The 101,912-nt window shown below is 47.6% G+C and overlaps 1 protein-coding gene across 3 annotated transcripts; it reads right to left on the reverse strand.

Annotated features, from left to right (window-relative positions):
- Nucleotides 1-29,783: 29,783 nt before the first annotated feature.
- ILDR2 (immunoglobulin like domain containing receptor 2) lies at nucleotides 29,784-93,026 on the reverse strand. Of its 3 annotated transcripts, XM_062192674.1 has the most exons (10): nucleotides 92,910-93,026; nucleotides 73,566-73,898; nucleotides 72,652-72,771; nucleotides 52,376-52,432; nucleotides 49,231-49,377; nucleotides 47,980-48,156; nucleotides 39,482-39,595; nucleotides 35,675-35,891; nucleotides 34,255-34,951; nucleotides 29,784-32,917 (listed from the first exon to the last, which is right to left on the reverse strand). In XM_062192674.1, exons 1-10 carry the CDS (start codon nucleotides 92,953-92,955, stop codon nucleotides 32,882-32,884), a joined length of 1,944 nt encoding a protein of 647 aa, XP_062048658.1. In that variant the 5' UTR covers nucleotides 92,956-93,026; the 3' UTR covers nucleotides 29,784-32,881. The 3 variants fall into 3 exon arrangements, with proteins under 3 accessions (XP_062048658.1, XP_062048659.1, XP_062048660.1); XM_062192675.1 differs by lacking the exon at nucleotides 52,376-52,432; XM_062192676.1 differs by lacking the exons at nucleotides 47,980-48,156; nucleotides 49,231-49,377; nucleotides 52,376-52,432.
- Between the last annotated feature and the right edge of the window lie 8,886 nt (nucleotides 93,027-101,912).

Below are 101,912 nucleotides of genomic sequence, written 5' to 3' on the forward strand. Positions count from 1 at the left end.
ACCAACGGCAAAGGAAGACCTTTCTCTCTGTCTCTCTCTCTCTCACTGTCCACTCTGCCTGTCAAAATTTTTTTTAAAAATGAATAGAGATGAGTTTTTTCCTCTGTGTGATTGACAAATATGGATGTTTAATGACACCTAGCTCTGCAAGCCTCAGGGAGAACAGAGCACTCTCCTGAAGTCTGGTGGAAATACATGCTGGTGCATTCTTTCTGGAGCACAATTCAACAATATCTGTCAGAATTAGAGCTTGCACGTCACCCTTCACAGCCAGTTCCTCTGTCAGAAATATACCCAACAGATATAGTTGCAAATGCTCAGCAGCATCTATGTTTGTTATTGTTACATTGTTTTGCGACAGCAAAAGACTAGAAAATACTCCCAGCATTCATGTGGCCGGGATAAGTTAATTAATGACTATAAATCTGTAAGCTGGAATAAAGATACTTCCTGGGAAAAAAGGCAGCTCTGTATCTGCAAGATTAAAAGAACAAATTACAGTGCAATGTGAAATATGTTTATAAGCAGAGATAAATACATACGTATATCATGCGAATATATACATTAAAAGAGGTTTTGGAATGAATTACGGGAAACAGCTATCAGTGGGAAGGGAGCTGGTATGAAGAAAAAGAGATTCTTTCATTTTCATTTTGTATATTTTACTCATTAAAATTTTCATCTTAAATGTGTTTTGTGTATCAGGTGAGCATTGTGTACAGCCCGTTAAGCCACGCTTGAGATGCCCGTACCCCATATCTAATGCACACCATTGGAGGCAGCAGATGATGGCTTCAGTACTTGGGTCCTCTGCCACTCACTCCGGGATGGACTTCCTGGCTCCTGGTTTTGGACTGGTCTAATTCCAGCTTTTGCAGGTATTTGGTGAGTGAGCCAGCAGATGGAAGTGCATGTTTCCCTCTCTCTCTCTCTCTCTCTCTCTCTCTCTCTCTCTCTCATGTTTCCCTCTCTCTCTCTCTCCTTTCCTCCTCCTCCTCTTTCTCTTCCTCCTCCTCCTCTGTCTTTCTGTTTCATTGCTCACCCTTTCAAATAAATGAAACTAAATAATTAATACACATTGAAATAAAAAGACTCTTGCCGGTACCATGACGCAGTAAGTTAATCCTCTGCCTGCAGTGCTAGCATCCCATACGGGTGCCGGTTCTAGTCCCGGCTGCACCGCTTCTGATCCAGCTCTCTGCTATGGCCTGGGATAGCAGTAGAAGATGGCCCAAGTGCTTGAGCCCCTGCATCTGCATGGGAGACGTGCAGGAAGCTCCTGGCTCCTGGCTTCGGATAGGCACAGCTCCAGCCATTGTGGCCATTTGGGGAGTGAGCCAATGGATGGAAGACCTTTCTCTCTGTTTCTCCTTCTCACTGTCTGTAACTCTACCTCTCAAATAAATAAATAAAATATTTTTTAAAAATAAGAAATAGAAAAAGTCTCAGCATGGATTCCCTTTCTCTACTCACCCGAAGATGCCCAGAGATACTTTTCCCATTGTTTATTTCCTGTGTATATAAGAAAAATGCAAAATGCAAATGTTTCTTGGAATACACATAATTGTAACTTTTCTTGTTACAAAAATGAGGTTTTATATAGTTCTGCACTTTTGTGCTCCTTTGTGCATCACGCACATCTTTCCATGTAAGGACATTTTACACGGTATGAATATGTCATAAGGAATTGATTCACTCTCCTGTTATTTTTCCCACTCTTTTGCCTTTAGAATCAACTCTGCAATGGTCATTTTACACAGTGAATGTGTACAGGTGTGAGTGTGTGTGTGTGTGTGTGTTACAATAGGCTTGATTCTCTGAAGCAGAATTTCAAAAATGCAGATTACGGAAGCACAGGTCAAACCAAACCATGCAAGTCATTTAAAAGCTCTGCTCTTATCATTTAATCTTCTGTTGGAGAGCCCAGGTCACCGCCAATCCCAACCCAAAGTCAAAAGGGTGGGGCATTGCACTCTGCCATTCAGCCATAGCAGAGGCAGAGAAGCAAGGAAGACTTCTGGGTATAAAATGCGGTCTAGTCTGTCATAACCTGAAATGTCTGTATTTTTCTGTTTCTTGAATGGCATTCATTTGTTCACCTCTACAAGCCAGTGCTGGTACAGTGTGAGCCCAGTAAAGAGGACAGACAGGCAGGGCTACAGGGTTAATGCCCCAGAAGTAGCGCTCAGCCAATGATGGGCAGGGAGCTGAGGGGTAAATACTCCAGACTCCCCATGTCTCCACTGGGCTGTTGGAGGCATCGCAGCGGGGACCCAGGGTCAGCCTCCAGGTTGAGTGCCAGTTAGAACAAATGGTGACGGCCTCAATGGCGTGCTTTTTACGGACTTCACACCTGTCCTCGTCTTGTTTCCCATTCTCCTAGGCTCTCCTCTCACTTTGAAAGTGCTCATTTCCAAGTACAGTTTTTGAAGAATCAAACCAAGACTGGTCTGCTCCAGCTATTCCTAAATGCATCCCTTGTGTGTTGAGAGTTGGCTATAAAGATACCTGGAACCCGTCTATGGTAAAGGTGCAAAACCTTTAACATTTTATCTCAAATAATTTGGATTTAGGCCTGGATTTGGATTTAGGCTTGGCCTAAATGCCCTTTGGAAGATGAAGTTAAGTTCAGGAGACTCCTTAATTTAAACTTATGTTTACTAGACATGATAGTTATCTTAATGAGAAAGCCCCAGAGGCCTAAAGGGTTAAATACTTGTAAAATCCTACAGGTGCTTTCAAAAATACTGTGAAGTAAGCAAGTGCCTCTTGTTGGTTGATGAGTTTATAATTTTAAACATGGCGACTTAAAGTCTTTTGTCATCCACAGTTATATATGATTTGCTGCTCATAAAACTAAAGCGATGTTGGTTCTGTGTTTAGCTGTCCTCCTATAGGTTCCTATGGACTTTTTCCAGCCACTTCTATTGTATTCAGTACTTTGGGATGGCTCTGTAAACAGATGAAGCCAATAATGTATTAACAGTACCAACTGAGAGAAAGTATGGTTAACTGAGGTTACTAAAAACAAAAAGCAATTCAAATCAATTGGCAATCTACAAAAAGAGTTAACGATTTTAAAAGATTTTATGTTTCTTTTTTTTAAAAGATTTATTTTATTTATTTGAAAGGCAGAGTTACAGAGAGGCAGAGGTAGAGAGAGAGAGAGAAAGAGAGAGAGAGAGAGAGAGAGATCTTTCATCCACTGGTAACTCCCCAGATGACTACAACGGCCTGAGCTGTCCTGATCTAAAACCCAGGAGCCAGGAGCTTCTTCCAGGTCTCCCACACAGGTGCAGGGGCCCAGGTACTTGGGCCATCTTCTACTGCTTTCCCAGGCCACAGCAGAGAGCTGGATCAGAAGTGGTGCAGCCTGGGCTTGAACCAGCACCCATATGGGATGCCAGCACTGTAGGTGGTGGCTTTACTGGCTACGCCACAGCGCAAGCCCCAAATTGATGTTTCTTATGTCCACACTAAGATATAACAAATGAACTCTAGAAAAACTAGGGGAAAGTGAACCAAATAGAGGATGGTTCTTTTTTAGAGAAAAACATAAAGTTCTCTCTTTAACTTCATGACTGGCTTGTGTCCTTGTGAATTCTATATCCAGGCTCACTTCTACCTCGTGCAAGCTATTTTGAGGAGCACAATTTTTTTTAAAGATTATTTATTTATTTGAAAGTTACAAGGAGGGGTGGGGAGAGAGAGAGAGAGAGAGAGAGAGAGAGAGAGAGAGAAATCTGCCATCTGCTGGTTCACTCCCCAAATGGCCACAATAGCCAAGGCTAAGCCAGGCCAAAGCCAAGAGCTTCATCTGGGTCTTGCACATGGGTGATAGGGGCCCAAGCACTTGAACCATCTTCCACTGTTTTCCCAGGCCACTAGCAGGGAGCTGGATCAGAAGTGAAGCAGCCAGGACATGAACTGGCTCCCATATGGGATGCTGGCATTGTAGGCGGCAGCTTTACCACCTATGCCACACAACACCGGCCCCGAGGAGCACAATTTTCTAATTTTTTAAAAAGATTTTATTTATTTACTTATTTGACAGGTAGAGTTACAGACAATGAGAGAGAGAGACAGAGAGAAAGGTCTTCCTTCCTTTGGCCGCAACAGCTGGAGCTGCGCCGATCCGAAGCCAGAAGCTAGGAGCTTCTTCCCAGTCTCCCACATGGGTGCTGGGGCCCAAGCACTTAGGCTATCCTCCACTGCCCTCCCAGGCCACAGCAGAGAGCTGGACTGGAAGAGGAGCAGCTGGGGCTAGAACCAGTGCCCATATGGGATGCCAGCGCCACAGGCAGAGGATTAACCTAGTTCGCCATGGCGCCGGCCTCCAATTTTCTAATTTTTTGAAAAGATATACTTTATTTTCTTTAAAGGCAGAGTGAGTGAGAGAGAGAGAGTGTGAGAGAGAGAGAGATCTTCCATCCACTGGTTCACTCCCCAAGTGGCCACAATGACTGAGGCTGAGCCAGGCCAAAGCCAAGAGCCAGGAGCTTCCTCCAGGTCTTCCACGTGGGTGCAGGAGCCATCTGAGGAGCACAGTTTTTATTTCCATGCTCTGCATGTGTGCGTGTGTGACTTAAAAGACTCCATCACTCAGTCCTTTGTCACAGGGTCTCTGAAGCAGTCAGAGTTGAGCCAATAAAAGGGAGTCATTAACACCCCCAGAGCAGGGGGACAAGGCAGGAAGTAGTATTAGTGGTGAGTAGGGGAGCTGTTGGGATGTCTCCCCTCCAAATGTCCCTGCTCTTACCAGAGACATCACGTCAGGGAAGGTGTAGGGGGTTAAGCTGTAGACTTTAAAAGATAATGTCCTAATCCTTGTTCCACACACACACATGCATGCACACACACACAAAAGATTTGGTTTTTTTTGAAAGAGCGAGAGACAGAGGGAGAGACACATGGAGAGGGATCTTCCATTCACTGGTTCATTTCCCAAATGGCCACAACAGCCAGGGCTGGTCCACACTGAAGCCAGGAGCCAGGAGCTCCGTCTGGGTCTCCCACAATTCTTGGTCTCAAGAATTCCAGCCATTGTCCACATTAGCAGAAAGCTGGATCAGAAGCAGAGTGACTAGGACCCAAACTGGTCCTCCCAGGTGGGACGCCAGCGTGGCAAAGTGTGGTTTAACCTGCCATGCCACAGCACTGCCTTCCCCTTCTTGGTACCTGTAAATGAGGCTTCATTTGGAAATAGAATTTCTGCAGTGTGTTTGAGGATCTGGAGATGATAGTATCCTAGGTTTATGATGGGCTTACTAGATCATTCTCGGTTTAGCACAGACACTAATGACTGGTGTCCTACAAAAGAGAAGAGAAGGGATGTTTGAGACACAGAAACCCAGGGGCTGGGCGGGCTCCCGTGTGGTGCAGCAGGAAGGCGCAGCTTGCTAAGCCAGCATTCCGAACCAGAGTATTGAAGTCCTGGTGACTCTGCTTCTGATCCAGCTTCCTGCTAGTGAACCTCCGGAAAGCAAGGGAGAGTGGCCCACGTGCTTGGATCCCTGACACCCAATGTCGGGGACCCAGATGGCGTTCCTGGTTCCTGCCTTTGGCCTGACCGAAACCTAGCTGTTGTGGGCATTTGAGGAGTGAACCAGAAGATGGAAGATCTCTCTTTCTCTCCCACTCTCTGTTGCTCTGCCTTTACAGTAAATAAATACAGCTTTTAAAAAAGAAAATAAGAAACACACAGAGTGGGAAAGCCATGAGAAAATGAAAGCGGGGATTGCATTCACGTGCCTGCAAGCCAAAGAATGCTGTGGATCACCAGCAGGTAGGAAAAATGCATGGAATGGATTCTTCCCAAGAGCCTCCAGAGTGGCCAGCGCTGTGGTGCAGTGGGTTAACGCCCTGGCCTGAGGCACCAGCATCTCATATGGGTGCCAGTTCGAGACTCAGCTGCTCCACTTCCAATCCAGCTCTCTGCTGTGGCCTGGGAAAGCAGTAGAAGATGGCCCAAGTCCTTGGGCCCCTGCACCTGCATGGGAGAGCCAGAAGAAGCTCCTGGCTCCTGGCTTCAGATCGGTGCAGCTCCGGCCATTGTAGTCATCTGGGAAGTGAACCAGTGGATGGAAGACCTCTCTCTCTCTGCCTCTCCTCTCTCTGTGTAACTCTTTCAAATAAAAAATAAATTTTAAAAAAAAAGAGCCTCCAGAAACAGCCAACCCTGCTGACACCTCGATTGCAAACTTCTAGTCTCCAGAACAACAAGAAAAAAATGATAAATTAATGTTTCAAGGCACCCTGTTTATGCTAATTGGTTATGACAGCTCCGGAAACTAATGTAGCAGGGAAGAAATGGGGAAGGAACACACTGCCCCCTCCCCTGCCTTCTGATCTCCTGCCCGTGTTTTCCCTTGGCTGAACTCCAATGACAAGGGACACATGTGATGCGGGCTGCAGGGACAGTGATAAAGTGGACCTGGGGTGGGCCAAACAGAACACCAGCATCCTAGTGAAATAAACGTTACTATAAACAATGATTCTTTTAAAGAATGCAACATATGGAAAGGCAGCAGGGAGAGCTGGTGAATTGCTTCAGAACAAAGACCAGGAAGGCTAAAAGCCGCTTTTTTCCTGGGGATTTTGTTAAATCATAAAGGTGGAAGAAAGCATCATGCCTGCCCACCCCAAGTGCTTCTCATTGTGTCATGAAGAAACAGGTTCTGAGAGCTTGTTGACTTGTCCACCTTCACCCCATCAGAAGTGAGACTCGGGCCCGAATCTGTTGTAGTACTCCCCAAATCTGAGTCCCCTCACCCAGTGCACAGCAAGCACCTCGCTAAGACGGGTGGTGGAAGGAACAGGTGTTTGTTCCCAAGAGCAGGGAGCAAGGGACCAGGCAGCTGTGAAACTCCTCCAAGGGTTAGGGGCAAAGGTTCTCACAGACTGAAGCCGGGTTTGAGAGAGGTGTGTTCGGCTCCTGTGCAGGTCCCTGGCTGGTCTCAGTGCTCTTGGCCCCCCTTTGATTGTCAGTCAGTGATGTTGTGTCTGGGGGAATTTTTAGGTGGCAACGTGGGCATTAGTCAGATGGTAGTGACTTCTTCCTCAGGGGCTGGGTCTCTGGGAAAAGCACTCAGGACAAGATGGAACACTGGGGCCGGCGCTGTGGCATGGCGGGTAAAGCAGGTTAAGCCGGTACCTACGGTGCCAGCATCCCATATGGGTGCTGGTTCGAGTCCTGGCAGTTCCTATTCTGATCCAGCTCTCTGCTATGGCCTGGGAAAGCAGTGGAAGATGGCCCAGGCCCCTGCACCCACATGAGAGACCCGGAGGAAGCTCCTGGCTCCTGGCTTCAGATCGGCCCAGCTCTGGCCATTACAGTCATCTGGGAAGTGAACCAGCTGATGGAAAAACTTTCTCTCTGTCTCTCTCTCTCTGCCTCTCTGTAGCTCTGCCTTTCAAATAAATACATCTTAAAAAAAAAAAAAAAAGAAGATGGACCATCAAGGAACCATCTATAGGGAAGATACATGACTGTGTGAGTCCTGGGATCAAGCACCCTGTGCGACAGACTGTGCATGTGTATGTGTTTAAGATTTCTTTGAAAGGCAGAACAACAGAGAGGAGAGAGAGAGAGAATGAGAGATCTTCCATCTACTGGGTCACTCCCCAGAGGCTAAAGCCAGGAGCCAGGTGCTCCCTCCTGGAGTTCATTGAGTGAGTTAAGCTTAGTAGAAGCAGTGCAAGCAAACTTCAAGGCTAAGAAAAGAGGAGGGTGACTGGGAGACTGTGGGAGAGCCTAGGACCTGAAAGTATCGGGCATCTGCACCTGTATGGACCTGTATAGCGGCTCACTTCAGAATGAGGTCAGTCTGCATCCTAGTAGGTTTTCCACCGGCTGCTGTACCATTCTCCATACCTGGGATGACTTCTTCCAGTTAAGAATTCCGTCCTATGGCCCAGGTCCTTGGCCCTGCACCTGCATGGGAGACCAGGAGGAAGCACCTGGCTCCTGGCTTCGGATCAGCGCAGCGCACTGGCCGCAATGCACCTGCCGTGGCGGCCACTTGGGGGGTGAACCATGGAAAAAGGAAGACCTTTCTCTCTTTCTCTCTCTTCTCTCTCTCTCACTCACTCACTGTCTAACTCTGCCTGTCAAAAATAAATAAAAATAAAAAATAAAAATAAATAAAAGAATTCCATCCTAGAGCTCAACTTTCTTTTTGTGCTATTTTCTGAAAAGACTCTCTCCCTTTCAGAGGACCTCTAAGCTGAACTGGGCACACCACAGGAAGCAGCTGGCCCACACACCCTGGAGAACACACCGCTCACAGCCCCAGCCCTACAGGTTCTGGGAGTCCTCCCCAGCAGTGGTGCTGTGAGCCCTCCCGAGCTATGGCCTTGGTCCAGGGTGCGGCAGGCGGCTGCCCTCGCCATCATTCGTGGATCAAGCACACATGCAGCAAGCATCTCTCAGAGGCCAGCCCTTGTGCCAGGCAGCGGGAGGCAGCCCCCGCCCTGGGGGTGCTCCTGGGGGCCCCTAGCAGAGGAGCTGGTGGAGGCTCCTGAGCCATGGGAAGAGCAGGAAGTGACTTTCCCCCCAAGCACTGCAGAAGCTCAAGGAGAGTTACTTTCCTCATTTTCCAGTGTTTGTTTAATACAGTATTCCAGCATCACGCAACATTGAGCAGAAAGTATAACACATACCTCTTTATCGCATTTATGAGATTTTACTGCAAAAACTTTTGGAGAAAACTAGAAGTAAAAGATAAGTTTATTTTGGTGCAAAAAATTTTTTTGATGAGCCGGCATTGAGGCACAATGGGTGAGATCGCTGCTTGCATTGCGGCTTCCCATATTGGAGCACTGGTTCAAGTCCCGGCTGCTCTGCTTCTGATCCAGCTCCCTGCTAATGCACCTGGGAAAGCAGCAGCAGATGACCCAAGTGCTTGGGCCCCTGCAACCGGCGTGGGAGATCCAGATGGAGTTCCTGGCTCCTAGCTTCAGCCTGGCTGCGCCAGACCCTTGTGGCCATTTTGGGGGTGCACCAGCAGATCGAAGATCTCTCTCCGTCTCATCCTCTCTCTCTGGAACTCTCTTTCAAATAAATAAAAAAAAATATAAATCTTTAAAAAATTTTTGAAATCCATGCCTAGTTTTATTTTATAATAGGCATTTTTTTCATGAACTTTTTGGAGACTTCATACACATAACCTTTGCCCCTGTCAACACCCTCCACCACCGTGGCGCATTTGTTACAATGAACGTGCACTGATGCATCACGGTCACCTGAAACATCACACTCCACAGCTGGGCAGGTGCTCTGGCTCTGCAGCTTAAGCTACCGCTTGGAACGCCTGCATCCCATATCAGAGTGCTTGGAATTGAGTCGCCTTGCTTCCGGTTCAGTTTCCTTCTGATGCACACCCTGGGAGGCAGCAGAGGGCAGCTCAATGACTTTGGTGGGAAAATCAGATTGAATTGGGTCCGGGCTTCAGCCTAGCCCAGCTCCAGTGGTTGTAGGCATCTAGGGAGAGAACCAGAAGATGGAAGATTTCTGTCTCTCTGTCTCTGTCACTCTGGTTTTCAAGTAAATAAATAAACGTTTCTAAAGCTTCCCTCCTGGTGTTGTATATTCTGTGGGTTTTGATGAATGTCAATCACACAGACTTCTTCCACTGCCCTAACCACCCTGAATTCTGCTTATCCATTGTTCCCTCCCACAAACCTCTGGCAATCACCAATCTTTTTACATCCCCATAGTTTTGCCTTTTCCAGAACACCATATGATTGAAATACTACAGTATGGGGCTGTTTTAGGCTGGCTTCTTTCATTTAATAATAAGCATTTAAATTTCCTTCGTGGCTAGATAACTCATTTAATTGTCACACTGAATAATATTTCTTGGTCTGGATGTTCCCGAGTTTACCCATTTACCTACTGAAGGGCATCCTGGTCGCTTCCAAATTTTGGCAATTATGAAAAAGTTGCTATAAACATCCGTGTGCAGATTTTTGTGTGGATCTGTTTTCAGCTCATTTGGGTAAATACCAAGGAGTGTGATTGCTGGATCATATGGCACAAGTATGTTTAGTCTTGTAAGAAAGTGCCAAACTGTCTCCCAATGTGGCTGTACCAGGGTGTATTTTTGAAATGACTTACTCCGGTACCCAGTGGTACGTATAAGACGTATGCTTTCAATCACTCCAGAATTGCTCCCCTCCCTGCCCCATGCGAGACACACACACACACACACGCACACGCACACGCACACACACACATGTCTTCCCTCTATTTCGAAGCTGCCTCTTTCTCTGCTCTTAATATTTCATCTTCATAAGCAGATCTGTCAGAAGCAAACCAATGTATGATTAGCCACAGTTTTTGTTGTCATTAATTATGTACCTCTTGAATAGGAACAAACATCTCCAGAGTGTTTTGATAAAGCAAAAGGGAGTGAAGGTTAAGGGAAAAAGTAATGTGCTTAACTCTTGTGCTCACTTCCTCACCCAGGAGGCTCATTTGTCCAGTTTAATCTAATAAGTAGAAGGAGCCAACCCTCTCCTGGCTCTGAACTAGAACTGGGATAAGACAGGCAGAGTTATAGAGAGACAGAGAGAGGCACAGAGAGATCTTCCATCCACTGGTTCACTCCCCAAATGGCTACAACGGCTGGGGTTGGGCTGTGCCAAACCCAGGAGACAGTTTTTTCTTTTTCAGATCTCCCACATGGGTGCAGGGGCCAAGCACTTGGGCCATCTTCTACTGCATTGCCAGGTACATTAGCAGAGAGCTGGATTGGAAGTAGAGCAGCCAGGACTCGAACCGGGGTCCATATGTGATGCCGGCACTGCAGGCGGCAGCTTTACATGCTACACCTCAGCATCGGTCCCTCATGCTTAGGTGTGATGAGGATGGACGATTGTGGAGAAATATGATTGGAGGACAAAAGGGGAGCGGTGTAATGGGCATAAGCCGGGGGAACTTTGTTCAGAGTCTTCTCCCCAGTCTCCATCTTCAGAGATAAGAAGTCCCCTTCCTCCAGGTAGAAGGAGCACAGCTCTGGAGTGAATGGCTCATGCCCTGCTTCAGGGGAGACCGGCGAGGAGGAGGTGAGAGCAGCCCTCTCGCTTCTGCTCTTTTTGCAAATGCCCAAGTGCTGTACTTGGAGTGGCATGTCCTGAATGCCACCACCACTCAAGAATACCAGGGACTTGTCCTGAGAGGAGGAGCTTTCGAAAGCCGGCGTGGATAGGAGTGTGGAAATGGGAATGACTGTGGCCTGTCTGGGGAAGAGCAGGTGGTGTGGTGTGGACAGAGACAACGGGAGCAGGGTGCTGGAGTCGTGTTAGGAGATGGGGTGAGAGGCAGGCAGGAGGCATCCTCTGAAGGACTTGGTGCCCAAGGCCTGAGCTGTCCAGGGGCATAGACACTGAGTGTATGTAGCTCAAGACTATGTGAAGTGTGGCTAGTGAAACCAAGGAGCAGAATTTTACATTTTATTCATAATACATTTTAAAATGGAAGTGCTCACTCTCTCTCTCTCTATAAATATATCTCCACATATATATACATACATATACACACATATATTCACACAGATACTATGTATTGAACTATTTTAGAAAATGGGATTAAATAAATATTATTAAAATTAACTTTATCTGATTGCTTTAAACATTTTATTTTTTAAAAAGATCTATTTATTTATTTATTTGAAAGTCAGAGTTACAGAGAGAGAAGGAGAGGCAGAGAGAGAGCAGTCTTCTATCTAGTGCTTCACTTCTCAAATGGCCACAACAGCTGGAGCTGCACAGATTTGATGCCAGGAGCCAGGAGCTTCTTCTGGGTCTCCCACATGGGTGTAGGGGCCCAAGGACTTGGGCCATCTTCTACTGCTTTCCCAGGCCACAGCAGAGAGCTGGATTGGAAGTGGAGCAGCCGGGACTCGAACCAGTGTCCATATGGTATGCCGGCACTGCAGGTGGCGGCCTCACCTGCTACGCCACAGTGTTGGCTCTGTTTTAAACATTTTAAAAATAAGTCTGTCTGGGGGCAAGCGCTGTGGCATAGTGGGCAAAGCCACCACCTGCAGTGCCAGCATCCCATATGGGCGTCGGTTCAAGTCCCGGCTATCCCATTTCCAATCCAGCTCTCTGCTATGGCCTGGGGAAGCAGTAGAAGATAGCCCAAGTCCTTGGGTGCCTGCATCCACGTGGGAGACTCGGAAGAAGCTCCTGGCTCCTGGCTCCTGGCTCCTGGCTTCTGGCTTCAGATCAGCACAGCTCCAGCCATTGCAATCAGTTAGGGGGGTGAACCAGCAGATGGAAGACCTCTCTCTCTCTCTCTCTCTCTCTCTCTCTGCCTCTTCTTTCTCTGTGTAACTCTGACTTTCAAATAAATAAATCTTTTTTAAAAAATGAGGCTGTCAGAGACTTGGAAATTACATATGCAGGTCCTGTTATGCTGCTGTTGGACAATGCTGCTATAGGCAGCTGGGAGCCCTTGAGGTTTTTTGTGCGGGGAAAGAATGTGATGAGAGCAAAGGAAGGCTTGGTCAGAGAGTGGGCCATCGGTTAAGAGGCTATTGCTATGCAGTTCACATGAGAGCTAATAAGGACCTGCACGGTGGCAGTAGGAATGGAGCAGAGGAGCTGCACTTAAAAGGTATTTAGGAAGGAAACCTGGCGTGGATTAACAAAGGATTGGCCGTGGTGGAGGGGTGTTGAGTGATAATTTTGCTGGCCTTTGTCCCTGCTTCCCAGGAGGTAACTTCTAAACTCTTGGAGTTTTCTGAGTGACAGGAGTGATTTTGTCATTCATGGTGGGCCTCTCGGTTCACACCCATGTTTGTTATGGCTGTGGGCTGACCATAGATCAGCCATTGGATGGGAGAGTGGAGGCTTTGGTGAAGTGGCAACAAGTACAGTTCTGAGACTTAGGGATGAGAGGGGGGCTGGAGACTGAGGTCAGGCACTTGGACGATTATTCATCCATCACACCTGTGTAGTGACACCCCAGTAAAAACTGGACAATGAGCTCCGGGAGCATCCCGACAGGTGATCCGTGTTGATGTGCCAGGAAGTCTCCTCTTCTGGTTGGTCTGATTTGTACCTTTATGGTAAACCTGTAACTGGAGGTATAATGGTTTCCTGGGTTCCATAAATTGTTCTTTAGGTACCCTAAAGGGGACATGGGAGTCCCCAGGCCTGTGGCTGGTGTCTGGACTGAAGGCAGTCTTGCCGGGGAATGCACACTTGACCTGTGACATTTGACTTAAGTCTGGGTAGCTGGTGTCAGGATTGTGTTCGGGATGAAGGAAGACAAGCCAAGGACGGCTCTACAGTTCTCAGGGTAACCAGCGTGAGGAGCCCCGGTAGGAGGTGCAAGGGCATCCAAGGGGCGGACTTGGCATTACACTCGTCCACTTTGAGGAGCTCATCTCTTCAGGGTTGCAATGTCCAGGAAGCAGTGCAGTGGAGCCCAGGAGAGTCTGGGCTGGAGACACAGATTCTGTAGTACTCTTTACCCCGTGTGTTCAAACAGGAATCTTTCCGCCTTAGGGTCCCCAGGGCCCATTTCTCCTCCCATCCACTTTCCCTCAGTTCTTCAGGTCATCCTGTGTCTTTGCCTCTTCTACCAACTCCACCCCACAGCTGCTCCTTCCTTTCCATGGGCTTCCCACTCTGGCCCCCGTAGCTCCCCGAACTGTCTTACCGCCCAGGTGATGAACAAACAGTTCCACGCTGGTGGGTAAGCAGGTGGCTGGAAGCACACCCAGTCCACCTTGTGTGAAATCATCTTTCTCACTGCCATCCCCTGCAGTCTGTCCACAAGACTCTCGCCCTTTCCACCGCTTCTTCTGGGGACAGCTGTGGGTCTCAGCGTGGGAAGCCTATCTCATCACTTACACAGCATATAGCATCATGTGATAGCCTTGTTGTTTTTAATGCAAAGGCACTCCTTTTTTCCTAACAAATATTTGAGTGCCTAGTAGGTGCTTGGTATTTATGGATATCAGGATGAAAGACATGGTTGCTGCCCTCAAGGGGTTTGCAGTCGGAATTTCAGCATTTACACGCCAGCCAAATCCTTTCAACCACGTGATGATGTGTAGCTGTTCTTGGGGGCAGTAACCAAAATAAACTCATCTTAGAAACTAATGGAGCTAGTAGCTTCCAGAGGAGCCATAGGTCTTGTTGCTTTCTTTTCTTTTCTTTCTTTCTTTCTTTTTTTTTTTTTTTAAGATTTATTTATTTGAAAGTCAGTTACACAGAGAGGCAGAGAGAGAGAGGTCTTCCATCCGATGGTTCACTCCCTAATTGGCCACAATGGCCGGAGCTGCACTGATCCGAAGCCAGGAGCCAGGAGCTTCTTCAGGGTCTCCCACATGGGTGCAGGGACCCAAGGACTTGGGCCGTCTTCTTCTGCTTTCCCAGGCCATAGCAGAGAGCTATGGATCAGAAGAGGAGCAGCAGGGACTAGAACCGGTACCCATATGGGATGCCGGCACTTCAGGACAGGGCATTAACTCGCTGCACCACAGTGCCGGCCCCTTGTTGCTTTCTTTTCAAAGATTTGTCCCTAGAAGATGCTGGATTTCAGAAGTTCAAATATTTCTTCACGTTTTAGGGCTTATAAATTGACATTAAACTTTAGGCTCTTTTTTTAAAAAGCGTTTGCAGTTTGCATATCCTTTCTTTTTATACATCCATTTGCTAGATTTTTCCTACAATAGTCCCCTTTCCTCTTGTTCTGGCACTTACATGAATATAGACAAATGGTCAGGAAAGAGGAAGGATTGGTCTAGAACAAGTTCCCTGAAAGCAGAATGCAAACAGATTTGTGAAAATCCCCACAGACAGTTCCTTCAGTAAAAGGACAGTGTGACAAATGGTTACATCCTCTTAAAACTCTTCAAGGGACAGGTGCTGTGGTGCAGCTAGTTAAGCCGCCATCTGCAGTGTTGGCATCCCATATGGGCACCGGTTGGAGTCCTGGCTGCTCCACTTTCAATCCAGCTCCCTGCAAATGCATTTGGGAAAGCAGCAGGAGATGGCCCAAATTCCTGGGCCCCTGCACCCTTGTGGGAGACCCATGGGTCTCCTGGCTCTTGGCTTTGACCTGGCCCAGCCCTAGCCATTGCAGCCATTTGGGGAGTGAACCAGCAGATGAAGATTTCTCTCTTTGTCTCTCTTCTTTTGCTCTGTAACTCTTTCAAATAAATAAATAAGTCTTAAAAATTATACAAAACAACACAGAAAAACTGCAGAATCAACATCACCCCAGAGGCTGTCAGACATGTAGAATCTCAGGCCCCACTCAGACCTACTGAATTAGAACTGGGGTTTTTAACAAGATACTGGGTTACTCTAACGTATAACACATCTCTCTCTACCTTTCACACTCAAGTCAGCCTCTTGGCTTTTCTTCTGTGGTTACCTTTTCATTTCCTGAACCCCAGTGCTCCCTCATCCATTGCCCCCTTCAAAAACCCGGAGCTGTCCGCGTCGGTGTCCGTCCCTTCCCGCTATCCATGCTGAGCTGTTTCCCTCTCTGATCTCCTCTCACCACAAGCAGCCTACCCCTCACAGATGCAGCCTCCTTTTATCTGATGGCACACACTTTATGATGGCCTTGCAGGACAAAGACCAGAGATCTCTAAAAGGTAAAACAGCCAGGCCACAGTCATTGGTTGGTTAATAATCTCGCATTCACTGCTGTCTTACTATGTGTCAGGGCCTGTGCTCCCCTGTGACACACAGGGTGTTCTCAGTTCATCCAAAGGTGGGGAAACTGAGGCTTGGAAAGGCTTTATATCTTGCCTGGATTCACAGAGCTGGAAAATGGCAAAGACAGGATTTGAACCCAAGAAGTGTGACTCTGGGGACTGGACATCCCACTTCCATGCTGGGGTGAGGGAGTAAGAGAAGCCTGGATGACTCCTAGGACTCAGATTAACTGTGTGGGGTTGGTAAGACCAAACAGAGACAGGAACAATAGACAAGGGGGCAGATTTTGATTTTGGGGGGTGGTATGGATAATTCTCAGCTATTGTTACTTTCATGTAACACAGTTTATTTCTAAAGTTAAATGCAAAAATTGCTTGTGTACTATTTTCGTATTTTCTTTGTTCTACCTTTGTAACTATTGACTCTGCTTTTTTTCTCTTTTTATTTATTTGAAATTTCTTTTTCCAATTACATCAGTTTCTTTAGCCAGATTCAGGGTCCCTCCCTTTAAAAGAAAAGATTTATCTGTTTATTTGAAAGGCAGAGTTACAGAGAGAGAGAAAAAGAGAGACAGAAAGGTCTTCCAACTGCTGGTTCACTCCCCACATGGCTGCAATGGCTGGAGCTGGGCCGATTGGAAGCCAGGAGCCAGGAGCTTCTTCTGGGTCCCCCACATGGATGCAGGGGCCCAAGGCCTTGGACCATCTTCTTGCTTTCCCAGGCCACAGCAGAGAGCTGGACCGGAAGCGGAATAGCCCTGTCCATCCCATCTGGGATGCCATCACTGCAGAGAGAGGAAGAATAAAATCTTCTATTCACTGGTTTACTCCCCTAATACCTACAACAGCCAGAGCTGGGCCAGGCTGAAGCTGGGAGCTAGGAACTCCATCCAGGTCTCCCACGAGAAAGGCAGGAACTCAAGCACTTTGGCCATCTCCTGCCACCTCTCAGACACTTCAGCAGGAAGCTGGATGAGAAGTGTGGAGTCGGGGCCAGCACTATGGCAAGTAAAGCCACTGCCTGCAGTGTCGGTATCCCTATGGGCATTGGTTTGTTCCCAGCTACTCCACTTCCAGTTCAGCTCCTTGCTAATGGCCTGGGAATAGTAGTAGAAGATTGCCCTGCTACCCACGTGGGAAACCTGGAAGAAGTTCATGGATCCTGGTTTTGGCCTGATCCAGCCCTAGCCATTGAGGCCATCTGGGAGTGAACCAGCAGATCAGCAGATGGAAGATCTCTCTCTGTCTCTGTCTCTGTCTCTCTAATTAAAAAAAAAAGGGGGGGGGTGGAGTAGCCAGGACTGGAACCAGCACTCTGATACAGGATGCAGGATCCCAAGCATCACAAGGCCCACCCCTTTAACTATGAAATCTGAGTTTCAGAATTCAGTATGCAAAACTCTTCCTGGAAGAATGCAAGATAACTGGTGGTGCCTGCCTAAAGAACGCTCCAAGGCAGAAGTCAGGTGCTGATGGCTTCATAGCCCTGCCAGCTCTCCCACCCTCCACAATGAGAGTTGATGGCCTGGGAGAGCAGACTGGGGGCTACCAGGGCTACAGACACAACGGACCTGCCTTAAACTCTTTGGGAAGGGCCCCGCATGCTCCTTGGCGCCTGAGTTTCTCAGGCTCTCAGCAGAAACACCTATGATTGGGAATAAGCTTTGCTCGCTTTGTCTTGGGGGAGAACAGATGGCCCCGACCCACATCAACCATACACTCGCTGGGTGTTCTGGGCTGAGCTCCTCTGCATGGCCAATTGTGAGCAGCCTTTGAATAAGCTTTTACTCACAGGATGATGAGCAAGAAAGCTGCTCACCCAGAGAATCCGAGTCCCTGGGGAGCGAGGGAGGCTTTGATACCACAACATTCTCCCTGCTGGTTCTCTCCTGGTACCTCCCTCACCCTGGACCCAGGCTTTTATTTTTGCCCTCAGGGACACTGTCCCAGTTTGGTTTTCATAGTCAAGGCCTGATTTCTGAAAATGGCTTAGACCTGACTTACAAAAGGGAGACAGTTTTAGAATCCTTTGTGATCATTCGCTGGCAGACCAAAAGCCCAGATTTCTATAACACAGAAACGAGGGCCAGCGTGAGCTTTATTTTCTGCTTCTGTCCTGCTCCCCCACAGGGCTGCTAAGACTCACCAGTCACAGACAACACACCTGTGTCACCAAAATAGTCGCCGACACTCCTGTGGCTGTGTCATCCATGCCCCAGTTGTGCCATATGGGTCCCTTTGGTATTAGCAGCGACCTCCTCTTGGGTGTCAGAAACTTCAGCTGTAGCGTTTCACTTTGTCAGCTTCTCTCTTCTGAAGACATACCAATCTTTTTCTTTTTCTGGAAGATCCTGGTCCTCCTCTCTCTGCCAAGGCTGCCCACCTCTCTCCCATCTCACAGACAGGGAGAAAGGACAGGAGCTGAAGTGCATGAACCTGCCTCCCTGCATCCGTCAGAACCCAGAACACGGGAATTCCAAGCCTATTCCATATTCTTATAGGCCAAGAGGAACATAGCAGGCCTCAGCCAGAAAACTCAGGCCGGAAGGAAGGCCTTAGAGGAATGGCTTCCTTCTCTTTCCTGTTGGACGTGAGCAAAGAAACATCTGACCTTAGTGACTGACCACAAAAGAAACCATCTTTAGGATGAAGCTTAAACGTGGCTGGCTGGGGCCAGCACTGTGGCACAGCAGGTTAGTGCCCTGGCCTGCAGTGCCAGCAGCCCATATGGGTACCAGTTCTAGTCCCAGCTGCTCCTCTTCTGATCCAGTTCTCTGCTATGGCCTGGGATAGCAGTGGAAGATGGCCCAAGTCCTTGGGCCCCTGTACCCACGTAGGAGACCCAAAAGAAGCTCCTGGCTCCTGGCTTTGATTGGCGCAGCTCTGGCCATTGCGGCCATCTGGGGAGTGAACCAATAGATGGAAGACCTTTCTCTCTGTTTCTCCCTCTCTCTGTAACTCTGTCTTTCAAATACATAAAATAAGTCTTAAAAAAAAAAAAAAAGGTGGCTGGCAAAGAAGAGAGTTAGAAAGAAAACAGTGATAACATATTCCAGGGGGTGGGACAACCAATCGCTGTAGCCTGTCCTACATCTGGCAGGCTAATACATTTCCTTCTTGTTTTTGCCGCTTTGTGTCAAGTTTTCTTTTTGGCTTCAGTGAAAGCATCCCATTCTACCCTGCACCTGACTTTCTCCACCTTGAGAAATGTCACTGTTTTCATCAGATATTCAGGTCAGAGACCTGGGAATCACTTGGTTTTCCTTTGCTTTGCTTTTTTTTTTTTTTTTTTAAGATTTATTTTATGTATTTGAAAGACAGAGTTACAGAGAGAGGGAGAAACAGAGAGAAAGGTCTTCCATCTGCTGGTTCACTCCCCAGATGGCCGCAATGACCGGAGCTGCGCCAATCAAAGCCAGGAGCCAGGAGCTTCTTTTGGGTCTCCCACGTGCGTGCAGGGGTCCAAGCACTTGGGCCATCTTCCACTGCTATCCCAGGCCATAGCAGAGAGCTGGATCGGAAGAGGAGCAGCCGGGACTAGAATCGGCGACCATATGGGATGCTGGCACCTCAGGCCTGGGCTTTAACCCGCTGCGCCACCAAAACTTGGTCAATCAGCAAACCTACTCACTCAGCCTCCAAAATACATTCATAACCCACACTCTACCTCCATGCCAGCACACCATCTTATTCCACTCTCTCACACAACATCTGTGATAGCCTTCTGTTTTCCCTCTCCCACGCGTGTCTCCTTATAATCTGTTCTCCATATAGAAGTCAAAATGGTTTTGTTAACATCTGTGCTGATGACAAGACAGAGGCCTTTTGAAGACAGAGGCTGTTACCATCACTGTACCCACTGATCCCATCCTGGGACATACTAATGTCTCTCGGAAACACCAAAGGACATTGTAGTCACAACAAACAAATAAAATCCTCTCTGCATATTTCTCTTAAAATCTCATGTATTTCCCAAGCTCCTTCATTGCCCCTCTCTGGGCTCTCCTGCTGCAGCCTGGCCATGGTCTCTCACCTTCTCCTCTGTCACATTCTGCTCCTTCCATGTAAACCAACCGAGCCAGGCCACGCTCCCCTGAGTTCTCCCCGTATTCACCATTTTATACCACAACATTGCAGAAGCCGAGCTAGCTGTTCAGAATTTGGTGCACATTGAAAGAGAGTTTGAGGGGCACTCACAACGTTGATATTTTCTTTTCTTTTTTTATTTTTGACAGGCAGAGTTAGACAGTGAGAGAGAGAGAGAGACAGAGAGAAAGGTCTTCCTTCTGTTGGTTCACCCTCCAAATGGCCGCTGCGGCTGGCGGCTGCACTGATCTGAAGCCAGGAGTCAGGTGCTTCCCCCTGGTCTCCCTTGCGGGTGCAGGGCCCAAGCACTTGGGCCATCCTCCACTGCCTTCCCGGGCCACAGCAGAGAGCTGGACTGGAAGAGAAGCAACCGGGGACAGAATCCGGCGCCCCAACAGGGACTAGAATCTGGGGTACAGGTGGAGGATTAGCCTAGTGAGCCGCGGCGCTGGCCACAATGTTGATATTTTCTACCTACCACCCTAATTTTTGTTACCTTGGGTTATTTATTTATTTTCATTTTTTTTTTTTATTTGAAAAGCAAAGTTGAAGAGACAGACACAAAAAAGTTCTTCATCTCAAATGCCTGCAACAGCCATGGCCGAGCCAGGCTGAAGCCAGGAGCCCAGAACACAATACAGGTCTCCCACAGGGATGGCAGGGATGGAAGCTATAGGTCATCTGTTGCAGTGCACAGCTGAGGTTGGCAGTCCGTGTAGGGCCTCAGGTGTTTCTGCCTCCATACTCTGTGGCCATGAATCTCAGAACCTCTTATCCAAGGCTTAGAAGGAAAAACAGTCCCTGCCTTCCAAACCCCTCCCAGCTCGTGTCACTGTGAGAGGGGCAGTTTTCCCTCTGCAACATGGCGCAACCTCTGCTCTAACATATGGCTAGATTGAGATCATCGGTACCGGCTGAGATGTATTCTGGATATTAAGGTGTCTGAGCATACTCGACCTGCGTAGCTGTGATTGCTCTCCAGCCTCCTGAGATCAGAGTTTTCAGGATATCAAGAAATGACCTCAGGCCTGCGCTGCGGCATAGTGGGTAAAGCCTCTGCCTGTGGTGCCAGCATCTCATATGGGCGCTGGTTCAAGTCCTGGCTGCTCCACTTCCAATCCAGCTCTCTGCTATAGCCTGGGAAAGCAGCAGAAGATGGCCTAAGTGCTTGGGCCCCTGCATGCACTTGGGAGACCCAAAAGATGCTCCTGGTTCCTGGTTTTGGATTGGCATGGCTCCGGCTGTTGTGGCCATTTGGGGAGTGAGTCAGCAGATGGAAGATCTCTCTCTCTCTCTCTCTCTGCCTCTGCCTCTCTGTAACTCTGCCTTCCAGATAAATAAATAAATCTTTAAAAAAAGAAACGACCTCACTTTTGTTGAGTAAAGCTGACACTGGTGAACCTACTATGTGCCACACTCCATAGTGGTATGAAGGAAAGCAGAAAAGATTATGTTCCAACAGCCTGCCATCCAGCGTAGATCGACACACGAGGACCCCATTGGGAACTGATGTGCTAAACACAGCAACAGCACAGAGACTGCTGCAGAAGCAGGGAACAAGGTCTCTTGGCTCAGCTTGCTGGAAGTGCCACCCAAACTGAATCTTAGAATGCACATAAGAAAGTGCCTGAGGACAGGGAGGAAGGCATTCTGGGATGAAGGCACACAGGTACAAAACAACACAGTGTCTTCAAGAGCTACAGATGATTCTACATATTAGAACAGAGGGGAACTAGGAGGGTGGGCAAAGCAGCCCAGCACTAAAGCTGAGATGGAGGGAAGCAGATAGCAGAGAGCCTTCTGTGCACTGCAGGACACCTGACGTTGTGTCAAAAAGACTGGAGAGCCACAGGGTGTGTTTTGTTTTAAGATTTATTCTATGTTTTTGAAAGGCAGAATTACAGAGAGAGAGAGAGAGAAATAGAGATCTCCCATCTGCTAGTTCACTCCCTAAATGTCCGCAACAGCGAGGGCTGGGCCAGGCTGAAGCCAGGAGCCAGGAGCTTCCTCCAGGTCTCCCATGTGTGTGACAGGGGCCCAAGGACCTATGATGTCTTTCCCAATGGACTTGTGATCTTCATGTGTGTGCAGCACCGGCCCTGGGAGACTACAATAGCATTGTTTCATGTGTATTCACACACAAATCTTCACACACAGATCGTATAACTGATAAAGCGTGATTTAAAAGGACACCGTATTACTTTCCAAGGGATCAATATATTACTTACCTGACCAAAGACTACCCATGATGCTAATGTTTTCTTTCTATTCCAGCTTTTCACACAGAATAGTGGGCAAGTTTTAACAAGTTAAAAGCAGCCGATTCTCGGGGAGGAAATTCATTTGTTTAGAAATATTCTCTCAAGGGAAGGGAGAACTAAGTCCAACACACTCCCCACAAGGAGGACCTGAGCATGCTCATCAGAAATCTCCCCCCCCCCAAAAAATGGCCGGCGCCGCGGCTCACTAGGCTAATCCTACACCTGCAGCACCGGCACCCCGGGTTCTAGTCCCGGTTGGGGCGCTGGATTCTGTCCCGGTTGCTCCTCTTCCAGTCCAGCTCTCTGCTGTGGCCTGGGAGTGCAGTGGAGGATGGCCCAAGTGTTTGGGCCCTGCACCCGCACGGGAGACCAGGGGAAGCACCTGGCTCCTGCCTTCGGATCCGCACAGCATGCCGTCCCTAGCGGCCATTTCGGGGGTGAACCAACAGAAGGAACACCTTTCTCTCTGTCTCTCTCTCTCTCTCTGTCTAACTCTGCCTGTCAAAAAAAAAAAGAAAGAAAGAAAGAAAGAAAGAAAGAAAGAAAGAAAGAAAGAAAGGATATTTCTAGTAAACCACCTCCATCCCCTCCTGTCCTTTTTTTCCCATAAGTTAGTCTGAGTTGGCTTCTGTTAGCAAAAACCTAGGTGCTCCACTTCCAGTCCAGCTCCATGCTAATGTGCCTGGGAAAGCAGTGGAGGATGGCCCAAGTGCTTGTGCACAACCACAAGAGACCCACATGGAGCTCCAGGCTCCTGGCTTCCACCTGGTCCACCCCTGGCCATTGTGGTCATTTGGAGAGTGAACCAGCAGATGGAAAATATCACCCCACCCTCATCACTCTGCCTTTCAAATAGATAAAAAATATCTGGCATAGCAGGTAAAACCGCTACCTGCAGCACCAGCATCCCATGTGGGTGCTGGTTTGAGTCCCAGCTGCTGCACTTCCGAGTTCCCTGCTAATGTGCCTGGGAAAGCAGCAAAAGATAGCCCGTTTTTTTTTTTATTATTATTATTTTTTATTTTTTGACAGGCAGAGTGGACAGTGAGAAAGAGACAGAGAGAAAGGTCTTCCTTTTCCGTTGGTTCACCCTCCAATGGCTGCTGTGGCCGGCGCACCGCGCTGATCTGGAGCCAGGAGCCAGGTGCTTCTCCTGGTCTCCCATGGGGTGCAGGGCCCAAGCACTTGGGCCATCCTCCACTGCACTCCCGGGCCACAGCAGAGAGCTGGCCTGGAAGAGGGGCAACCGGGACAGAATCCGGTGCCCTGACCAGGACTAGAACCCAGTATGCCAGCGCCGTAAGGTGGAGGACTAGCCTATTGAGCCACGGCGCCGGCCAGCCCAAGTGTTTTAACATGAGACCACAGAATCTTCTCCTCTGCTTGGTTTTTAGAGACAAAGGTGAGAGAGAGCAAGAGGGAGACAGATTGATTCATGTTTTCCAGCCCAAGGCCTGGGAATGGACAATTTAGGTCCTTTATTTGCACAGTCCAATGACACAGTGTTTTTTTGTTACGGAGAACCTGGCTTCACTATACTGTAAAGTCAGAGTCCTAATGTGACTTTAGGAAGCACTTGCAATTCAAGGTGCTAAAATCACATTTAAAAATAGCTTTTTTTTAAAAAAAATTTTGACGGGTGGAGTTAGAGACAGAGAGAGAGAAAGGTCTTCCTTCTGTTGGTTCACTCCCCAATGGCAGACACGGCCAGTGCTGCGCCAATCTGAAGCCAAGAGCCAGGTGCATCCTCCTGGTCTCCCACACAGGTGCAGGGGCCCAAGCACCTGGGCCATCCTCCACTGCCCTCCTGGGCCACAGCAGAGAGCTGGACTGAAAGAGGAGCTACTGGGACTAGAACCCGGCACGCTTATGGGATGCTGGTGCTGCGGGTGGAGGATTAACCAAGTGAGCCACGGCGCTGGCCCTAAAAATAGCTTTAAATCAGGAAATGTGTGTGCCTAATTCCTACTTAATTTCAAGCAAGAAACATGAGGCTTTCCCCACTTGGCATCTAAGAACTCTAACCTGAAAACATGATATAGCAAGTTCTAAACTTGCAAAGCATCCAGAAGAGCTGACCACTTCTAAATAAAGAGCTCCTATTACACTTTATATGCCAGAAGTTAATTCATACATAGCTTTTAAACAATACATTTTGTTACTAACGTATTCAATACTTTTGAACCCTAGAAAATTAACATGTCATTCCCTTGGATGCATGCCACTAGGTGGCGCAACAGGCTAACTCACTCACCTCTGAGGGCCTTGCTAGCCTCCCTACATCTCTTGCCAAGTTGGGTGGGTCATTGCAGGTGAACTGCATTCGGGAACTGCATAAGAACAATTCAGCAGAAAATATAATTTTCACCTACACGGATGATGAGCGTTCTTGGGATGCCTCTGCCAAGATCTTTCAGGAGAACCTGTAATCAGACTACCTCTTATTTCTTGAATTGAATGAATATAAGTTTGGATTAGAATTAGGCAATGATGAGGAAAAATAAATTATTTTGTTTTGCCTAATTCAAATCCATCCTCCAAGTCTAGTCCTTCCTTGCTTCTTGAATGAAATCTAGATCCCTAACATCTTTGGTCACCATTAACAATCAATGCCTTCTCTTCCCTTAGCCCTATGTCTATAATTAAATAGCTATTCTCTCACATCAGCCAACTCTGGGACCAGTAGGTAAAGTTCAACCTTGTTGCCCTCCCCATCTTAAGTTTCAGCTTGCATTAGAGAAATGAGTGTGCCTTCTTGATTTTTTCCACTTAGCACTTTCACTCCTCCACTGACTGAGTCACTTATACCTCAGACCCTCCAGAGGTATCATATCTATGGAGTCACTGAGAGGAGAAGGGCAGATACGGGCAGAAAAGGTCTTCCTTGTCTGGCATTCCACCAAACATGAGTTCACAATCAAAAACTACAAAACACATAAGGAAACAAGAAACCATGAGTGAGAGTTAGCAGAAGTAGCAAACTCCAAAATTAAATACTTTCAATATTGGAATTACTAGGTATAAAATTTAAAATTGGTGCCGGTGCTGTGGCATAGAGGGTAAAGCTACTGCCTGCAGTGCCGGCATCCCATATGGGCGCTGGTTCAAGTCCCGGCTGCTCCACTTCAAATCAAGCTCTCTGCTATGGCCTGGGAAAGCAGTAGAAGATGGCCCAAGTCCTTGGGCCCCTGCACCCACATGGGAGACCTGGAAGAGGCTCCTGGCTTCAGATCAACACAGCTCCGGCCATTGCAGCCAACTAAGGCATGAACTAACATATGGAAGACCTCTCCTTCCTCTCTGTGTAACTCTTTCAAATAAATAAATCTTTTTAAAAAATTTAAAATTATTATGCTTAATATATCCAAGGAAGTTAGAGGGAATTATACAAAAGAATGAGAAACTATTAACCATGAGAATGCAAATTTCAAAGAGTTAATTTTACCTTCTAGAAATGCAAAAATATATTAATTAAAGTTAAAACTCAAATGAAAGGTAGAGGCAGCTAGAGAAAATTAGTGGGCTACAACATAAACCTGAAGAAATTATTCAGATTAGAAAACAGAAGATACAGAGGCCGGCGCCGCGGCTCAATAGGTTAATCCCCCGCCTGCAGTGCCGGCACCCCGGGTTCTAGTCCTGGTTGGGGCGCCTGATTCTGTCCCGGTTGCCCCTCTTCCAGGCCAGCTCTCTGCTGTGGCCCGGGAGTGCAGTGGAGGATGGCCCAAGTGCTTGGGCCCTGCACCTGCATGGGAGACCAGGAGGAAGCACCTGGCTCCTGCCTTGGGATCAGCGCGGTGCGCTGGCTGCAGTGGCCACTGGGGGGTGAACCAACGGAAAAGGAAGACCTTTCTCTCTGTCTCTCTCTCTCTCACTGTCCACTCTGCCTGTCCAAAAAAAAAAAAAAAAAAAGATACAGAGATGGAAAGTGCAAAAGAGAGATTAAGTAATATGAGGGGAACAGAACGAGAAAAACCTAACATACATTAGAATCCTCAAACGAAAATTTAAAGAGAAGAGGAAAGATTTGATGTGTTAATACCTGAGAATTTTCTACATTTGATGGAAAATCCAATCCACAGATTCAGGAACACAAGATACTCCCAATCTGGATAAACAGAAGGAAAGCCACACCTGGTAACATGCTAACTAAACCAAAGAATGCAGGGAAGATCTCAAAGAGAAATCTTAAAACCAGCAGTCAAGACAGATCACTTACAAAGGAAGGGTCTCTAGATTCATAACTGACTTCTCAAAGACAACAACGAAAGGCAGAGGGAGTGGAATAATAACTTGGGTGTGTTGAGAAAGAATAACTATCAGTCAAGAAGCGTACAGCTGGCGAAATTCTCTCTCAAGAACAAGAATAAAATAGGCTTTGTTTCATACCAACATAAACTATTGACAATCACAGAAAGAAAAATATTTCACAAGGAAGGTCTGAAATGTAGGAAGAAGTGTAGAAAAAAAATGAGTGATTCTAAACACGCATTTTCTAAATAAAGCTTTTATAGAATTGAAAAGGAGACATAACTGAAATATTAGACAAAACTGCAGGTAGTCTAGAGGAAGTATTTAAAGTAAAATTGTTCCAGAGCCTTCCAGTAGACTAAATGCACATGTTGACATGTTTAAGTTAACTAACAGAACTGAGCCCAGATATTTCAAGCAAGAGTAGGTTTTCTATTCAACACACTTAAGTCTGGAACTCCCTTGAGAGGGTCTGGCTGTTGAGAAAGGATTAATAGTTCCCTGAGGAACTTCTCACTTCTTTTGCCAACAAAAGTTTTGGGGCAGTGGAATTTCTCAAGTCACAGCTTCCTCCCTCCCTTCCCAAGCCTAATTTCTAGTAGGCAGGTGCCTGTGCCCTTAGTGAGATGGAGCCAGATCCCATCACACAGTCTACCCCCTGCCCCAGCTGCACCACTTCTTGACTGTTAGTTGTCTGCCGCGAGGAATTTATCCAGGCTGCAGCACGCAGAACTCTGTAAAAACACACAGTGTGCTCTGCTGGGACCTGTGTCTCCCACGGTCTCACAATCCTACTCCTCTATTCGAACACCGGAAACAACCCCGGGGAGGCCTTCGGTCAATGATTCTTTTTCCTGCAGAGGCCACCTAATGTGATTCCATGATTCACCACAGTTGTGCTAATTAGGAGTTCTTGATAACAATTGTAGGTGAAAATGCTTTATTTCATTTAAAACGTTACAATCAAATTCACTTTGTGACTCAGGGGGGGAGAATTCATGGGTAACAGTGATGCAAACACTTCAGTTCTGATGTCACAGACAAGGCACAGAAACTACTGGGCAGGTAACTGCCACGAGGCAGACTTCTGGTTCCCCTCTGTCCCATTTTCTGTTCCTTTGTTGTTTAGTCCCCCGCGAGGCACTTTCTCACGGGGTAATGCTTAATACCTTTGCCAATAAAGTGGCTTTTTTTTTTTAAGCCAGTGTTGAGAGCTGTGTGCATTTCTTTCAGCCGTCTTAGAGGAAGTGGATCAGACCGCACTCACTTTGTTCCCAACCCTACAAGAAACTCCAACATCGTTGGCTAAACTGCTGCATCTTTCTCCTCCTCACCCGCCTTTCTCACTCTTAGTTCTACCTAAAAGTCTCAACACGTATGAAGATGCCGGGTGTTTCGCTCCTGCCCTCAACCACAGAAGCCTGAGCGAGAGGAATCCATAGTACAGCTCAGAAATCGGCTCAGAAGTCCTTCCGCATAAAGGCTGGAAGCTGAAGCTCAAATCTATCAAAGCCTTTCCTCTTCCTCGCTAATGAAAATGCTACTCCTTGCGTGACGCCAGTTCCCTCTTAGAACAGCATTTGAGGGATGGTGCCTGGTTGTTGAGGCAGCAGCCAGTTGCCTCACCCCATCACAGGAGTGAGCATGGAGAGCAGGACTTGTCTCAGACATCCGGCTGTGAAGAGAAGAAGCCAGATGCCCGACCCATGGGCGATGTAGGAACTGGAAGGAACCCTAGACGGTCAGAAGGCCTGGTTCTAGGATTCTAAAAGCCATTTGGCTACAGGCAGATCCCTTAACTTTTTCTACCTCGGTTTTACATTCTTGGTGCTGGGAACACAACATCTACTCTGTCTCTTTTACAAGGGTTGATGTGAGGCTCAAATGAGATCATGCATATGAAAGTGGTTTGTAAACAGCAGCACCCCATGAAAATAAGACACCTGTTATCAGTGTTAACCTTTGCATCACCCTCAGGCAGTGCTAAAGCCCAGGCTGCTGCTTCAAGTTGCTCAGCCCAATGTGATGCTTGCTCTCCCCTGATGGTTAAAGCCCCTTACCTGAAGCTTCCGTCATCAGCTTTCCAGATGACTGGGAGGTAGGATCCCAGAACACTAGGCACTTTTTTCTTTTAGGACATTAAGTACTTGGACCTCTATTTAGTGAATTTGGTCTCTACATTCTATCAGTCAATGTCAAACTCCAGTGAGACCCCGGCAACACTGAAATCTGATTGTGGAAGGATGTGGATGTTACTACCCTTACGTATCTCACCTTGGGTCTGCAGGTGGCAGTGGTACCGACAAGCCAGACTGATGATCATTAAAAATGATTTCCATTTGCCATTTCCCCAACAGCCTATTTCTTTCTACTCATGATGTAAGTCTGGCTCAGGATGCCATCAAGGGAATGGGAAAATTATCTGTAATTCTTGTTGATTGATGTGAGACTATCGCAACAGGTCACTGTTCTGGGAATGGAAGCATCTAGAACAGGCTCCTGGGGAATAGTCCTCTCTCTCTCACAGTTCTTCTACTACTGGACTCTGCTGGGCCAATCATCGGCATCATAGCCGACTGCTGGGTACATTTCCGCCGTCAGCTCCTGGTGGGTCAAAGGGACCTCACTAAGACATTCGAAGAATTTCAAAGCCCCAGGAGGCCCCAGGACAAGAAGTCTGGAGCACACGATAGGAACAAATCTAGTGCATATTTCTCAAATGCATTTTCACAGGACTTTTTGAAATGCATGTTAAAAGTATAAATCTTGGCTCCAGACTCATCCAATTAATCTTAAAGGCATGGCCCAACACTATCTTTTTAACAACAGCAATTAAGTAATTCTTAAAGTTTAAAAAATGTTGAGAAACATAGACCCAGCAGGGAAGATCTATAAGCCTGGGAGTCTATAGACTTAGTAGGCTGATGACTTCGCCAATGTCAGTGAGGGTTCTCTACCCATTTAAAAAAAGGGAGGGGGTGAATTACAATATCTGGTACATAAGCTTTTCTCTGAGGCTGCCTAAGAATTTAATCAGATTACTTACAAGAACTCACATATGCAGGTGTGGCTCTGTGTCCTGGCTTTGGGTGGCAGCCCCTTCCCATTCCCAGTGTACTCAGTCCCATGAGGAGGGAGGTAAGAAGCCCAACATCTCTGCAAGACCTGCTCTGTATCAGGAAGGCAGGAAGTGTCACTCAAGAGCTGCAGAACTGAGCCCCTGGGGAACAGGTGCCAAGCTCCGTGTGAATGTGCTGGGGTGGAATAACTGACACGGGCCTTCAGGCGCATGGCAATCATCCCCAGCCCCCTAATGAGTCTGTGAGTGGTCTAGGGAAGCAGTTCATCTACCAGGGGACACCTCCTGCCACCTGCATCCACACTGCCTCCTCCAACACACATCTCTGACTCAGCCATGACTCACAGGCGAACACAACAGCTCCTGCACCATCCTCTGGGCACCCCGCCCCCACATCCCCCTCCCCCCTTCCCATCCTAATTCACTTCCTAAGTTCATACTTTCAATATTAGCTAGTCAGACCACTGATCATGTTTAAATGGTATAAACGTACAAACACACACAACAGTTACATACCAAAATATTCCCATTTAAATAAAAAAATCCTTTAAATCTCTGGGTTTATTGTAATTTATCCATAGCACTATTTCGTATCATATCCTCTTTCTTAGAAATATCTTATTTCCCCTATTAAATTGCAGAGTCCCACTGGACAAAAACTACTGTCTTACACAAGACTTATTTTATATCCCAATAAAACTTAAGAAGGAAGAGAACATGTATATGCACTTCCTATGCAGACACTATTCAGGAAGAAGAAACAAAGGAATATATAGACAGAAGCCAGCTGTGCCTTGACTTGTCTATTTGGCCTTCTCTCCTGTACACGTATCCAGAAACAATTACTTTTTCTCTTCCCTGAAGACCCAGAAGTCTGAGTGATTCACGCAGCCCTACAGAGAACTAGTCCTCTCCCCCAAGGTTATTTCAGTAGCCTGCTTATCTTCTTTGTATTTTTAAATTGTCTGTCTATAGTTTCATTGTCTTTGGAATTGCAGGTTTCCAATTTTAATAATTCTTTCCCATTGCTCTCCTCAACCTTCACCAAAAATCAGACATGCCCCTGGCTAAAGAAAGCAATATTTTTGGCCTCTGCAGCTGGTGCTACGGGGCTCTTTGGTGGTGAGAAGCCTGACACAGTGCTCAGTATAAAGTGATAATAGCTACTGCAGCTACGCAACATTCTCCAAAATTGCCTGAGCAAGTTGAAATTCAAAGCTGGTGACTAAGAAGTGATGTTTTAATCATCTTTCCCATCTAAATTGGGGCCCAACCAGACTAGACCTTTGCTTTCAGAAGCCAGGGACACCAGCAAGTTTGAAACTCAGCACCAGGTTTGTGTCTTCCAGCCCTTGGACGTGCCAACACCGGGATGAATTGTCCCCCTGGTGCCTCTGGGAGAGGCCAGAGTAACTGAAGTCCTTCGGAAGGCCAGTTCTCCAGCAAACAGTAATACCAGTTCATCCTCTCGATCCTCACTCAGCTGCTTCTTTTCAATGCACACATAGGTCTTTTTTGGCAACGCCATTAAGTACAAAGGATATTAATGGAATGATACTCTGAAAATAGGGCCTAGCTCCAGTTAAGTGGCTCTGGAGAAGCCCAAAGAGACGCTGGAGAAGAAATCTTCTTCAGAGGTTGTCCATAGCTCCATGGATAGGGAATGGACCTCTGCTGGCTTAGGGGACAGCGAGGTCAAGCATCCTCCTCCTCCACTGATTTGACTCAACCATGAGTCCCAACGTAATAGCACAGGGCGAAACACTTTGATCAAAGTCTATCAAAGAAAGTGGAGGCTGTGAGACACCTAAGGTTCCAAGGAGGAAGGGACTCAGGGCTGAATATTCTGATAAGAGGAAAGTGTCAGTTTTGTCCTTGAAGAGAAATGAGCATATAGAGTGCTCCAACTTCTCACACCTTGGGTAGGAATCAGCAATTTGGCTGGGCTCAGCTAGGCAGTTCTTTTATTGGTCTTGGTTGGGCTCATTCACGTGTTTGCAATCATCTGAGAGCTGCTAGGCCATCAGATGGGGTGCTAGGGCTAAGCAGGCCCCTTTCTCTCATCATGCAGCACGACAGTCCTGGTTCACTCACCTGGTGCTGGCTCTAAGTTTCTCAAGAGCATCAAGACAGGACAAGTCCCTTTCAAGTCTCTGCAGGTGTCAAATTTCTATAGGGCCATTGGCCACATCTAATCACATGGTCAACTCCAGGTTCAAGGGGTAGAAAACAGGACTGCACCTCTTGATGAGAAACAAAGAGCTTGTGGCCATTTTTTTTTGCAATCTATACACATTACAAAATCTAATGGAATCTAGTTTTGGAATTCAGGCAAAAATCTGTCATTTAGGCAAGGGTAGGACTAGGAATTACTCCTTCCCGAGAAAGCAATATCCTTGGTCTCCCAAATGCATCTATAATGGCAGCGTAGGCAGGCCAAAAAGATGCATGCCCCACATCCCTGGTGTCCTGGGATTGAGATGGCAGAAACAATTCATAATCAATGAAGTATAAAATCAGAAAAGACTGAGTGGAGTTTGCATGGAAAAGGTCCTAAATTCAAACTATAATGACACCACATTTCTTTTCCTCTTAAACTCTTTCTCAGCCTTTCTATCATGCACTACTTCTTTCTCCTCTTGCTCTCACTCTTGTCTTTCCTGTATTTTAAACACTTATCAAAAGGCACCTGATGACAAGTTAATCAGAGTGCAGAGGAGGTGGGGTGCTGTGTGTGGCACCAACCAGTGGGAATGTTAGGAGAGGAAGAGAAGAGCCCTTACTGTCCAAGACTCAGACGTTGATGTGTACAGCAGAAAGAAAAAGCAGTTTATATTCTCAGAATGGACAAAGAAATACCACTTAGACGCTTTATCAAAATGGCGTACTCTTTTTGTCCCAGCCACTCAAGAATTGTCATTCCGAACAGCAAATTGAAGTAATTTCTGTGGAGGTCGCCGTCACTGAGCTCACACCAAAGGTCTTCTGATTTGAGTGTAACAACAGTCATTGACTTGTGACTGAGAAGTGATGGGGATAAAAGCTGTATTTTGCCGTGAAGCTATCGTCCCTTGTCAGCAGAAGGCCTTCTTCCAATAGCAGTGCTAAATTCTTCTGTCTCTGAGCACAGCCCGGGAGGTATAGAAAAGCAGACCGTAGGCATAGGCGATTTCCGGAGATTAGCAGTCCAGAGCTAACTCTCTTTCAGAATTAGAAATGGAGTCCTGGATCCATTAAGGAAGGAGGCTGAGCAGGATAAATTGAGAAACTCTGCATGTGAGAAAGTTCTCACTTGTCATTGCTTTCTTGGTGAGTTTCTCAAACTAGTTAGCCGGGCTCTTGAGGTTCAAATCTGCCTCCCTTAAAGGCTGCCTCCCATCCTTTGCCAAAGCAGAGACCAGCAAATCTTCCAAGGCGGTGGCCAGAGAAGATCCTGGGCCTGCTGTCTCTTGGATTTATGTCTTGTCCCTGTAGTCTGCATCTGATTTCTAGTCATTCAGAGAGATGTCTTGAAAACATCAGACCACAAGTGACATCCTGGTTGGGAAGTCATTCTGGGGAAGAGCAGAAAGAGCCCAACATTAAATCACGTGCTGGTTAGCAACTGATACAAGAGATGGCTCACTGGGCAGAGCCCACAACCCATGGAGAGCCGTGCACAGCCTGACTCTTAGGGCACTGCATCAGACTTGTGATGGCTGTGCCTACGCCTCAGTGCACAAGCCAGTACCCATCTGCTAGAACTTATCACGGCCATGGAAAACCTCCCACCACCCTAAGGATAACCACAACATTTACAGCTCCACAACGGCAAGTGTGGATGGTATACTATGGACCTGAAATCAGCAGAATTTATTGTGAATCATAGTAGACACTAAAAGGAAGGTCCAGTTTGCAGTCATGAAGAACAAGAAGGTGGGGGGCGGGCAGTGTCATGGGGGACAGAACAGAAGCACTTTTGCTTGGAGAGTGGCCTCCAAAGCACCGGGGTCAGAGGCACTTTGGTCCCCCACATTCGACCTCTGTGACTATCCCTGATGTTTCTGTGAGGTCCAGAGCTCACGGGTGGAGGCTGAGAGATGGAGTGGCTGCTCGTAGCACTTAAAGAGAAGGCAGCAATAAAGCCACATACAAAGGACAGTGAACTGGGTGGGGACCAAAGGATTTCTTCGACATACACAGGGCACAGTACACAGTCTCCACTCGAAAATGTCAAAGGGGGAAAAAAAAAAAGAGGTGAGCTGCCCTTGAAAATAGCAGTGGCTCCCAACCTTCTCCGGGATGTGGCCTCTTCTGGAAATTTTATCAAAGCTACAGATCCTGGCAAAGTGGGAATCGCTTCAGATATAAAAGGCCCAGGAAACGGGGTGTGTGTGTGTGTGTGTGTGTGTGTGAGAGAGAGAGAGAGAAATTAGTGGGGGAAATTATAAGGTGAGGGACTACAGGGGACAAATCGATGACACAAATTCAAGCACATATATGGACTTGTTTTGGCTACAAGTCAATAAAAATATTTAGGGAAAAATGAGAATTTTAAGGCTGAATAAATATTTGATAATATTAAAGACTTACTCCTTCCAAGGGCAGGAAAAAAAAAGTCACAAACCCTTTGCCCTAGGGGTCAGGACATGGGAAGAAAAGCTCACACGGGCCTGCACCCAGAAGCCCGCGGTGGGGGTGGCTTCTCAGGGCTGACGGCCGAGGACCCAAGGCCCTCAGTAAACCCTCGTCCCCCTCTGCACTCTCAACGAGCCGGAGCGCCATGCTTCCTTCCCTCGGCCGGCCTGGGGGCAACCCCCTGGCAGGCCGGGCGGCCTCCCACCCGGCCACCCCGCGCCCGGCGGCTCCCCGCGCGGCCCACTTGCAGGAGGAGCACCAGGCGCGGCCTCACAGTTTTCTTGGCGGGCTCCTTCTTCCTCCTCTTCTCCGAGTTGCTGTGGAAGGGCAGGTCGCGGCTGCGGTAGGACGGGCCCCGGCTCAGCTCGCGCTCGCTGTAGGGCGGCAGCGCGTCGTCGGGCGCGTCCTCCTCGTCGTCGTCGTCGTCGTCGTCGTCGTCCCGCGGCGCGCCCGCCTTGTAGGTGGCCGGCGGCGACCAGGCGTAGTAGGAGGCGCTGCGCGGGCCGAGCTGCGCGCTCAGCTTGGCCGGCGTCTCCAGGCTGCCGCCGCGGCTGGCGCCGGCCTCGGGCCGCGGCGGCCGCTCCAGCACGCTGCCCAGGTACGAGTGGTCGTACTTGGGCGCGGCGCCCGGCGTGCGGCTCACCAGGCGCGGCAGGTGCGCGTCCTCCGCCGGCCGCCGGCGCGGGGGGCTGTAGGACCAGCCGCGCTCGGCGTCGGTCAGCGGCTCGCGGCTGCGGCTGCGCGGCCCGTAGTACTCCTCCAGGGAGCCGTCCTGGTAGAAGGCCCCGTGCGCCCGCGTCTCGGCGCGCTCGAAGCGGCTGCCGCCCCGCGCCTCGTGGCTGTTTCCATCGGCTCGCCGGGACCGCTGGCCGTAGGAGTCGGCGAAGGCCGCCAGCTCGTCCATGGACACGGCTGGCACCCCCGTGGCGAAGTTCTTCCGGGACAGCATCTCCGATTTGGAGCGCTGCTGGCTGCGGGCAGAGGGGTCACTGGTGAGGCCTTGGGCGGCTTGCGGGGTTGGGGGAGGCAACCCGGGCCTCGTGCAGGGGCCCCGGGAAGCTGGGTCGTTTTGACACCTCCCACACCCAAGAATCTTGCTCCAGGGAGGGCAGCCGTGTGTGCCCCAAAATTGGGCTTGTGTAGCTGAAAATACTTTGTGGGCCCAAAGTGTTAAGCACACACCCGTGGGGCCGCCTCCTGAACGTTATGTGGCCTGTGGTTGACAGCCACGTGCAGTCACCAGTGCAGGCCGCCAGACACACAGCCATGTTTGATGACACAGGGAGACCCCTGCCGTTAGTAAGAGAAAGGCAGTGTTTCCCATCCAGGCCAAAAGACCTGGTGGTGGGGAAGGTGTTAATTCAGGCGGATGTGGTCACAAGAGGTGGGGTGCAAAATTTGCCCTCCCACAGTCGTTGGCCACATCACCCTAAGTCCCTTACCATCTGGAAGGTTCCATTCTCCCAACTGAAAATGGGGACGTTAATGGGAGACTTACATGAACAGGATAAAGTGTTTGGCATTTCACCTTTCACATAGCAAGTGATCAAACATGATGGACATGATGAGATTTTCGTTAGTCAATATAGGGTAAAATACGTGAGAAGGGCAGAGCTAGGTTAGCAAGGGTCATTAGGGGTCCAGAGCCCTGAGACCGCCCTGCCTTTCGGCTCCTGTGCCCTCACAGCCATCACCTGTGCCTGAAGCTCTCCCGGTCCTCTTTGTTGTACTCCATGGCTGAGGGTCCCCGGCTGGCCCCACCGCTGCCTCCCATGACACCTGACCAGTAGTCAGGGTTGCTCTCCAAGTCCCCAGACACAGGGAACTGCTTGCTTCGCATCTGATGGTAAGACTGGCGGAAATTGCTGTCTTCCTCGTGCAGGGAGCTGAGTTCCGAGATGGTGTTGTTATCTGCAAGGACAAAACCAGGCATGACACAGCTTTCTACGGGCTCAGCAGGAAGGGACCGCTGTTAAGGGCTGATAGCAGAGGCTCCGAGATACTCTCGCTCAAGGGCCTCTGTTCAGGGAGGCTTGTAGCCCTTCTGTAGAGGTATCTGTGTTCTCAGCTCAGCAGGAGCTGGCTCCAGCGGGAAGCTTACTTGCATACAGAAAGGGAGGTATCCTCTGTTCTTGGACTAGGAGAATAATCGCTACTGTTCTCCTGGCTCTCTGCAGCTGGCCTCGGCCTAGTAGACCATCATCCCTGTTCAAATGTTTTTCTTCTTCCCGTCTGATTCTGTGGCAAGCCATGGTGATGCCATGTATGCTGGCTTGTTCCCCACCACGGGTCCAGGCCCAGGTTGGAGCCAGTCCTGCTCCGTGCTTTAGGGGCACCCGTTCCAGCTGCCTTTGGCGGTGCCCCTCCCACACGAGTGCAGAGAGCCACAGGAAGTGCTCAGCTAGTGTCAGAGTGTGCTCACCCAGGGACCTGGAATGTGCTGCCCAAGCCCACTCACAGTGCCTGCAATGACCTCTTGCTCGCCCCAGTCCTAGCCAGGGTTACATGCTGGAGTGGGTAGACCAGTTGTTCAGAGGTGTGAGAAGCAAAGGAAAGTAGGCTGCATTTATGGCCAGTGGGCTTCTACTTGTACTCTGGCCCCAGCCCCAGCTTGTAAAGGGTGGGAGTGGGTCGCAGCTTTCTCATCCCCTGCAGTGGTCTGAGGAGCTTTTTGCAAAAGCAGTTGTGAGCAAAGACCAGCTTCATAGTGTGGAAAGGAAGGAAGAAAAAGAAATAAAACCCAACTGTTTATTTATAGAACTTGAAATGTATTGAATTTCATTTTACTTAAAAGATAAATTTAGTGAATCTATTTGCAGTGTAACTGAATCCATTTGTTTTCCCCAGTCTTTTCACTAGAACTTCAAAATATTATCAAAAACAACATTTATCAGGTTTGAGGCGGTGTTGAGTGAGAGGTAAGCCAAGACAGTATGGAGAGAGCACAGATGCATGCCTCGTGCCCCTCCCTGACCTGATCTTCCAAATAATCCCTGGAGGAATGGAGAATTTTTGCATGAAGATAAGAGCAGACCTCCCTCCATGGCATGCAAACAGCATCCTAATGTTGTTTCACCAGGGACGTGGGGTTTGCCATGACTGCCATTCAGCTTAATCATGCAATCAGTTGGTTTTCAATTATAATCTAATTCTTAAATCTTCTCTTCCTCCCAAGAAGAATGGGCTAATTTGTGCCTATGTTACAGGAAATTAATTCAGATACTATTAATAAAATCCAGAACTTTCCCTGTCTCAGGATCCCTGAGAACTCCAATTTCTTGGGAACCATGCAGAAGAGAACTTTGAAATGAAACCACTGCAAAACAACACTGTTGGCTCAGGATTCTCCTTCAACTTCAGGGAAACTGTGACCTTTTTCATTTTCCGTTTTATCATTCATACTGATGGGCTGTCCGGGTTGAATGTAATGATAACATTTCTGTCCGGCTGGACATGAAATCCACATCCCCTGATTCACAAGAAACACCCCATAATTCAACTCCAGGTCAGGGCAGGTTAACTCTTTCTATACAGGGCCAGAGCACAGACATTTTAGGTTTTGCAAATCATACTTTTATAAGTCTTCAATTCTGCATTGCAGGAGGAAAAGTAGTCATTGAGGATACCCAAGTGAATTCGTGTGGCTGTGTTCCAAGCAAACTTTACTGACAAAAACAGGAAGTAGAATTTGTTTGTCCTGGGGATGTAGTTTGCTGGCCCTGTCCTAGGACTTCCCAGACAGAAAACATCCCATGCGCAAATCCCCACTTATAAAGGCAAGGCAAGTAAGGGTCACTGGCTAACAAATTTATGAGCCTTACCTCAAGTCCCCAATTGTTACAGGATCTGTTACTCTCCTGCCCCAACCTGAAACCATGAGATTCATTTTGTAATGAAAATTTTTAAGATTGTCCCTCTTCTGTGTTCACTCCACGGTTTAGATTAGAACCTCTCAGAGTAAAAGGAACTTCTTCATATCTGTGCAATGATTGTGCTGTCCACCTACAGGTTCCAGGATATCTGGGTTCCAGTTCTGGACCAGCTTTCAGTACTGGTACTGGGAACCTTTCCTCCCTGCTCAACTTTCCTGCTCTGTAGGATGTAGGAGGTGGATCTGGCAACCTCAGAGAGCCCCTCTAGTTCTAGCATTCTACAGTCTTAGAGGCTGCAGCCATGGAGCCATCCCCAATTGGTCATGTGTTTCCTGTAAAGGGTGGAGGGCCAGGAATCAGAAGATCTGTGTTCTAGTCCTGATTCTCTCATGGCACCCCTCTGGCTGGCTGTTTCCATCTCTGTTCCACAAAGGTTGACTATCTCAGTCTCCTCTATGGTCCCTTTGACTCTAAGAGTCTATCACCTTGTTACCAGCCCACCTCCAGAGGACATTGTAACTGAGGCAGACGGTCAGAAGATACCATGTAAACCAGAATCCATCTGTTAGTTTCAACCTTAGTTCACTTTTCCTCCAAGCTATGAGATTCGTAGACTTCCTGTGCAGGCTTGTCCTTGGTACCGGACTCGCTCTGTCTCTGGCCCCTTACAGGGATCCATGACAACACTGTTACAACTAGCTTGTCAAGTGCAGTGACATCTGCATTCCTGACATTCCAATCTGGAGATGGTCTTTTTATAGCCAGTAAGGTGGGAGGATGCGCAATGGATGCAGGGCAGACAGCATGAATTCAGAATTGCAAACTGGGTGGAATATGTTGTCCTTAATCTGAATAAAGCTCCTCCAGTCTAGGACTGTTTCCCCAACAATTGCATCAAGTCTCTTGTTGCTTCTAAGAAGAGGAGCGTTCAGAGAGACCATCATCACCTCACCGCCACACCTGCCAGCACCTTCAGGTAAGTCTCCCACCTGCACCTACACCAGATCTGCCCTGTGCTGCCTCCCAGGATGGACAGTAATTTGGAATCTACCCCGGAGGATCAGCTGTGTCAGCTGCTAAGTCTCCAAGGGCTGGGGGGAGTTAAGGGTTGGGGCCCTGCTACCTACAAGCTTAGTAATTAAAAAGTTCTTTTGACAAAAGGAGCAGCCTCTTTGCTCACCCCCTCAATCTCTGCTGTTGGGCAACTCAGGAATGGCAGCTGCCTTTCCCCAGAGTCACCGCCAGACTGGTTCTTTGACTTTCCTTGAGGCCCCCATGAGCAACGCAGCAGCTGGACTGTTCAATTCTCAGGGCCCTTTACGTTGGGAAAAAACTAATCAAGCTTCCAAAGGGAGCAGTAGGAGATATTTCAAACTCCAGGATCCCATAGCTCCAGCAACACCGACTGCCCCTGGAGAGATACTGCATACACCAAGGGCATGCACGATGCTCTACTCTTCACACCAGAAGCCCCTTTGTCTCTCCTCTGCAGACTGGCAGCTACTGTCCTCCTGGTGTCACCAGCTCTCCTGTGAGCTCGCAGCTGCCCAAGCTTGGTAACGCCCCAACCCCCTTTCCCCGTGAACCCCTGCAGCATGCACAGGTCTCGTAGAACTACCAGATGCTTACATCTGCCTCGCATCCTTCTGGCTGGATCAAACTGAGCCAGCTCCTTCTCCACGTAGTACAGGACCTTCATCGAATCTCTCTCCTTATCAGCCTGGATCCGGTACCCTTTGCGAACTGTTGAGGAAAGTACAAGAAGGTGAGCTGAGGGCGGTCCCAATTCTCACAACCCTTTTGGAAATAAAAATCTACATCTATACACATGGGACTGCATCTGATAGCCCCTTGCAGATGGTGTCATTGAAATGGAGGACCTAGCACAAGTCCATGCAGTACATTTTGAGTCGTTAACCTCCACTTCCTATCTTTGACCTGCAGTTCCACTTAAAGCTCATCTTCTCAAAGCCCTTGGGTTCCATTGGAGGAATATGCCCACACTAAGAAAGGAGCTCATGTCACTCTGCAGTGTAATGCTGTCTTCACTTGGGGTGAGCACAGGTAGCTTTAAAACAGGTACCCAGGCATTAGGGATCCTGACAAAGGTGACCCGAATGCTTCTAGTTGCCTGGGAGGTGGTGCAAAAATCCCTTAAACTAAACTAATATTAGATTCTAGACCCTATACACAGTAGTACCTAGCAAGATGCAAAATACATGGGTTTCTGATCATGGTTTCATATTTTTTTTTTTAGCATTTCCCTTTTAGGAAAAGGAATACCATATTTTAGACATGATTAATTCAACCTAATGCTGTGTGGTTGCAAGCAGGTGTTGTTTTCAGGGCTTAATAAAAAAAAAAAAAAACTAGAGCAGGAAAGGTAATATCATCTCCAACATCCCATCCCTCATATTGTCAGCACAAATGTCACTCATGTTGTCAAGGCTGTTTAAGCCCCATGTTGCATTAAGATCAGTCGAGCCCAATTCCAGTCACAAGGGTCATCAGACACCAGCAGGTATACTGCACAGACATAAGAAAAACAAAAACGAGAGAAGGGAATGATGGGATGGAGTGAGGACATTAATTAGACAACACTCACTGGGCACTGAAAATGTGTTAGGTGCTATGCCAAGTGCTTTACACAGACCCGTGTTCCTCGCAGTCACCTAAGTACTGCTATCAGCTACATTTTATGGTTGAGAAAACTCTGGCTCAGAGGGCCGTCATAACTTGCCCAGGAATAATTTGGCAGCACTGGGGCTGGAACCACGCAGTCTGATTGAAACTCAACTGCATTAGTACATCTTGCCTCTCTGGAGTCTAAGAGGAGAGGTAGGAAGAGGAGTTAAATAAGGAAGACCAGAGTAAGACCCAGAGCAGGAAATGCTCACAGGTGTGCCATGGGTTGTAGGATCCATGGCATGGTCCTATCTTCCTGAAGGTAGGACCACACAGCAGGATGGAAGTGAGTAATCCAACTCAACACTTCCTGTCCCCAAAGTAGAGCAAATACTATAATGAAAACACGTGACTAGTTGTGCATTCAAAGAAAACCCTGACTTCTCATGCCTGGACATGTAACCTGGCTGTGAACAAGGCCCCCCACACAAGGTGTTTACATGGGAGATTAAAGTATAAAATTGCACAGCACTCTAGGCACAACCTAGGCATTGAAGAGAGAAGTTGCCCACGCACTAATTGGCAGGTGCATTGGTTTTTCTATACACGAACATACTGGGTAGTCCACATTCATCTGAAATTGTGGAATTACTTGGAAAAATATGAATGAATGTCGGCACACCATTTTTAGTGGCACCTTCTCCCAGAGGTTAGCTCCATAATCCTTATGTAGAAGCAATTATTAGCAGAAAAGATCTTATTTATCAAGTTACACATTCACCTATGCCTGCAGAGGTGTGTACAGAGTAGTACAGACAGTTCAATTAAAAGGCAATTATCCCACGGAACTGCTGTGTCTGTGCTGAGGCAGTTACGCCTGATGGAGACGCCCAGGCTGGGAAGCTGGGAACTGGGCATTGGGTCAACTTCATTGGGTCATTACTTCATTCAGAGGATTGTCTTTGGTTCTCATAGTAAGAAAAGTTCTGTCTCCTAAGGTACGAATCATTTAGTTTGAATTTCTACTATGGTCCTTACTGTATTCTAGTTTTTTCAGGCTATTTGCTTATATGACCAGTTGTCTCAAAGATTCTAGATGGGAGAGAATCCTTATCATTCTAGGTCTGCATGTGCCTAGCACTGTGCTTGACCATAGTGGACACCTGATGTTTGTTAACTTGCAGCCAGCCTGGGACCGGGGGCGGGGTTACTGGTCTCTACAAAGAGGATTTCCAGTAGTTTCCCAAGGACAGGGGACTAGATCTCTCAGTTCACCTCTATCCCCAGCACCTAGCATAGAGCCTGGCACATTGTAGACATACAAAACAGGTGTGTATGAATGAATAAATGGGAAGCTGGGAATAGAAGCTGTTTTACAAGGGATTACAATGTATGGCAGGTGAGGCCATGTGGGTGACTTATTGAAGAATTTTGACCAGGAAGAGAAAGGCTCTAATGGTAGCCTGAGGAAGCAGCAAGATTTAGGTAACTTTTGTGCCCTTTCTTCCTGATGGTTCTTTTTTAAGTAAAGAAAGTTCGCATGTGTGTAGGCATGAGGGAAGGGACCTGCTCCACCTGCAGCCTTGGCTTTATCTAGGTGTTTTTAGTATGTGAAGCACTATTAGGGTAACCTGTCAGAGGTCATGGGAGGCAGGGTCTGTCACTCTGTGAAACAGTGTACGAGCTGCCCCCTGGTGGTGAGAGTTGGCCATTACTCTGAGCACCAGCTGAAGGATCCTTGGTCACCAGCAATTTGGACTGGAGCTTAGGTTTTCTGTGTCATTATAGAAAATTACACTCCTCATTACGATACAGATTTGGTTGTTAATGCATTGGTTATGAGGTCCCTGGAAATCTTAAGCTATTTACAGCCTCAAATGGAGATGACAGCTTTGCTGTCATCAGAGACTCCTCTCCATTGTACCGTACACTTTCAGATTTGACTTCTCCATCAAAGCACCCCATGGCTTCAGAAATCTAAATTCCTCCAATGTGTCAAAAAAGAGGGAGTAAAAGTACTGATCTTTAGACTTTGGGAGCATCATCCTTTGGTTCAAACGGCTAAAAATCTAGGCAATTCTCCCTTTAAAAGTTTTGAACTTTTTTTTTTTTAAATGGTAACAAATTCAATTGTGCAGCACTCCAGAGTACCAGGGATCTCCAGAAAGTTCATGGAAAATCCATATCATGAAAAAACTGTGTGTGGATTTCCAAAATGTTGTCACAAAATTAAACTTATCTTTTAAGTACATTTTCCCATGAATGTCATTTTTTAAAAAGATTTTTTTTTATTTGCAAGGCAGAGTTAGAGAGAGAGGGAGAGGCAGAGACAGAGAGCTCTTCCACTTGTTCACTCCCTAAATATCCACAATGGCTGGAGCTGGGCCAGCCAAAGCCAAGCAACTGAACTTCATCTAGGTCTCCCAGGGGTGTGGCAGGGGCACATTAGCAGGGAGCTGGATGGGAAGTGAAGCTGCTAGGATAAGAACCAGTGCCCACATGGGATGCTGGCACCACAAAAGGAGGCTTAACCAGCTGCGCCACAAAACCAGGTTTTAAAGTATTCTCATATTCTTTTCATCCTGGGAAGATCTGGCTCTGTGTCACACATGCACTCGGGAACATGTCAAACACCAGGCAAGCCTTCTTGATCCTTCCTCTCCACGAAATGAGATTTTCCTTCCTGGGCTTACATCTTGAACAGTCTTTCCCATATACTGCCTTGTATTTCTTACTCATTTTATTTCCATTCATGAGCCCCCGCAACCATCCTGCTAGACTATAAATTCCTGGAGGATAGGAAAATTTGTAGGCATTCAATGAATTTTTTCTTGATTTGAAAACATACAACATGATGTCAGATTGATTTTTATCTGCTGTTTGTCTGAAAATCAGATAATTCTCAGATATGTGGTGATATTTTCATAAGAAATATACTGGAGTATTGGCAAAAGTCCAGCAGATTTGGAAAATGGCTTTTTTCCTGGGGATTTTCAGTTTAGAGTCAATGGATGATTTTTATCAGTTTTCAAGTTCAGTCTGGCCCAAGTCCTTTGGTTTGTGTGGCTCTTCATACTCCATTTCCTCTAATTTGTTAGCCCTACCAACTTTGGTTTTACTGGAGAGTAGATACTGGGATATCCATTTTGATGCCAAACTATATTTTCAGAAATTCTTCCTGTAAAAGGATTTAAACTAACAGCTTTGGCCTAATCAAGGCTCAATTATTTTTTCAGCTAATTTCCCCTTTATAGCCAAAATTCAACTGGTAAAACTTGCAAAAAGACAGCTCAGAGCCAGATACCCATGGGTAAAGCGTTGTTCTTCCTGTCCTGTCTTAATGAGCTAAGCAAGGCTGTTTATGGATGATGGAACAGCTGCCAGATTCCACCCCCAGGGTGACAGCAGCTCAGTTGTGGGAGATGTGATTCTTAAAATTTGCATATCTGTATACATACAGTAGACCTATATAGAGAGAGATAGACACACATCCTTATTAATTTTGAAAATGACATTTCACAACCCTACTTGCCTACTCAATTCCTTCACACAAAGGATTAGTGGAGGCCAAGGAGATTGAAATAAAATGAATGAGAGCAAAGAAGAGCAGATGTGGAGAGGCCAGGTGGGAGATCATTGCATTAAGTGAGGTGGGAGGTGATGGCAAGAAGGACTAGCATTGCTGTAGCAGCAAGGCAGGAAAGTGTGCGACCGCAAGGTTATTCTGAGCTACAGGCTCAAGGACTTGGTGACAACTGGATGGGGGAAGTGAGGAAGAAGGGACCAGGCTGAGGTCCCCGCTTCTGGTCTGGGCTACTAGGTGGACAAGGAGGCCTTCTGGAGACAAGGAATGCAGAAGCTGGTTGGAGGTGGAAAACCAACAAGATTAGTTTGATTTCCTAGGGACAGAGGTGCTGGAGAGGCCTGCAAGATATCCAGGTGTGTGTGTGTCCACAAGGCAGTGGGAACACAGTCACAGAGGCTAAAGAGCAGTGAGAGAGAATGCCCATGAGTGTCCAGCGTATAGGTGATGGCTGGAGCCAAGGGAGTAGATAAGATTTCACAGGCAGAGAACTTTGGACAAAACAAGAACAGCAGCATCTGGAGGTACACAGAACAACACCCAGTAGCATAAATTACAAAGTAAAGTGCTGAGAATGGCAAGAAAGATGAGGGCGTTGGGGTGGCAGCTACTTTTGTGAAATGAGATGTAAGGACTAAAAGCATCCATTACGTTTAGCAAGCACGCAGTCTTGGCGAGGGCTGGTCTGGAGAGTGATGTAAGCAGTCGTAGGATGGAACTTAGGGGGAGGAGTTAGAGCAGAGGAAACAGAGACATCACATGTTCAGCACTCCTTCAAAGGTTTGGCTTGCAAAGGAGAAAAGGACGAAGGAGCGACACCGGAGGACTGCACGGTTTTTGTAAATTGTTGTTGTACTCAGGGCCTGTTTGGATGCTGAGAGGAAGAGGCACTAAAGACAGGTTGACGACGTGAGAGGGGAATGGAGTGAGGTGCGGCCCCACAGCGCAGAGGACAGGACTCTGGATGAAGCCGAAGGGAATGGAGCCAGAGGGGTGTGGGAGGAGACTTCTTTCCCTGCCACAGAGAAGGTGCCAGGTCGCTGCCAGGAAGAATGGGAGAAGGAATCAGGGTGCTTTTTCTCTCTCCTATTCAGCAAACAACTGGCTGCACTATACACAGTTCATCAAAGGAGCCTTTTCAACTACAAAGAGCGTTCAAAAGAGTATTGTGTGCCAATGTAATCTGAAAAATTACTGTTGCTAGATGATTACTCTGAAATTGAAGTAGCATATAAATATAAAATAGGCTAAATTTACATTTTTATACATCAGCGTTTCTTAATGCTTTTAGCATTCTTTAGAGAATCATCTACATGGAATATTGGCCTAAGCCACCCTCCTTAAAGGAGGACTAGACGAGAACCATGAACACTGCCTGCGGGACCATGGTACAGAAATGTGCCCAATAGGAGCCACAAAGAACCCAGTTCTGACTCCACCAGCCAACGACATGGGCCCTACTAGCTATGGTCAACACTGGCCACCATCTTTCCCGTTTTCTTCAACATGGCCCTCATTTGTTCACTTCCAAGGTGAACAGCTATTTAAGCCAAAGAGGGGAGTCATAATTAGTTCAGGCCAGTCTAGTTTAGGAATGAGCATAGGCCACAATCCTTGCTAATAAAGCCTCAAGAAGAAGTCTGCCAGATGGGAAAAAAAAAAGTTTTCCTCTTGAGAAAAGCAGCACAAGGAGAAAACACACAATGAATATATTTCATACCCAGAACTGCAGCAGTTGGGGGGGGGGGGGGAATCAGAAAGGGAGCCAGCCAAGGGGGACAAAGGATGTGGTCAGGATGACAGAACAAAGATGGAACAAGCAAGGTCCTTCAGTGAGACCACGTGATCTGTCTGCTTAACCAAACCCAAGCCACCCTACCTTGGGATTTTGTGTTATGTGAAATAATGCATTAGTCTGTTTTTTTCCTCTTATTTTTAAAGGCACTTCTGATTGCAATTGGTCAGTACTGTGGGAAGGGTCCAAAGTCAGTGGACCACAAAAAGCAGAATTGGAAAAAAAGACTGCATCCAGGAGATAGGATGTGTTTCTATAAATAAGGATCATTTTATTATGGGAATCCACTAAATACAAAGCCAGGAGAAAGGGTTCCAGTGAGAAGGAGGTAGGAAGATGATGAGAAAAAGGAGAAAGCAGCAGAATCGAAGTGTGAGATGGGTTTCATTCATGTCTCGCTTGCCCACTCCCTCCTCCAGGGAGATGGACTGTGCCCGTTTATCTCCCCAGTTCCCTTTGTGTCCTTAATCATTAACTTTTACTTCTCGCTCTGTGACTCAGTCTCAGTCTCAGACGTCAGAATTCTACTAATAGTTCCAGGGAGAGAAAAGCACAAATACCAATTACTCATGGAGGAGAGCCACTCCTTCCACAGCCAGGCGTGGGCAGTTCATTAAGAGGGCTAGAGGCCCTTCCCACCCCTCACTGACGGCAGTCCAGATACTTCCAGGGGAGAGATGTCTGTTTTAACCAACCCTACTGGCTCACCCACATCTAGGGTTTAAAAATCACTTTCTAGGGGCCGACTCTGTGGCATAGTAGGTTAAGTATCCGCCTGCAGCTCTGACATCCCATATGGGTGCCAATTTGAGTACTGGATGCTCCACTGCCGATCCAGCTCTCTGCTATGGCCTGGGAAAGCAGTAGAAGATGAACCAAGTGCTTAGGCCCCTGCACCCACATGGGAGACCTTGAAGAAGCTCCTGGCTCCTGGCTTTGGATCGGTGCAGCTCCAGCCTTTGAGACCATTTGGGGAGTGAACTAGCAGATGGAAGACCTTTCTCTCTCTGCCTCTCCCTCTCTCAGTAACTACCTCTCAACTAAATATTTATTAAAAAATTCACTTTCTAAATCTACTATGTGCACAACTCCAGAAAAACTCTACCCTACCTGCCCTTGAACCTCAATGCCACACCCCTGAGGATGGCTGCCAATTCATCATGCTCCAAATAAAACGCATCTTCCCCGCAAACCGGCTCTCCCTAACAATTCCCTGTCTCATCTGCACAGCTGGACCACTTGGGGTCATCATGGAGCTGAATGTCTCGTTTGTCTCTTACCTCTCAGATTTACCCACGCATTTCAACTCCGCTGTCTCCACCAGCATCCCGACACTCATGTTGTACACCAGGCCACGTCAGTCACATCTTAGCTGTGGCCTCTGGCTCCATCCTCTGCCATCTCTCTTCTCAGGGGTCTGCCTGCAGCACTCCCACCAAGCCCCAGCTCCTTAGGAAGGGTTTCAGGGCTGTCCCCAGTCTGTCCTTCACCTTCTTCACCTGGACACTGCTCATGCTCACTCCATTCTCCCGGCTCTGGCCTTCACCACACTGGCCTTCCTGTGTGCCGTGCTCAGCATCCCCCGTCTTCCTCAGCCCTACCTGTTCCTCCAGGGCCAGCTCCCATCTCATCCCCTCCCTGAAGTCCTTGAAACCACTGCAGCCCTTTCTGCATTGAACTTCAAGTACCAGACCCCTCAGCCTCTAGTTGTCTTTCGAAAGGCCCATTCTCTCTCCCTGGCTAAGTTGTTCCTCTTGCTGGAGAAGCTACACCCTATAATCTGGCTGTCCGTCATGGTATCTAGTACATTCCTGCACCTAAGTAGGAAGACACAATCTTTATTAACTGAATGATCAACATTCATGGTGTACCTGGCTCTTTTCCCTATAGTTTTAGTCATTGAAGATCTTGGCAAAAAAAGCAAGGTTCGGCAGTGTCCTGCAGGCCTTGGAAGCCTGGCACACACTCCAAAAAGTAGCTGATAGAGCTGGAAGGATCCCTTTTCTGGATGGAGATAACCCCTTTCCAAAGATGCATCCCAGAATCGATTGTACCTATCAGCAAAGAACCAGAGCGGTGGCCCAAGAAGAGCACGAGGCCGTGCAGTCTGCAACTACGAATTACCACTGTGGCTTCCTCCAGTGGAGTCACTTGGTGCCAGGGGAGGTGGATGCGGCTTGTCCATCAGCATGCCAGATGAGGGGGCTCCTCCCAAAGGGACAGAGGGGATGGAGTAAGGGCCGGGGACACCGGCGACAGAGGGAGGGTACCCGGCCTTTGCTGCCTTCCCTGCTTCATACACTGTGGAGGGAGATGAAGAGCGAGAGAGATTATGTCGTCCCACCCTCCACAACCCTCATAACAAAAATCCCTGGGGATGTGCCTAAGGGAGCTCCTGATGTGTGTGTGTGTGCGTGTGCATCCCAGGGACCAGAGTGATTCCTCAGAGCCACCCTCCCCCACTCCCTTGGATTCTTCCAGATCTGCTGAAAGGCAGTGACATAGGAATTACAGTGTTTAGTACCTGGCATCTGAGCAATTAAGCCGTTCTGGGAGCTGTCACAGCAGCACCGCTGGTGACAGCAGCAGCCTGCTCCTAACCTCACCGTGGGGAGGCTGCCTCCGCCCCTTGGCAGGGGGCCTCCCACAGGGGCTGCCCAGGGCTGTTCCCAGGAGGATCTCTTCTAGGGGAGGGAAGCAACCAATGGGCTTGCACACGGCCCATGCTCTGAGATGGCAAAAGCAGAGCAAACGACTGCTTCTAGAGGCTAATCCTGAAGATGCCAAACATACGCAGTGTGCCTCTCTCTTCCAAGATGTGCCTGGTTTATGGCGGGGGGCAGGCCACATTTCATGGCTGCATGGGCTGGGCCAGTAATGGAAGACTGTGATACCCAACAAGAGGACCAGTGGCCCCGTCCCGTCATGTGAGCAAAGAAAACTCATCTGTGACATCAAAGGCTGCAGTTTGCATGCTCTGTTCACAGAAAAAACGGGCTGGGGGGGGAGGCGTGGTTCTGCATGGGAGGGGGATGCCCAGAGAAGGCCCCCTTTCCTCCCGAGGAGTGGGCACAGCCTTACTCCACAACCTCACCATCCAGAACCTGCCCACCCTTCCTTTCATCAGTAGAGTCAATGAGTGTTCCAAATGCATGGGTGACAGGTGTGGATAAAACACATAGAGAAGTGCATGCAGGTGAGGAGCCAGACAAGCATGGTCATCTCTGAAGCCGGGGCTCCCAGCAGGGGAGATCGGCTCAGCTCCTTGGGTGGAAGGGAAGGAGGTGGAGGAAGAACTCGGGGCACACAGCTGTCAGATGAAAGGTGGCATTCCTTTTGGTCAGTCCACATCTCCCCACTGGGCACGTCACTCACAGGCCTGAGGGCAGCAGCAGGACTCTGGGCAGCACGGGCAGCGGACGTAGCAGCAGCAGCTGTGAGGGCAGCACTGGCACCAGCAGATGCCCACCAGCACGAAGAAGAGGAAGATTCCCAGGATCACCAGGCCGACAAACACCCACTCTGCAGGGACACACAAAGAAACGCACATTCGAGATGGCCACCCACACGGGCAGGGCACACTCTGATGGGTGTCTCCCCTGTGGAAGGAGGCGAGTGTGAGGAGCCTGGAGACATGAATGGGGAAAAGAGCCCCCAAACCCGAGAGGAGCTCAGAGTGAGAAGTGCAGAGCCCCCCTCCCCCACCCCCAGGGCTAGAGCATGGCATAGAGGGAAGAAGGTTACCTACACCCCACTGGGTGTACAGAATGACTGGCACAGAGCAATGAGGGAGCGTCAGGTTCTCCTACTGGGGAAAGGGTTTACTTAATCGATTTTAGTGTCAGACTAAGGATGGGACAAGAGCGCAAAGACTCCTGGCTGGGGTGGAGGGTGGAGGGGGGCCTTGCCTGCCGGGTTATGCAATGGTGCGTTCTATGAATATGTAGCATGTTTACCCAAGTTAATCTTGTCCATAATGGTATAAATTCTGATGAGAAAAAAAAGTTTCTGAGTCTGTATGGCCCAAATGAAGCCCATTCTTGGTGGTTCAGGGCCCTTATGCATGCATCTCCTTTCCCTGTTCATTGCCTCTAGAACAGCTTTCCTGGACTCAGCACCAGTGCTGAGACCCAAACCTTCTGCTTATATCTGGACGACCACCCAGGATTTTTTTTTTCTCCCTAGCAAAAACACAGTCTCAAAGAAGACACTGTTGCTGTCCCCAGAGAATGGGCTTGGTTTGATCACACTCAAGCTGACCACACCAGAGAACCAGCACAGCCAAAGGCTAAGTGGCTCACAGCTTTGACAAACGGCAAGGCTGACACGTGTATTGATGGGGATGTTTGTTCACTGCTGCTATTTTCACAGCTCTGCCAGAGGCTGAACATGAATTCTATTTCATTTGCCCATCCAAAGGATTAAGAGAAAGGAAACAAATTCTACTTGGCCTAGGTAAAAATGGCCCCCAGGTGACTTATCTGCGTATTTTGCTATTAGGACTTGGCTAACAGACCTGACTTCCCCCAGAGACCTGGGCAGACTGGAGCGAGCCAGGCTTTCCTTTGAGAGAATAGAGTGACTCATTTTGGTTGAAGGCCGTGTAACAAACATCAAGTTTGACACTCAAGTGCAGATTGTTTTTCTTAACTTTTGGCTGTTAGGGACCAGTGCTGTGGTGTAGTGGGTTAAAGCCGAGCCTGCAGCACCAGCACTCCATGTGGGTGCCGGTTCTAGTCCCAGCTGCTCCACTTCCAATCCAGCTCCCTGCTAATGTGCCTGGGAAAGCAGTGGAGGATGGCCCAAGTGCTTGGGCCTCTGCACCCACATGGAGACTTGGAAGAAACTCTGGGATCCTGGCTTCAGATCAACTCAGCTCCAGCTGGTGCAGCCATTTGGGGAGTGAACCAATGATGGAAGACCTCTCTCTCTCTCTACCTCTCTCTGTAATTATTTCAAATAAATAAAAAATAAATCTTAAAAAAATTTTGGCTGTTAAGTATCTCTTCAATTAAATGAACATTCCATTGAAAGCAAGACATCTTATATATAGTTTCATAATCATGGTGAAATTATTCAACCTTTGTTTAGAAGGCAAATAAGAACAGGGAGAGAAAACAGACAACCTATTCCTGAATGTCCCTCCTCACTTATCCTTCTGAGATTCACGCAAAATAACCAGGTCAGTCTCTTCAGGGAGGGAATGAGAAGGCCTGAGCCCTGCTGGAATGGTCTGGTGAGCATGCACGCTGAAGACAATAGATAGCAGAAAGCCTTGACCTTGGCCTTCACAGTAACATAATCAACAGAATGTAGCCTGAGACAGCTGTGAGTCCTGAGATTTAGATGAGCTGTATGGAGTGGCGCCTACAAAACAAAAGAATATTATCTGTGAGAGAATTCTTGGAGTCAAAAGGGAAGGAAATTCAGGCATGGAGGGCCAGATATGAAAAATACAGTAACTTTTTCTTGCATCTGGGAGATAGAACATCTTGTTTGAAACATTTCAGTGTAGCGTTATTTTGTGTGATGAAGAAATGCTTACAAAGAAATAGCTGTTTGTGTCCTTGGGAGTAACATCAGTAAGAACAATGCCTTCGTTTGGGGAAAGACCAGAGGAATTCACGGAAGAATAATTAGCTCAGCTGTGAAGACTGGATGTTTCTTACAACTTCAATCGAGCCAAAACCAATGGCCAGTGATACTGCATAGCTGCTGCTATTAGGCAACTCTCAAGATTCTGGCAGAAGCCCTCCAAAGCCAGATGGGATCACGCCGTTCCCTACTCCTTGAGCATGCACACGTCCTCTCCCATGGTTCATCCTTCCTTCTGCCCGAGCCTTCTTTAGTGGTGGACTGAGGTAATGCACTAAACTGACACAGGCTCATGTACACTGGTGTGTTCAACTGAAGCTATGTAGAAAGAGATGTGGACTTGCTGCAGGTGTCCTTGACATATGATCATGAACCTCTAGGGATTTATGTGCCAATCAAGCTCCTGAAGTTGTATGCAAAGTAATAGGGATCTGTAATTGTGTATTTTTCAAGGGAGGAGAGATGCTTAGTTTGCTTAAGGTTTTTTTTTTTTTAATGTTTAATAATGTTATAAAAGGCATAGGATAACATGATTGTATAATAATGGGTGAGTAAACACGTAAGTAAGGGGAATATGGAATGCAAGTAAACAATGACACTGTTAAGAATACTTATGGCTGTCTGGATCCAGCTGAGATATTGAGATCTGGAGACTGCCAAAGAGCCTGCATGCTTGACGCTGAAGGACTCGGACTCCAGCATCTCAGCCAACTTTAATTATCCTTACTCTTTCAGGGTCTAGTAACAGAAGGGATACCATTTAAAGGCTCTTCCAGTGGGTTTAGTTCATCCTGGAGAAGATCATAGATATATATACACACACAGATGTGCACATAAATTAAACATGCAGTTAGCCACTAATGCAGAAGCGAGACAGATGGAATGAGAGCAAACTAAGCAAATAAAGAGTTAAATGACTGAATACCTGGCATAATCTCCACAGCAAAACTGGGCAAGAGATCAGCAAGCAGCCCTGTCCTGCCTAGAAGAGGTGGAAAGAAAAGAAGAAGGAGAGAGGTTACTGCAAAGGGAAACACAGCCTGAAGCCCAGCTCCAATTGGTACCGTCCCCACGTGGGGCCACAGGTCCGTGCGCTTTGTGGTGTGAGAGGCACATCAAGGTCGGGGTCAGTCAAGAGAAGGAGCTTCTTTGGCATTCCTCCCAACAAACTCTGTCTCTGAGGCAGAATTTTCTCTCCAGCTACTTGTAGGAGAAGGAAATCTCTGCTTCAGTGACGAACTCTGCTCAAACAGACTGACACACGCCCTCTCCATTCATTTTTATGTCCTTTCCCATACACCTCATTGGGAAGTTAAACCCATCTGTATCCAAATGTTCCATCTACATTTTCATAGATCAGTACACAGTCCCATGTCCATAGAAAAACTAAAGTACATGCTTGGTTTTAACTCAAAAAAAGGTTTTTTTTTTAATCTTACTACATGGTTCTATTTATGGCCCAAAGAGATTTCAATGATTAAAATTTTCAAAAGCAAGGAAAAGATAAAGCTGGATTAGAAACACATTCTTCTATACTCCTTTTGGCTTCAGAAATGTTCTGTGCATATGTACATGGTATGGCTTTGCCATATGGCACCCACAGCTGGCACTGTATGGACCCAAGTGCCTTCTGCACAATATGGCATGGAAGCTTAAAGATTGGTGTCAGAACAGGTGCCCTCAGGGGACGCTAGAAGCAAGGAGCCGTGCAGGAAGCAAGATGATGGAACATGAGGGAGGAGAGTAGTCCTTTTTTAAAACTCGTCTTATTTATAGCAGGATGTGCTAAAATGCTTTCACCCTGTTCTAGCAAGGAGATCCTGTTATGAACTTCTAGAAGCCCATGTGCCATGTCTTCCACACCGAAGCCTTGCTAATGAACTAGTTAGTCGCACCAGGAAACAACTGTTCAAACTCCCATCCCTTCAGACTTGCGGTGGCAAAAGGTAACTGCAGCAGCCAAACCCCTGAATTCTGCTGTTTAGATGCATGTCGTGCACCTCCCCAGCAGTGCTGTCTAGTAGAAGTATAAGGCAAGCAAAGGGATCATTTTAGCTTTTCTCGTAATTACATTTTAAAATTAAAAAACAACAGACAAGATTCATTTAAAACTTTTTTAAAACTTATATCAATATCACTAAAATATTATCATTTCAAGGGCATAGTTACTACATGTTGCTATTGGACAGCCTTGCTCTAGGGATCTGTTTCCCTTATACTGATGGGGTTCATAAGGTTTATTGAGGTACACTAGAGACAAGGTTGCTCATGTGTGAGTTTTCCATCTTGAGCTTAGAGGTCACCATTGGTCCCCCTTCTCCATCAAGGCACCTCACACAAAGAAACTCTGATGAAAGTCAAAGAAAAGGAGGCTCCTGCAGGACACTAGGGGAGGATGCTGGGGACAAAGATACTGGTGACTAGGTGCTCATTTTAGTTTTCCTTGGATCTCTTCAACTCTATTAGGCCAGTGTGGCAACGTGTGTCCTGGACACATCTCCTGTGTGGATGATGTCTCACATTTGGAAAGGTAATTGGGACCAGAGTTTACTCCAAGGGAAGGGGAGTTTGAAGTGGGCGACTTAGGCCAGCTCTGTTGTAGGCATTGGCCGTAACATCTTCCCCCCTTCTGCTGACACAGCTCTGCTCCTGGAAGGGATCCTTGGAAGAACAAGAAAGAACCAAGTGGGGTAACGGGAAAAGGTGTCCTGAGGGAGACTTCCCAGGCTAGTCCTTGGCCCAAGCCTTCACCAAGGGTTACGAGGTGTCCCTATGGCTCACAGGGTAGGAGTACTCTAGGATCCAGCCACGGATTTGGGGCCAAAGCCCAAGAAAGTTATTAACAGCATGCACTGATCTCTTCTGGAGAGTTCTCAGCACAAATATTAGCAATAGAGCAAGGCAAGGCAATGGACAGCTGCACAAAGATTTGGGAATTTGGGATCTTGAATATATCTTGCAGACCTGTCAATAGCCAATGATCAAAAAATCAGTGTATAATGTCTTTAGCAAGCTGGTTACCAGATACTTACTTAATGGTCGGTTTTCATTGTGTGTACTTGTTATGGGTTTCTTTCCCCAATCTGGGCAATTAGCATTGCTAAATATATCTCTTCTTGTATCCAGTAAAGTGAGAAGCCTGTGTTTACTCTCTAGTTCTCAAGCCCACCAATGTTTTAAACTTCTCTGAGTGTGCTACAGTCCAGATCTTTAATTGGATTCATAATAGAAATGATAATGACGATATAAGCCACCATTGCATAGGCTCGCTCAGGAGAAATTAACTGTGTGATAATTATGAACCACAAAAAAAAGTCCATATATTCAAGGAGGATATGGTGCTCATATCTATTACACAGAGCATATTTTGTGGGAAAAACAGTAGACTAGGAGCTAGGGTACTGTGGGCAGCTCTGTCATAATTCACTTAGTGACTACTTCAGGCAAATGTCTTCCTATTTCTAACTTTCGGTTTTCTTATAGTAAAATGAAAGTGTTGAATGAAGTGCTTGCTCTATAAATAGGGATAATGTATGTATATATGTTTAGATAGATAGATAGACACACCTATCTATCTATCTATCTTTGTTTGGCACTGTCCTGGTTTATGCCTGTGGTGTTGGTACAATTTTAGGTGGATCCTTTTCACTCTCAGTGTCTTAGTTTGGGCAGTTAATTATGTGATCAGGCTACCTATATCATTTTTAGCTCTCAAATCGGATGACTTCAATTATTGGAGTTGTAAACTCAGATGTCTCTATGGACCAGCAAGGAATGCCGATGGGTACAGTTGGCCAGATGTGATACAAGAGGCAACAGCTGAGGGTGTGGCAAATGGCACGATTTCTAGGAGGCTGATACTTCTCACTCCTGGCCTCTGCCACCTGTCCCTTGGGAATGTGTTGGTTGCAGGACATTCTATTATACAAGATTCACTAGACCTCACATTGTATGCCAAATCCATTAATTTTAAAAACTGGCAATGAATTAACTTATTTTTATTTGTACTTATTTATTTATTTGAAAGGCAGAGAGAGAGAGAGAGAGAGAGAGAGAGAGATCTCCTACCTACTGGGTCACTTCTCAAATGCCTGTAACAGCTGGGACTGGGTCAGCCCAAAGCCAAGTGCAGGAACTTAATCCAGGTCTCCCATGTGGGTGGCAGGGACCCAAGCACTTGAGCCATCACCTGCTGTCTCCCAGGGTGCACATGAGCAGGAAGCTAAAGTCAGGAGTGGAGCCAGGTCTTAAACTGAGGTACTCCAACGTGCGATGCAGGTGTTCCAACTGGCATCTTAATATTGTACCAAATGCCAGCCCCTGTTTGTTTTTAAAAATACTGGAAAAATCATACAAAATATGCCTGTGAGTGGTATGGAGCCCAGAGATGATGACTTTGCAACCTTGAAGGATATAAACACACAGAGATATTTATGGGTGACTAAAACACAAAAGCTGTGCTTTCCCCAGGCTGTCAGATTTCCTTAGTGTTGCTTTGACATTGCTTCTGCACACAAGGTGACGGTGAATATAAGCTGTAGGCACCCATGTTCAAATTAAAATTAAAAACAACAGTAGAACACATCAAATTGTTAGCCACCTTATTTCTGGGGAGCTGGAATGAGGCTTTCGTTTTTACTTTGACTTTCAAACTGTTGTGATCAAAAACATTAAACTAAGGAGAGGGTGTCATCAGAAATGTGGACAGGAGAGTCACAAGGTCTGTCACTGCAGCAGGAAGATATCCGCCCATCAAGCCTCTCCTTCTCCCTGGAGCCACAGCCAACAGCTGATGCTTCAGAAGAAGGTGAAGGCTTCCCATAATGCACCCGGGTGGTGTTGTCCCAGGGTGGCATGAGTGACAGACTCTGGAGGTAAAGTAGGTGAAGTTAAATGTCTCCGGAATTCAGAACACAGTGAGAGTTTGGGGACAACAGAAAGCACTACTACATCATGTCAACAGCAGAGACAGTGCAAAGCTCTCCAGCTTTTACATTATCATGACTTAAATTTCACTGCCACTAAAGGCATTTTAAAAATTGGATTCACACTGGAATCCTATAGTTCTGAAAATCTTTTGCTTCCAGCTTCTCCCTAAAAATTCCTCCAAAATGCTATTGCAGGTTAGAAACGTGCCATCTTTTCTTCTATCACATCTAATGAAGGTCTGATCTTAGTGTCTAGACAATCACAGTATATACACTCCTGATTTCAGGAGTCCTTTACCACCCCACGTGGTCACTGTTATTCTTGTAGGATTCCGTGTAGGAGTGGCTGTTACAGAGTTACTTTAACTTCTGAGGAAAGGCTGCAAATAGAAAGCCATATTCTTTGCAAACCACAGCTCAGTTTTCATGTAAGCACTCGGAATTTTCCCCAAACCTTGCAGATTCCATTACTTTTAAGAAATTTCCACATGAATAGATCGAATGAATCAGGCATACTAATAGTTTGTACATGCACAGTTCCATTCCAAACTGTCACAAACTCCAGAGCCAAACACGTTCACACACTTTGGGTTGAATGTTCAGGGTAGAAATATCCACTGTGAATAAAACATAAATAAATATATTTATTTATTTATATTTATATTGCCTATATAATTTTCTATTTCAACTGTTTTCTACCATTGCCTCCTTCAAGTTATCCTCATCTGACCTCTCTGTACATATTCCAGGGAACTAGCTCGCTTCTTGAATGTCTCCGATCTCTGCCTCCTTCCCTCCCTCCCTGATTCATTCGTTCATTCATTAAACAAAGAAATGGTATTGTGCCAGGTGGAGACAGAAAAGAACAAGAGATGGGCCTCTGAGAGGCTTAGGTGGTTCACAGTTGAGCCTATGCCCATGCACCTTGTCCAAGAAAACGAGTCTAAGGGCTCAGCTTTAGTTATTTGCTTTGGTGTCAAAAGACCCACTAGAGTTGAAGGACATTCTTCCTGCCACGTCTGTTTGCATCAACCCTCTTTGCATTTTTGACAACAAGTGTCACCCAGTCTTAGGGCTTTTCCCTGGAGAGGCAGTCCCTGCCTGCTTTCCCACTTGTAGTATTCAGAGCATCATCTTTGCACATTTTATAACCAACCATGTCCTGCTGACATGTCCCCAAGCTGCTAGGAGTGATACTCTTTTCTTAGTAGGCTAGGCCCTTCAAGGCAGAATTTCTAAACTGTTTCGTTCCCCTCCTTACCATGCACAGACTACAAGGTTCCAACAGAGGTTCTGACTGAGCTCAGTACAAATGTCTCCTCTGGATCTGAACGTCTTCATTACAGCACATAACTACCAGCTGCAATGAGCCCTGTATGTGTGCCTTTGCCAGCAGGGTGGAAACCCATCCAGGACTATGCATGACATCCCCAGCTCTTCACCCACCCACCAAGATTTTTTTCAGTGTTTCCAGTAACAACTCCTGATTGTTTGGTAGGCTGGGCTTCTGCTTAGACTTCTGATTCATTGCTCATTATAGTGCCTTCTATCCCAGATGGAAGTAGGCTCAGTAGTAAAAATACGAAGAAACCAGCCGCTCATCCAGCACTGTGCTGTGTACTGCAGAACATTTAGCAGCCCTGGACTCGGGGTTCCATGCCAGGAGCATGCTTCAGTCATTGGAACACCCCCAAATGTCATGTTGCCATGTAAGGGAATGGAAGAACCGCCCCACGCCCACACCCTGTGTGAGGTGAAAATCACAGGCTAGGGTATTTTTAAGGAAGTCATTACAGAGGTACAATAGATACTAAAAATTCTGATCAAAAACATTGTGTTTGTGGGGCTGGCACTGTGGCATAGCGGGTAAAGCTACCGCCTGTAGTGCCAGCATCCCATATTGGTGCCGCTTCGAGTCCCAGCTGCTCCACTTCCAACCCAGATCTCTGCTATGGCCTGGGAAAGCAGTATAAGATGGCCCAAGTCCGTGGGCTCCTGCACCATGTGGGAGACCTGAAAGAAGCTCCTGGCTCCTGGCTTCAGATCAGCCCAGCTCTGGCCATTGCGACCATCTGGGGAGTGAGCCAGCAGGTGGAAGACCTCTCCCTCTCTCTCTGTCTGCCTCTGCCTCTCTGTAACTCTGCCTTTCAAATAAAATAAATAAATCTTTTTTAAAAATTGTGTTTATTTCTACTCTTAAAACTTAGATCCAAGCTCTGATTATTAGCCCAAATCTTCGACATTCAATGACAGGTGCCTAAGTTCTAGATTTAGGACAAACTGGTTTCCAAATCATAGATCTGGCTACTCAATCAGCCCGTGACAACAAGCACACTGTCTACTGCACTAGAACTTGTGAAAAGCTGGGATCAAACACCACCTTCATCCACCAGCAGTTACCGCTGCTGGCAGCACGCTTATCTCCATTCATGTCCTTGAACCTATTAGCAGGGAGTCCTCCAGGAGTTTGCCAATGCATTATGCATGTGTCCCGTCTGTTAGAGCAATGAGGAGTGCCTTTCTTTCCCACCTCCTTGCAGTCCCTGTCTTCTCCCTCCTGTTTAGTGCACATCTCAGCTTCACCTTGTTTCCATGATTTCCTCAGATGCCCTCATCTTCAAGGATGTACCATATCCACTCCCTGTTTGCTCAGCTCCTACTCTTCCAGAATATTTCTCTCCTATGTCTCTGGCCCCTTTAAGTGTGAAGATGTTTCTATGGCTATGCTTTTAAGAGTTTGTTTCTATGGCTAGTTGCATTCCCAAATAGATTGGAAATTTCCTAAGGGTACGTACATCCATGTTTTTATTCTATATTCCCATGGCAACCAGGCATTCAATATAGTTTATGACTATCCTTCACAAACATGAATATAGCCTCCCTTTCTTTTACGTATATTTATAAACTATGTATTTAAGCATTACGTGTGTTTACTTTTTCTCTTTGTGTCTTTTACATTTTAGTTCATTTTAAATGATAGTCTTAGATGAGAGCAATTCTGACAGTGAATCCTCTCCATAAAATGACTCGTATTAGGCCATCTGCAATTAACTGTTAATAAATGCTTCAGTCTTTTTGGCAGTGATTATAGGCTTGGCCTGAGGCACTGATTTCTTCTGTTCAACACAGAATATTCCAGAATCCGATTTTTACAGCCGGGAAGGATCACAAAGGTCATCTCGTCCACACCCCACCACATGCTTTCAGGAACCAAAGGCTCAGAGCCATTGAGGATCTCACCCAGGGGCCGATGCTGTGGCGTAGCAGGTGAAGCTGCTGCCTGAGACACTGGCATTGATACGGGCACCAGTCTGTGTCCCGGCTGCTCGTCTTCTGATCCACATCCCTGCTAACGGCTGGGAAGGCAGCAGAAGATGGCCCAAGTGCTTGGGCCCCTGGATGCACCTGGGAGACCTGGATGAAACTCCTGGTTCCTGGCTCTTGTGGCCATCGGAGGGTGGAAGATCCCTCTCTGTGTCTCTCCTTCTCTATCTGCAACTCTGTCTTTCAAATAAATACAACTTTAAAATAAAAATCTTGGGTCCAGCATTGTGGTATATCGGGTAAAGCTGCCACCTGCGATGCCAGCATCCCATATGGGTGCCGGTTCATGTCCTGGCTGCTCCTCTTCCAATCCAGCTTTCTGATAATGGCCTGGGAAAGCAGTAGCAGGTGGCCCAAGTGCTTGGGAGAACCAGGAAAAGAAGCTCCTGGCTCCTGGCTTTGGCCTGGCCCCAGCCAATGTGGCCAGCTGGGGAGTGAACCAGTGGATGGAAGATCTCTCAATGTCTCTCCTTCTCTCTCTGTAACTCTAACTTTCAAATAAATAAATAAATCCTTTTTAAAAAAAAATCTTAACCAAAGTCCCAGAGCTGACTAATAGCAAGGAAGAGAACTGGGGTCTACTCATTTCTATTCCAGTATTTTCTTTTTCTTTTCTTTTTTTTTTAAAAGATGTATTTATTTATTTGAAAGTCGGAGTTACACAGAGAGAGAAGGAAAGGCAGAGAGAGGTCTTCTATCCACTGGTTCACTCTCCAATTGGCTGCAACAGCCAAGCTGCACTGATCCAACAAAGGCTACTTTCCTTAAAGTAAAAAGACTTTGGTGGTCTCCGGGGGCTCAGGGGGCTCAGGCAGCACACACGGAGGGCCTCACAGCTTGGCAGATCTTGGACTGTGGGATCCTTGTACTGCCCCCCAACCATGGCTCGGACCCCAATCCTTTGCCTGAGTCATCTCATCAGAACCACCCCACAGTCCCCAGGACAGCTCCAGTGTGAGCGCGAACCTGCACACTTGAATAGCAGCAGCTGGCCTGGAAGGAAAATGTCTCCCGACCGGCTTTCAGGGGCGGCCCCTCTTTCTCTCCTGGGGCTGAGCTGCCGGCCCCAAGCCTCCTCCCCCTGCCCAGGCGGGCGCGGGTGCCGCCGCTGCCGACAATGGGCGCGGGCTGACCCAGCGGCTGTAACCACGGCAACCGCAGCGGGCAGGAATGCACGCTAATTGCAGGCCGAGGTCCTCCCACGGCGAGGAGCAACAAGTGAGGCAGGCACGGCGAGGCGCGCAGAAGGCTGTGGGGCGGAGGGGACGCGCTGCGACTCGGCGGCAGGAATGGCGCCTGCCAGACCTCAGGGGCGCTCCTAACGCAGGGCAGCGAACAGCCGCCACCAACGTCCTGCAGGAGGTTCAGAAATCTTGGGGCAAATGTTCCAGTGGAGTACTATCACACCAAACCACTCTCTCTTTGCTGGGCCCCTTTGTGCTCGGTGTCAAGTTGATGGATGGAGACCCATGTGCGCCTTTCTAGGTCCCCATGAATGAAAGGCCAGCCAGCAGGCAGGGGTTAGCAGGTGCAGGGAAGCTGAGGCTAAGGTGCCCTCAAGCCTTCTGGGTTTCCTGTTCCATCAACAGGAGTCTCTACAAGGTGTCCATCATCTCCATAAAAATGGGTGACCACCACACCAGAGTGCCTGGACAGTGTCAGTCCACTCCCATTGTCTTGCCATGCATTATTAAAAGTTCTTCCCTCCCTCCACTTCACTCTCAAGAGTGTCCTAACTTGGGCAATCGATCATAATGTTATCCTACCTGGAGACTTCCCACATCCACCCAGATCCAAATCTGAGCCTTAGATGTTCCCCAAACCTCTCCAGCCTTCATCAGATGGTCTGTGCGACCTCAGGCTTGTATTTAGCTTATGCAGTGAATGCCCTGTAATTAACTGAGAAATGGGGCTTCCAACAGCAACCAGAACATAGCAACCAAAGACAGCGTACTGGGACAGAATGCCCTCAAATCCACCAGCAGGAAGATTGCCACAGGGCTGATTAGGGCCACCCGCAGCAAGACACCGCATGTGCCATTGAGAAAATGCGAGTTTATTAGTAACGGGATTCCAATTCACAGATGGCCCGTGAAAGCCTCTGCCTATGGAATGGGTGGCAGGAAAATCAGCTGTTTAGTGGGAGTCCCTGGCACACAGAATTTCCTGGAGAGGGTTCCCTCACATTAGGAATGACACGCTGGCAATGAGATGTGCAGAACGGGAAGAGGTGGGAGAAGAGCACTTCCATGTCACTGTCATACCCCCTCCTCCACTTCCACAGCTAAGACAACGCGGACACCCACTGGCCTAAGGTTATGTTGTAACTCTGAGCCAGGGTTCTCTGACCCCAAGGTCTCTGCTGTTCACAGCAGACTTTACCCAGGAGTAAGATGGACTTTTGGTCAACATCAGGATTTCACAAGCTCAGCACTATTGACATTTGGAGCTAAGTAGTTCCTTGTATGGGAGGGCTGCCCCGTGTTTTTGCATGATGGTTAGCCTACTCCCGGTCTCTGCCTATTCCATGCTGTAGCATGCCGTGAGTTGTGACAGCCAAAAACAGGTAGCTAAACATTGCCAAATGCCTGCTGGGAGGCAAAGTCACGCCCGCTTGAGAATCAGTGAACCAGATACTTAATATCCAGATACACTCTTAATCTTTTCTTTTGTTGCTCTCTAAGGGCTTCAGAAATATAACTTCTATTTTCACAAAAAGACATTAATTCTATAGAGGGAAGACAGAATCACTTATCTGTTTTGCTTATTGATGGTGTTGAGGATTCAGTATGCAAAAAATAGTAAATTTAGGTGTAATTCATACTGGAAGCAGAACTGACTCCATTCCATGAAGCCGAACAAGGAGCAAGATTGAGATTATGCAGGAGAGAGCTCTGACGGTTAAAGGCGAATTCCTGCCAAGAGTGAAAGGCATGACCCATGTCTCTCGAGGAAACACAATCTCCAATCTGCTCTTCAAGTAGTAGAATACTGGCTACGGACAGGTAGCAACCAGGATCAGGTGCTAGTTGACGCCTGCTCAACTTTTCCGGCTCTTCCTTCTCTTCTCCCTTCAACATATTTCTCTTGCTTCTTTCTAAAAACAGGACCCACAGGAACATGTAGGTAAGGTCAGGGCAGAGCGGGCCAGGGCTAGAGAGTGCCGGGAGACAAAGCCGTGGAGCTGAAGCCGGAGAAGTCCGCTCCTGCTCCTCCTTTGTCTTCTGCCTCTCCTTTCATGGGAGCCTGTGGGGTTGTCTCCGCCCTTTTGGAAACCTGAAGGCACAGGTGTCTGCTGCAGATGGGATAATTCTGCCCTCTGGGGGACATCAGCCCCACGTTAAGTCTTTTCATATGGGGCCAGCTCATCAGGAGCATAATCCGGTGTACAAAGGAAATTGTGGGCAAGAGCTCAAATCAGAAGATGTTCCAAAGGACTGGCTTCCAAATATATGGCTGGAGTGTGGCTCTGTCATGAGTTCTCTCTCTCTCTGTGCAGGAGTAAACTTTTTCTGTCTTCTCTTCCAATTCTTTCCCCCTTTGCCTCTGTTTGTAAATTTTCCAGAGAAACAGCAGCAGCCACTCTCTGAGATCAAAGTTTTCACAGGCAACAAAGACCTCCAAGGAGGCTGTTGCCATGGGAACTCTGGGAGCTGAGGCCCTTTTAATCGGCAAATCTCCCTGGTTAGCAGCACTGGGCTGGGGCTGGCGCAGGGGATGAGAAGGGGGTGGGGCGGCCTTGGCAACAAGTAGCCTTTCTGAACAGCCTGAACAAAAGTCACCAGGGAGGGAGGTGGACAAGATTCAGATTGAGGCAGCAGGAATCCAGGGGCGGGTGCTTGGGCATTTCCGCCTCAGGAAACCATCAAACATCCCTGGTCAATCGCAAACTCCAAGGTATACCCTCCTGAGAACTCACTGATTCCCCCCCCCCCCTTTTTTTTAACAATTTTTTTTAAAGGTGCAAGAACACACAGAGAGAAAGACAGAGAGAGAGAGAAAGAAATCTTTCATCCACTGGTTCACTCCCCACATGGCCACAACAGCCAGGGCTGTGCCAGGCCAAAGCCTGGTGGAGCCAGGCACTCCATCCAGGTCTCTGACATGGGTGCCAGGCACTCCAGCGCTTGGACCATCTTCTGCTGCCTTCCTTCACACACTAGCAGGAAGCTGGACCAGAAGCAGAGCAGCCGGGGCTCAAGTAGCACTCTGGTAGCAGATGCTGGGGTCTCAAGCTGGTATCTCAAATCTGGCCAAACCTTTTGCACCACAACGCCAGCCCCGATTTCTCCTTAGGTTCTTCATTGCTTTTCATGGCAATGGGCAACAAAGTTTATTTTATACTGGAATAACAATTTCAGATACAGTATGTGAACAGAGTGATGAGAAAATTAAAAGAAGCTATGCTTGCCTGTCCCTTCCTCACCTGTCTAGATAATATGCATGCTTCCTGGGTAAGTCACAGGAGGCGATGGAAGAAAAAAAAATAGAAGCATGACAGGAAAACAAAGGTAATGCTGTGGCATTACATTCCCAGGGAAAAATCAATCCTAAATTAGTGCCTGCTCACAGGGACCTGCTGGGAGCATGCCTGTTTCTGGCCTCTTAGATTAGCATTGCATTTGGCTCAGAAAGATGGAGAAACTGATGATGAATTCCACAAAATGTTCACTGTGTGTTTTTGCCTGCCTGGCATTCTCCCCCTCCGTTTGGAAACAACTGCCCGATTTTCCTGCAGGCAGCCGCTGCTTTCCCTCTCTCCTGTGGGTTCACACGGTTCAGTGGTGCAGCCGGCAGGTTGCTCCCCAGACACAGAGGCCACCTCCCAAACAGGACTTCTGCTGAAACCCTGAAGGGGGCCCTTTATCCTCCTGCAAAGAGACCAGGGAGGCTGGGCCTACTGGGGGACCACCTCTGCCCCTGCTGCAGAGAGCTCACCAGAAAAGGAAGCAAACACAGAGAGGTCAGAGGCAGGAGGCAGGGATCAGAAAAGATCCTTCAACACAAAATCTGAACACTGTGATCCAGCCGAGCGAGGCACACCCGGGTTTGTCCATCAACGTTTGGGGTCGGGAATCTTTTTTTCTGCCAAGGGCCATTTTAGGTCTTTATAACATCATTTGCAAGTCACACAAACTTACCAATTTAAAAATTAGCCTGCTATAGATTTGTTGAATTTCAGGTTCTACCTGCAACTGCCACAGCAGGGTCAGACCCAATGATTTCATGGGTCCTACACAGCCCATGTGCGCATGTCCCCCACCCCAGTCGCCCTGAGCCAGTGCAGCCCCTCTCCCTTGTAACCAAAAAAGTTGTAAAAAATATAATAGTTAGCTTCAGACAGTGAGATTTTAGAAGATATTTTCTTTTGATGTACTTTTCTGTTTTACACAAGAAGCATACATTCTTTTTTATTTTTTCTAAAACAGAAACCATATTAAAACCAAGCAGCAGTACAATATTTGAGGCACCACCTATGTAGTCTATTTGAAGTCAGAATCACAGGAAGACTCTGAAAATCCTTCTTGTTTATCTGAATTTCCCAGGTGAGAGAACTTGGTCCACATTAACAGCTCATCAGAGGGACCGGTGCTGTGGCACAGTAGGTTAATCCTCCGCCTGCAGTGCTGGCATCCCATATGGGCGTGGGTTCTAGTCCAGGCTGCTCCACCTCCGATCCATCTCTCTGCTATGGCCTGGGAAAGCAGGGGAGGATGGCCCAAGTCCTTGGGTCCCTGCACCCACATGGGAGACCTGCAAGAGTCTCCTGGCTCCTGATCGGTGTAGCTCTGGCCATTGCGGCCATGAGGAATGAACCAGCGGATGGAAGACTCCTCTCTCTCTCTCTCTCTCTCTGCCTTTCCTTTTCTCTCTGTGTAACTCTGACTTTCAAATAAATAAATAAATATTTTTTAAAAACACAGCTCATCAGAGCAGGGATTTCTATAATTCCCCTCCATGACCGATAACTGCCAGGAGTTGTTATTTGCCGTTAGGAATGTCTTCCTTAGTTTGAAAATCAACACCCTTTGCTCATGTCCTGTTACTCTATTCTCAGGCAGCAGTGTTCATCCACGTCCACTGGGGCCCTTGCCCCCTTTTCTACTTAAAGGCCCTTATCCAACAAACCACCACCCCATGGGATAGCAGAAAGGAAGGGTCAGGCCCTCACATTGTGCGTGGAAACAAGTAGGAACCAGGCTGGCTGCTTTTAGATTTTAGAATAATAACACCCCTGCTTGAGCCTCCCTGGAACGGTGAAGCCCTCTTCCTGCCAGCTGGAGCTGCCCCAGGGAACGTATCCCTATCCAAACAGTGGCCTGGATCCAGGTTATAAACAGCCTGTCCTTACCACTGATGCTACACCGATGTCGAATCTCAGGGTGGCAGATTTCTGGACACCCCCACTTTCTGTCACTGTCTGCTGGTGTGGCCCCATGATCCCAAGTGGCTGTCTAAATATTTCTAAGGTAGCTGTCACTGTCATCTTAAAGCACCCAAAACACTGTGCACATTTCTCAAGTTCGAAATGACTTTACCTGCTGAGTCATCACAGAGGCACTAAAGGATGCTCCGTATAGCTTTCAGGTTCAACGTTGAATCAGTGGTTGTCCTCCTCCCGTTTCTGTGAATCACATGTCTTTGGATATATCTGCAACTTCTGCAAGAAGCATCCATAGCGAGTTGTGGATGGTTCAGATGTTTGGGGTGGAAGTAGGGGTGACTCATGGCCGGTGAGGAGGTATTCAATCTATACAAGAACAACTATGCCTTTGAAGTGAGAGCTGAGGTCAGTGGCTGCAGGCAGTTTCACCAAGAAATAAAGTGAAATATTGAAGCAAACCTGGGGCAAGTAAAAATCATTACCTCTGGCCCCAGGAAGCAGCCACATTTTTTTTAAAGGCCTATTCTATAGCTTCTTAATACAGGCAGGTTGTAAAAGCAGACCAGGCTGAGAGTCAGAATGGTTAGGTTTGCTCATCACCACTTTCTTTCCTGGGATAACAGTCCTAAGACATAGGCTTTTAGTTTCATTTGGAAAATAGTGCCTGTTCTATCTTACAAGATTAATGAAGAAAAATTTTGTGAATTACTACTCATTATCGGTGCACATTAATAGTAGCAGTAGATACAGTAATGGCATCACTTTGGTGGATATTGACTCTTTTGCTATGCCATGTCTAGTCTTCCTTTTTTGTGAGAGTATCTTAACTTATTTTGAGGAATTAATTCTTTTTTTTTTTTTGACAGGCAGAGTGGACAGTGAGAGAGAGAGACAGAGAAAGGTCTTCCTTTTGCCATTGGTTCACCCTCCAATGGCCACCGCGGTAGGCGCGCTGCAGCTGGTGCACCGCACTGATCCGATGGCAGGAGCCAGGTGCTTCTCCTGGTCTCCCATGGGGTGCAGGGCCCAAGCACTTGGGCCATCCTCCACTGCACTCCCTGGCCACAGCAGAGAGCTGGCCTGGAAGAGGGGCAACCGGGACAGAATCCGGCACCCCGACCAGGACTAGAACCCGGTGTGCCGGCGCCACAAGGTGGAGGATTAGCCTAGTGAGCCACGGCGCTGGCTAATTCTTTTCTGTATCTTGAAGAGCTCTTCACCAAGAGCCCCTGATCTCCCAAGGCTAAGAAGTGGACAAGTTAGCCAATTTGGCAGTGACTAAACTAGGACATTTATTTGTCGGGCAGAGTGAGAGAGAGAGAGAGAGAGAGCAAGCGAGCTTCCATCCACTGGTTCATTCCCCCAAACAGCCACAACAGCCAGGGCTGTGCCCGGTTGAAGCCAGGAACCCAGAGCTTCTTCCAGGTCTCCCATGGGAGTGCAGGGGCCTAAGCACTTGGGCCATTGTTCTGCTGCTTTCCCAGGTGTAATAGCAAGAAGCTGGGTCAGAAGTAGAACAGCCAAGTCTCGAACTTGCAGCTATATGGGATGCCGGCATCTCAGGTGGTGGTTTAACCTGCTGTGCCACAATGCTGGCCCCAAGACTTTGGTTCTTGAGTGGGAAAATGAAAGGACAAAAAGCCCCAGTTGAGTTAGTTCTCCCTGGTTATGGAGCCCTAAAGATACTGCCCAGGAATTCCTGCTACACAGACTATGGAGTATCTCTGTCCAAACCATTTTCTTCACAGGCACTTACAAAGTGATAGCAGGATCCACTGCCTGATCTGTCCCCCACAAAGCCCCACAAAACTCCCCTCCCTCTCCATGCAGCTGGGAGCAAAGGTCTCGGACATGGCAGAGCCAAACAATGGAGATGCCTAGAGTCCTATCCCACCGCCTTCCAGCCCACGTCTGATTACAAGTGACTGAGATCTGGAGGTTGTCTATACAAAAGCTAACAATTGTTACCCTAATATACTAACTTTTTCTGAGACTGATTTTCTAGTCTGCCTTTCAGGTAATTTTTAAAAGATGTATTTATTTACTTAAAGTCAGAGCTACAGGGAGAGAGACAGAGAGAGAGAGAGAAACAATCTTCCATCCACTGATTCACTCCCCAGATGGCTGCAACAGCCAGGGCTGGGCCAGGTTCAAAACTAGGAGCCAGAGGCTTCCCCTGGGTCTCCCACATGGGTAACAGGGGCCCAAGCACTCGGGCCATCTTCTGCTGCTTTTCCCAGGCCACAAACAGGGAGCTGGATTGGCAGTGGAGCAGTCAGGACATGAACCAGAACCCAAATCCATATGGGATGCCGGCTTTGCAGGCAGCAGCTTTACCTGCTACACCACAATCCCTTCCTTTCAGTTTTAATGTCCTTCCATGGAACTCCTTTTCTGCTTAACCGACCCAGAGCCGATTTCTGTTGATTTCAATCATAGTCCCTGGTGAACCAAATAAAAAGTATGACCAATGATCTTAAAGCATGTTATCTCAATTAAGATTGTATAGATGTTCCTGTGTGACACCTTAAACTCAAAAAATACTCACTATTGGCTAATATTTAAGAGGCACAAAAGAGGAGTTACAGAGCTGGTCCATTTATCATTTTTTAAAAACTTGCCGAAGCTTCTTTACTGCAGACACTCTGCTAGGCATTGCAGATAGAACAATGATGGAAATTGGTCCTTGCCTCTGAAGAGTCACGGTCCAGTGCAGTTAAGAACCTTCCAAGTCTGTGTGGGAAATCAAGTACACATGCAGCGGTAAAATGTGACCACTGGAAGTAAGAGTGGAATCTAAGCCAATAGTCTCAGTTCTTGGCCCTGTTTACCTTCTAACATCTGCCTGGGTGACTCGTGTGTGTCCTTTCACAGCTCTGCCCATCACCCATCACTCAAATCTATCATCTCTCACTTCTCTGCTGAGCTGCAGACCTACATTTCTAATAATCGACAAGATGTCTTCACCTCGGTGGTCCGCAGCATATCACGTTCAACGTGTCCAAAAACCAGTCTCATTCTCCTGCATCCCCAACCTGTGTTTCCACCTGCGTCCACTTTCTTAGTTGCTGGGATGGCTGGCTACCCAGCTAGTTAGAAATCATGGGGTCCTATTTAAGACACTCTTTTCTCTCATTTTCTTTTACGCATTAGCCACCAAGATCTGTTGCTTTCATCTCAGAAATGCTCTCCATTTTCTCTTCCCAATTCTCTACCCTGGTTCAGAATCCCACATGTCTCCTCTACGCTCCGCAGCAGCCCCATAGCCAATCCCTCTGCTCGGATTCTCTCCAACGCCGCACCTACTCTGCTGCAAATTGCTGTTTTGACTCTGAGATCTAATCTTACTCCTCCATTGGTGCACAACAGCTTTGAAATCCACGCCTAGATTTTCCATGATATGCATTTTCCGTGATCTCTTTGAGGACCCCTGGTGTAAGGGGCTTTGCGATCTTGCCGCCTCAACTTTTTCATCCTCGCCTTTGTTAGTATAATGAGGAAATTAAAGTCTTCTTAACTTTGCCTCTGATCTATCTCTTTCACTCATCTTTCTTTACTAATTTATCATCTGACATTCCAACTACTTCTCTGCTCCTCGTTTTCTGGTCATCTCCAAGAAAAGGTGACGTAGTTGATTTCTCCAAGACACCACCAATCATCTCTTCTCTCTGATAGGTTTAGTTCTATTATCCCTGGCCCACTGCAAAAGCCCAGCCTGTTCCCTGTGGCTTCCCTGTGAGTGCGCATCACCCTGTATATTCTGGTAACCGATCCATACCCTGCTTATCTCGGTGACCAAGACTAAGCTCCTGGGGGTGGGCGGCTATGCTTATTCACCAAGCTGGTCACATCACTCATCACTTCATCACCTCCTTTTTAACCCCCAAATTTTAGAGCTGAAATAAAAGTCAAAAGTAACATAGTGGAATACCTTTTCCTCTGCACAAATCCCTGACAGGTAGTAAGTCTGGTTAGAAACTTTCTACTCTGTTGAATACCTCCAGAAACCCAGAACTCACTACTCCCAAAAACATTCATTGCAGCTTCAGATGTCCCCAGTTGTTAGCAGTTCTTCTTCACACTGGGACTCTAGCCCTACCCATGTAACTCGTACTCCGGGTTCACTTTTACAGTCACCATGTGTTTCCTGTCCTTCTTCTACACAGTAGCATTTCAAATGTTTGCAGACACGTCCCCTGCTGCCTGCTCCAAGTCTTCTTCCAGTAGACCAAATCTTCCAATCATTGCACACACAGAATTCAATGCCTGAACCAGCGGCTCATGGATGTTGCAATTAGCAAACCATGAACCCAGTTTTCTTCCCACTGAGGTTCTCATCTCCTCGGGGGTTGACCTTAGAAATCAGGCGACTTTCCTGGTCTCACATGAAAAAGAATTCCTAACAAATAGGTCTTCAGGATATAACGATCAAACAATTAGAATTTTCAAAACTGCGACAGCATTTTGAAAAATCATATATGTAAAGGGGTATTAAAGCAAAGAAGACTCTGAATTTTGCATTTGGGAATTAAATATAGTACTTTACACAGCCAGAAATGTTTCATAGGTTTCAAACTAATCCCTTTAAGTAAGTAACACAAGCAGTGCTGCCCTAAAAACTTCCCATGACAAAATTATCATGCTTTGAACATTTCCAACGAATGTGGAACATGGCAGAATTACTTTTTTCCTCCCCAAGAACCCTAACATGTCTCTACTTACCTCTAGATATGCTGCTTCTGCTGCAATGCACTTGTTCTAACAAGATTTACTATCCAGTAGTTAGAAAGGTTAAAGAGGGTTCCACCTCAAATAAAAATAACTGTTATAAAGGCACAGACAATATGGTGCTTTATGGAGTGCCGTGGGGTTTGACCTGCGACCTCTCCAGTTTTCCTTGAGCCTTCTTTTTAGAACAACACTGATTGGTGTCCCTCATCTTTCTTCCCGCCCCTGCTGACCACTGTCATCCAAGGCTTCCTTTCACGCACCTCTCAGCTGCTGGCCCCTTTTTGTCTGGAGAACAGCATCCTCATCCAAGCTGCTCTGTACATTTTGACCTGAAGGAAGGCTCTTCATATAGTTCGGCACACCCTCAGATGACAAAGCTCTCATCCCATTCATCTAGAACAACTGGGACCAAATTACAGAAAGTAGTTTTCACCTGGCCTCCTTTTCCTGCGCAGGCAATTACTTCTCTGCAAATGGCTGCCCTGGCCAAATAACTGTGCTCACAATTAGCTAATTGCAGGCTCAATGAACCACTTGTTCCTTCAAACTTGGCTACTGAAGTTGTGTGATTAAGCAAAAATGTATCTCTTTATCCCCTTGTGATTTACAGAGTCACAGCATAGCCCAAATCAGATCACCCTGTGTCCTTTTACAATGTCAGAATCGGCCTTTTATTCTTCATTTCCTGTTGAATATCTGTCATATTTCCATTCTTTCTTTCGTCACCTCAGTTACATTTTATATACGGACCCAAAATTATGGTTAAATCAAGTCATCCTTTGACTAAGGTAGACCATTGTTTTCATAATACAATTTTAAAATAGAACACCTAAGGTATCAGAATAATTGCTTTGCCAAAATCACACATTCATGAATCAAGACTAAAACTAAACATTCTATATGAATGCCACTTTCTCCCTGGGGACTGAGTTTCCTACACAGGGTGACAGCCAACCTTCAAGTTCATTTGCCTTTGAACAGGAATACTTTGACATATTCCTCCAAATTGCTATCATCTGGTTCCTTGGATCCCACAAAAAAAAAAAGTAATTCCTTGCCAACAATGGCCTCAGGTGTATATCCTGAACTAGCTTGTCTACTACACCCAATCCAGTTTATTTTCTTACTTTCTATATATTTTAATTGTCATATTCTACCAATATGTACACAACACAAAACGTGCCCGATTTTCAGCTTCATCCAATGAAGTCAGCTCCGGCTGCCATGGCTCCAAACCACAAGAGAAGAAAAGTGGCCAAAAGGAATGACTTTTCTTTTACAAAGAAATCAATATTAATAACAATTAGATATATTTGCTTTGGGAGTAGTTCAGACACTTTCAGGTTTCAAGAAATTTGCCACTAGAAGGTCTCCCAAACAGCTCTTTTCATCGGGTACCTTTTAACGCTGCTCTGCAGTTCACAGCTACTGTGCTTAGGGTTGACTCACGTGGACGTAGCTGAGTAGCAGAAAGATTCCTAAGGTTCCCCCAAGATCCTGGCACACTAGCGAATTCTTCTCCCCTGCTCCAGTGCTCTCTGCATTTGCTTCCACAATTAGTATGTAAAAGAGAAGCAAACACTTACAGGAGAATCAGGGCTGAAGGTGAAAGTGGAAAGGAGGGAAGAATGAAAGCTAAGGCGACATCAGGGAAAATGGGGAAGAGGAGGCCTCCACCTTCAGCAAAGCAGACCTCCTAACAAAGAACGCACTCTCAGCAGCTTTGTCCAGGCACAGAAGATAAAGGCAGGGGGTGCACAGGCAGAGTGAGGGCGGGGACACAATGCAAGCGGTCGGTCGAGGGTGCCAACGCGGCCCCTGGTTCTCGCTTACCCAGCACCAGCAGCTCCACGGAGTCCTCGTTCTTGCCCTCCAGGTCGTCGGGCGTGGTGATGATGCAGTAATACAGCCCGCTGTCTCCCCACAGGAGTTTGCCGATTTGGAGATCTGCATCTGTGATCACAGAAAAGAAGGACCCTGTCCTAAAACCCTGTCCTCTCCAAGAAAAACACTGAGCTGTGGGGGTTGGGGGGGGGGGCTCCCAGTGGGGCGTCTGTATTGTTCTATTTCCTTATCTGAATGGCAGTTGGAAAACTGCTTTATTTGAAACCAACAGACCAATGCCACAAACTAGCACCCTAAGGTTAGAAAATGGGAGTACAGCCCAAAACCAGGCGAATTCTAGTCGAGTTTCCGGAGTAGAGGTGATGGCTTTGAACTGAGCCTGCAGGGAACCCAAGAGCCAGATAAACTCTAGAACTATTCTGGTCTCCGAGAAATAAGCTAACTTCACAAAAGTTCTTCAAAATTCAAGTAATCAAATAGGTCATATCCTGGGACCGGTTCTACCTGAGATGGAGGCGGCAGGAGAACAGGTGAGACTGTTGGAAAGTCACCTGGGGTTCGGGCCGTGGCATCCCTGGCTCTGTGTTCGGGAAAGGCAAGGTGTAGGACGACATGTGAAGTTCTTTTGCTGGAATCCATTCCGATTCGGGTCTGAAAACCAGCTCCTGAGACTTGAGATCAAGCTCTGGGGAGACTGTTCCAAAGCTCATTTTTGTATCACTAGGTCTACACCCTGCACCTTGCCACTCCATTAAAGCAACCTGCTAGGTCTCTTGATGCTCCTGTCTCCCATTAAACCAAATTTTAGCGACATGGAAGGGTTAGAGGCTGACACCCCCCGTGTCAGAGGGGAATAAACCAAGTCCCCTCCCACTCCCTGGTTCAGGACGGGGCACCATTACCGTGGACGATGGTGATCTCCCGGCCTCTGTAGAAATCTCCCAGGGTGACAGTGGAGCCCTGTTTTGAGGCTACCACTCGAACAGTCCTCCTGCTGTCTAAACAGTCCAAGTAAGGGTCCCACTCCAGGTTTCTCTTGCTGAGGGACTGGATCCGGGTAGTGGACATGCCCAAGGATTCCCCCATACGATCCTGGCAGTAGGACTTGAACTTCCACTGCACGACTGCAGGCTGATGGGAGGAGGTGGAGAAGTGGCAGCGAAGCACTGTGGGCTGGAAGAGCATGGCCACCTTCTTCTTGTCGGGCACCGTGACCTGCAGGCCTCCAACCATGGCTGCAAAAGAAAATGGACCTGTCCAAAGGGTACCCATAGGTCGAGCCTCACCTCCCGCCACACCATCATACTTCCCATCTCACGCATCCCTAAACCTGTGCCATCTCCCTCTCTCCCTCACCCCGCCATTTTCTCCATTACAATCAATATCCACCTGCCCTCACCCTCTGTATGCAATCACTGAGTCACGGTGTTCTTTGATCTCTTAGCATCTTTAATATTTCTTCTGTCCTGTTTAACTCTTCCACCATTGTTTTTGTTTAGGCCCTATCCATTTCTTGCTTATTGAATTATTTCAATAATTCCTTGTCTGCTCTTCCTGTCTCCGGTATGATAACATCCAGTTCATTTTCCCTCCATAGTTAAATCTTTCTAAATCTGATTGTTATGGTTCTCTTAAACCCTTCACTCATCCTCCATGGCCTCCAGGATAACACCCAAGGTTCTTGGTCAGGCACCCTCATCTGGTTCCCCTTCCTCTTCAGCCACACCTCCTGAATCATCTCTGAGCACCAAGGATATCAAACAACTCATTTTCCCCAGGTGCAACACGCAATTCCACACCTCCAAGTCTTTGCACCTGGAGGTTCCCTAAATCCAGAATGCTTTTTCTCGCACTTTTTTCTTTGGGAAACCCTTGCACATCTTTTAAAACCTAGTTGAAAGGCTTTCAGTAAAGTCTTTTCTGACCAATCAGGTCAATGCTTCCTTGTTTGTGCCATCAGTGTACCCAGAATTCTCTTTTATACATTTACTATAAGAATTTCTCAACTGTTTGTTTTCATATCCGGCACCCGTGTCAAACTGGTCAGGACAGGACTGTGTTTTATTTTGCCAACCTGCCTTAAGAAACTCATAGGTTCTCAACAAACATTTGCTAAATGATGACAATGAAGCCAGAAAGTAGGACTTCATGGGGGAAGTGACTTCCCCTCCGGCTGGTGACCATGCAAGGGTGACAGAGATGAAGGGAGAAAGAAGTCTTTGCAAGAAATGGAGGATTTCAGATCAAAAGAAGTAGACTAAGTTCAAAAGCTTTGAAGGGTAATCAAAAGAATAAAAAAAAAAAAGTAGATGAGAAGTTTGAGTAAAAAGATCCCAACCCTAGGCTTGGTGGCCAAGAATATAGAATTTTCATGAATGAGAGAGCAGGGCAAAGGGCCTATATGAACTTAACAGTACAATCCAGAAATGCCAAACAAAGAGGACATAACTTCCTCACTTGAAAATGAGAACCAAGAGTTTCTAGCACACTCTTAGAAGCAGAAATAGAATTATAATGAGAGGCATAAAAAGGGAATATAAAGATATGATAAAGAGATTGTGAATGGAATCCAGGACCCACTGAGTCAGCTTCCGGGAGCTCGGGGCAGAGTTTCGCACTGGCACAGTGTGAAATGTGAGACACAGTGATTCTCACTGTTCTCTATTTTGTGAATGTGAGACAGGGAAGCACTACTTTCCTTGGGGCGCTTCCTGTCCTGTATTAGTGGCAATGTTCACAGTGATTACGGCAAAACAAACTCATGCTCATAGCTCAAGCGTACACTCACTTATCAAGATGTCTCTTCACTGAATTACCCCTAGGGTCAGATACCATATTTGCACCCATGTCTTCTGATTCCCACACCCATGCCTCTCTTCAGTGAAAGGCACCATGAAAAACTAGGTCCTGATACCCAATAGGAGAAAAGAGCTTTTGCATTTGGAGGACTTTGAAGTGAACGTAACAGAGTATTTGAGATTTATCAAATCTCAAAGTGTTTGGGATCCACTATGTGCTCAACAGCTACCTATGGATAAATAAAGGAATGAAGGAGCAAGAGGTGACTTTTATACGAAATTTTCTAGGACTTTGCAAAGAAAACTTATTAAGTGAGTCACAGATAGCATGGGATAGTAAAACAGTACTGGTATCAGGCAGGCAAGGCTTTCAATATAATCTGACCACACGAATATACTAGTGGTGAGGCCTTCATGGAATGTCTTCAGCAATTTGAGACTCCTTTTCCTCACCTTTAAGACAAACATCATAATGCACGCTCCAGGGTCATTACCAAATGTTAGCCCAATAGGTGCCTTCAGAGCGTACACCCAATAGAAAAGCACTGAGACAGCTGTAGGGTTGATCTCAAAGGCTGACCCTCTGCCACATTTCCTGCCTTCCCCTCACCTCCATCCTAAGGGATCTCAATGACGATCCACCACCAGCAGCTGTGATTGTAGTCAGATTATGTGGATCAGTTCCAGCAAGGGGCAGATAACTCTGCCCAGAAGCTCCCTGAAGAACCCCGGTTCCCATGCTTCTCTTCACCACCCCCAAACGTTGATGTGGCTGGTTCCATTCTCCCACGCAGTCAGATTAGGAAAATACATTTCACCTGACATTGTATTGCATTCATATTTTGCTTGCAATTCTTCTTTACATCCCAATTTTTCAAGTAAGCAAAGCGGGACAGAGAGGTGACATGACTTCAGTTAGCGGTGGTTGAGGTTGGATAACCAATCACAGACACTGTACCAGGACACACAGTGTACCTGACCTAACCACCTTCCTGCTCTGCTCTCTGCTCGGGAAATCACATTTCCTAGCCTTTCTAGGATAACTAAAGCCAGCAAAGGAGGCAGGCGCTATACAAATGTACCGGCTGTTCTAATTTTTTGTTTGTTTGGTTGTTTGTTTTAAAGGGAGAGTGAAGTTCAGGGTTTTGTTCATTATATACTAACTGAGAATAACCTCCTTCCCAACTCTGTTAATGAGATTAAACCACTGGAGCAAACCATTGGACTTTCTTAATCAATGACTAACAGAAATTAGTCATTCTCAGCTTCTTCCATGACACACACACACACAAACTCATGCTCAAAAGATAAATCATACATTCTCAGAAATGTTTTAAAATATTTACTTGAGGGAGGGAGGGGGAGAGAGAGGGAGAGGGAGAGAGAGAGAGAGAGAGAGAAAATGAACCTAACCATAAGTTCAATACCCAAATACCAGCAATGGCAGGGGATGGGCTAAGGCTGTAGCTGGAAACATAATCAAGCCTTCCATGTTGACGGTAGAAACCCAATTACCTGGGACACCACCCATTAGCAGGAAGCTGGAATCAGGAGCTGGAGCAGAGAATTGAGCCCAGGTAGTCCAAATAGGACTCCAATATAACCCCTTGGCCAAATGCCTATTCTGACATCTGCCTTTTTACAGCACGAGACTTAAGGGCACAGATTTTGGAGTCAGTCCTAAATTAGAATCAATGCTACGCCACTTCTAAGGCACATGACCTCAGGCAAATTATTCAACTCTTATGCATTACCATTTCCTCACTAGTAAAACCAGAATAATAGTAACCTCAGTACCTTACTGAGTTGTTTGGGGACTAAATAAACTTTTTTTTTTTTTTTGACAGGCAGAGTGGATAGTGAGAGAGAGAGACAGATAGAAAGGTCTTCCTTTACCATTGGTTCACCCTCCAATGGCTGCTGCGGCCGGTGCACCCCGCTGATCCGAATGCAGGAGCCAGGTGCTTCTCCTGGTCTCCCATGCAGGTGCAGGGCCCAAGGACTTGGGCCATCCTCCACTGCCTTCCCGGGCCACAGCAGAGAGCTGGCCTGGAAAAGGGGCAACTGGGACAGAATCTGGCCAGTGTATGTATTTAGGATAATACCTGACATACAGTAAGCACTCAACAAATGTACTTGCTGGAATTGTCAAGAACTGTGTGTTGACTTCTATGATATTATGAACCTACGACTAAGTGGACACAGACATCAAGCTGCAAGGTGCTGAGTGTGAACAGTGAAGAATAGGCAAAATCTGCACAAGATTGCTAGAATGTATCAGTAGGAATTCAACAGTGTCAGCATGTGGGTATGTTCATCATTGCCTGTCACTCGTGTACCTCCTGGGAGCCAGCAATGGATGGCAACCCTTTGTGTTTACACTGGCAAAGACAAGCATACATATGCAAGCACGATGGGAATCAAATCAATTCTGGATAGATAGCAAGGACTAGGAACTCCAAGTGAATATCAACTTATTGGACCTTTGAAGACCATGAGAGTGCAAGATTAGAGATTAAAGCAAAAAAAAAAAAAAAATCCTGTTTCCAGCTCTATAGACTTCAACCCGTAAGATTAAGGCTGCCCCATTCCTGTCCTGTCAAACTTACCAGGAATCCCATTCCCACTGAAGAGCAGGGTCTAGAATTGCTCTTCTGGCCTCAACTTTGAATCCCAACAGTATGCCTTTCCCTCAATCTGTGTTTGTCTGACATGGAGACTGTGTTTCTACCTTGGTGCCCTCATTTGCACACTAGGACTGAAACCTTGCCTGCTTGTCTCAGGCCCTGATACCTCCCCCTTCTCCTAAGGTTGGGTATAGTTTCTTATACCCTCACGCATGCTTGATCCAAATCTGAAACTGGGAAACTGCTATCCTGCTATCCACACAATGTCACAAAATACTTCTCATGGGACCCCACTCCTACCCACAGCCAGGCCCCTGAGAGATGATAGCTAACTGGGGAGGGAGGGACTAGGACAGCCAGTTTCCTGTGGACACTGAGGTCTGACCTAGCAATGCCCCTCTGGCTCCCTGTTCCAAGAGCTCCGCTCTGGGACTAGGTTAATGTCCTGAGTTGCAGTCTTACTTCTTAGGGTTTTCTTTTGTTTGTTCTTTTGCTATTTCACTATTGGCTGGATGCCAAAAAAAAACAGTAGCTCTTACGTTGGAGATTACTCAGGCTAGTGAAAATACAAAATGATGGCTTTGAATGCCAGACGAGTAAAATAAAGATTTTTCAGGGCAGGCGTTTAGATTAGTGGTTAAGGCACCCATGGCGACGCTGGAGTATCTGTGTTCAATGTTTGGTTCCTTCTCTTGCCTCTGCTGTCCTCAAATGCAGACCGTGGGAGGCAGTGGTGATGGTTCAAGTAACTGGATTCTTGTTATCCATGTGGGAGACCTGCATAGAGTTTCCAGCTGCTAGGTTCAGCCTGGTTCCAGCTGTTACCAACATTTGAGGGTGAACCAGCAAATGGAAGATTGCTCACTTGCGCGCTCTCTCTCTCTCTGCCTTTCACATAAATAAATAAATAAATAAATAAATTTTAAGAGTCAAAACTGAAAATAAAAAAATAAAGATTTTTCGGTCTCTTTGTAGCATCAAGCTGTGCGTTTCACATAAGAAATCTTATTCACTCTTGTGGTTACAACTAAGTTATTTCTGAGACTTTCAACTCCCTTAAAGCCTCAGCTACATGCTTAACAAGTACTTCAAGTGAAACATGTCTGAATCTCAGTCATCATCTCCTTTTCCCACAACTCTTGCTTGTAATCTTGTCCTTCCTCTATCCCCAGCTGATATCAAAATTTTTATTAGAGAGAGAGAGAGAGAGAGAGAGAGAGAGAGAGAGAATCCAATGGTTCCATCCTCATTGCTACTCTGGTACTCTTGCTACTCTGATACGGAACAAGAGTATCTTAACCAGTAGGCTAAATGCCCCCATCCCTAGCTCTTTTGCTAGGATGCCAACTATCCTGTCTTCCCCAGAAGAGATCTTCGCTTTGATGGTTTTCCTCTATGTTTCTGACCACATTATCACTCCCTGCTTCTAAATATCAGTTGTCAGGCACTTACTTTGTGTCAGAGATTGTGTTAAGAATTTACTACAGGCCAGCGCCGTGGCTCAACAGGCTAATCCTCCACCTTGCGGCACCGGCACACCAGGTTCTAGTCCCGGTTGGGGCGCCGGATTCTATCCTGGTTGCCCCTCTTCCAGGCCAGCTCTCTGCTATGGCCCGGGAAGGCAGTGGAGGATGGCCCAAGTCCTTGGGCCCTGCACCCACATGGGAGACCAGGAGAAGCACCTGGCTCCTGGCTTCGGATCAGCGCGATGAGCCAGCCGCAGTGGCCATTGGAGGGTGAACCAACGGCAAAAAGGAAGACCTTTCTCTCTGTCTCTCTCTCTCACTGTCCACTCTGCCTGTCAAAAAAAAAAAAAAAAAAAAAAAAAAAAAAAGAACTTACTACAAAATATCTTAATGGATTCTCTCAAAAATCCTATGAAGTAGGCTTGTTACACCTGTTTTAGAGATGAACAAACTCACTCTCAGTGAAACATATGTTCCCTGCCTAACATCTCACCATTAGCGAGTATCAGTTGTGTGTGAACCCAGGCTGACTGTCTCCAAAGCTCTCAACCATCACTTCACACGGGGCATCGTTACCACCTGGGTTTTAGAACTGCCTCGCAAGTGGTCTTCTCACATCCAGCCGAATGCACTCTCCATGTTCTTTCTAGAGTTTTGAAAAACACGTCCAATGACGTCTGTTCCCAGCTTTAAGGCCTCATTGAATGCCCCTCTAGCGTAAAATCCAGATGTCTCGATGTGGTGCACAGGGCCTTGTCTGTGACTTGGCCCCTGCATGTTCTAGTCCTACTCAAGTGTTTCCACTCCTTGATAATAAGTTTCTTATTCCTCCACCTGGGGAAGTATCAGGACATGCAACTGAGGGAGTCCAATTCAGAGAGAGAGGGGGGCACTGTTTGAGTTATTACACTTAAAGGGACGGGCACCAGTGGCACTACAGGCAGCGTGGGACTCAGAGAAAGGCACTGACAACCCCTTAAGGATCTTGAGTTCCAAAGTTCCTGTAAAGAAATGGACAGAGGTACAGAAAGAATCTGTGTTTTGTCCTATAAACGAAGGCAGGTATTCCAGAAAACTGGAGAGAGGTAGCTTAGAAAAGAGAGATAACGACGGGAAGAATGAAGCAAAGTGAGGGATTATACAGAGCTAATTAGATCTCCTAAATAAATCTCAGGAAGAAAAAGGGTTCCTGACTCAAAGGAGCCCCCGAAGGCAACTGAAGACCACAGGTGGTTTGCTCTACTTGCAGAGGAGGGAGTCATCATCCTTAGACCCCCCCCCCCCCCAGACTCTGCTTTCAAATTTTTGTGTGCCCTGACCCCCATGAAATTCACCCTTGATGTTCTAATTCTAGTTCAACCAAAGTTTATTTTAAAACACTATGCTAGAGTGTTGGCGTTGTGGCACAGTGGGTTAAGCCACCACCTGCCATGCCAACATCCTATATGAGCACTGATTTGAGTCTTGGCTGCTCCACTTCCAATCCAGTTCTCTGCTAATGCACCTGGGAAAGCACCAGAAATGGTCCAAGTGCTTGGGTCCCTGATACCCAAGTGGGAAACCCCACTGGAATTCCAGACTCCTGGTTTCAGTCTGGCCCAGCCCTGACCATTGTGGCCATTTGAAGAGTGATCCAGAGAATGGAAGACATTCCCCCTTCCCCTCTTTCTCCAAAACTCTGCCTTTTAAATAATTAAATAACCAAACTTGGAAAAAAAAAAAAACACACACTATGCTAGGCTCTGATAAGATAGATTTAAAAGATCAGTCATTGGGGTCAGCGCTTGTGGTGTAGTGGGTAAAGCCACCACCTGCAGTGCTAGCATCCCATATGGGCGCCAGTTTGAGACCCAGCTGCTCCACTTCCAATTCAGCTCTCTGCTAAGGCCTGGGAAAGCAGTGGAAGATGGTTCAAGTGCTTTGGCCCTTGTACCTATGTGGGAGGCTTGGAAGAAGCTCCTGGCTCCTAGCTCCTGGCTTCGGATCAGCCCACCTCTGGCCACTACGACCATTTGGTGAGTGAGCCCACAGATGGAAGATATCTCTCTCTCTCTCTCTCTCTCTGCCTCTCTCTGCTTCTCTGTAACTCTGCCTTCCAAATAAATAAATAAAATCTTTTTAAATATTTTATTTATTTATTTGAGAGGCAGAGTTACAGACAGTGAGAGACAGAGAGAAAGGTCTTCCATCTGCTGGTTCACTCCCAAAATGACCGTAATGGCCAGAGCTGAGCCAATCCAAAGCCAGGAACCAGGAGCTTCTTCCAGGTCTCTTACATGGGTGCCGGGACCCAAGGACTTGGGCCATCCTTTATATCCCAGGCCATAATAGAGAGCTGGACTAGAAGAGGAGCAGCCAGAACTAGAACCAGCACCCATATGGGATGCTGGTGCCACAGGAGAAGGATTAACCTACTGTACCACAGCGCCGGCCCCAATAAATAAATCTTAAAAAAAAAAAAAATCAGACATTGACCTTGACGTAGTCAACATAAACTTGATTTCTAACTATAAGGTTCCTGAAGGCAGGGACCAGGACCTGTTTGACAGAAATTCCAAAAAGTATGGCATGAATCAATGGATGAACAAGCGAATCTTGTCCGTCTAAGGGGACCTTCTTAACAGCTAGTACCAAATGTAGAGAATGGATTCCGGCCAATAACCAGGAAAGCTGCCTAAAGGTAGTGTTGAGTGACAGCTCAGAGTGGGAGCCTGCACCTCAACTAGTCCATCACCAGGGGCAGGGCCCTGCCAACAGAATGGGGAAGAGCAGCTGCAGGTACAGGCAGTGTCGCCCTGAAAGTGGCAAAATAAGGTCCTGCCCCAATTCCCATGTAAAGAAAAGGATTCTATATATGACAAACCGTTCTTGCGAGAATAACAAAAGCAGACTCTAAGGCAAGGCTGTTCTTATTTTAGCACTTTCATTTTTTTTTTCAAAGCAAGTTCCTTTTCCCCACAAGTCGCCAGCATCTTTGAGAGGAAGATCTATAAGCACAGCCCCATTTTAGAGAAACAAAGATTGCTGCTAAAGGCCATGAAAAGTTATCGTTAGAGACAGACACCCTTAGAAACTGTCTATAAAACTCACCCATCCCTGAACCTCAGAATGGTTCATTCTCCAAACTCCTAAGCCTTTTCTTTATTCAGAATGACAATACAAATCTTCTTTCCCTGCCTTCAAGGTAGCTCTTCTTTAAGAATTAATCGTTTGTTTTCACATTTAGACCACGTTGTCCCAATTTCCTGAGACACTAATGGGCAGGTTCTCTAAGTGCAGAAGATGAATAGGAGATGTGGTCAACACCTAACGCCGGCCCATAGGCCAAAGAGGGACTCCTCCTCCCCCAGCAGCCCTGTCAGGATGGGCCCAAGGCATTTTGGGAAATGTTGAACTACAGGCTAAAGGCTTAAATGCAAAGAAGATGCGGCTTGAATCTTTCTTGTTTCCAGAAATAGGAGCCATCTAACTTCTTGATAAACTTGGGTTTAAAAATAAAAAGTCTCGGCCGGCGCCGCGGCTCACTAGGCTAATCCTCCACCTTGCGGCGCCGGCACACCGGGTTCTAGTCCCGGTCGGGGCACCGATCCTGTCCCGGTTGCCCCTCTTCCAGGCCAGCTCTCTGCTGTGGCCAGGGAGTGCAGTGGAGGATGGCCCAAGTGCTTGGGCCCTGCACCCCATGGGAGACCAGGAGAAGCACCTGGCTCCTGCCGTCGGATCAGTGTGGTGCGCCGGCCGCAGCGCGCTACCGCGGCGGCCATTGGAGGGTGAACCAACGGCAAAAGGAAGACCTTTCTCTCTGTCTCTCTCTCACTGTCCACTCTGCCTGTCAAAAAATAAAAAATAAATTAAAAAAATAAATAAAAAATAAAAAGTCTCGATCAAGAATGTGAGAGCTTCCCTTGGTCTCTGCCTATTCACTGAACCTTGTTCTCCTGCGTTCCCACCGTCTTTGTGAGTTTACAGCCCTCGTCCCAGAAAATCCCTTTCCTACTTAAATTGGCCAGAATCTGTTTCTCTTGGTTGCTATAATGGCGCCTGACTCCTTGGTCCACTTTAGGGTTAGCCTGACCATTTAGAGTTTAAAAAAATAAAAAATTTAAAAAAAACAAAAAACAAAAAAAAAAACCAGGAGAGGGGCCGGCGCTGTGGCTCAGCGGGTTAATGTCCTGGCCTAAAGCGCCGGCATCCCATATGGGCGTGGGTTCAAGACCTGGCTGCTCCACTTCTGATCCAGCTCTCTACTATGGCCTGGGAAAGCAACAGAAGATGACCCAAGTCCTTGGGCCCCTGCACCTATGTGGGAGACCCAGAAGAAGCTCCTGGCTCCTGGCTTCGGATCGGCACAGCTCCGGCAGCTGCAGCCATTTGGGGAGGGAACCAGTGGACAGAAGACCTTTCTCTCTCTCTCTCTTCCTCTCTCTCTCTCTCTCTCTGCCTCTCTTCTTTCTCTGTGTAACTCTGACTTTCTGATATGTAAATAAATCTTAAAAAAAAAAAAAAAAACAGGAGAGCCTTCTTGTATGTCTTCCCCTACAGAATCCCAAAAAGCAGCAGGATGTCTCTCTTTTCTTTTTTAAAAGAAGTATTTATTTATTAGAAAGTCATAGTTACACACACACACACAGAGAGAGAGAGAGATATCATCCATCTGCTGGTTCACTTCCCAGTTGGCTGCAATGGCCGGAGCTGGGCCAATCTAAAGCCAGGATCCAGGAGCTTCTTCTGGGTCTCCCGTGTGGGTGCAGGGGCTCAAGGACTTGGGCCATCCTCCCCTGCTTTTCCAGGCCATAGCAGAGAGCTGGATCAGAAGTGGAGCAGCCAGGACTCGAACCAGTGCCCATATGGGATGCCAGCACCGTAGATGGTGGCTTTACCAGCTACGTCACAGTGCTAACCCCATGTCTCCCTTTTCCATAGGACCAAGATTAATGCCAGTGCCACCTTTTCTCAGGTGAGCTTTTCTCATGGCCTAGTAATATTTGCAGCCAGTAACTGGTGCTTGTGCACACAAAGCTTCCCATCCATTAAACAAACATATTTTCTGCATGTCCAACTGGGCCATGCTTTCCTGTTCTCTACCACTGCTGTGCAGATAAAAGAAGCAGATATTCTCCCTGTCTGGTGTGTCTGCCACAGAACTGAAATGACACACGGGTGATGTCTGGCTGGAAAACACGCTGTTCTGATGGGACCAAAGCTATTCTAAAAGAGGCTGGTCTACCCTGCAGTGCGGAGGGACTCTGGAAACTGTCCTGGCTCATTCAGATGGGTCAGATTCTGGGGATGGACCATCTATTCTGACAAGAAAAGAAATCCCCGAAAGAAGGCTCCTATCAACCTTTCTCACTTTGTCCCTGTCTAGGCTGCTCTCCTGAACCCAGATTCAAATGTACAGCCTCACTCTCATACTGGTCCCTTTGTAGCTGGAAACATGAACCGTCTCCTCTTCCTTTTGGTAATAGGACTTCCCAGGTTTTAATTTGGTCAGCCAAGCCACCCACATACATTTCCTGGTCTCTCATCAGCTCCCTCCCTTATGTTGCCTCCTCATGTCCAAAATTGGCAGCCTCAGCATCATTCGCACTGCTTCCCCTTCAACCTCCACACCCAGTCACACCATGCTTCTCACTCTGTCTCTGGTCACTCTGTGCCCATCCCTCACCCCTGCTGTACCTGTGAGTCCACGATCCCGTCACCTCTCGCCTCGCTTTCCGTAAGGGCCTCCTATGTTGTTTCTGCCACGAGTCTTGCCTACACACAGTCCATTCTCCACACTGAGGTCCAAATGCTATTTTGGAAATGCACACTTGATCACAGCACTCACCTCCTCTGGCTCCTTAAAGACGCCCTTGGCCTTCAGGAGCCAAAAGCTCCTTTCAAAGGGGGGTGTTCCCTTCCATTGCTCCTGCTCCAACAAAATGCTCATCTAGCCTGAACTATTTGTAGTTTCCAGAAAGCTTCTTGTCCTCTGAGTCTTGGCCGCATGCTCTTCCCCCTAAACATTTCCCTTCCCCTGTCCTACCCTTCACTTACTCATTCCTGCTCACCCTTCAGGCCTGGCTCAGCCATCACTGCTTCTAGAAGCTTCCTCCCACTTCTACTGAGAATGGCATCCCACTGCTTGGGGACATCCCATTAAGTCATCTGTCTCCTCCATTAAAAACAATCTCTCCTCTGCTACATAGCAGGTACTCAGTAACATACACTAAATAACATGGCCCAGTTGATGGATTACATTATTTGTTCCTTCCCAACCTTTGCGTCGATCCCTGGAGGCAGACTCACCACTGCAGCCACCATGAGCTTAAGCACATGACTCACTTTGCCCAATGGAACATGAGCAGGTGTTCCATAAGGTGTGTCCAAGTAGAAGCTTTTAAAAAAAATAATTACTTGAAAGGCACAGAGAGACAGAGAGAGAAAGAAAGAGACACAGAGAGAGATCTTCCATCTACTGGCTTATTCCCCCAAAATGGCTACAACAGCCAGGTCTGAGCCAAGCCAGAAGCCAGGAACTCCTTCCTGGTCTCCCACATGAGTGACAATTCTTGGGTCATCTTCTAAGCAGTAGCTTTAAAGGCATTTGTGTGGTCTGACTTTGTATCTTCCCGCACTCTAGCTTGGAGCACTATTTCGCTGTCTTTCCACAATGAGAACAACAGACCAGTGGCTGCTCCTTCATCCTGGGTCTTAGAATAAGAAGACAATTGGAACTGAATTAAGCCCATCAGGCTTGGCATGCAGCTCTCATGTCATGTGCACAAGAACTAAACACATGCCTGTTGTTGAGATTTGGGGATTGCTCGTTGCTACATCAAAATGCTAATACACCAAATATGGGTTCATAAAGGGAAAAAAAAACAACTGAGGGACTACTATGTGCTCAACATTGCACTAGGAATTCTACATTAATTTCATTTTAATTATCTCAATGACCCTATAAGGTAAGTTAGCTTTCCATTTTAAAGCCAAAGAAAAGAAAGTAAACTACTAAGATAGCATTCAAATCCAGGTCAGTGTAAGCCTCCTCCCCTCACTGCCTCTGAATCCGCCCCCTGATGAGCCAAGGAGTGACCACACAGGATCCCCGCTGAATGGGAGAGGCATGCCCCCAACTCACAGCTCTGGGTCCTGAAGGGCTCCGGAAGCTGAACAAAAGGAAGCAGCGTGTTCTTCCGAGTTCTTCCTGGTTTCTTGGCCCATAAAGAACTCTAGTCATCCAAAATGCCTTCTTTCATTTTCAGAGAGCCAAAAACAATCTCAAAGACGAAGATTCTACTCACACGTATGTCACAGCGACATCCCGAGTGGCTCCTGGGTGCACGGCAGTGGCCCCTAGCCCCAGATGGGCTCTGAAAGGACAGCAGGCCGCGCTCTGTCACTGGGGCACACCCTGCACCGCGGGGCACTCCTCATTCACTCCTCTGTCACACGCTGCAGGACTGAATTACAAAAAACATTCTTCCCTGCACTGTTTCTCTTGGTTGTTGAAACTGAACCTCAATACTCAATGCCCCATAACAGATGCCATTTGTTCTTCTAAATCACTAGCCGAATTTGATAACATCTTAGCTAGAAAACAATGCTTTGCTTAGATTCAGGCACTTGAAACAACCAAGTCAGTGTGATTATTCTTTTAATCATCAAGATCATGCTATGGTTGAGATATGCTCTGAGTGTGTCCCAAAGGGAATCATGTGTTAGAGGCTTGGTCCTCAGTACAGCAGTGTTGAGGCGGTGGAACCTTCGAGGGGTGGAACCCAGTAGAACGTCAATGACTGACTGGGGGCCTTGGCTCCAGAAGGGATTCATGCTGATCTCCAAGAATGAGTTACATAAGAATAGGTTGTTATACAGAGCAAGTTTGGCCCTTGAATCTCATTGGCTCCCTGTCTCACCATGTGATCTCTTGTACACATACTCCTGCCATTCCATTGCCATCCACCATGAGGCCCTCCCCAGAGCCAGGCAGATGCCAATGCCACGCCCTTGATCTTCCAACGCTGTGACCTAAACAAACCCCTTTTCTTTTTAAAGTACCCAACCTCAGGTATTTTATTATAGCAGCTGCAAAAGGACTACTATAGATAGCATGGATTTGGACTAGCCATCATTATTCTGAGCCTTAAACATAAGTAGGTAATAACATCCTACCTACCTAGAAGGATCAAATGGGATAATGTATATGAAAACCATTTAAAACATAGAAAAGCATTATAGCCTGCAAATAAGCAACAATAACAACCACATCATACATTTCTTTATATTTCTGCTTAGACAAAAGGAGGCATAAAGGCTGAAATAGATGGAGGGTGTGAAGAACCAAATGGGTCCTAGAGCAAAAAATTAGGGCTGGAAGAAACATTTTCAGCCCATGTTGGCTGGAAAAGTATTCATCCATACTATTTGGTCCAGAGTACTTGCCTGACCTGGCCAGTTCCAATATGACTACATTTAAGTGTTGCGAGTAGATCCTATCCTGTCCGCTGAGTACTGGCTGCTACAATATTTGTTCTTCTGAAAAGTCTAACCAGAGCTCTCTCTTCCTAGCTGGAGTTTTTCATTCTAGTCATTAATAGTCTAAGAAAACCTACAGAAAACTAGGGTTCCCTAAAGGCTGTTCACTGGGTAAACTATAAAAGGAAAAATAGGCCTACTACTTTTTTTTTAAAGCTTATTTATTTATTATTTGACAGAGAAAGAGAGACACATAGAAATGGAGAAACAAAGAGAGAGAGAGAGAGAGAGAGAGAGAGAGAGAGAGAGAGAGACTGTAAGATCTTCCATTTACTGGTTTACTCCCCAAATACCTGCAAATACCCCATCCAGGGCTGAGCCAGGCTGACGCCAGGAGCCAAGAACTCCATCCAGCTCTCCCGCTTGGGTGGCAGGAACCCAAGCACTTGGGCCATCCTCTGCTGCCTTGCTAGGTGCCTTAGCAGAGGACTAGATCAGAAGCAGAGGTGGGACTCGATCTCAGGCACCCAGATATGGGATGCAGGGGTCCCAAGTGGCGGCTTACCCTTCTGCACCACAACACCCACCCCAAGGGCCCAACACTCTTAAGCTTTGAGTTCCAATTCTTCAAAACTAAATGAAGAAAAGTTAGAACCATGGAACCTTAGAGCTGAAAGTAACCTTATAAATCACCTCAACAGATGATAATAAAACCGAGATGCAAACCTTCCCACAGTTGTAAAGTTATTTATACAGAGGCTGAGATGAGGCTCCAACCCTCAACTCCTGGGTCAGGGTTCTCACAACTAACAAGTCATGTACTGATTCTGCTAACCTCCCACTAAGCACTAAGTACTAGTAGTACAATGGACTAGTAGTAGCATCCAAGTCTATGCCCACCCGACAGCCAGCAGAGTCACATGTCAAAACTGTTGAGTGATGATGATCCTGAGGCAACTCCTTGTCCTATTCCACAGAAAGCGATGTTAGGAGTGGGGACAGCGGTGATTAAGTGTTCAAAGATGTTTCCATGGAGGACAGTAGAGCAGAGGAGAGAAGGGACTGGAAGGAATGCAGGACGGGAAAGGAGATCATTGAGGTAAGCTCTGTAAGTGACCCTTCCTTCTCCAAGACTAAGTACCATCATTACCACACCTATCCTCACACTAGGACTCCAGGCAACAACCATTCTCTGACATCTCCCTGCCCCATAGGCTGAGTTAAAAACCTTTCACAACACCCACAATACTTAGTACAGTTCTCTATTATTACTTTTATACAATATTACTCTTAAAAAAACAAAAAGATTTATTTGAAAGGTCCAGTGACAGAGAGAGAGATCTTCCATCTGTTGATTCACTCCTCAAATGACTGCAATAGTTGGGGCTGGGCCAAGCTGAAGCCAGGAGCTTGGAACTCCATCTGGGTCTCCCATGTGGGTGGCAGGGGCCCAAACACTTGAACTATCCTCAACTGCTTCCCTAGGCACACCAGCAGGGAGCTGGGTTGGAAGTGGAGCAGCCAGGACTTGAATCGGTACTCTGATATGGGGTACCAGTGTCACAAGAGGTAGCCCAGTCCACTGTGCCACAAGGTCAGCCCCAGAATACTACTCTTTAACTGTGTGTTCACAGTTCTGTAACTGGTATCTCTGCCAGCAGACTGAGCTCTTGGAAGGCAGGGGGTGTGTTTTATTCATGTCATTAATCTTAGCACAATGCCAGGGACATAGCAGTAACTCGCTAACTGACACTGCATAAATCAATGTGTTAACTCAGCCATCACCTCTTCCAGGACTGCCATTCGGAGCTGCTGTCTGCACGCCTGGCTGCGGTTAAGCTGTCTCCTCCATGCTGCATGGCAACACCTTATCGAAAGGACATGAGCACTTGCTTGAGTCACTGACCAGACCGATTGAGTCACTGACCAGATCGACAACTCTCTGAGGGCAAGGACTACATCTCTGTAGTGCTTTACTCTCTCAGCACTCACCATGGCACTCAGAAATCCCAGCCATGCAATACATGCTCATGGAATGGAAGAATAAATACGTGAATGAAACCCAAAGGGTACCACCCAAAGAAATGGTGACAGAGGAAGCAGTTTCCATCACAGAGACACCTAAGAGAGTCTCTAAGAACCCAGATCTCTTGCTCAGGGAGTGCATTTCTCGCAGCCTTGCCACCCGCAGGGAGAGGGTGACACGCCACCCGGGAATAAAGACAACATGCACCCTGCCTCAAGTCTTGCTGCTAGATGGCACCTGTTGCTAAGACGCCAGCAGCTGATAAGCATTTGGTTTTGTCCAAAGCAGCAACAAAAACAACAACAAGAATCTATAACAGGAAGCAGCATCACAATGACAATAAGAAATCATGAGGCTAAATATATAGCAGAAAGAAATACAGGATTTCAGGCATGAGAAACAGGGAAGGAGCTGGTAGTTCCTGGGGGCGGGGGGCGGGGACTGAAGTGTTGATGAGAAATTGCTCAGCCTGTATTAAAAAGGAGAAACGGGCAGGGGGGGAGGGAGAGGGGAGAGAAGGAGAGAGAGACATAAGGGGGGGAAGAAAAAGGGGGGGGAGAGGGAGAGTGGACATGGTTTTTCCCCTTGGCTGTCTGTCTCATTTTTAATCTTTCCTCTGCGTTCTCCCTCCCTTTCCACCACCCCTCAAGAGAGAATTCATTGATTGGGCTGGACTAAAATGTCTTACCTTTCCTCCCCGGGGCTTCTCTGTGAAGAATGAGCCTGAATGCTCCTCTCTCCTCCGCCCCCACCCCGGCCGCCATTGTTAGCTCCTGCACTTGGCTCTGGCGGGGAAGCAGCAAGTCCGTTGGCGGCAGCACCTCTGACTGCAGAGGGGACCCAGCGGTTGAGAGCGAGCCAGGACCAGGGGATGCCAGTGGCCCGTTAGTGGCATCTCAGGAGCCAGCTTCACTTGCAGCCATCTGAGACGGACCTGAGAACTAACCTGTTGCCTCCTTGCAAGCACAAGTGGCTTCTCCATGTGCGGTAGCAGGAGGCACGGACAAAGCCTCACCTCCCTCCAAACACAATAAAACAAAACCTTCCGGAGAGGCGGCTTAGGAGAGGGCAAGCAGGGCTGCTCAGGGTGCTAGGAAGCTGGGCTGTGGTCTCTGCTGGATTCCCGAAGGGGCTGTGAGCACACTGCCTGTCTGGGCCCCCATTTGTATGAACTGAGAGGATCCCGTTCCATACAAAGCTGTTAACCATGGACAGGGCTGTGTGTCCTCCTTCTCCTCCCATTCCCTCCTAGAGAGCATGGTGCCCGGAGAAGCACCTGTAACTCAGCGACCTTCCCCACCCCCACCTCCCCATGCCTGGACAACGTCAGGGGAGCTGGGAGGCAGGCTCAAGGCCCAAGTTCCTCCCAGGAATACGAGCACTGAGTAGTAGAGGCAAATTAAGGACATTTAGAATCAGTGAGGGTGGCAGTGGAAGGCACTGGGAGGCCAGGGGAGATGTGGGGGGGGGGGAGAGGCATGGATCAGCCAAACCCTGAAATTAGGGATGATTCATTTTTGAATAATGTGGGAGGGATGAATTCAGAGCAGCCAAGATAAGAGGCTAACTCCGCTGAAGGTGCCCCTCCCCACCCAAACCCCGCGAGGTGGGGGTGGGGGGCCATGCAGTGTTGAAGCTCCCATTGGCAATAGGGAAAACCTTGAGGCCATCCTTACTCGCTTCCTGAACAACAGGGAATGAACGCTCTGTCCCGTTCAATGACTTGAGAGGTTCAGCTCTTCTTTCCCAGATCATCTTGGTGCCCCCAGAGGGGACAAAACATCTCCCTTTTCCGTGTGGCTTGCCTTCTCCTCTTCTGCCCTTCCCTGCCCCTACCCTGTCCTCCCAACCTTCCTGCTCCCTTGCTTGGGCTTCTCCATCACTCTGTCTCCACCTTTCTTTGCACCCTCTGCCTCTGACCTGATCCAAGCTGTCCAAGGCTTGCTCACCCCTCCCACTGCTCTCAGCAGGCTGCTCTGTGAATCTCTCAGGGCTGGCAAGGAGGAGTAGGGGTGAGGGGCGCGGGGGCTGGGGGGAGGAAAGGGGGAAATCCTCTCCTCAAGGGGGACAGAGTTGTCACGTGTTGGGAACGAGAGCCATTCGGCTTCCCAGGAGGTTGGAGAGAAAGTTCCCAGCGCTGGAAGGGAGGTCACAAAGGGCCCGGCTAGGCAGCGACCCCTGGGCTGGGGAGAGGCCCCACGCTGCCTAGTCTCTCTATACAAGGTCTTTACTGGGGGAGGGGCTGCATCTATTAGAAAGGCTCTTCTCCTTGAACTATGAGACCACTCCCCAAATGATCGCAAGTGACAGCCAGCCTCGAAACTCCACCGCCAATCATACCGCCCCTCCTCCCCCATCGCCTTGCCACTCACTGCCCCGCACCTCCCAGAGGGAGAATGCCGGGTCTCTCCCTCCTTCCCTGGGGGAAGAAATTAGGCAGAAGCTCCCCCACCCCCACCTTCAGAAAACCAGCTCCCTTGGCGGATCAGCGCCCCCCAAGCTCCCGTTTTTTTCCCAGCAGGCTTTCCCCCAAGACTTACAGCCTCACAAACTCAGGGTAAGACCCAGGAAGAACCGCTGTATGAGGGGGTGAGGGTGGGAAGCACAGTGCCCAGAACCCCCTCGCAGCGCCAACCAGTCCAAACACCTGCCTCTCCAGCCGGCTCACTTGGAATCCGGCTTCTCCCGCCGCCCCCAGCGTGCACACTCACACGCACAAACGCACACACGGCCCCCTCCCCCACCGCCCACCATCCCGCTAAGCAGCTTTAAACACAGTCAATAGGGAGGACGTGGGGGGTGGGGAGGGAGCGGGACCCCCAGGGAATATAGATAAAAGTTCCCGGGCTCCGCAGCGGACCACTCTTACCTGTTAGCCAGCAGAGCGCAACCCACGCCAACACGACCCTGGCCATCGCGCCCAACTTCCCATGCAGATCGCCCAGTGAGCAAAGTGGGAAGCGGCTGCGAGGCACCGCTCCTCGGAAGCCCCCGGCAGCGGGCGGCGGCAGAGCGGCGGCCGCGGGCGCCAGCGGGCACCGGGCGTCCCTGGGCGCCGCCGCCCGCCGGGCCGGGCGCTGCACCGCGCCGCCTGGAGCGCGCGCTGCCGCCGGCTGCGGGATCCGCTCGGCGCTCGGCGGCGCATTCCCTGCCGCCGCGGCGCACCCGCACGCCTCCTCCCTGCCGCAAAGCCCGCCGCGCGGGGGAGCTCGGCCGCCGCGCCGCCTCCCCGCGCCTCTGCCCGCCGCCCGGCTGCCAAAGTTTCTCCATCACGTGCCAGCCCCTGGCGGCCGGGAGGTCGGCGCCCGGGGGCAGAGTACACCGGGGACAGAGGGGCAGCGGCCGGGGGAGGCAGCCCGGCTGGGCGCCGGGCAGGGAGCGCCCATTGCGGCTTTCCCCGAGGAAGCTTGGCTGGGGCGTGGGTTGGGGACTCGAAGTGGGGGCGTCTGCGGGCGCTTGTGCCCACTCGGACTGAGAGGGAGAGAGGGGCAGAGAGACGGAGGTGGGACACCTGCGGGGACTTGACGTCGCTTCTTTGTCCTCCACACAAGGGTGTTTGCTTCTCCTGTCCCCTGCCCCTCGGTCTGGTTCCCTTTTAGACTTGCAGGGAGCCAAGCGTCCTAACTTCTTCCTCTGGAGGCACTGAGGGAGGATGAGGGCAGGCGTGTGAAAAAACGGGAACGAAACAGCCCTGTGTAACGGCTGACCTCGGACCAACGCGGAATGGTTTGCGGGGCACATTCATGAGGATTATTTCTATTTTTTTTTTTTTCAGACGAATTCGTCTGTTGTCGGTAGGAAAGGCGTCAAAATGTATGTGTGGAGAGCGAGCCGAGAAATAGAGGTTTCGCTTAACAAATATATATCAAGCATCGACTAGGTGCTAAGAACCAAGGCTACTCGGATGAAACAGACTTCGTGTCCTTACGGAGCCTCATCCTGGGTCCAGGAGAGGGAGGAGAATGTGCTAACAGGGACTTGGAGAAGGGGCGGGGGGAGGCAGAGGAAGAAGTGGGGCACCACGGTAAAGGGGAGATTTGCAGAACAGGCAAGATTTGGGCTTTCCGGGGATTGGGGACATTCTGGCCAGCGGGGACAGAGACAGAGCAAGGTGGTGGGGCTGGAGGAGGTTCCTGCCACCTGGGGAAAGACCCTCTACCTGACAATCACTGAATGTGGTGTGAGTGCAGCAAAGGCAGTGAGAGGAGACCTCGGACTGTGGTCTTTGATGGCTGGCATCTGACTCTTATCTTTAAGGAATTCTAACCATGGAAGTCAGAAAGAGGAGAGCCACTCCCCCCCCCGGGGGGGGGGGCCACCCAAGCCAGACTGAGGTCGCATCACAGCCTTCTGGAAATCCAGAATGCATGATGCAAGGAGCAGGGACCTGGTGCTGCCTGGAGTGGCCAGGGCCTGCAGAGGCCAAGCCACCAGCCTAGCCCGAAGGGTGATTTTGGCTGCTGTCTTGTTTGAGCCGCCCCTCTTGAGTTCCCACTCACTTCCTGTACCTGGCTGTTCAGCTCTCCCGGCAATCCTTTGAGCCCCAGGATCCTCTCCCAAACTCCTTCTTTGCTTATATTGGCCAGGATGATTTTGGAAGCTTGCTCTTCAAAGACCCGACCAACACATAGTGTGAGAGAAATTTGAGTACTGTTTCCTTTCATTCATGTGTGTATATATATATGTCTATATACATATATATAAAATAAAGAAGGTACTTAATATTTGTAGGTTTCATTTTAGGTTCTAAGTACAGTTCTGGATATTTTACAAGCTTTCTCATTTAATCCTAATAAGGAAATTTTGGCCTAGAGAATTTAATTAACTTGTCTAAAATAAGATAGCTAGCATGTGGCAGAGCTAGGATTCGAACTCAGGTCACCTGACACCAGAAAATGGCCCCACCAGAAGGGTGAGATAATGAGCATTTGTATCCTGGGTCTCTCTGGCTGTGGACATGCAGTACACAAAAAGTCTGAATTCTGTTTTCTCTCCAAGCACACAGAACCATGGGTTTCAAGCAAAACTTGGACAGACAGCAAGTGCACACAAGTGAAAAATGGGAGCTAGACGGGATGAGGAGAGCCTGACATGTACATGAAGTGGAAGAGGATGCCCACAGACGTGTGCTTGGAGTGTGTGCTCAGAGGATGGGCCTACGTGTACTTCCACAAGGAAATCAGGAGACCAGCAGAAGAGCTTGTGTCAAAGTCAATCACAGAGTGCAGGTACCTAGTCCGTCACCCCAGGACTGTGTAGCTCCCTGAATATCTACTCTGTAGCTCGAGAGGTACAGGAGGCCTATCCTGAATCTTCAGCAGTAGGTGAGTCCTGGGTCGTTCCTAACAGTGTGCTCACAGGAAGTAAATTGCAGCGTGTGCCTCCCCCAAGTGTACCTTATCACATAGGCGATGGAGGGTTAATATGAACTTTTTTTTTTTTTTTGACAGGCAGAGTGGACAGTGAGAGAGAGAGACAGAGAGAAAGGTCTTCCTTGTCCGTTGGTTCACCCTCCAATGGCCGCCATGGCCGGCGCGCTGCGGCTGGCGCACCGCATTGATCCGAAGGCAGGAGCCAGGCGCTTATCCTGGTCTCCCATGGGGTGCAGGGCCCAAGCACTTGGGCCATCCTCCACTGCACACCTGGGCGATAGCAGAGAGCTGGCCTGGGAGAGGGGCAACCAGGACAGAATCCAGCGCCCTGACCGGGACTAGAACCCGGTGTGCCGGCGCCGCAAGGTAATATGAACTTTAAGGCTATACCTAATGCTTCTAAACACACGGCCCAAAGGTTGGAGGGGGAAGGAAGGTGGGGCAGTGGTAGTATTTTGTGATATTCAAGGTTGCGGTAGTGGGGTGGGTATGACACCCAGAATCCCCATTTTCTTTCAAGGACAGTTTGAACTTTCAGCATCAGAATCACATTACGGAGTCTACTTAACATGCAGATTCCCAGGCTGTTCCAGGGCAGGGGAGGAGGGATGAAATCAGAAACTCCAGGTGGGGCCTGGAAATCTGCATTTGAGCCACCTTCCCCTGGTGCTTCCAGGGTAAGAAGCCATACCTAAGGACCCTTTGTGCTCCTGGAAAACTTTTGACTGATGGTTGTAGATAAGCCTCAGATCCAGCTAAGCTCCCATTGTCCAGTTATTCTGGACAAATAGGACAAGACCCCACGTGAAGGCTGATTCATCTCGGCCAAGGGGAAATCTGGATCCCCAACATTTTAAACTTCTTCCTACATCAGAGACCAACATGTGAGAACAAGGACTGGTATGGGACCACAGTAGGATTCTGGGGAAGCCACAGCTGGGACTGTGGTGGGTGTGGCCTACCAGGCTGCTTCCTCCAACCTGCACATGTTACAGCAGAATTAGGACACAGAGAAAAGAGAAGTGAACCACCGCAAGGAGACATGCTGGTAGCTGGTAGCAACCACGTAGTTATAAATATAATACAGCTGAATCCACTTTAAAACATGATTTCACTGCAGACACACAGGCATGCAGGCACTTGAATCCTGCTTAACGTGGATCTTTTTAAAACATACAGAGGAGCCAGCACTGTGGTGTAGTGGGCTAAGCCTCCTGCTGGGTGCCAGCATCCCTTATAGTTGACAGTTCATATCCTAGCTGCTCCAGTTCTCTGCTATGGCCCAGCAAAGCAGTCGAGGATGGCCCAAGTGCTTGGGCCCCTGCATTGGTGTGGGAGACCTGGAGGAAGCACCTGGCTCCTGGCTTTGGATCAGCCCAGCTCTAGGCATTGAGGTCATTTGGGGAATGAACCAGTAGATGGAAGACCTTTCTCTCTGTCTCTCCTTCTATCTGTAACTCTACCTCTCAAATAAATAAATCTTTTTAAAAAATACATATAAAATCATATTTCTACTTCTCCTCTCTTATCTTTATGTTCCATATATATGAGATGTAACTTTCGAACAGATTCGGTGCTTCTTCCTATCCACGTTTGGTCCATTGTTTCTTTCCTTTGTGCTACCTCTTACATTTGTATCTTCCCCACCCCCCATAGAGTCAAAACCAACCTTGATGGATCATGAGTTTAAAAACATCTAAATTAAACTAAAGAACTAAAAATAAATTGGAGACGCTTAAGCACCCTATACTGAAAACCAGAAACATTTCAATCTGTAAGCACTTTCATATTGAGGAATAAATTGTTTCATTAAGAAAATGCTTTAAAGGAAGGAAATGCAAATATAGCGTACATGATGCCAAAAAAATTTTTCTGAACTGCCAAGAACAGTGGTAAGTATATTATAAGTAAAAGGTTGGGAAACCATGCTGAAAATTCCGTGTCCTTGTGGCAGATTTTGTCCAAGAGCTTGCTGCCTCAGCTTCAAATCCAAGTAAGGTGGTGTTAGGTGCTGACCCCAGCCTGAGGTCAGACCCCACTCAACACTGGGGCAACCTCCGCAAAACCCATCCAAGAATAATGTGCAGGGAAAAGGAGCAGAACCTAACCACATATTTAAAACATGGTCTCAAGCATGGAGAGGCATAGGACAGACATGGGAAGGAGACAAAGGAAAACACAAGAGTCACAATGGTTTTCTCTGGGTAAAGCTGTTATTCATTTATATGCTCTCCTTTATAATTTTGTATACCCTCAAATGGTTTTGCAGGGTACAAATTTCTGGACAAAAGATTTGCCTGCACCAAAATTGATTCAGTCCCTGGGACGTGCCTGGAGGAAGGAGAGAGACAAGGAAAAGGGATGACAGGTGTTTTGCCAGGCCTGTATTGTTAGCCAGCAACAAAGCCCTCAAATGTACACCTGCTCTCATTATGTCTCAATTGTGAGCAGTTAATCACGTTAATTATGAACAGTTGAAGCCCTGGGCGCCCTTAATGAGTGATAGTTCAACCCATAATTTCTTTGTAAGTTACAAAGCCAGAGATGGAGACAGGCTGCTTCTCTTGTGAGCCCTGTCTCCAGCTTTCGCTTTTGTTTCTCTTTTTGTTTCAATGTTAGCTTCCTTTGGAGACCACAGCAGCATTGATAACTGCTCCCCACCAACTGAATAGCAGAGCAATTCTGAGTCAGTGGCCAAGGAGCCTCCTCCAATCCAAAGGGAAGAGAAGGGAGCCCGCTGCCTGCATGTCACAGGACTAAGCTCCCTTGGGCACCACGTCCTGGTGATTGAGCCCCATGGTTATTTCTCAGAGCCCTCAGCAGTCTCCCCTGGAGCAAGTCAAAGGCAGAACCTAAGGGAGGGGAGGGAGCCAGAACAAATATGTCATCTGATGACCTCAGCCCCTGAAAATGGGCAGAAAAGGAAGCCGGAGTGGGGAGGCTGGAACCCTGAGCACCGTGCAAGGAAAACAGCCCTCGCAAGGGTCGTGAGGATGAGCTCTAAGGCCAGTGTCGGAGGACAGCAGTGTTGGGCTTGTGGGCTAAGGATCTCTCCTAGAAGTATTAATTCTGTGTCTCCTCCCCCCAGGTCTGAGTGATTGCCTCACACAGACATGATCAGCAGGTGTTTGGCTCATTAATTTCAAACTGTTCCAGAGTGTTCACCTTTCGTTTTCCTCATTTTCTCTCTTTTCTGTATTCATTCATTTATTCCCCACACATTTATTAAGTGCCCACTATATTCTAGACATCATGCTGTCTAGAAATTAAAGATGAATAGGAATTCAAAGAGGAATGACTCATAGCCCCTTCTGTCAAAGAGCTTGCAGTTGAGTTGCAGCCATGTGTGCGGTGAGACAGCCGGAGAGGAAAACATGGTGATCTTTAAGTAGGATAGTGTGACAGGGCCTAGGTTAGGACATGGCCAGGTATGTTGGCGGGGATAGTGGGACACAGAGCAATTACCCATCAGTAGTGCTGGGTAGAGATGTCTACATGAGAGTCTTAAATATAATCTGGAAAGAATTTCTAAGAGCGGAAAGGGAGCAGCAGGTGGTGCAGGCACACAAGCGACAAGCAAAGTTGAGAGTGGGACCTGCTTCACGAAGGGCAGAATCAGCAATAAGGCTTGAGAGGTAGGCTGAGACCAGACCAAGGGGAGCCAGGCAGCCGGGTCCAGACATAATTGCACATGCAGTGAACCACTCTCAAGACTTTACAAGCAGTGAAACAAGATCAGACCTGCATTGCAACCAATCTGCCTTTCACCTGCCTTTCACCAGGTTGCAGATGAACTGGTGGAGAGGGAGACAACAGGCAGAGAAATCTTCCATTGGGGAGCTTATTGCAAGAGGCCAAGAAGGAGCAAGCACCCAGAACCGACAGTGTGGCAGCATGGATGGGAAGCAAATATCAGTCCAGGAAGACATCACAAGGAGACACAAGAGCTAGAATCCACATGACCTGGTAAGAGGTTGCATGTACACAGATTGAGGAAGCACAAGGAGTCGCCCCGACTTCCTGCTGAGTTAAGACTGTGCCAGTGCATTCAGGGGATGTCCACGAGGGACCTGGAAGTCCTCATTTTGTGCTGACGAAGCATCAGATTGAAAACCGTCCTTGAGCATCTCTGATCAACAGGTTGGAATAAGAGTGTTAGAAAGAAGCAAGGATCGCGGCTCACTAGGCTAATCCTCCGCCTAGCGGCGCCGGCACACCGGGTTCTAGTCCGGGTCGGGGCACCGATCCTGTCCTGGTTGCCCCTCTTCCAGGCAGGGAGTGCAGTGGAGGATGGCCCAGGTGCTTGGGCCCTGCACCCCATGGGAGACCAGGAGAAGCACCTGGCTCCTGCCATCAGATCAGCGCGGTGCGGTGCGCCGGCCGCAGCGCGCTACCGCGGCGGCCATTGGAGGGTGAACCAACGGCAAAAGGAAGACCTTTCTCTCTGTCTCTCTCTCACTGTCTAAAATTTAAAAAAAAAAAAAAAAAAGCAAGGATCTCACAGAGCTCAGAATCACTGATGCGCTCTGCGGCCTGGAGATGTCATTTCATCAGTCTAAGCCTCAATTTCCTGCTCGGCAAAATGAGGATGATAATCATGGCATCTACTGCACTGAGTTGCTGTGAGGGGAGATGAGATAAGCCATATACAGTGTCTGGCAGAGTCTGACACAGTAGCGTTCAATGAATGTACCCCATGATTACCACTGTTGTGATTAGCATGGGCTGGAGGAAGCATGCTGAACAGTATCAGGGCCTTCACCTAAAATAGCGCCGAGAACAGTCACATTTTCCAAGAACACACTGTAGTTTTCTTGGGTGGTTTTCATAACACTTAACTCTGCTGAAAATCACACCTCATAACTCATATTTAAAAAAAAAAAAACTGGAAGCCATCCAATTCTCCGGTGGCTCCCCCTCTCTCCCCATTTAAACTGAACTCTGAAGTTCTTGTCATGACTTTGTCAGCCATGAAGTTCTTATGGCCATCTTGTTAGTCCTATAGGATTTGGCAATGGCTCCCTCTCTGATACCCTCTCTACTTTCCTGCTTACTCACTTCACAGCCATACACTGGCTTTGCTGGGCCTCAGACCGACCTGATGTGTTCCCACCTCCGTGCCTTTTCTTCTTCCTCCCTTCCTTTCGTATTCTTCCTTCCTTCTTTCTTTCAGTGTGCTCTTTCTTTATTTTATAGATGAGAAAATTGAGGAAGAGTTTAATCACTTGCACAATGCCACACAACCACTGAGGAACAGAGCAATAAAACCGAGGCAAGAACTAAGGCACACGTTCCTTAATGTAAAATACCATAAAACAATTTACCTGTTTTCCCATGAACAAGAGAAGTTCTAATCACTCCCACTACATTGCCGTTATTAACAATAAGGGGAGACAATAAGGGACAATAAGGTCCTGTTACTTTAGCTCTGAAAACATATGAGATTAATCTAGTGCTTCCAAAACAGGTATGTCTGTTTAAACGCTACCAACTAAGCAAAAAGACACATAGACATATTTAATTTAGAAAGTATTTTTTAGCTTTTAAATGTGTCAGTTTTTTAACATTTTGCCACAGTCACTTCTTCATATGCAGACATTATATACATATACATATACATATATGCTATTTTTTTCTTGAAAACAGGTATAACACAAAGTGAGGGATTCAGGATAATGATCATAAAGTGGGGAAAGAAGGGTATATTGTCATGTATGTGGTATAATTCAGTGAAGTAATATTTATAACTATAATCTCAGTGCCTTTTCATTTGGTATACATTCTGCCTGGAATGCTTGTCTCCTATCATCTTTCATGACTTACTGCATTCCTTACTTCCAGTTGTTGCTCAAACTTCATTTGCTAATACTGATCTTTTATGGTCTCCCTAAAATTGCACCCTCTTCAATGGCTATTCCTTTATTCTATTTTTCTTCTTACTGTCCATAAGACGTTCTGATATTTTATGTATGTAATTGTTTATCTCTTCATTACCTGTTTTCCTCATTATAAGTTTTGTTATAGCCAACCGATTCTTCTGCCTAGAACAGAGCATAATACTCAGTGGACTCCTAAAATATTTTTAATTGAATAAATGAACCACTCCCCGGGATCACCCACTTCTCTTGGTTTTCCTGTTCTTCCTGCTTCTCCACATGTCCCTTCTTGGTCACCTTTACCAGGTGTCCCTTAGGACTCCATCTGCATCCTTTTTCTCTCTCTTTGCTATTTTCTTAGCCTATCTCATCTATTTCCATGAGTTCAAATAACAACTTTACGTGGCTTCCCTCCAAACTCTATCAGAAGCCTAGAACTCCAGACTTAAGGTAGCTGACTGCCTATTTGACATCTCCACTTGAAGATATAACATGTCCATATGAAACTCTTGATCTCCTTGCCGCACACACACACATACCCCCACTAAAACCTGTTACACTTTGGAATTTCTGAATGGGAAACCGATCTGGTTGGAAAGTGGGGGAAAAATTAGGGAATGCTGT

The sequence above is a fragment of the Lepus europaeus genome, chromosome 5 (assembly GCF_033115175.1).
Source record: "Lepus europaeus isolate LE1 chromosome 5, mLepTim1.pri, whole genome shotgun sequence".
In the NCBI taxonomy this organism is placed as follows: domain Eukaryota; kingdom Metazoa; phylum Chordata; class Mammalia; order Lagomorpha; family Leporidae; genus Lepus; species Lepus europaeus.

What these genes read in the sequence shown, in the direction of transcription:
- ILDR2 (XM_062192674.1), bottom strand. Translation starts at nt 92,955, where the DNA reads ATGGCCAGGGTCGTGTTGGCGTGGGTTGCGCTCTGCTGGCTAACAG. An exon ending in TGCTGTGGAGATTATGCCAG is followed by an intron (nt 49,378 to 52,375) that starts GTATTCAGTCAT and finishes GTGTCCCTGCAG; the next exon opens with AGTGGGTGTTTGTCGGCCTG. An exon ending in CAGAAGGATGCGAGGCAGAT is followed by an intron (nt 35,892 to 39,481) that starts GTAAGCATCTGG and finishes TTGTCCTTGCAG; the next exon opens with ATAACAACACCATCTCGGAA.